Genomic DNA, 144,179 nt, shown 5'->3' on the forward strand with positions numbered 1-144,179 from the left:
ACAGCTCAACAAGGCTCTCTTACTAACATACAGTTCCAGACTTTTACCTCCCACAGTAGATGCTAGTTCCCATCAGTCCAAATCCTGAGAAGAGAGCAGCATTGCGACACTGATGGCTGGCCTGTGTCCTCTGTGACACATGAAGATAGTTTATGACAGGCTTGTGGTGGTGGTGGTAGTGTGCATTTACACCAATGCCTCATTACACAGCAGTCAGTCAAGCATCCGGCCAGGCAGCCAGACGGGTCCAGACGGGTTGAAACAGCAGCCTGCTAAGCAAAAAGAACCACAGTGGCAGAGCAAACAGACCACAGTCAGACCACATCACAACCACACAGCAGCCTGCCATCTACAGCACGGCATATGGACGTCTGCAGGGAGGGAGAGCAGAAAAGAGAGAGAGAGAGAGAGAGAGGGAAAGGAATGATGAGAGATATTACAGGACTGCAGGGAGGGAGGACAGGTGGGAAGGTAGGAAGTGGGATTAAAGGAGCACACGCGAAAAGGAAAGGATGCAAGGCTGTAGGAAGAAAGGAAAGAAAAGAGGATGAAGTGCTGCTGTCTGAATTCTGTCAAAATAAAGTAAGAAAGACAAGCAGAAACGTAAAGACGAAGGACGTAGACATTTACACAGGCTGAGAGCTCAATTTAAGCATTTTCATAAAATGTAGCCTTCCGTCTACGTCCTGCGTGAAGGCTGCTATATTTACGACTGACAACGAAGTAATTCAGCTGACAGTGAATTCACCGTGGAGAAACGATTTATTGTAATTGCCACCTACATGCAGTCCTGACTGTTGCATTTCACAGGTGAGCTATCAAGCTACATGAGTAGAACACTGCATTCATTTTTGATTTGATGGTTTTGGGTTCATGAAAATCTACAGAATTTAAAAGTAAAATATGTGGTTCAGATTTGGCACAATATAAATTCAGAAATTTGCTGCTATTTTGGCATCTCTCGCTGTCTTTTCGAACGACCCCTTTCTTTGCAAGTATAAAATCAGATTCTAATTTCTAATAACTCAAATGAATACAAACCCAGACATTCAACTATAACCTTAATAAAGTCTGTATTGTTTAGGTCATGAACTTGAATAAGGATTTAAAGTTTCCAAAAAAATAATTCAATAGTGCTGTTTAATATAGTTACTAAATCTTGTCAGGGACTTAAAACTCAGAGACATTGACCTGAGAGGGTGTGTCCCTTTATTATCCAGAGAATAACCAACAACCATTCTGTACAAACGTGTTAAGGACAATAAAAGATATTTTTAATTCAAACATCTACCCAAAATTTAACCAGCTATCCCAGCATTCCTCTTCTCCATACAGAAAACTATTAAACAGATTTCCATAAAAACCATATCCTACTGGGGCACTGGTGGCGCAGTGGTTAGTGTGCGCATCCCATGTATGGAGGCTGTGGCCCAGGTTCGAATCCCCACCTGCGGGTCGTTTCCTGCATTTTCATTCCAGGGAGAGAGACTCCCTGATTTCTGACTCTATCCACTGTCCTATCTCTCCATTAAAGGAACAAAAGCCCAGAAATAAATCTTTAAAAACAACAAAAAAAAAAAAACATATCCTACTGAATGTTTATCAAAGGGTTTTTAAAGATATTAAATCTGACACAGGAACAAGAAGCTCAAATCTGATCTGACTAGCAAACATGCAATAATACCAAATCTGTGGAGATTATCTTTACATACTGGTTACATACTTATTATAAAAGACTGGGGAATTAGCCTGAGTGGAAGTCAGCTCTCTCTTTTTTGTCCTTCTGTTATCTTTTCTGAGAGTGAATATGAGCTGCATCAAAGGTCCCACTGTTGTGTGACATCAACTCAACCCCTCAATCATCTTCATGATCGCACAGGTCAGGGTGTCACCAAAGCTTTACAATTCATCCTGATGATGACATAAATGTACCAAATGTGTTCTTCCATGAACAGCCAATACTATTAAGACTTTTCACACAAAAGCATAACTGTGAACATCGTGCAGGTGCTAGAGGAAAAGTCCCAGGATCAACAAATTCATAACAGTTCATCCCTTTTACACGGTGGTTTATCTGCACACAATTTCATGTCATTCAGCAATCCTTTTGATATTTGTTGAGTCATTTACTTCTCGATACATTTGGGGATCAACTGATCAACAAAAAGAAACACATTTAAATCCCTGGATTCAGGCTGCTGCTGTGGATTAAAAAAAAAAAAAGCAGTGTGGACAGACTCAAATAGACGATTAAATGTTGGGATGTGGGCTGGCAAGCTTACACCCAGATGACAGCTGAAAACACTTGTATCACAGAGGAATCAGCATTCTAACAACTGAACAATCCCTACATTTTACAGCATTAAAGACAGCCAGAATTTATGAAGACACTTAAAAGATTCTATGTGCTTCACACAGGGATGGCAACAATAAGACTCTCAAAACATTGAAAGAAAATATTTCCTGTTGTGATATATACTAAAATCTAAAACATGGGCTGCAGTTCGGACTGTTTGTTGTCTTATTCCTTGTGCCACCCAGCTGTACAAAAAAATAAAAAAGCCACATACATTTTTAATATGAAAAAAATAAGAAATAGAAGGCCACAGAATGAGATATTTAAAGTACATGTTGTGCAGAAATAGACTTGTGAAGCACACAGGCAGGACGAGAGGACTGAGCATTAGCATTACTGTGTTTAGGAGAGGAACTACAAACAGCCCATTATCTTGTCATTGGCACTCACTGTAATGTGTGCTTTTAGAGGAAACTTGAATTAATGGAGCCAGAAAAGAAAAGCAGGAAGTAGGAGCAGCAACAGAGCATCATAGACAAAGATGAGGGGAAAAACAGAGAAACAGAGACTGCTGAAGAGATATTGAAGAAAAAAAGTCTAGTGAGGTGGGGAGATGGATTTTCCTTCAGGTATATCAAAGAAGCAAAGTGGGTTTCATGGCGCGAGAAAAGGAAGCCGGGCCACTATTGTTGTGAGATAGCCTAAGGTGTTTTCATACCCGAGCTGGCATTGATGGATGGAGGTCGTAAACGGATGAATTAGTGATGAGGATCGGGATGAAAGGGCTTTCCAGAAACAACAGGGTCGAGAAGACAGAGCTGGGGCACATGGGATATGTAGGTACGCCCGGGGTGTGAGGCTGGGGTGATAGACGAGATGAGGTCGGCCATGAACCCATGAACTGTCAACACACATCCCATATGGCAACAACTCTTCAGTAGTCTATGTTGAGCTGTCAGTGCGAAGGGTTGCTCATTTTAATCCCATCTGTGTTTTCACTTTTCAAAATTTGATCTTGACTAAACCATCAAATCCTTAACTTAAGTTTCATACAAAGTTTTCAGCTTGAAATTGTCAGTTTTGTGGATAAAAAAGCACATTGACAGAGGAAAATAACAAAGCTGAAATGGTAAGAGAATAAAGGAAAGGGAGAATGGATAAAGAGATGCTAATGTAAAAATCAGATCCTAAACTGAGCATTCTGACCCAGGTCAATCTCTTTGAAAAGGTTGGCCCAAAGTCTGAAATACCCTGATGGTGGCCTCCCAAGGAAGTAAACTAAATTGTTCTTGGACACATTTACATCAGAAGGGCCTGTTATGTCAATAATACGTTGTGCTCTGCTGTTTTTATTCCACTGACATTTAAAAAAAATGGTATAAAGCTCTTGATAAGTTCAGTATGATATTAAATATTGGGATTCGTTTTGGTTCCCTTTTCACTGATTATACTACACACTGTTGGCCTTTCCACACATGCAAAAGACTGTGGGGAAATTTTCAGGATGAGCTGCAAACAGACACAAATACATATCATATCAAATACGCAAAAAAAGAAAAATCAAGGAGAAAGTGATGTTTGAAAGGTGAAAGAATTATCTGATAAAATTACAAGAAATATTGAAAATAGGAGAAAAGAACCTTTGTTCTCCTCCGGTGGCCAAGAGATAAAGAGGAGGAGGAGGAGCAGGAGGAAGAGGATGAAGAGGATGAGGAGGACAATGATGAGGAGGAGCAGAGTGGCAGGCAGCAGGAGGGAAGAGGAGAGTGAGAGAGAGAGTACTCACTAAATGAATTTGGCTTTCAGCGACAGGGACTCCACTACTACTCCGTCTACTCCACTGCTGTGCCGGTAGTGTGTGTCTGTGTGTGTGCTACATGTATGACTGCCATGAGTGTTAAAGTGTTGCATCCAAGTGTGTTGTATGTGTTTCCCTGCATGTGTGCATCTGTAGCTATATTTGTGTCTCTATATGTCTGTGTGTGTGTGTGTGTGTGTGTGTGTGTGTGTGTGTGTGTGTGTGTGTGTGTGTGTGAGACCAGGATTGGTAGTGACAGGCAGGAAGTATCAGAGGCAGCTGTGTAACAGCCCACTAACCACACAGGGGAGTGCTCTACACTGAACAACATTAGCAGTGGCGGAAGAGAGACTGCGAATAGAGGAAGAGAGACCGGGGGGAGTTAGATATCAAGAAGGAAATTAAATACAAATATATTAATATAAGCCTCTTACATTTCCTGTCTAAAGCCTGGCGTACACACTTTACGATGTAAGAAAGGTTGTTTTGGAATGTCAGCTCACAATGTACAACTGAATCATTTACCACATGACCAAAGCTCACTGTTTAAGCTGAGCATAAACTGTATGATTTCAGGCCAATTTTGACCGATTTTCTCAATCGTATGATTCATTTAGCAAATTCAGACCCAAGGTTGGACTTTTGTGCCTTTGTTACACCTGGTCTGCAAATGTATTATTATTGTTACTATTTTTTTTGTATCAAAACACACTTAGTCATATGTTATTCATAGCCGTGTGTTGGGAAAGTGTTACTGTAACGGCACTACAATTTGCTGTAACTAGTAGTTACAATTACAGAAACATAGAAAACATTTGTTACTTTCGGCTACGTGAAATATCCTACACAAGGTTAAGGCATGTGAGGTTATGCTAACGTCAGCACAGTAGCATGCTGGTAGAAAGAATGTTGTGCTTAGTAAACAGACACACACACACACACACACACACACACACACACACACACACACACACACACACACACACACACACACACACACACACACACACACACACACACACACACACACACACACACACACACACACACACACACACACACACACACACACACACACACACACTGATGATCATTCAGGCCTAAGATTTCTGTCTTGATTATAGCAACATTATTTTTCCCTGCTTAAGTAAAACAAAAGAATATAGTGGTGAGTTTTAGTCTGTGTGCAGGAAGGAAAACTTTGTCCTTCACCACCAAGAATAGTGATGTCACCGTTGTATCATAGTTCGCTACAAACACATGTCCGTGTATAAGCTGGCGTGGACTGTGACAAAATACTCGGCTGTGCTTCCACTTTGTTTTTGGAGAAATGTAGCTTAGGACACATATACACTATTTGATGAATAAAACAGTAAAGCTACTGAAAGGCTAGGCTTTTTGTGCTGAGCTAACTCGATTTATATTTACCTTTGAGATATGAGTGAAAAAAAAGAAAGAAAGAGATGAAAAGGAAAGCAATTAGGAAATAGGTTGAAAAAAATGAAATCCATTAGGCAAAAAAACAGGAAAGAATCCGAGACAAACACAAACAACACAGACCGCATGTAAGTAATAAAAGATAAGGCAAGAGCCTGTATCAGTATCAGTAAAACATGAAGAGTTGATTGGAGATGAAAAGACAAAACTAAAAAGAGACAGACAGAGAAATGGGGTGAGGTGATGAAGAGAACAAAAAAAGCGAGGAGGTGAAAGAACAGAGAAACAGAAGGTTACAGAAAAAAATACAAAAGATGAGAATAGGAGGGAAAATAGACAAAAAGGTCAGGAAAAAAAGAGGAGAGGATATATACAGGGAGTGAAGACGAGAGGGAGAGAGAGGCTGTTTGTGTCTCACATGATTCCATCATTAAATTTTGAATTGTTCTTATCTTTCTCTATGTTTCCTGCTACTAGAGAAAACCAGATGATGCACACACAGACACACACACAAACACAAACACACCATTCTAAGTTTGTGTTCATGCTAAAGCTGGTGCATGTGTTATTACATGCTCACTTTGTGCACAAATGTTCGAGACATGGGGGGATATCTTCTTGTTCAACTGGCCTTACAGAGCAGACATACACACTACACACACTGCATGTGTTTGTGTGAAGAGAGTGAAAAGATGAAATTAGAGAAGAGGTCCAGGAGACAGTTTCCCATGATGCCTATCTGGAAGCATCTGTATTAGGACGGCTTGTGTCAACACTGACTGCTCCTCCAGCTGAGACTCAGGAAGAGACATAAAGGCAGAGAGAGAGAGAGAGAGAGAGAGAGAGAGAGAGAGAGAGAGAGAGAGAGAGAGAGAGAGAGAGAGAGAATGAGAAAGAGAGGGAGAGAGGAGTCAAATTTGTGGGAACGACAGGTCAATCTGAATGCAGAAAAAAAAGAGGATGAAGTAAAGAGAGGAAGCCTTTGAAGAGAAAAAAAGTGAGAGATGTATAAGTGAAAGAGTGTCAATGTGAAAGGAATGAGTGAGACAGAGAGAGAAAAAGAGGAAAACGGGTGACAGTGATGGATGAGACAGATAGCCGGATGGATGGATGGATGAAGAGGAGGGTGGAGGGTTAGAAGATGGAGAAGCGACAGACAGAGATTGACAGCCTACATTCCCTGGGAACGGATGAATAAACTAAAGCTGCAGAGAGAGAAAAAAAAAAGATTGAGAGAAAAGGGAATGATGGGTGGAGGAGGTGGGGGAGGTAATGAGAGAGAGAGTACGTCTCTGTAATCAAGCCATAAAGGAAAGCGGGAGCGAGGGAGCGAGGGGTAAAGACGAGTGGGCTCTGAATGAGTCAATCATGATTAATCAAGATGCTTCTCGCTCTCCGTCACTCTCTCCCTCCGTTTCGCCGTCTCTCTCCATCTCTTTTTGCTCAGACACACCATCATCATCATCATCATCATTACACAGACACAAAAAACCTTGTTTTCTAAGTGCATTCCTATCAGGGCTTTGTACCCATACACATTTCACATGAATTCACAGTCAGAGCAAGAGTCTTTAAAGGGGTGGTTTCCAAACTTTTTAGCTTGTGACTGTTTACAATGAAGTACAAAAGGTCAACTCCATAGACTCTATACTTAAAGAAATCATGAAATCATGCACTGGTTAATCAACTGACTATTTAAAGCCTCAAGTTTAGCATTTTGGTCACCATCATGCCAGCTTTCCAAAGACAGAAGTGAACATACACGGAAAAGAAAGTTGAACTGGGCCGAAACCCCCACTGTTACAAAATAAGGCCAAAGAGGGGCTAAGTGTCACTTTAGTTGATTCCCATAACTGACTTTAAATTGTTCTTTGGAATAATGCTAGCTGGATGACAAAATAAATGAGCTAGACGAACATGTTTCGGCAACTGAGATATTCATTTGGCTCGCCTCAACTCCACTTCTTTGCCTCCTTCTCGATTAGCTTAAAGCGACAATGTGCAGGAATTCAGTGTAGGCGACGATTTCACAGAAGGTATCGGAGTGCAACTGCGTTGTCTTGAGGCACACATAGAGCTGTTACGCCACCCCCACTCAGACAACGTGTATTTGTTTACAAGCAGATGGTGCGATGGTGAAAGAAGTTGTGAGAAGCTTAACAACCACGTCGACTGACAAGCTACGGTAATATTAGTGGAGTTTTCGCAAAATGTCTCTGCTAGCGTCCTCAGTCGCTTGTCATCGCGTGGACCATGTGGATGTGTATTAAACTGTTTCCATGATATGTGTGGCCTGTGGCTTAATGGCTACATACGCCGCAATCTGTTCTTCATAAAATCTGCAGAATTGTACACTCTGCTTCTTGCTCTTTCACTCTCTCTTTTTATCTTCTTAGCATCATCCGTCACCTTCTGAAGCTGAACACACTTCTTGCTAGATGACCTCGACCCGGCTGCCAAACCGACATTCTGCAGTAAACAGGCGATCGGGCGGGGCTGGGAACATCGGGGAAACCAATGGGTGCTACCACGTCTGTGGTTTGCACAAGTTTAGTTATCAAAGCTTAATAGTGTGACTAACTCATTAGCCGGACAATTAGCTAGTTTTAAGAAGGACATTTTATTTTTGGTGTTGATCAGAGTTGTTTATTAGTCTGACTAGAGCAAGAGAGCAGATGGAATGTAAGGGACTTACACGTTCGTAGTTTAGAAAAACTATAGAGCCAACTACTACTGACTCTAGTGCACTGGCCAGCAAAGTAAATCAATGTCTGACAAAAACTTAAAAAGCTAACAAGCCAGGTATGGTGAGCTCAAAAAAAAGGAAAGTCCCTGCACAGTTGTGATGAATAAAGCATTGAGCGATGCAGATCCGAACCCATTGTCTTTAATAGGCTGTAAGAATGTTTATTTCTGCTGTAAAGTTGGGCATGCTGTTTTTGGCACTTCACTTTAGCTCACGTTTAAAGGGTTATAATATAATACTTAACAATAATACACTATTTCTATTTGGTCTTTAGACTCTGAACTGATCACTCCAAACAGAAGAGCAACACACCCAGAACAGCAGGAAGTGAGAGTCATACTCAGAGCCCATACAGGTGGATGCTAGCTTTTTAGTTGTTATATGAACATTAGCGTTGTTAAGTGACAGCGCAGCTCTCAGGTGAGTGGTGTCAAGTGCATGGCGTGAAAGGAGTGAGTACAACACTACGTGCTTCAGTACTTCAATACAACACCATTGAAGAAAAATAAACTATTTAAGGATAGGGGCTGAATTAAGTCCACTGCTTTAATGAGCTTTAAGGTTTCCCTTCATTAATGACCTTTCAGAATGGTTTGTTGTGCTTCAGACAAGAGTTGTAGGCAAAGTTAAATTGATCACACCTCTTGGATAGTTTCATTTGTAAGAGTCAAAGAAGCCTCCAAGAGGTGAACGTATGGAATATGTCATTATACGAACATAACGGAATTATTTGAGTGGAAGCAGCTCAATGTTTGGCAGCACTGTGAGTCCAAGACTAATTTCCCCAAGGGGACAATAAAGTGTATCGAATTTGGTTAAACAAACTACAGTGCCCAGCATGCGGTTCTCAGTGAAGTGTTTCAATATTTTATTAATGACAGTGGATGTCAGATGGTACAAGATATATCAAGTAATAGATACCAATAGGATTGCATTGTTTCATTGACTTTGTCAATACTAAAACACAGAAGTGTTATCCCTTTTTTTTTTATAAGCACTGGACGAGAAAAATCCTCCCCTCTGCTGCCTCTGCTTGCGAGGAGTGTGTGAATCCTCAGACAGAAAGAGTGGGGGAAAAAGAGGGCACTTTAATATTTATTCAAGTGTCAGATCCAGAGCCGTCTGTGGGGAGAGAGGAAGAGAGAGGAAGAGAGAAAGAGAGGAAGGAGGGCTGAAACCACAGGAACTCTGAGGTTTCAAAAGGCCTTTCCCTTTTTTATCTCTAAACACAAACACAGAAATACACACAGTCAGGTATACTCAGTGCTCTGTCTGCATGAACACAGGGGAGAGGAAGGAAGGGGGAAGAAGAATGTGCAAAGGAGACAGAGGAGGAAGTTTTGAAGAAAAATGAGGATGTGCTGTCATTCACGTAGAAACACAGAGCAGACAAACATCCGTTGCATGTGCATTTATCTGAATGCTATGAGCGTGTACGTGTGTGACAGCAACAAACTGTGAATCTAATAGACAGAGCATCTAAATGAGGATTATGTGCAGGTGCCATAAAGGCCATGATCCTGTCTCAGATGTCACATAAATCCCACATGCAGAGCTGAATAGATAAACATTCATCAACGCCGTCTTACGACACAGGACGCTCCATGTCAAATGTGACACACGCACGCACACACACACGCACACGCACACACGCACACGAGACAACAGGCGAGAATGCCTCAGTGTAAATTACCTGCTGGCTTCACCACCACTGGTAAACGTAAATCAACACTTCCTCCTGCTGGATCTGCTGTGAACTACAGGAACCCCGTCAGATGGCCGAAAGGTGGAGTGGTGTGAACTCTGAATCCAAGATGGTCATAATATATATGTATATATGTAATTAAAATGAGACATCTTTGCTCCCAGGGTTAATTTCAGCCTGGCAAAAACCTCAAAACATTATGCTTATGGATTTTAATGCTGTGAAATTTAAGGAAAATCATTGAGAGTCAATCAATCCAGACCTGACACTGAACTCTTCAGTCGGCTTACCATGTTGAAAAGTAGGTTTTTTATTGTACAGATTGTTTATTCCTGTTAAATTAACATAATGATTAACTATTTTTCTAACACAATTTTAAATTAGCTTAATTATTTAAAGTCAACATAAATCAATGAATTTAACCATATAGCGCCAAATCACAACCATATTAATCAAGTGACTCTTTGCATAAAGAGCAGGTATAGACTGCATAGACTGTTCTCTTTCTTTTCAAGAACCCAACTTTAAAGGCAGGGTTGGTCATTTCCTCCAGATACACTTTTTAAGATTTTGATTGAAATTGTCTTTAGGTCCTGACAGACATTAATAACTCATAAGGAATGAAGAAAATCTGTCATCTGTAGCAGTTTTAAGCCTGGAAAAACTTTGAACAATGTCTGCCACGAGGTACCAATCTGATGAACCAATCATGCCTCCCTGTTTCCCTGCTCATTCTCTACCCCTTGCATGCACTAACCCACACTCAAAGTGATGATGGAGTTTATACTGTGACTTTGTCGTTGGTTTGTGCATGTAAGTGAGGGGAGTGGCTTTTGAGGGAGCACAGAGGGGAGGGGGTGGGTGGGTGTGGACGGAGCACTGAGGGAATCATGCTTGTTTTCCAACCAAATGACCAAACCTGCCTTTGAAGTGCCTATGAAAAAGCACTTGGCAAAATTGATATACAAGACTTATTTTTTTACAGGCAGAGACCTCAAGCACAACCAGACTCACAGGTAGACAAAAGTCTGAGTGAGTAAAGTGATAAGTTGACTTTAAAGCCTTCAAGATATGAACTGGAAACAATACCTGCCTAAAAAGTAATCTAACAAAATAATATTTGTCCTGCTTTGGAAGAAAATGTCAGTGTGGTTAATTCTTTCCTGCAGCGACAGCAGTGTTAATCTGGCGATTCTGCCTAAACAATCAGTAGTAAACACTTCAACATACCGGCTGTGACCTAAAAGTGGACAGGTGTCTCTTACTTACAGGGAAACACCACTTAAAGAAACACGTGATTAGGTACACTGACACAGTTAATCCATCAAAACCAGTGGACAATCTGTATTAACTAACAAGCAGTAAGGTTTTCACACAGAAACTTTGAAAGAGTCATAGAAGAGCTGCAACGTTTCTTATGATTTGATTGACTTTATTTGTAAGGCACCAGAAGTCCTTCCTTACTGCAGAACATTTCATATTATTTATAGTAAATGTTTTTTTTTTTTCAATACTTTCTTTTTTTTTGTTTCAATGAAGCTATGGTTTCAGACACAAAACATTTTTTTTTCCAAAGTACACACTTTGAGGTTTTACATTATGCACAAAATAAGTATTTAAAAAAAGACCTTTACAAAGCTCAAAACGCTTACAATGCTTCACGCTATTGGGGCAAAGAGTTGGACAGGCAGGATGTAGGATGGGAGGAACTGGGATTGGCGAATGGGAGTCAGAGGAGAGGTAAAAGTTTAAAGGATCAAAGTACTGCAGTTTCTCCCCTGGTGTCACAATTTTGTAACACAAATCACAAGAATCATCCAGAACAGACAAGAGAAGATGCAGCTATATACACATAAAGCTTTCTATGTATAACTGTATGTGGAGGCGAGCGCCTCCAACTACTAACAAATACATAGAATTTAATTTGTATGTTTATAACGACAGCTTTGTAATTCTCATTCTAGCTCATATCGATTAATACTTGAAAACAAAGTAGAGGAAGAAAAAAAAAACATTAGACAAGTGCATTGATCACAGAAAGTTTAGACTTAACATATTTTTCAAAATGTCTCCACCAAAATAGAAATCAGCCTGCGTTCCCCTGCAGACATGCACTGGTGTGTGTGTGTGTGTGTGTGTGTGTGTGTGTGTCTCTATACTGTCTTCTTATCACTAAAACAAGAACAGTATGTAGCTGGTTACATACAGTCTGTGGCTAGACGGGAAGATCCATGTGCTGCTACCTTAAGTGATAAGCAGAATAGTGTGTTTTAGTTACTGAAAGTACACAAATGAAATTATTGTTCAGATGCTTACACGCACACCGTGGTAGTGCTCTTTAAACTAACACTCAGACTGACCGAAACATCAAATGTTATGTGTAGATGGAGAGTGGCAGCCATTTAAGACATTTAAATCACCACTACTGACATTTGTAGGTATGTATTGTTGAGAAAACAACCTAAAAATGTTGACTGAATGTGTAGAAAAGGATATTTAAACGGGCCATTAAAGCTGCTACTACACTTGCTAGAGCTCCTGAGTCCACACACGTGTTTTCACTAATGTTGGACTGATCTAACCTCTTCTTAGGACTCTGGGGGCGACTCTAATCCTTGCTTTCCTAACATCTTCCTCACACTTCAAGCAGTAATTAGTACTGGGAAATCAGAGCTTTCCCATACAGGGAAACTGGGAAAGCTTTGATATATGGGATTGCCTGAAAGCCAAATGAACATGGATGCCTCACGCCAGCCACAGTTATTCATTAAGTAATTAAAACCCCAAGTAATTAAAAGGGGCATTAGCCGGCAACCATAATCCGCTGCTGGATTCAGTGTGCGGATGCTGCTATTATACAGTACATATTTGAACTAATGAGGGAACAAAATTCTTGAGTTTGTTGACGCTAGATTATTTCCATTATAGTTTCACCTGACAAGAGGCCCAATCAGACAAACTGAAAACACCCGAGTAAGTGTGCAGGGCATGTGAGCCTGAGGGGAGCTTTTACTCATGGGAGTAGCTCCGGTTTGTGCTTCATTTGTGAGATGGACGCTTTGATTTCGAGATTTCCTACTCTGTGATGTCTGTAGGTGGGAAACCATCTATAATAAGTAGTGGGATATGTGACGGGCCTTCATATGTAAAGTATTTAAATCTGAACGTACAGAGGGATTGAAAGCATGGGTCCAGTTGTGTTTCTCTTCAATGCTTCCTTAAATAGACCAAAAGACGATATTCCTCAAGAACTGGATCATGACACAGTCTGACTGCATGCAGAGGATAATGTCTGGCTGGACTAGTCTTTGTATATGACGTTTGTACACACACACAGTGAATGAATGCGCCTTTTCCTTTGTGACACAGCCTGTACTCTGTGCGTGTCCCTGCACTGCTCAGGCCTGAATCGAACGAGGACACACACTGCCCTCTGCTGTCAACACACAACATGCACACTCTCTCCCCTCTGTGCCTGCTCTCATATCAGTGCACATACAAAGACAAAAAAAAAAAAGTGGTGGGAGGAAGCAGGAGTCAAGTGTCAGCTCTGCTCATTTAGCTGCTGATGAAAATGTTGTCTGTCAGCAAAGGTTCTGGGCTGGATTTAATCACACATACTTCAGAGGATCAGGTGAGGATCAGGATTACTGACTAAGGTGGGTCTAATATCTAGTCTGACACGGCATGAAGCTTGCTCTAAGAAGGTGCTTTTTCTTTCCACATATGAATGTAGGATTATACACAACGTCTCTAGTTTGTCAACTGGAGAGGTCTTCTTATAACAATGTTTCTGCTCTAAACGCAGCAGTTTTTGGTTAGGATGTGTGTGTGTGTGTGTGAAGCTTCAAGGATGTTTTTTTATCTTTACGCAGGACATGAGGGAATCAATTTCACTTTTTTTTTATCCATATCAAACCACTGTTTTAACTCAAAGCCAAATTATGTCTTCAAATGAATGCATGTAATCTGGATTGCAAAAATATCAGCAACACTGGGCCCTGCAGGATAATGAAGTTTTTGTAGGACTCTTGTTTTGTGCCTGAAAACTTCTACACCTCACCAAAATATTCTCTAGTTTAGCATTTAGCCTGTTACAACACCTATGGTGTGGTGTGTAACATGAGTCCTGGATGAGAGGGGGTGAAGAGGTGGGGGACATAAGGTAGAATAGAAGCTTATTGAACAAGAAACTTAAGGGGGGGGGGGAGGAAGGACAGAAATAGAAAGTACTCCTGATTTAAAAAAACAAAACAAAACAAAAGAACATGCAAAAAACTGAAGCCTAATCATATAAAAAAAGAGACAGTGCATGAAGAAAAGAACCAGGAAGCATAAGAGGCAGTCACCCTGCTGGGTAAAAGACACAAAGCAGGTAAAGTAGATATGAAGAGATCAGGACTAGTCTGATATGAGGAGATGGTGTCAAAGCTCTCCCAATAACAGGAGTTGGTTTGGGGTCTGTAGCTGGAGTATTGGTGACAAGAATGAAGCTCAAGTTAGCTTCAGTCAGAAGAAGAAGACCAGGGGAGAGGCTCTAGGCCAAAAGGAGAATCAGATCTTGGGATTCAGGTCTCTGGATAAAAGCAGAGCTGAAGGGGTACACCATCTAATCGGACTTGTCTCCGTCCTCCTCCCGGTGGCTGTCTACTCCGTCGCGTGATGCCTTTTCCTCCTTGGCCAGCTGGGCTTGGGAGGCCAGCAGGGAGGAGAGGGAGAAGAGACCGGAGGAGGTGGTGACGGCAGGAAGGGCCGGCTGGCTCAGACCCAGCGGCAGAGGGGTCATGGGCAGGGCCAGGCCCTGGAGCTGGGACAGCTGGTGAGCCTGAAGCTGCTGCTGCATGGAAGACAACCACACACAACTTAGACACAGCAGGGTGGAAACAGCACACAAATTACTGCAAAACACAGAGGGAAATACGGAATCTGCAATGCACAAAGCAATTATAGATCACAAATGATGTTTAATATGAGACCCTGAGGTACAGCACTAATAGCTCTAGCACAAAAGGGATTGATGAAATGTATGCATCATAGATAAAATACATGCTCTGTAAGAAGTGAAAACGCTGCAGCACACAACTTATTTATTCCAGATTCAATTTTCAATGTATACAATCTCAGGAAAGCAAGTAAGAGAGGAGAATACAGAAGAGACGAGAAAGTGTCTCACTGAGGACAGGCTTGGGGCTCAATCAAACATAAAAATACAAAACCAAAGACCTTCATGTCATTAAAATGTAAGGAAGACATATTGTGCCTGCCAATGCTTTTCATTTTCGTTGTGTTCATCTATACAAAAACAAAAAATGAAGGAATGTCAGAGGGTTCTCTGTACTAAATAGAAGAGGTCCAATTCTATAAGCAGACCATGAGCAGCCCAGTATCCTCAGTATCGAAAGCAGCAGACACATAGACAAAGGCAAAGCACCTCTTTGAATCATGCATCACAGTGATGGAGTGGCTAAGCTAGCTAACACAAGACCCATAGGAAAATGATGGAGGGGCTCGTCAGGCTAATACTAAACCTCTGTTGAAATGATGGAGGAGCTAAGCTATGTTAGTGCAAAGCTTATGATAAAGTGTATCCTTCTAACATTTAAGCCACAAAGCTAAAGGATTGTGGCTTGTTGGCGAGAATTACTTCTGATCCAATATTTATGTTACATTTTTAATATCCAGGAGAAGCTATTTAAGCGAGCTAATCATTCATTTCTTATTATCAAAACTGTGGCTAAGTGGAGCATAGACTATCATATTTATCCTTAAGATGGGAGTCAAAAATAAATTAAGAAATAATTATTCAAATATTCATTTTATTATCTGGTATTTATTTCAGCACTGTTGTAATGGATTGCATTCTCATCTTCATTCTGTTCATATTTAAAAGTATATGATTAATAAGAAGGATTGACTAAATGGACATTATTCTTTCAAAAATGACTGAAGCTTTTTACTTCCTTAATTGTCCAATTAGTTTCCAAGCACAGTCTTAAAAAGATTCAATAAAAAGCCCCCTCCCCCTCCCCCCCTAAAAAAAACAAAGAACAAATTCATCATGATTATTAATAATTGCACTTTTTGGCCATCACAAGACCATCATACCCTTATGATGGAGTTCATCTCTGGGGGTGTGACCTGCTTGGCCCTCTCTATGGCTGCCAGGACCTGCTGCTGGTGCTTGAGACGGGGGATGGGGGGGAGGTCAGGAGTGGGAGGGAGTGAAGACGAGGGGGGGGGGAGTGAGATGGACAATAAAAGCAAGACAGAAACAAGGGGAGGAGAGTTTGGGGGGAGAGAGGTGGAGAGGTTAGATCAATATCGATAGTCCCAACAGAGACCCGACAACCTTCACTGGTGATGCAGCCCTCCCTCCAGCCATTCATTTATTCTTCCAGTCATATATATAGACACACCACACACACCCCCCCCACACACACCCCGCACACACATTCAGAAAAGCTTTGTGTGACACCGGTGAATGGATGGTTGGCTGGTGTGCTGTAATAGGTGGAGGTCGACGTCCTGGTGGGCAGATAAGATCATGGCTTATCTGAATCACACAACCATTTATTACGCTGACGCACACACGCACACACAAACATGTACAAAGGAAGAGAGGAGAAGGATGGAGGAGGTTGAGGAGGGAGTGATAAAGGGAAGGAGGGGATTTGAGGAGGAGTTCAAAAGGGTCTGAAGGAGGGAAACCTGGAGGGACAGATTGAATGGGGGAGGAGAGTGAGGGGGAAGTACAGCGAAAGTGAGGTGGTAAGGAACACGGGAAGCGAGTGATGATGAACGTTGGGAGGACAGAGGTGGAGAAGGAGTGAAGTGGAGGAGGGATGCTGAGCGAGGGGTCATGGAGGTGGAGAGGTAATGAGCCGGGAATGGAAGGGTGATCTCATTCCAGGATGTAAGAAATAGGTCTGAGGGTCAAAGGGTTAGTGACGTCTGTGTGTGTGTGTGTGTGTGTGTGTGTGTGTGTGTGTGTGTCTTTGTGTGATCTTACCTCCTGAGACAGGTAGGGGAGGACTTGTGCACAGATCCCGTTCAGTCTCTTCACTATCTCAGCCTGTGGAAGGACCACTTTAATTAATACATTTAAAGATTGAATACTGGTGTAAATATAAACTTCTGTTACAAATGCCTGGAAAGAGCAAACCCAATGTTAGTCAGTACGTTTACATCAACAGTTAAGTTGAGCTACAGTTATAGCTCCATTAGGCCGTTTAATTGGACTACTGTCCTTGTCCCAGTATACGAGCACCAGGGGATAATGGATTTATTGTGGTAGTATGTACGAATCCGCTACGTAAAGTGTTGATATGGCACCTTTAGGTAGTCACTATTGGACCTTCTTCCGGTTGACCTTGCTTACATGTTAGCAAGGGGCAAACTGGTTGAATGTCGAGCCGTGAAAACATTTTGCGGCACGGTACATTTTTTTTTTTTTACATAGTCTACACTTTACTTTTGGTACACGCTATCCCTCTAGCTTATGGTGATATCCTAAGGCAGACGACAACACAACTTCCCTTATGCTACATGTTCTTGCCGTTTAACTTCCAGGTAAAAGTCCTACACGGGAACTGTGGAGCATGTGCAGAAAATCTGATTGGGTTGTATGCGAGAGTAAAGGCTCAATTCTGCTCTGCATCCAACACTCATTGGTGGAACTATTGTCAGACGTGGATGAATTCACAATCTGGGTTCAAGTGACTATTTCAGCAGCAGGGCCTTTATTTGATTGGACAATGGATAGAGTAGGAAACAGTGGATAGAGAGTGGGGAACGACACGCAGGAAAGGAGCCACAGGCTGGACTTGAATCCAGGCCGTCCGCTAGGAGAACTATAGCCTCTTAAATGGGGCGCCAGCTAACCGCTAGGCACTATTATTTTAGCAGTTATCACAAACTGTTGTGCCAGCATGGCGCTAACCTCCTAACAGCAAGACAAATCAAGTCGCAAAATATGTTTATACCTCTGAACTGTCTATGATGCTGAATTTACACTAGAAGTCACAAAGAGATATTGATACACAACATGACTGACATTTGTGCTGTTTTGTGAGTCAAATGGAAATTGAGTTGGAACCACCCCATTTCATGCAGACTGCGTCAGTCAGGTTGAGAGCACAACATCACAGCTTTCTTACATAAAAATCTATATGTGGAAAAACATTTTTTTTTTGCTGTTCTGGAAATCGTTGACTGGGAGAAAATGTAGTATATCACAAGACATATTCCTATAATTATAATGAAAGTGTAAATTCAAGAACACATTCATTTGTATGAGAAACATCTAATGTGTCCTTCATAAAGAGTCACACATAGACTTGTCTCAACCACTCACATCTCACACATATCAGACTCCCTTTTTTACCCCTTTGCTTCAACTTAGGGCGTCAAAACAGCTCGACATGCACAATGTTACACACACATATATATATATATATATATATACATATATATATATACATGGGCAACTATCACCTACGCAAGCAAGAACACACTCACGGGCACCTTTTCCTCTTCCTCATCATGCACATTCCCTATCTTTCTCACATTCAGGTCTATTATCACATTTGGTTGGTAATCATCCAATCCGTCTGAGATATGCAAAGCAGCAGTAATTGTGTTAGAGCGTAATTCGTGGCACGTTGAGGAGCGAGGGGCCCTCTAACAGTCATTAGGCATGCAGAGCACAGCTCCCCATCAAGCGCTTCCCTCCTATCTGCTCATCATTACACACACACACACACACACACACGCACACACACTCCCTGACATCTCTAAAATGTCTCTCTAAAATGTCCCCTGTGGGACTTGCTCCATGCTAACTACGGCTCTTCCTCTTTTCAGTGCCCTTTATGCTGTCTTCTTTTTCTAACCTAGCATCTGTCATCTGCTCTCCATTATCCTTCTCTATGTGTCTCCCTTTTTGTCCTGCCTTTACATTTTACTCTGTCTTTCTAGCTTCTCACGTGCTACTGGAAAAATAATTTAATAATAAAGAACACTGCAAGTGTGCAAATAAAACTTACATAATACAATACAACATCAGATATACATTAATGACCTGCAAAGGACTGAATTAGTTGCTGTTGGAGATGTCTTTTCTGCTTTTTGCCAAATAAAATAAGCTTGATCTAAATAATCAAACGGGGAAGCGAGCTCAGAGACAAATGTGTTCAAGTTGATTTAAAACTTGTTTTAAAGAAGCATGGAAGGCAGCCTTAACCAATGTAACATTTCACAGACTTCCTCAGAGTGTCCTGCTTTTGTCCCTTAGTGACAGTCTTATGTTACTGCTTCCTGTCAGAAACACAACAGGACATGATACTTGTGCAGTGTTTTGTTATTTAAACTAAAGAAGGACTGAAAACAAAACATAATACCCTTCCCTAAACTTTCATAAAAGGCTTTCACGCTTCCTGAAAAACAGATATTTACACGAGGAGTTGCATGTGTGAATGTAAATAGCCACATTTTTCACTTGGGACTTTATCCAGGGAGTTTCTCCTGCCAGCCCCCTAGTATTTTTCTGCATAAAGTAAGAGTGAGCTGATATGAGAACACAGCAGGATATAATCCGGAGAATTAACCTCAAGTGAGTGGGAGAGGGTGGTGAGGTTTATATTCTGTGACCAGAGCACGGTGCATTGACTGTATGTATGCACACGACACCCATGATCTCTGTGCATAATTTAACAGCTTAATTATTTTTTCTACTCTCCAGTTTGTTTTTCTGCGCTCTGTTGTTGATATTTTGATTCCGTTGAAGTACGCAGAGCATTGATATAAAGGCAGATATTCCAATTACAGCATCAAAAAGCCGACTCTGTTGCTCTCAACTGCGAGGTGCAAATGTGAACAGCCAGGTCAGGGGAATTTAAGGAGCAGTCCTCCTGAAATGATCTAGATATTTTCAGGAGTGAATATGTGAAAACGGCTAAAGAAAGTGAATTTGAATCATGTCACAGTCGCTCTTTGTTACAATCTAAAATTTTGTATCAAAATGTTGTATCAAATAGTAAAAATTGTTTTCTCAGGTTCAAACACAACTGTCAATGAGTACTTAATAAATAATCAACGCTCAAAAACTAAATGTGATACTTGATTGTGTTTTATCTAGGTGTCATACACACAAAGGGCCAAACCCTCATGGCTTAACTAGACACCAGAAATACAGTTACAGTGGTTCAAAAACTCATTTACGTGAAAACTGTCATGGAAACATGTGGGGGAAATGCATATTGAGATTTAACATAAAAACATTTGATGAGCTTCACTTGGAGAGAAGTCTAAAAATCTGCTGCTTGGCTCTGGTTTGTTTTCTAACCCACAGATGACACTTTACTATCACATTAGACAAAGAAAAGCAGCAAACAGAAATGCATTATTGTAAACTGGCTTTTACATTGATTGTGAATGATGAAAAATAATAGACAGGACAATGAAAACAATTCAGACACAAAAGAGGAGCTCCTAAGAGAAAAAGCCAGATACATAAAAGACTGTATATAGTCAGGCAGAACATTCATTCAACAGTAAATATAGACGAGACAATAGACAACAATAGAAAGAAAAGGAGGACCCGGCTATAATAAAGCTTCTTTCAACATATTCTCAGCACAACCCAGAGCTCAACCTTGCTTCTCCTCACAAAAAGACAAAACAGATAAAACACAGGAAGAAAGAGGAGAGACAAGAGATGGAACAGACAGAGAACAGAGACGCATTTGTGAATTGAGTAGAACAGAGTGATCAAGAGGGAGCAATTGAATGTGGGAGAGTGTGAGAAAGAGAAAGAGAGAAAGAGAGGGAAATAGAGACAGAGGTGGAGAGGGAGGAAGAGGAGGAGGCGCGATTGGCAGTGCACAATGGGCCTAGACATGAATGCTCCTCGACACTGGTTTCCACACATCCCCTTCAATTTCAACTCTCTAATAGAACTAGCGACTCTCTGCACCCACTCTTGATGTGCACAAAGAGAGAGCGCACACACAGGACACACACAAATGCTTATGAACATGTGCTAAGACACACAAAAACACAAGCACACACACACCACCATATCTGCTGCTACACGGCTACATTTACAGAAAATGTTCAGGCAGGTAATCTAAATCCACATACATATAAAAACAGACAAATTGCAGACTGCCAGTAGAAAGTAAATGAGCATCTATAACACAAACACAGACAGACTTCTGGACACACAAAACACACACACCCACTCAAGCACACGACTGCAATCGTGACTGTGAATTTCATCCCTGTCAGATAAAGGAAATGGGGGGGAGATGAGCAGCACACATACGGCTCAGCATCTGTGTGTGTCATTGCTTCCCTGGGACATTGTGAGTGTGTGTGTGTGTGTGTGCGTGTGTGTTTCTCTAACGTGCGTACTACCTCACAGTTTGTGTGGGCGCATAAATGAGAAGGTCTTTAAATCATAGAAGCTGCTACATCTATGTGTGTGTGTGTCTGTGTGTCCATTTGTCAAAGCATACTCGCATCTCCCAATATGACTGTCAGTGTGCGCCGTCAATCATAATGGTATGCGTGTGTGTTGGTGTGTGTGTGTGGACTGGCTGTGCCAGACGAGGTCACAGATAAGGGCTGGTCCTTTCGAGACCCATCGCTCTCTCCCTCAAAAAGGCTGAGCATAAATTATCCCCCAGCTTCAGCCACACAAACTGATGTATGGGTATTGCTCTCTCCCCCCCTCCCTTCCTGAACAATGGCTTCCTTTTCTTTTCTTTTTCAAAATGGCCTTCTGATTCTGACTGCACAGTCTGCACTGGTTTGAAATGTGGGATGTTGCAGGTATGATTTCCTGGCTTTTTGCAGAACTTTCAGAACACGCATTTGCTGCCACATAAATGCTCTAAATCACACTACTACGTAATATCTAAATATTGAAATACAAGAATATAGAAAAAGCTTCACAGGACAAATGCAGTCTGTTATTCTTGTACAGTTGTATAGTTTTCAATTGAACTTTAATCATTAAAGCTCTCTAGAAGTTTGTCCTCGTCTAACAAAAAAAACCCTCTTTCTTTTAATTCACTTGTTTTAAATAACAGGTGATAAAAATAATGAACTCTACACGAGGTATTCAGTGTTGCAGTTTTGTGATTTACCTGTGACTTTAAATGTCAAACTATCCTAATGCTTGTTTAAATGTTTGCTTGATCGACTTAAAAACTCAAGAATAATTATAGATTTTTCTGTTTACCACGAATATATCAAATATATATCTGGTTTGTAGAAGTTGTATTTGTGTTGTATGGAACCAGCCCAAGACGTTTTAAAACATAAGCTCACTGCCTTGTTTTACCTGTCAAGTCACATTTCAAACTTCCAGAAGGTGTAGCTGCTAGAAGGATCCATTCCACCACATACAGTCTGCGTATATACACTCAGTTTGAAACCTTATAGATCCAAGGCATTTTTTGTCTAATAATTTATATATAACCTCAAGCCTTTCAAGCACAATCTTACCATCTTTTTTAAGGCAATGATGTCAGATAAATGTATGAATAATTATATGACCATAAAGACAGAATAAAAAACGGAAACTGAATTACACAGTTTACTCATATCACACACAAATCAACAATAACCGCGCCTTTCCTCTTCTAATTCATTTAAGTCTTCTCTATCAGAAGTAAATACAACATGCAAACAAACTCCACATGCGCCCTAGGCCCCTGTCATGTAATGCTCTCTGCGTGTAAAGCTCTTGCTCATATGTAGTTGAAGGCTCTGTGTAACCGTTTGTCTTTATTTCAGCCGTGGCAATTACTTATTTCTTTTTGAGGGTGGCAGATAACTATCTTGTCTCTTGTTGTTGGCTGCTCCTCGACAGATGCTCACCGCCGAGAAACAAGAGAAGAAGAGAGCATCAGATTCGACTGACCGGAAGTTCCTGTCATTTCCTCCTGAGAGTGTAAATTGAGGTACGCTAACAACGATACGTTTTCATCATGAAAACAAGTAATCACATGATCACAGATTTATCATTGTCAATGTATTTTGTAAAGGACCAGAATAAACTCTGCACTTCAGGGCTGGATTAAAAACCTTCTGGAACGGCTTTGATTACATGGAAACCCTCCTCAGATCGGTAAAAAGGTAGCCTTCCAAAGCAATTGTCCCGGCAAAAATCTGTTGTTTGGTTCCAGAGATATTCTGAGCAATGTAAGCAGCGTCAGCCCCTCCGATTAGGGAAAATACATGCACTAATATGAATCATGTAACTATGTGACATCATCGAGGATCAAGGCTAGATGAAGTAGTAAAATAAAACCTGACAGTTAAATTGCCATACTTTGACGTTACATGCTTGGAAATGGGACTCTTTCATGTGCCCAAATTTTGCAACATCAATGTTGAAAAATATTGTTCAGGATTAGTGTACAATACACAGAAAGAGCTCAAACTGCAATTACAACAGCTGGAGAAAAAAAACCCAAAGCTCTCTGGGTTTAAATAAACACAGCCTCAGGTCGCATCTTTCAAATGTCTCTCAACACTCCCAAAGTGATTGGAGATTATCTCTGCAATTCACACCTGCCAATCAGTGAGCTGCAGGTGTACAGTGGTGGAATGGGCTTGGGCATGCACAGCTGTGTCTACATCTACAGAGGAAGACAGTGTGAGGAGTGACTTTTACTGCTCAAGGTTCAGCAAGAAAGTCTATTCTTTGTGCATAGATGATTATAGTTGACTGACAGCTGGGGCACAAACAAAATCAAATGTGATGAGTGATTAAATATATGTAGACTCTAAGCCTTCTTCCAACCATCAAAATAAATACAACTGATTTCAGTTTTCTACTATTACTTGAATTTAACAAACTTTGTGTAGTGCTCTGGTGGTGATTGCAACATAATGTATTAGAAATAGCTGAAGCCCAAGTTCTTGAATCTTGCTGTTGTCTTTATTGGATGTCAAATAAAATGCTGATAAACCAACACCATAAGGTCAGGTTTGTGGGAGAATTAAGCAATGACGAAACTTTGTGCAGAATTTCCAAACTATTTTGTGAAAAACTATTAATTATCTTTGGCCTCTCCCTACCAACAGCAAAATCTGTGCTGAGTAATGAACATGCTTCATACAATAGACATGTAGACGTTAGTCTTGGGAATACTGTGAAAGAGAATTATACACTTTATAGTCTAAAACAACGATTACAAACCAACCGTGTTAAACACAACGACAACAGGAGCCAGCAAAGGTCATTATTCTCACCTAGCTCCACAGACCTAGGACCTCCAGACCTATACCTCTCTAAAGCCTTTTTCACATATGCACTCCGGATAATATCTAGATATTTACAGGAGGACTTCTCCGGAGATTCTCCCGACCTAGCCGTTCACATATGCTCCTCACAGCGACCCCCCTCCCTGTCAGAGGGGAGGGGGGTCGGGGGATTTGCAGAGGAAAGACGTGACGTAAATAAACAACGCGGAAGTAGCAGCCATAGCAACAGAGTCCGCTACATGACGCTATAATGAGAATATTTGCCTTTATATCAATGCTATGTGTAATCCAATGGAATGACAACATCCACAAAAGAGAGGAGAACAACATACTGACGAACAGAAAACATAATGCAGCCGTTTAATTACGTGCATGGAGATCGTAGAGGTCATGTACAGACACTTTAGGTAGTCACTGTATATAAACGTCATTCTCTTCCCATTGGCTCGAGTTGAAATCTCCGGAGTATATGCGGCCGCGTTCAGACATCAGCTCACTCGGACTTTCTGCGGCTAAAATACTAGGGGTCTGGCTGGAGAAACTCTGGGTAAAGTCCACGTGAAAAATGCGGCTGTTTGCGTTCACACACAGCCTAAAGTCCCTCTGGGTAGCCAAATCTCCAGAGTTTTTCAGGAGATTTCTTTATGTGTGAAAAGGGCTTAAGAGTCAACTGTTGTGAGGGTTGACTGAACAATATTATTGTTCTTTCAGATAACAAGAGTCTTTTTGGTCTGAAATAAAGGTGGACTCACCTGTTTGTGCATTTCAATATTGAGCCCGTAGGACATCTCATAGTACTGAAAAGAAAGAGAGAAGAAAAACAGTCATCAGCTTTGTGCGTACACTTCATTTTACACCCCTGACTGAGTATGTGCTACACATTTGGATAAGTCAGATTTAATTATTGCTCAGTGATGTTAATTAATACAATCAAATTGAGTGTATTCATTAGCCGTTTTAATAAACATATGAGATCTCAGATGAAAAACAATCGTTCTCTCCACTGGATCTAAAGAAGTGATAAGTGCTTATGGCACACTAGAAATACAACAATGTGAACGATTGAAGCTAACATTCTAGGTAATAAAAGGTTGAAAATGAAATACATCATCTTCCAACACCCAGCAGACCTTCAAACCTGCATGACTCATTTTCAATATCATAGAGACGGCTGAGATTCCAGATTTTAATCTACCAATGAATGTAATCCCAGCACAAGACACACAGACAAACGTACCTGCATGCACACATACAAAAAAAAGTAAAGGCAAACATTTACAAGGAGGAAAAGGAACTGAGAGAGAAAAGGAGAGATGGTAGAGAAAGAGTCTCTGTTTTGTGTGAGAGTGTGTGTGTGTGTGTGTGTGTGTGTGTGTGTGTGTGTGTGTGTGTGTGTGTGTTTGAGTGTTTGAGTGTGTGTTCAGTGTTAATGAGAGGGCCACCCTCCAGGCGTCAACCCTGTTAATCACCCACTCTGTCTGCAGGGGGACTGGCTCTGTCACTGGAAAACAAACAACACACAGATCCCTCACACAGAATTTTGCACACTCCTACACACAAACACACTTCTGTCTCTTGCTTTGTTGCACTCACACACAAACATTGTTGTTTTCCATTGAATCACGTGCTAACACTGCCATGTTAGTGAATGCATGTGCACATGCAAACACACGCACGCCTCTTCTGTAACTGTGCAAGCTCCCTAAAGTAATTACAGCGCTGGGGAAATGGAGGTGCTGCCGCTGGCCAGGGGAGTGGGGCAACCTGATATGCTATTAGAGGAGTGTGAGTTTGTGTGCGTTTGTGTGTATGGGTGGAGGGTTGGCGGTGGGGGTGGGGGTGTACAAGGCTGGGTCTGCCACTGATTGAGTGGAAGTGCAATTGAAAGCCCGTGCGCGTAGATGCTTGGTGTGCATTTGCATCTGGTTGTGTTTGTGTAAGAGTGAGCAAGTATAGAAGGAGCCACAAGCAATATTGCAATGATAGTTCAGTTTTATCTCAACATTTGCACTCAATTTGAAGGATTAAATTGTGAAAAATTAATTTCAAGTCCAGAGGAAAATATAGAGATTTGATGCTATAAGAGGAGTCACAGTTTAATCAAAAATGAAGTAAATATACTCTGTTTGAAATCACAATTAGAACAGAGACAATTAACTTTGAATAAAATCCTGAGTACATTGCATTATTCTCAATTATGTTTCAGATTTATTCATGTGCCCTTCACTTGTGTTGCCTCCAATGCCTCAGTGATCTTCTCAACCTTACAGGTGACCACAGAGATGTTGAAATGGCAACCATGCTGCAGGTAGTTGTTTCTTTAGAGAGCAAACAACATGCAACTTATCTTTAATTTAGGAATTTACAATCAGTTCTTTTTTTTTTACTAAGCAGTGTTCTGGTGTATGTTTTGAAATGTTGTCCAAAATTTGGATCTACTTTTTACAATTCAGTTCACAGCCAGCATGTTTTCAAACTGGCAAACTGGCATCAGGTTTGAATACCAGAGCAGCTGCCGTTATTTTGTCTTGATAACAAAGAGTAAACCTACACAGCATTAACAGAGAACAAAAAGTAGGCAGGGAAATTTACACTTATGACGTGCATCATGTACAAAATATCACCATAGTCTAAAAATGTTTTACCTGTTTTGTTCTATGGTGATCTTTTGTACATGCACACCTCTGCTCAGAGTCTCCATATGGTTGATACAGCCTACCATGCGCCCTTAAGGTTCATAACAAAGCTCTGACTCACCATTGTGAGTTGCACTGGTACAGGTTGGATGGCCTGTTCTGGTACACCTTTATATATATATATATATATATATATATATATATAAAGGCAATTCTTGCTCTGCTTCCACACTATTTGTTTTATAATGCAGAATAGTAACGGAAAAATAACTGCCGTCTAGGTTACTGTGTTGGAGAAGAAGAAACATGTCCTTTTTGGAGGGTAAACTAATTATGGTAACGGGGTTGGTGCAGACTGGTGTAGTGATATATATCATGTGGTATTATTACGAAACCAGCCGATAAGCTCACACACACTTACTTCCTGGCGTTCAAAATCTCTTATAAACTTTAGTAACTGGGAAAGTTTGTAAATGCCTTATAAAACTTCGACCTTAATCTGGATATTTTGATGTAGATGTCACAGAAGTAAATACAACATACAAAAGCAATAAGTAAAACATTTCAGAAGCTAGATATTGTAAAAACACCGTAATAGGCCTTTCTACATTTTAAACATTAGGCTCTTTTTTTTTTTCATGATACATTTGCAGGTTCTGCTTCTTTGTCAAAATGTGTGTTTATGTGTGTGTACACTACAGCTGCTTTCAGCCAATGTCTGAGTGATTTTGTGTGTGTGTATGTGTGTGTGTGTGTGTGTGTGTGTGTGTGTGTAATTGTCAGCACTCTTGCTGTCCTGAAATAAATAGAGAGGAAGTGTGTGTGTGTGTGTGTGAGTGCCTGCTGACTGATGGTGGAGAGAGCAGTGCGGCGGCACAGATTAAATGAGATTAAAGCCAGTCAGAGGATCAATTAGAGGCAAAACATCAGACGGCTACACAGCCACGGCCAGCAACAATGAGATTAGCCCTGAGGTGGAGCAGAGAGCGGGCATGCACAAAGTATGGGCAATGGGCATGTGCATGTGTGCATATGAATGTGAACATGTAAGGAGGTAGAGGAAATAAAGGGTTTATGCAGAGAGGAGTGACATATATCGCTCCTACAGAAACACAAAAGAAGTGAACAAACAAGGTCTATTTTCAATTATTTCATTTTGACGATCTAGGTATAAGAGGGAGGGTATAGATGCATATTAAATTGGTTGAATTCTCACATTTTTAATATCCATTATTTCACATTTCTAATCATTTGTGACAGACAAACAGATAAAGGGGGTCTTAATGTGTGAATATTCGTCCCTAAAATACTTCAGATAGAAATAAGTTTCATAATAATCTTCTCTATTTTTAGTTTTCTAAGTCATCCAGACACTGACGAGGCGGGTTATTATTTATGTTTGAATTTGCAAATAATCAATCTAAAAACATGAATGAAAGGTTTGTTACAAAGCTGACTGATGCATAAGCCTAAAAACAATGCTTCATTCTCTATTGTGTCATCCATAGCCAGTTTTGATCCAGATTTTCAACCTAATTTTTTAAACCTTTGGTGTTGTTTTATAACAAGTATAACTACTGAACAGATAGAGGGTTCAGTGTATATTTTTTCTTGTTGTGTAAAATGTTCGGAAAACGAACAGATTTCAAACCTCTGAACAACATAATTAAGAGAACATTTTAAAATGAGTATGAGACTTTAGGGACTATCTGCACTTCCATGAGACCGAGGTGGTTGAGTGGGCACAGAGAGGGTAAAGAACAACAGCAGTTCATACTTTTCATATATGATTTTGAACATTTGCATTCTTTCGTTTCTCAAAAACAAAAAGATCATTTACAAAAAGAAACAAATATTACATCAGATAATTTCACTCACCATGATATAATGGCGCTGCATCTCCGACTTCTCACTGGCCAACTTGTCACACTCAAGCTTCAAACTGAGGAGAGAGAGAAAGAAGAGGAGCACTGAGTCAGACCTTGTTAGTCAGCTTGACAGTCCTCCTTCTAAAGTGCTGACACCATGTGACTTCTACCCCCTTCATCATCATTACCTCCACTTTCACCAAAGGCACTGTCATCACTTTCACCCCCACTTCAGCCCTTACCACTGCCTCCACCTTCATCATCAACAGCATCATCTCCATTGTCATCACTTCTGCTACCATTATCTTCTTTATCGTCGTCATCACAACCTCCATCATCATCATCATCATCATCATCACTGCTACTGCCATCAAGCTCACCTTTTATTAGTGGCAGTTTTTTGACGAGGTGTCAATTGACTGAAGGAGGTCAAAGTCATCCTAAACTCCAGATATATGCCAAATTGTCTGCTTTCTAAATCAGAAGAGGCAGTGCAGAAAAAGTCTAAATATAGTGATGGAGCTTTTCTTCTGACCCAGTCCGTGCGACAGCTATTAGTTGCAATCATGTCAGTGTTGATGTCACGCGAGGCGACAGGACAAAGGAGGACATGTCAACCAGATCATCAAATGGAAAAGACAGTGGGTGGGTTGAGGGGTAAGAGATTCCCCTTCGGTGCGTTTGACTGAAGCAGTCAGTTCCATCGTGTCGTCTCAGGAGGCATCATCCGATGCGAGGACTGGATAAGACTCAGATCAAATAAAGATATGCACAGGCACACTGTGGATAGTTTCAGATTAAGGATAAGTCTGAAACCTGTTTGACGGTGTGTGTATATTTATGCTGGGATGTTCTTTTCTGCTGTCTGCTAGAGTGACAGCTCGATTACAGCGTGTGCTGGCTGAATCTTCGTTGGTGTTAGTCTTAACTGGCAGACTGAACTCTGTGTAATACAGGGCCAATAATGTGAGCTTACTCATACACAGTATTGGGCTTCTTCTTTATTATTATCACAGCAGCAGTGTTAGACGGGGTTTCTGTACTGTTGGTTTGTTATTGATAGACATAACAAGAAACAACCTTTTTCATGTTATTTGATATTTGAGGGGTCTCAGCATCTTTTAAAGACAGGATGTGCCTGATTTTTGCAACGTTACCAAGATAAGAATAAGGTGTGTTTATATTTTTAAGGAATGGACAAATCCTGTTTAAAGAAAACTCCCATATCATGAGATAATCTTACTTGCAATACACGAACACAATGTCCTAAGAGCACGCGAGCGTAAGCTATCACGTAACAGTCAAAGCAAAACATTTCAATCACAGATGTGGATGTTAATAATGCATCACTATCTTCACTTTGTAAAACATACTAACAAGCTCTGTTGAATGAAAAATTTGTTCCCGTTAGACACAGCCTGTGCCTTGTAGAGCCCCCTCCTTCCTCGCCCATGTCTACACAAGCGACAGGAATGAAAATAGAAACGGAGCGTCGGGGTAAAAACAATTCAAATAGAAAACAGTTGAATCAAGCTCATTTTGTCGCCGGCGAGCGCTTGCATTGCATGCTGTTAGGACACGGTACAAAGTTAAAATATGTAACAATCTCAAAGCATGCTATATCTAATCTGGAGGTAGTTATAGATAAAATATGTTTTTAAAAGTGGTGACATCATTGTTTTTAATGTGTAATGCTTTTTCTGACTTGATTGCCAGACATGACTTGTCAATGGAGGAATGAAACAAGTGTTGTTAAACATACGGAATACTTAATCGTAGACTCTGAAGGCTATCCTTACGATTATTCTGTTTTGTTTTTTTTGCAGCTGACAACAAGGAGATCACTTTGTAGTAATGTGCATGTTTTCTCCCAATGCTTCATCCCTATAGAACAATAAAAAAAAAGTAAACAAGCAGAGGGATTTTGAGCTTTACATGAGAACACTTGAGAAGAATACTTGTTTTGGAATATTTTGGCGTTATGGCTAACTACTTTTTAAATGACGGAATATTTTGGCGTTATGGCTAACCATTTTTTAAATGACGACTACCAACATGTGTGTGTGTGTATATATACACACACACACAGACGTATACATATACAGTATATTTATCATCTTGCAATAATGCGGAGAAGGAATGGTGAACAGAAGTAGCCACTAGTTTTGATGAAAAAAGGCAGGCAAGAGGTGATTGGATGAGGCCTTAAGGTTAGAAAGAATGTGTAAATGTAGATATGTGGTAAATGTCGAATCTGTAAAGACACAGACAGTCCAAGGTGCAGAGTGATCATGGAAGCTTATGCCTTGGCATGCAACAGATATCAAACCTGCCCAGCAGTCACAGGGAATGGGGGATGCTTCTTTGTTGGGGGTAATGTGATGTTTTATTCTGTCTCCAATCCTATTTGTGTATGAGCAGCCTCCACTTATCCAAAATGTTCCCCTTCCCTCCTACACAAAAACCCTTCCTGCTATCCCCATGTACATGCGTAGGTAGTGTTGTGGGTTGTCATGACGACCGTCCTCCCTGCTGCCAGCCTACCTGGGATTGGCTTTGTGCCTCCTCTGATTGGTGCTCAGCAGCCCCTGGGCCTGCACTGCTGCTCTCAAACGACACTTTGATGGAGTTTTATTGCCGATTCTTCCGTCTCTAAATCGCTCCTGCTGTCATCTTTATTTTGATTTATGTATTCCTTGATCTATTTATGCATGTAAGCGAGGGGAGGGGAGAATAGCTTGGGAGAAGTGGAGGAGGAGGGCGGAAAGAGGAACACAGCAACAGCTACAATGCTTGATACTATACCCGGGGGAACGCCTGCGGTACATTTGCCTTTTAAAGTCTTCAGCAACAGACAAGTAGAGCGCAGCAGCTGAGCTATAAAGCCTCGTCTGTGGCTCCCAATCCCACCTCCCCATTCCAGCCCCCCTCCTGAGTCAATAGACACTGTATGCATGTTCCATATGCTCAGACAAAAAGGTTTTCTTTCAACTGTGCCCTGGCTCTCTGATGAGGGTTAAACGTGGCTGCTTCCCATTGTGGGAATTACAAAAAACCAAAGGCAAGGAATAAGACGTGCAGTCTGCCTCAGATTCCCCCCTCAAACAAGAGCGATCAGACCAGAGCAGAGATTTTGCACACAATTTGCCAAGCTTTCATCTGCCTTTGCCTGTCTCTGTAACCAGCAGAGGCAAGCCTCTGGAAGGTTCTACGAGAACAGGTACTGAGGAACAAACCAACTTCCTCATGAAGGAGGGCAGGCTTCAAAGACTCCACTCTCTGAGATGCAGACCCTGTGGCGTCCCCTCTCTTTATAACTGCTATCAAACAGATCAGTGGAGGTCGAACCAGGAACTTTGGAAGTGCCTCCAGCACCGTTGCTGTTTGTAAGCAGTAAAGGGAGAGCTGCAGGAACAAGCCTGATTTTGGTATGAGTCAAGAATAAATGCTTCCTCCGTGTGCATTGTTGTGATAGAGTTGAGGAACAAAGGAACAAATGTAGACATCTTTATTTTATCACAGCTGACCTTATCACACGACAGGGTTTTTCCTGCATAGAGAATTCTTTGGCGCCCCCCAAAGAGGTTTTACCCAGCGCCAAAGGAAAATCTCGAGTGCCAAAAGAAAAAGAAAAAACGATTCAAATTGCAAATCAAATCCTCTCTCAATGTATGTTTAATATCAATACATCAAACAACTGTTGAACAAGCAGAACAGAAACTTAAATACGACGTCTCTGACTTATAGTAGTCACCTCCCTTCTCATCCATTTACGCATGTGGCTTGCGCTGGATAGCCAGCTGATTGACTGTTTGTTTCTTTTGACTGGACTGAATATAAGTCGCACCGGTATACAAGACTCACCCTGTTTTTAAGGTCTCTTAAACTGCGTTACTGCGTGACGATTTATATTGTGTCTACAACATGTATTTTCTGTACAGCTGTGTCGTTCTTTTAATTCTGTTCGCTTTCACTTTCGGGAGTTTGCACACCTACTAGCTACAGTACGGTAGTTGAGCTCTCAGCCTGCAGGGAAAGTTGTGAGGCACAGACTCCTAGCTTGCGAGCTGCGCTGCACGACTCCGCTAGTCACTCTTTAACTTTAATATAGGACTCTTTCAATCAAAAGAGCACTCCACAATGTTTATTATTGAACAATATACCACTGTTTTCTGTAAATGCATGATTGTGACCTCGTGAGGGAGAAAAGATGTGAAAAAAGTTGCGCAGCCAGCCTGGTCTGTGTCGCCGCCTTTCCCAGCACAGCGTGCACTCAGCTTTCAATACACAATGAATGGGGATGGGTTTTTAAATCACGTCAGGTCGCAGTGATCAGGGCTGCTGCACCCGCTGTAATGAAGGTGCATGTTTCAGTATTTCATACTGGTACATTGGTCGCACCCGTGTATAAGACGCAGCCAACTTTTAAGACGAAAAATGTGGTATTAAAAGTGCGTCTGATACACCGGATTTTAAGGTAAGTGGTATATAAAATAGCCTCAAGATATACTTCCTTCTACAAAGACATACATTAATCCACCAGTGGATTTTAAATGCTTCTCTTTTGTATTTGTGTGTCTCTGAGTGTGTAATGTGTTTTAGTTTTGTACCTATGGTATTGTGCTTGGAGGAACTGGAATTCATCCTTGATCCTGTCGCAGGAGTCAGAGGTTGTGAATTTCAGCTGCTGCGATGAAGCCTGCAAAAGAATAAAACACAAGAGGAAAAAAGTGAGAAATAAGTTAAACTCAGATAAAACATACTAACAGTGATCAACTAAGAGAGAGAGCAGATTGAGAGAAATAACAAGTAGTAACAAGAGGTTTCAAAACAATGCAGTCCAGCCGCTCAAAAGTAAAAAGAAATGGTGGAGGTTCCACACACTATGGGCAAGATTTGTCCCCTTATATGAACTCGATTATGAACGAAAGGGTATATTTTGAGCTATAACGGCACAATGAAAACTTAACTTTGACAAACAATTCATATTATGACCTGAAATTGTGTTACTCCAATAGCCAATTTAGTTGAGAATACATTGGCCTACTCATGCTAGAGTAAATCAAAGTATGGTGTAACAGATATTTTTTGACAGACATCTCGGTTGTGTTGGTGTTCAAATCTTAGAGTTGTTAAAAAGCTTTAACTTGGACAAAGTTTCTAAAATCCCCTCTTTGATGAAATCCAAACTTGGCCAAATAGCAACATCACTAATAATGTTGACATTATTAATTGAGTAACATTTGTTTGAGTGACCAAGCTTTTTGGATTTAACTGACTGATTATATATAGTAAGAAAGTACTCAACTGTACACAGAGGTATAACTTCTCCAGCCAGGGCTTCAGCATTATTCAACATACACACAAGAGCACCGTGAGCCAGATTAAGGCAACAACAACTGCTTTATATATGGTAACCCTCTAGGGACACATTACATGTCTCTGTGTCTCTTCTGGCCCGGCCCGGAGTCAAGTCAGGCTCGGGCAGAGAATCTAACCTCTAAACTATGAGTACTTTTTAACTAGAAAACGTAACAAGTTCTGCTTTTATTTGGTTTGCTCTCTGTTAGATCTGTGAATGTGTTCTTAGAACTAATTACATGAGGTTTTTAGGAATTTGCTGAAGTTACATCATCAGTCTAGGCTGAATGCTGCTATTAGCTCTTATTGTAATTCTGCCCACACTACATTCCCCAGGCAGCGGTGGACAGCCTGGTTGTGTGTTAGAGCACAGCATGCATCAAACCCAAATAGGGACAAAATCTCATTATTTCTCAGCAGGCTGCATAATGGGTCAGGTGGGAAGAGGGATCGACATTTTCCAACTATGATTGAGCAGGCAAAGGAAACCATCAGAAATCAGATTGCAGCACTTATGGGAAGGTAGCCGGGTGCAGTTAGGAGTGACCTGTCGCTTTGTAGCCTGCTCCCCACAGTAAACCGCTCAGTTTTACTTTTAACTACAAACAGGCTGCTACACATTCACAGAACCTTGGCCAGAGAATAGCTAAAGAACAAGATTGCTTCAGTTTTTTGGGAACAGACCTGCATGCTTCAAAGTCTGAATTACTTTTTGTTGTGCAGCTCAGTAGGCATCGCTTGGCTATAACACAATTTTGTGTTTGGGATGACTTCTTTTTAAAACCTCCCACGGTGAAAACATGATTACCCTAGGTGTCATCAGTTTGGATTAGATACATTTTACATTCTATGCATGCATTAAATAAGTGTTGATGAATTAATGAAGCATTGAGATTGAAAGAAAATGACAAAAAAGGACGGTGCTAAACAGGGATAGTGAGTGACCCACAGCCATTACCATTTCAAATGTCATGAGAAGTGATAAAAAATACACACAGAAAGCTGAATCCACACAAACCAAGCTGCTGCTAAGAGACAGAGGCTCCAACTGTAAAGCACAATAACCCTTTCCATTATCTCTCCAGCCAGTATGGCCTGGACCAAAGTCAGCAAACAACTGCTTGGCTATATGGGTCTGTGCCACACACGGCATGTGTCAACACAGCGCACTTAGCTACAGGCAACTATCACTGCCATAACCGTTCTGTGCACTGGCAATGTTTCTGAAAACTGTGTGTGTAAATGAAACACAGAATCAAATCAAGTCAAAACTAACTGCCTATTGAATAATATAGAACTTGTTACACCAACTGTAAAACACTCCTGTGGAGGACACTCAGTGATCAATGATCTTGATGCCAGAACTGGTAGAGAACCAGACTTCCTTAACTCAGAAGGAAACAAACACATATTTGGACATTCCCCTTTATATCAAAACCACAGAAACGAACAAAGACACAGAAATAATAATAGTGCAATAAAAAAGCTGGCAAGCAGACACTTTAGCTGTGTAAGTACTTGAATCTGGACATTGTTGACGGCAGAACCAGGGGTGATTCTCTAGGCAGACTCGCATACTGATCTGCCCATGGACTCCACCCCCAGCCTAGAACAAAACCTTGGCGCCGGTCTGCCATTTTCATTCTTGTTACAGAGTAGTGATGTCTACCAGGAAAACTCAGGGGGGCTCTTTGCATTTAAAGAGACACACACACCAAAACGGAGAGCTCTGAGAGAGCTGGTTTATACAGGGTCAAAAACCTCCTCTGGTGATTGATTCATGTTACATTTTGACAAAAGCACAACACATATTTTTCATTTAGACCACAGGGGACTGTTTGAAAAGGTAGAAAAGGGGTAAAATATGTCCTCTTTAAGACTGGTAACCTTCTCGGGTCAAAACAAAAATAAACCATTCCTCACCGAATTAAAACTTAGGAGGAAATACTGGCTGCTGCATTGTTGAGAGAGAAGACAGACCTTCAACACAGCATGTTTCCTTAATGTTTTATGATATAATAAGGTCATTTTATGATTTAATGCAGTAGATATCTTACATATTGGTCTTTTAATCAAGGAGGGGGCGAACATCAGGATGCAACTACAAGCTTAGAAGCTTTTATCCAAAGCAACTTACATCAGAGAGTAAGTACAACACAAGCAAGGATCTAGAAAAGATGAATCAATACGTGCAAACAAACAGCTTTAACCCCTACATACATAAGGATGGGTTGAATAATGTTCCTGAATAGTTGAAGTTTTTTGCGAGGTTGATGTCAAGCAGTGTTTCCCCTACCATTATATTAGGGGGGTGACCCGCCCCCCCTTGAAGGTCAAGTTAATATATATATATATATATATATATATATATATATATATATTCATTCTTTGGGGGGAGCTTTTTGTGTCTTTATTGTAGAGCTATAATAGTGGATAGAGTCGGAAATCAGGGAAAGAAGTCATTTAAGGAAACCTTTCCGATAGAACAGGACAGCTGTCATTAAAAGTAACACATGAACACCAAAATTCCTTAAAGTGTTTGTGTCGGCATCCGTCTGCCCACACCCCCCCCAAAGCTGTAAACCTAGGGGAAACACTGTTAAGTGCCCAGTTTTAGCTGAATGTTTCCGGCAGTTAGAGATTCAGCTTAAGACGTTCTCTGTTGGAGAAGAAGAAGCCGATCATCTGAATACATTAGAATTGTTTCTACCTTAAATGTGTAATCCAGGTCTTGAGGACTGTTGTGGCTAGTTCACAAATACATATTTTAAAGAGAGAAGGGAAGTGTGGGGCCCTGAAAAGAATAAATGGCAGACATCTTGGGACACGACCCCAATCGAAAATTTGAATCCGCTTTTCTGTGAGGAAATCCACAAGGTCCCCAGAAACTGCCCAAACCTGGCATGCAGATCCGAGCTGGGGGAATTCCCTCAGTCTCTCCAGATGACCAAAAGAGTGATCAAATTCCAGGTTCATTTAGCACAAGATGATCCCTAATCATACCATCATATGGCCTTTCTGAGCCAAGAGATGCAAAGAGAAATAAAATCCACTGCAGCATTAGAATGCTATTGTTTACTGAAAAAAAAAGATAATTCTTTAGCTAGGTACTGTATCTCGTGAGTGTTAACCATCGTTGTACATTGTTAATATGCGTCTCTGTTTCGTTTTTTTGTCTCTATTCATGCCCATTAAGCATATTGAACTTGAACTTATGTTTGTGTGTGTGTGTGTGAGTGTGCGTTTGTGTGATGTGTGTGTGTCCATCTGTCTGCAGAGTAGACCCTGTGCTTGAGGGTATAGTTTTTGCCCTAGATCTGATTTCCTTACTGTGTAGCTCAGTATGCAAACATTAAACACATTAAAATTCAGATTTTCTGTCAGTCAACAGCCCCAGGCAGGGCATCCTGATCCAGGGGGAATACAGAGAGAGAAACACAAGACACGGCTGAAGACGACAACGACAAGAAGCAACAACAAGAAATGAGACCATACATTTTGTAATGCATGAACATAAGGACAGACAAATGCTAACAGAGGATATAAATGTCTGATAAATCAATTTTACATTGATACCATACACGTTTAAATCATGCAATTTAAATGTATGCAAAATGAAATCAACATTAGCAAGAGCACATTCTTAAATGCTATGAACAAATTCAAACGTTTGAATATGCATGCACCATACATCCACACTCATAAGATCAGTTGTGACAGATGAAACCTTGGATACATGGCAGGGGTTGACATTAAGCTAAATTTGCCAGTGGACCTCCGGGCCACTAGTTTTCAAAGATCACTGGCCCAACCATTGTAATCACTGGCCCAGGAACGTCACTTTTGATTCGAAAAATAACATTCACCAATTTACTCTTGAACCATTCTGATGCAAAAGTCAATTACAACTTTTATTTAATTAATTGAGCTCTAATTATATCAAATATTTTGTATTTTTCTTGTATAAAAATCTTATATCTACATGCTCATGTTTATTCACCATGCTGGTAACTGTAAGAGTATATCCGACTGATCTTAATATGAGGCTGTGATAGAGCTGGTATTGTTATGATCACCTTTCTCTCCTTCTTTCTTCTCCGTGAGAAACTCTTCATCCTTAGATCTTTACTTTAGGAGCTCTCTTAAGGGCTCAGATGCTTTGTGAATAACTTTTATATTTACCATGATCTAGTCTTTAACTTTAAGGGGAAATTTAGCTGCAGCGTGTTCCAGCTCCTCCAGCTGTCTGTCACTGTGGCTGAAACTTTTCTCCCTTCTGTTTTTGTCGACTCTTCCAGTGATTTTTCCCTTTGAAGGCTAATTTACGCTCGGCTTTTGTCGGGATCTGATGGTTTTAAAACCGTTTTACCAAACGTGTTTTTTATTTGAGAAAACCTGTGCTAAGATCTGTGTGCGAGTGTACAATTCGAGAGTAGCGAGCGCGCTCGCGGGAGGGACAGCAGTGAACACACTAGCGTGCGCACGAGCACTCGATACGTTGATGCTGTAGCAGTTAATAGCTCAACGTTTTTAAAATAATTACTGACAAAACACCGGTATGACAGGATAGCGCTGTGAAATTGAGAACGTGTTACAGTCTATTTCTTTTCAGGCAGTATTTTAACTGGCCCGAGTAGAGCAGTCCGAGCAGATACTGGTCTTGCTGCTGGATTGATGCCCTTCCAAGGCCCGGTCCAGCTCTCCTGGTATCTCCTCCATGCTCCTGACACTTTGCTGGCAGACACAGCAAACCTTCTTCCGACCACACGTATGAATGTGCCATCCTGGAGCAACTGAACTACCAGTGCAACATGACTGGGCTGCATGCAGTGCTTCATGCTGCCAGTAGTGACAAGGACACTAGCAGAACACAAAACTAAACAAGAATCAGTCAGGAAGGACAATGAGAGAACCTTATCCATGCAGCCACCAAATGCAAAAACATTCCCTTATTATGAGTTGGTTTGCTTTTGCCTCTCCATACACTCTGTTGTCACTTTCATTTGCACCAAAGTATGTGAAATTGACTCAAAATCACTTAAAATAAATAAAGCCTACACCAAGGAAAAGACAACTTGAATGAATCATTATTTAATTGCTAATTTTGCTAAATTTCAGATGGGTACTATTCTTCCAGTGAATTCTCACAATAAAAAGGTGTCCAGTAAATGCAGGAGTGTGAAGGACAAATATCACATTGTTGCTCTGATTTTTCTTTTGCCACAACACAACTAAGGCAACTCCTAGCCCCATGTACTAAAAACTAATCACAATGTTTATCTTTCTCTCTGTCATTGACCAAAACAAGGTGCTCTATGGGGGCCTGAGAGTCCCCAACAGATGGATGCCCATAATGTTAATGAAATACTGCTATAATATTGTGACACATGCCATCTGCTGTGACAAAAAAGCTACCTACATGCTGTGAGTGAAATTGTGTTTGTTCAAGAGAGAGGCTTGGCTAATATTTGGATGTATGTTTTGTTGTGTCCATGCTAAGCATGTATTAAGAAGCATAGAAAGTGTAAATGTGACACCGACAAGTGTGTTTTAAACCAAAACAGAGAACCGTAATGCTAAATATGTGTTAGGGACTGATTTTGTTTTGTGCTTCTGTTTGTGTGTGCTCGCATCTGTGTGTGGGGTGTGATAATTCTCTATGTATGATGCTTGGCTGCCATAGAGGCAAAAATTCACTGCCATGAATCATACACAAGGATACCAGCCCACACACGCACACACACTACATCTAATGCTAAATTTGCATAGTGCACACACACACGCACACACACACACGCACTAGCACACGCAGCACCTAAATGTAGGACAATCTCTAATTTGATTCTGCCCTGCTCCTTTGAGACGTAATTAAAGTATTAAAAAGCTTTGTGCGCTGCTGAGGCAATTGAGACAGTCTTCAGCGAATAAATGGGATTCATCGTTTCAGGAAATTACTGCCCCTCCCCCATATCCCCCTCGCCTACCAACAAACCCAAAGCCTACTCATTGTCACCCTCCCCTGCAAACACACAGACACACACACACACACCCTTCCTGGCCTCATCATCTGGTCCAATCCATGGGAAATCTACTGTGAACCATAATGTCTGTTTTAAATAAGAATCTGGCTGCGGCTGTTTCTCTCCATAGATCAGTCAACAAAGGGAGTAGAGGAAGGGATGGAGATTATAGGGGGGCTTCAAACATAGACCACAGCACACAGTGATTAGGCATACCAACAATACATGACTACAGTACATGAATGCTGCAGAGCACACACACACACACACACACACACACACACACACACACACACACACACACATACATACATACACAATAACAGCAGGATATGTTAGAAAACATCCTCCTCAGTCTAAATCCTGCCTGAGGGGAAAAGCAGTGTGGGGATTGTATTTCCTGGAGCACCGCCTGCCTGTTTACATCTCAGTTGGAGTGTGTTTGTGTGTGGTATATATGAATGTGTGTGTTGGGGGCAGGGATGGTGCCTTGGCATTGTAATCGCTCACTAATGACTGGATGTTATCTTACTCCCACTTTTAAATGAATGCAGTAGATCTACGCCGATGAGCAGTTGGCCTATTTCTCAACATTAGACCGACTATTTTCGCCATAGCAACCAGTCCCAAGGATGCCATTTAAGCAATCCCCCTGCTCTGTCCATCATAAAGTCACTATTTTCCTGTTAGTTTGATAGTGGAGGATTGACAAATTACATTAATATTTAAAGATACCACAATAACAAGTATTCCTGCTGAGAGCAATTGTTTGCCTTTTTCACTTTAGTGGCAAGATAAGAAATTGTATGGCTAAATTTAAGCTTAGATTCAAGTGGAGTGTGAAGTTTACAAAAATGCCAAAAGAGGTATAACACCGGTACACAAGGTTATGCTTAATTATTACAATACATTTGGAATAGTTCTATTAATGATTCAGTATACGGAAGGGGATAAATATGCCGCCGATGTATTTAGAACACACCACATGCAGAATGTGTTGACAATGGAGGCAAACTTCTCAGCAAAAATCCATCACGACTTGATTTTTTTTTAGCCAGTCGCTGAGGGCTTAAGCCTTTTGCTAACACAACAGCAGCAAACAAGATCACATCCTCCATCTAAGAATAGCTCAAACCAAACAATTCGATCTAAATATCCCAGATTAGTGTTTGGACTAAAGCGTATGTGCACAGTGATCTGAACAAGCGACCGGGCTAACATGCACGTGTCCAAGCTCACCCAGGCCAACGCTGTTTGGGCCAAGCATGCCTTGCTGTTAACTGCTCAGTGTGCAGAGTGTGTGTGTGTGTGTGTGTGTGTGTGTGTGTGTGTGTGTAAGAGGCTGAGGAATAGGATTGTGTCTTCAGCCACTCTGGACAGGGGCTTTAGAGCGTAGGGAGAGCCTAATCCTGTTTGGGTCAGGAATTTGATTTTGATTATTATCTCTCACGAACCAAGCCATGGCTTACCCCCATTTCTGCAGCGTTATCCCCACAACACACACACACCTCCCCTTAGCAGCCCACCAGATTTGACCTCGTTAAGACGCTTTAAAGAGGATTATTCTACTTTTATCACTTCGAGTGAAGTGCCCTTGCTTACATAGGCTTGGCATGGCTAGGCCTCCCTCCCCAGAACTATCTTGACCCCCCCCCCCCCTGTGCAAGGCCAGCCAAGCGCGCAAAACAAACACACACAAACATGACACTTAAGGCACTGTGCCCCACACATGCACAAAAGTGTAGTAGTCTTTAACCACACATACACGATATGTAGGCGTGTACTCAACCATAGCAGACACAAGGTGGGGGATGGCATACTATAACTCAACACACACATGTTCACACATACACAGGAAAATAGTGCAGAGATTGCAAAGCCAAGGGAAATGGGCAATTTGTCAAGAGTGGGGAAAGTGGTGAGGCCGACAGGGCTGTGGGTTTGGAGACCATGGCTGAGATTAAAGCCAGCCTCGCAGAAGGGGGGCTTTAAGATTACACCCAGTACGGTTGTGTGGATGATTGATGCCTGCTTGTAAAACCAAGGTTATTACCTACACCAGCCAGAGTGGGGAGGGGGGGGGGGGGGGGGGGGGGGGGGGCAGGAAGAAAGATTAGTCCCAAAGTTCGCAAAAATAAGTGGACAATCAAAGCAGAAAGCCTGAGTGCAGGCATGAGTCTCACAACAGGGAGTTTCTGTTTTATTTGCTTGCCTAATGAATGACTGTGGAGCTGCCACTTAAGTTGTGATGTGTACACGAGTCAAAAGTTTTAAAAAGGAGCACCTTTTTCCCCCAACATGACAATCCAAGTCAATTAATTTCAAATACTTGTTCACTAGTCCCAATCTTACCTTTATGTTATTTTACGCTGCAATAAAATTTCAGAAAGGCTACAGTTAGAGTAAGAAAAACATACTTCCTCACTTATTTTCAAGCACGGTCTTTGACAATGTGCTTGGTGCTCACTGTTAAAGGCCCTGACACATCAAGCAGACGGCAAAGAACTAGTTTCGACGAAGGCTGACTGTGGCGTCGCCTCACATTGTCTTTGTATTGGCCAAAATTATTTGAGGCCATACTTTGTTCCACCTGTAGATATACTATTAATGCCTTCAAAAAAGTAACTAAACCTGGCTTATCTTTTGCCATTTTAACCAGCAACACAGTGCATTTGCCCCATTGCCCCAAGTACATGTTTCAGGACACTGGTGACTGTGCAGCCTTCGATTACACACACACACAACACACATATATATTTATTTTTTTAAACACTTTTTTTAGTCTGAATACACGCCAACATTAAATACATTTCAGTAGCCAGTAAAAAAAACAATTAACATAGTGTGCTGCTGATTCAATCCTCTATAACAGTGCTTCCCAAAGTGTGGGCCGCGAAAAGACCTCCACCTGGTATAAAAATAAAAAACATATCACAATATTCAGTGTTTTCCCTACCATTATATTAGGGGCACGTCACGACGGCATGTCATTTCTGTCTCTCCTCTGCTCTCTGTCGCGCACAGAGGATGCGAACACACAAATCCAGAACGATAAAGCCGTGGACATAATATCATATGATATTTTACTATCTGTTTTAATCAACTTTTGTGTCCATCTTCGCATAAGATCGTGTTGTCATGTCCAATATTTTACCCTTACTGAAAGTGGGAGCTGTAGTCATAACTGTATTTTATAACGGGCCCCAGAGTAATTTTGTATTTCAAAGTGGGCCGTGACAGTCTTAAGTTTGGGAAAGGCTGCTCTGTAATAAGGATTGAACCGGCTGTAGTCAGGACTAGTTGGACTCCGACCTCACAGCAGGGTGGTGACAATACCTACCAACATGTACTCTGAATACAACACAAGAGAAAGCAGTCCTGTCTTGTGGGGCACTTTTGTCCTCTCCTACTCCTCCCTCCTGCATGTACAGACTAAGCAAGGGAGGTTGTCATTGCCGTGCTGTGAATCCTCATGCTGCCTGAATGAGATTTTAGTGGACAAGAGGAGGCATACTGTTTAAGTTCAGGCTTTTCTGCTCTTAGGCACACAAATAGAGCAGCTAATTCTCTTGTCTGGGCTGGTGCAGTGCATTGCATATTGGCAGGTCTGTGGGGGTCTGGGTCGGTCCGGGCCAATCAAGCAGCCCCCCGTCGTGCCGCTTTGTTCCAACCCATTGCACCGTTCTGCTCTGGGGAAGGGCTGCCCTGCCCACCGCCATCACCCTCCTTCTTTCCCAACTCCCACACACTCCTCCTAGGGAGCCGCTGTTGAATACTGATGCAGCCGCTATACTCCATGTACCCCAAACTACACTTTCACAAAAAAAACATCCATAAACACACCACCCACTTCACAACTCACAACTTCATGTGATGTTGGACATAAGCTAATTTTACATATGTACTCCTGAGAATTTCAGGAATGCCCCTGAAATCCTCCTGATCTAGTTGTTCATTTTCTATTTTGGAGATTTATGCCATTATTGGATAGGACATTGGACACAGGCTGGACTCAAACCTGGGTCGCCCGCTTGGAGGACTATAGCCTCTGTACGTTGGGGGGCTACCTAACCACTAGGCCATCTGTGGCCCAAATTCAGTTCTTACAAAATAACACTGACGCAGACTTTTTTTTTTTTTTTAAAGAAAAGAAAAAAGATATCTTGGTTATTTCACAGTAATGGAAATAGCATAAATAATAAAGTAGTATTAAACATTATAAAGGGCAGCCTTGTTTTCTCTTGGTATTTCATGTACATTGTAAAGTCAGTGTTGGATAATTGTCTTAAAACAATTGTTTACCCGCAGAAAATATACTGACTGTTTTCTGAGTACTTTCTTACCTTTGGACTGGCCAGTAATTCTGCATTGAAATTTCTGTTTAACTGACAAGGAAATCAGTTGCCGAGGAACATCCCTAATTATGATTTGTGCAAAATTTGTATTGGCTTGGTTGGATTTGAAGGGTTAAGATGCAGACCAAAATCCACAAAATTAACAACATTCATGGTTAAAGTCAAGCTGGGTTCATCTACTGGATTTCTTTTGATGCGTTTTTGTTAGATCTCCTGTCACCATCTAGGAAAAAATCATGTAAAATGCCCCAAGATTTAAAAGCGTGCACAAATATAAGTTATTATTTTTGAATGTGTTTTGCCTTTCTCTGATTGACCCGAGGTCGAAGTGTCTGTTGAAGAAAAGAAGAGATGCACCAGTCTACTCCCCTCCCTTTCAACTGACCCCATCGCATTTCAACGATCATCCAGTGTAGCCCTTCACAAAAATCAACATCACCTGTGACCCATGGCCTGGACTCATCCACTCAAAAGCGGGCCTCCTGCAGGGTGGGGCTGTTTGGGGGGGCTCAGGGGCTGTTTGTCATGCTAATCAGCTGGCCTAACCTTAACGACCCAGACATCTGCTGCCCTGCATGTGTCAAGCCCCACATTCAATTTGTCCCCCAGATACAAAAAGCAGGTAAGACCCTTGAGGCTGGTAAGAATGTCTTTCTGTGTGTGTGGGTGTGTGTGTGTCCTTGTTCATGCTACATGGGTGAAAGGGAAAACTCTTCATTTTTTATGCATGAACTAGAGCAGCTAAAGTGAGAGCTAAAGTGTATGTTTGTGTTGTATTGCGTACACTTTAATGTATAGAACCCCCCCCCCCCCACACACACACACACACACACACACACACACACACACACACACACACAGCCAAACGAACACGTGTGTACGCGAGTGTGTGTGCAACAGAGCAACAAAGCAGGGGTGGGGGTTGTTTAATGGGCGAGACAGGGGACCATGGGGATTAAGCTCCCCCCAGCTGGAGGCTTTAGAGGAAAGGCTGGGGGCTGTCCTGTTAATTCAAGTGGGCTTAATAATGCCTGTGCACCCTCTGCCCCTGACCCTCCCACCACTACATCAGATCAGAGAGGAAACTCATGATAAAGGAAGACAAGCAGGGGGAGGAAGAGGGAGTGTGTCTGTGTGTGTGTGTGTGTGTGTGAGGGGGGGGGGGGAGTACAACCTGTAGCCATCTCTACAGTCGAGCATGGGGTCAGGGGACTTGAGAGATTTCGCCTCCATATTGCTTGCCTTCTCTCCAGCTTTGGCGCTGTGCCTTTCTGTTGCTCCACTTTTAATCCACAGTCAGCTTTGTTGAAGCTGCATTAGGATTAATCAACACCCAAACAATATGGCAAATGCCATCAACTGGGTCAGGCACTATGTCACTATCAAATGAGGCTTTTCCCTCTTAAAACCAATGAACTGTGTCTGTGACAGTGGATGTGCTAGTGACTTAAAAAAAGAGACACATCCTCTGTTAAACCTTGATTTTCTTGTACCTAACTTTAGTACTAAAACATAATTATTATGAGGTTTACAGATATGATAACAACGTTGCAATTAAGTGAATCGATTAAAAACATAAACCCGGAAGCAAAACTTAATTTTCACTTTATGAACTGAAAATAATTCTCCTTAAAAAATCCAATTCATAAGTGAAGCTAGTGCTCCACAAATTCACAAAAATATTGATTTTTTTTTTTTAGGTAAGTTGCATGTGTGAATGAAAACAGCCAAGTTTTTCAGACGGCACTTCTCCAGCCAGCACCCTACTAAAATTCTAAATTAAGTGGGGTGAGCAATTATGTGAACATAGGCAAGGCAATGTTTAGGAAAATGAATCGCAAGCACGCGGGCAGTGGTGATGAATTGTATTACAATGCGACAGGTTAGCAATATATATAGCAACTGGTGTGATCATTGTTTTTGTAGGGAAGCTGTCTCATACTCTTTTCTTGAAAGTATGATCTGCACCACTCATTCATTCATACTTGAAATATAAAATACAACAACGTGTTGATATACGGTTACATCTTCTTAACTTCATGTCCTGACTCCTGACACCCCTCCCGTCCAACAGGGAGAGTCTTCTTCTGAGAATAGGCAACTCGGGAAGATTTAAGGGGCAGATTTTCAAGGATGCACGTGTGGAAAAACTTTATGACAGATAGCCATGAACCTGTATTTATCTTGAAAAAAAAATGTAGAAATCAGGAAATTGCCTGGCCCAGTGTGTGTCTGTCTTAAAATCTTCTGTGATATGTCTTTATATAACAGTTAATCAATAAAATGGATTATTTCCCTTTCATTTAACAATAAAGTGTTTATCCCAAAAAAAATCATTCATAATTCACAAAGATTAAAGCATTATTAAAATACAATGTATTAAACATATCCAACATCACCACCAAAACAGCAGCTTCTCCAAACCCTGTGCAGCTTTAATTAGATATGGAAGGACATCTGATTATGCCCTTCTAAAATTGAGATTACGCACATTTGTTCATGTCATATCCCAGTATAGATTCTTTACACTAATACTACCACAGAGCGCAAGACAGGAAATAAAAGAGGGCAGATTCTGTGGTAACTGAGCCAGTCTGAGAGATTCATCATCTGTCATTACGAGGCAGTGCTGCTGTTACTCTCTCATCCTCCACCTCCTTATCTTTGACACTCATATCTATACGGGTGTCACACATTCTCTCATCCCTGGGCCCCTGTGACAGCAGCAATGGAGGAGAAAGAGGATTTAGGAAGGGAAGATGTGTGTCTGTGCACAGTGGGGGTGGGGAGGGGGTCAGTACACAGGTGTATTATTTGTTGGGGGCTTGTTGTAGCAGGTTAAGGCTAAAGCAGCTGTAGGCATGCAAAATTTACAAAACCTAATTTTTTTAATCCTATGTGTCTGGTCTTAATACTCAAGTCAAGATGTGTAAGGGTACTCAAGGATTAGGAAAATAACCTCCTAACAGGCAGGCATGCAGGCAGGCAGCCAGGCGGCATAGTGGCCCAGATGCTCTCACCCTGGAAAAGGTGAGTTGGTTCTTATACCATCGGGAGATGACTGCTTCTTCTCTTTCCCCAGAGAGTAGTATGAAAGCAGGGCTCGACACTGACATCTTGTCGAAGTGATTCGGAAAATGAGTGTCGGTGAATACACCAGCGCCCCGGTGAATATTATCTTAACATTATCTAGAATGGGTGTCTTTATTTTCAAGGATCCGGCGCTATAAAAGACGAATATTGCCTTTCTCGATGCGATGTGTAGCGGTGTGCAGAAAGAAAAATAATGTCAACCTTTTTCCCAATATCGCTTTGCTACTGTACAGATGTCACTTTCTACTGCTAATATTCTAAAAAGCTAGCCAGTGGGTTGACTTTTGAAAGCATCGTTTAGCGACACACTCTTTCCAGTGCTATAATGTTAATCAACTAGCTCAACGTTCTAAGCCTTAAAATGGATCCTTCAAAAGTAATATCAACAGAAATGCACCCTAAGACCTTTACCTTTCACTGTTAACAAATTTCCCTTTATTTTTACCTGCTATTACACTCTTAATGTGCTTGAATTCTCCAACTTTACAGTCAAAACATTGTTACTATAGTGACATGTAGCTGCTTTAGACAACATCTACCCTCATTGTCCATGTCTCCAGAACTTAAGTGTCTCATATATAATACATGAAAAATCAAATGGATATAGCTTAGATATTGTACAGACGTATGAAGAAGAGCACAAAATAGTACTCTTTAAGTCAATGTGTTTACCCATTTCATTCAAGGTACATTAAGTTGGTCTTAGTTATTGACAGACATTTAATCAAGGCTAAGTCAACAGAAAGGAAAACAAAAGCTGTAGCTGTAAGATATACAGCTTTTCAGACTGACCATCTTAGTACACAGAGGCTGAACTCAGTGGAACACACTGCCTTGCAAGACTTCACTCATTTGACAAGCCAGGCAGCAACCAGAGGTTCACATATCTCCCATCCTGCTCCCTTGTCTGCAAACATACATCAGCTGGCTCAGATCCGCAGCAGCAGCACACCACAGCCACAATTGGGCTTCCACACAGGCTGACTGCCAAAGGGCAAAGCATTCATGTCCCGTAAGACATTCAGGTTCTAGCTTTAGTAGACACTTCTTTGCCTTTCAGCGGCTAAAGAAAAAGTAAGATAGTACCAGAGAGAAACACAGGTCACAGTCCCTGGCAACTAGGGCTGCACAACATATGACACTATTTAATTGTTATCGCAATGTAAGTGCCAGTCATACTTTGACCAGTCATACTGAATTAAATACTTTGGATGGTGTAGAACAATACATCCACTTTTAATAACAGTGATTTGGATTCAATTGCAGGTGAAAGAAAATCTCCTCTTTGTGGTGATGTGGATGGATTTTTATTGGTTTATAGTTATAGCGGAGGAAGAGAGCTCCTCAGCGGGCAATCTGCATTGGCTTATAACGAGAGAGTCTCTTGACGGGTTTCCTCAACAGAAACAGTCTGTTTGTGCTTTTAACATAATTTAGAGACAATAAGACCAGAAAGGTACTTTCAGCACCATCTTCTGATTTTTCTATGTTTGTTTCTAGGTATTTTCGGTCTCAATAGGAAATGCTTTACAGCTATGAAACCAGACAGTGACTTTCTCAGTCAGTCCTTGCGGATGAGATCGTTGTAGAATAGATTGAAATGCTTAAGAAGTTGACTGTCTTTGACCTGGGTGAAAGTTGAGTCCCTGTCCTTCACTTGTTGCCCCCTCTTGTCTTGCTGCTGGGCCAAAGTAACATTGCAAGCTTGCAAGAGCGTCAGATCAACAAGTGGGGCGAATCCAGACTTTTGTGACTGGGGTTGTCCAGCTATGGCCCTGACTAATGCAGGAGTGGCATAAAGTTTGAGTGCATACACACAAAGGACATCATTATTAACCCTGTCCCCACTAATCATATTTACCTTTTACATTATAAAGTTAAAATTATACCATGACATATTTAAGATCAATAAATGTTAATGTACTGTTAAAAAACAGTAAACATGTCTTTGCTTTTTTCTTAACAAAAGACAAGACATTTGTTATTAAGTAAACATTTGAAGGGCATCCCTTCAACATAATAAATAAATGTACATAAGCCAGTTTAATGAACTCAAAGTATGATGTTTGTTTAGGCCTTGTAATAAGACAAGATGAGCTCATTCTTTAGAAGTCCCACAAGAGAGGAATTTGCATTGTTACAGGATTAAAGGCAAAAACACAGCAACAAATAAGCAAAGGGATTCTATGAAAAATGTAATTGATTAATCACCAGAATAATCAAGAGAATACTCGATTACAACTTGATTACTGCGGCCATAAATCACATATTATATATTCTCCTCATTAAGTGTTCTTACTGTTGTGCTGCATTAACACAAGAACTTAAAAGCAAGAATAACGATGGGATACGAAATGGGGTTTAGTGCATGTTCTCACTGAACCAAAATGAACTAATTACGATGGGATCTATTTATGATTAGAGTGGGTTCTTAATCAGTAACACATTTCATGTGTGTTACTTACATTTCTTGTGTGAGCCCTTAACTGGAAGCACAGACATGATCCCTTAAGTGACTAAAAAAAACACAGTTCATCCAGTCACTTAACATAAATGTTTGACCAATGGGCTGAGAGACTTCATCACTGATGAAGGACTGGACTGAGTTTCTGTTACCATGGAAACTTGAGATTTAGGGGAGCAGGGGAGATGTGTGCTAAAAAAAAAACTAAAAAAAAACACCTGCACATAATAGTGTGCAGTGAACTTTGATTGGTTCAGTATCCATGCCATGACCAGAATGACAACATCTCCGTTTAGTTACAACAGGCCAGCAGCTAACATGAGAAACAAAAAAAATGCTTCTCTGAATTTTAGATTATGCAGCCTAATGAGACCAAAGTGACACAAAGATGGAAAAAAAAAATCACAAGGGTGAAACACGACGCATCCACAGGAGGTGTTTGATTTATTGGATAACCAATGAGTCTTACATTAAAATAGTTTTTTTTTCTTCCAAAAACCTTCTTCTGCAGAACTTAAAGACACTGCAGTCATATACTGTCGTACAATAAATCTCATGTTATCTCTATGTAAATGAATACAGGGGTTGAATATAAAAACAGGCAGCATACATTACAGCCTACGAAGATAACCTGCGTGGATAAATCACTCGGTGCGTTCAGTGGAGAAAACACATGATTTTCATAACAAAAGTCAAATTAAGATGCACTTACTGAGTGTCTTGATTGTGGAAACATCATGTCAATTCCTTGTTTGTTGCTGTCCTCCCAAAACACAATCAACCGAGTGCCCTGTGTTTATATTTTCCCTTGCGTTTTGGTCCTTTGTCCAAAGCTAGCCTTTAACAGGAGCTGTCCAGCGCTAGCAGGATCCTAAGCTAACGGTGGCTAGCACTGCCTGCAAACCAAAAAAAATAATGAAGCTGAATATAAGTGATGCACTAAAGCAGCCGTACGCGAGGTTTCTAAACGAGTCGGTGGCTTGTCGAGGTGATAGAAGACCATTCGCCTAACGCCTGTCTGAAACCCTGTATTTACCGTGGACAGAAAACTACCATCAGTTCTGGTTTCCTCACTGGCTAAGCTAGCTAATTCTTCAAAAGCTTGTCAGTCAAAATGATCCATCGCTGTTGCTTTTCAACGCACACAAGCGTGTAAATTAATTAATGTACACAGCGCTGTGTGGATGTAGCTAGGAAGGCGGCAGGGTAAATGCTTTCTTCCGTCGTCTTGTGCTCCTTCAAAAGCCCTTTTTTTGACTTGTCTGTCTTCAGCACAGCTGCGCCTGCACGGGAGTGAAGAAAAAAAAAAAAGTACGATGCAAAGAAAAAAAAAAAAAAAAAAAAAACGGTCTAAATCTCAGAAATAACAAAATGTCTGCGGGTTCGTTTAAGTTGAATCCCGTTTCGTCCAGCCACTACAAATAAATCTCGCGAGTGGGGGGAAAAAAGAAAAAGAGTTAATCTGTGTCGTCGCTTTAGTCAAGACGTCCCTAATCAACTTCAAAATTAAAGCAATCCTTGGTTTGAGTTAAAGTCTGAACGCTCTTTGGAGAAACAGGATTTGTCAGTGTTGCCGTGTTGAAGCAATAAAAGTCAGTCCATTCCTTGAGCTGGAAGGTAAGGCGCGACGCTGCTGCTGCTGCTGCTGTTGTCCGCCCCACACAGAAACACAGCGGATAGATGAGCGCTACAGCGTAGACCTACACCCCGCAGATCTACCTCATGAGCAAGGCTGATGTGTGAGCATCTAGCGCCTCTAGTGGACAGGTCCCCACCCTGCAAACAGACACAAGTGTGTGACTGCGTGTGCGTGAGCAATGATATAAGTTGACCACTTAGCAGTATGAACAAGCGCCCATGTGTGATTCATCTTTTTAAATAACACAAAATCTGAAAATGTCACGTTTCATACATTCATGTCATCGTTCCTATGTATGCTGCATGCCTTTTTCCTATTAGAATTCAGACTTTCAATCCTGTTTTTATTTTTAGCCACTGAGCCCCTTTTCAACACATTTTTTCATCACGTGACCATGAATTCATTTAAAGATTGCTCTTTTGACATTATATGATGCATCAGCAAATTGCACATCACAGAACCAGCCTGTACAGAGCGTGTTTATTTGGCCTTAAGTTTCTCTGAAAACTTGCAGAGTGCCATGTTTATGTAAAAAAAAAAGAGAAAAAAAAGATGCATCTTTTTGAAAAGCTTGTCTGTAATTTGAGTTGCTACTGAGTTACATTTTCTTTCCAAGCATGTTTACCATATTCTGTCTATTTCTGTTACTTGGGGTTTAAGTCTGTTAAAATCACAATTGATATCTGCATTAATTTGCAAAAAGAGTAGATTTCAATGATTTGTTCAATGACTTTAATCCTTTTATGAACTGACATGTCACTGAACCAGTAAACCTTTAATAATAAGGCTTTTATCAATAGGTTGATGGGCACCTTTTTGTCCATTTAATACAAATAGTAAATATATTTCAAACAGCAATTGGTTGCAGTTATGTCAAAGTGGTATGAAGAAATAACTTCTTGAAGTTCTCAGCACAATGTTTATCACATCTCTCAGGGTGTTTTTTCTGCAAAAGTTTAATTATTGTCCCTTTAATTATTTTATAATGTACTGGATTTAACCACCACCTACTGCAGACCTTCTAGATCCTTGCTTGTGTTGTACTTACTCTCTGATGTACGTCGCTTTGGATAAAAGCATCTGCTAAATGACAACTGTAGAATTGTAGACCAGTAAAAATATTTTAATACGTACGGGAATGGTGAGGAATTGAAGCAAAAATGTAAAACAGATAAACAGTTTCACGTATCAGATTCTTTTAAAAAGGGTATATTTTTTTTAAAATCCAGAAATGAAAGAAAACAGTCAGAAGGATGCCATAAGAGAGTATAGGAACATATTTTATTCCAATTTAAAACATTTAAAGGAGAAGGCTATGAAAATCATTTCATGTTTGAATGAGGTTCAGGCAACAGTGGTTGAAATGAAACATAGAAAATAGAAATATGGCTAAAATACTGTAAATCAATAGCCGACCATAGGACCCTTTTGTGAGGGTGTTGCATGAATACAGTATGTAACCCACCCACTCCCTCCCCAACCTGACAAACACATGCGATTAAAATGACATTTACCTTGAAAAACAGCAGTTCATCGTTAATCTTAAATATAGAATGAAATTGTCCTTTTTTTAATTAATCACATACTTGAGTGTTTGTTTTAAAAAGTGGACCATGAAATTCACAGGCCCTCTTATTTTTCACAACATTGGCACTTGTTAAGAATCTGGCTTTACAAAGAAAGGGGGTTGGCACACTCATTGTACATCATTTACATTTGGTATACTTAAAAAAAAAAAAGAGAAAAAAATCAAAACAAAAATACATTACTTTCAATTTGTACACCACTACACAAAGTTTATTTGAACTCTTTTAAAAAAGTTTTAAGTGGTCCTAAATACAGGTGTTAAGGTGTTTCAACTTTACAAAAGAAGAAAGATGCAAAGATAGCTTTTTAATATCACTGTATGTCCATCCCTCTAATCAGAATGGATCTCAAGCAAAAGCAATAGCCATCAAAAGTGTATACATACATACACACACACACTCACACACACACACTTCAGAGTACCAACAAGCGCACTTGAACGGACATCTAACTTTGCATGAATGCAGGCTCATTGCAGTGGTACGGTTTGAGTGCCTTTAACCCATTGAAGGAATGCACAGTCCAAAGAAGTGAGGAGGGGAAAAAAAAAAAAAGAGAGTGGAGAATGGCAGACATGTAAATGCAGCATGAAGCAGATTCATTCACTCACTTTGCTATAAAACACAACATGTCATATTGGCTGGTTCAGTACCTTCACTTGGCAAATCATTTAATACATTTACTAATACCGAGGCTGAACACAAACTTCATCAGGAAAAAGAGTGAACAGGAAGATCTGGGTTAGGTTACAACTAATTGAGTTTTTATTTCTTTTCTGTCTGATTGGTTTTGTTTGGCACAGTGTTTCGTGAGGGATTGTCTAAAAAAAAAAAAAAAAAAAAAAAAAGTCTCTTAAATGCGTCCTATGCAAAACCAATAACAAACCCAGTTCTGTTTTTTGTTTTCAACATTGGTAGTGTAGTCATGTGACTTTTTCTGTGCTGGTTTGGCAGCTGTCGGGTGCAAATCATTCTGGACAAAAGTGAGCAAACAGGTTTGTTAAGATGTATGGCAGTATGCCCATAGTGGTCACCTTTACTGTGTGTATTATCCACATAAAGAAGGAGACCACATGCCTGCCCTTAAGGTGGCAAGACGCGGTTCAAAGGAATGCAGGGTGCTTCCTGAAAGCCAAACCGAAACTTTAAAACACAAGTAGACACCACAGTGTTCCTTCACCACAGCAGAACCAAACACTTCTATTACTCGGCTAGTCATTCACATATCAAAATAGGAAACCTCTTAGCTGTAAAGTGATACGTTTGCACAAAAAACAATTATGAAAGCTAGTGTAAGAGCGTCACCACCCTACACATGGGACAAACTGGTCGAGAAAAGGCCTTTAAACATCGGCTGAAGCACCAAAGAGCAACGTTTTAACAATACAAGCCAAGAAAAGGAATGACACTTTGCAAGAACTCAAATTTTGATTCAACCCATAAAAAGTGTGGCACCTCTTTTAGATAATATATCCCTCCTTCTTAACATATTAGACGATGGGTTTCAAACACCTTAAACACACGAGTATGTGTTCCTTTAGATTTTTCTCATCGTAGTCATGAGACTCAAGAACAACACACAGGGCAAGAAAAACCAACAAATCTTTGAGCTGTCACACAAAAAAACGTTTCAGTTAAAAATCCAAGGGGGTAGTTAGTTAGTTTAAATTTGAGCGAGTGAGCAGGCATATCTTCTTCTCTCAAACATTTTAGTTTAACCATATTCTGTTATTTCTTTTAGGTTTTATTTGATCCTTCCAGCTCATTGTGCTGGAATGATTGATTTGCACAAAACTATAGAATTTCCCAAGCACTGCCCTTTTCTGACTCCAAAACAGTCAAACATGAAAATAACTAGCAATGAGAAAAGAAGCCGAATACACACAACCCATAGAGGGAAATATTGTAAAGTCAAGAAAGTCGGCACGGATTCATAGCGGGATGGTTAAGTGAACATAACGTCTTTTGATGTGAGCCATTCTCCTCCTCTGAAGGCAAAAAGAAAAAGAGAACAAAGAGCCACCAGACTTCCCCCAGTCAGGAAATGTCATGTAGGCTGCATCTGTGGACTGCTGCATTCCTCCCTCACTGAACCTGCAACCATTCCCCTCAACTGGATGTCAACACATTCTGATTCATAGCACACCCACCCTTGTTAATTAATTGCACCTTTTGCTCCATGTTGTCCACAGAGACCTTTCATTTTTACCAAAGCTGCTAGTAGTAGCCCTTGTGATGTAAAAGTTATGACAAAAACTTACCTGAATTACATTGTGAAGACAAAAATAGCCATCTATTAACTCTCAGCTTAATGGAATATTTAAACAACTATCAGGCAAGACACACGATATGGGATTGGTACCAATAGCCAACACATATCCTCAAGAATTACAAAAAAATGCAAGCATCCGTGAACAGTAAATATTCAACCACTAAGTTTTTTGTCTCGTTTTCATTTTCCTGTTTGCATAAAGCACAAAACCTGACATGGGAACTGCACCTTCCATCGTCAAGCATTTCAAAACAGAACTGCACAACTAAATATATGAAGTATCATTAGAAAGATAGAACACACTGTCCATAAAATAGTTGTGATATTTTACAGCAGTATAAAATCTCCTCCTGTTTCCTCAGTTGGAAAAACTTGAAGCTAAAACTAGAGAGGAAGTCTCATTAATGTCTCAACAATACGTAGATCTGATTGATAAATAAGACATACAAAAAAAAAAAAGAAATATTTACTCTCTCGCTATTCATTACAGTTTATCGAATGTTGGCCACATAACATGGCAAAATGACGTTGATACAGAGAGAAGCCATATCAATGATCAAGACCAACTTCATGACTTCAGGCTAACAGACAGCGTAAAAGCTTCGTTTCATCTACAGCTGACTATTGCACCATACTCATCTGGTGTCATCATTCACACGTTGTGCACAGGAAGATTACTCTCACCATCAAAAAGCAAAGAAAACAGATCACAGTACAAACACGCGTGGGATTCAGATGTCAGTCGAGATGAATAAATGCCACACAGGTCGAGCAGTCACGCCATCGACATCTGAATGATCCAACGCGAGAAAGATCTTGCGCTTGATTTTGGCAAGCCAGTTTTTAGAAATACTTTGTAATGATCTGAGCCACATAAGGGATGAACTGGATACTGGCAAACATTGTTATAATAACAGACACAAAGGAGATGTTTTTTAATTTGGCAATGTTGTCCAAAATGACTGGGGAGTTGACATATAGTAGGTCAAAACTGGTAGTGTTGATTTTTTAGGACGCACTTTTAACAAAAGGGGCAATGTGAATGGATCATCATACTGCGACTCTCTCTGGAGTTGGCATTCCATTAGTAATCATCTTCAATCGTAACTGGAGGAAAAGAAGGATCCGTTTAGAAGCAAGAAGAGAAGAAAATCTTGAAAGTCTACAGAGAACATGTAGTGGTCTCTGTGTAGCCCTCACTCTGTGTGAGAAGCATGAAAACTTTATTTACATTCAACAGAGCTTCTGTGCTCTGATTTTGGGGGGGCGAGATTAACAAACAAACTAAATCAAATAAACAATTCAAGACCCAGGGGAACCAAGTACCACTCTGTATTCCAACACTGCCTGATAATATATATATACCTATCATCATAATTAGTTACCCTTTGCACATGAGCAGAGTCCAGGGTCTGCAGCCCGGCCTCGTGGTCTCATGCTGTAGTGTTTAGAATGCACAGGTTAAATAAGAAGGAGGGTAGAGAGCACGTTGTCCATGAAAGTTTAGTCTTCCCAGAGAAGGCCCTCGACCCACCTCAAACACACAAAGCACTGCTGATAATGTGGTGTACTGGAAAGGGAACATATGATCCATGCCTCAGGTCACATGGGAACCAAGAGGAGCAGACCCAAAACCCCAAAGAGAGGGGGGACAAATGCAAGGAGTGTTTTCGTAGTCAAGTGTGTTTTGCGTGTGTGTTTTTATACAAGAGGAGCAAAAATTAAAAATCACAAAGAGGTCACCATTTTTTTTTTTTTTTTTTTTTTTTTTAGAAAATGAGAAAACCGATAAAGAAGGAGCGAAGTGGAAAGCAGGGACAAAGCGTGGATAGTGTTTTCTTGTAAAGTATGAAGCAACACTTAATGAGCAGCACTAAGTTTCATGCACATGTGTGGGGGTTTTCTAGAAGTGGACTGCATTGTGTGTTTGGGACTGCAGGTCTCTTTCTTGCTCTCTCTCTCCTCCTCTCTTTGTATTTCTCTCTTCACACCAGGTTGTACTCTTTGAGGTTGAGCTGCAGGATGGTGTCTTTGACGGCGGCGAAGACGAAGCGGATGTTCTCCGTGTCGGTGGCGCACGTGAAATGGGAGTAGATGATCTTGTCACTGTCAGGGTTCAAGTCCACGAACATCTTCAAAATGAACTCCCGACCCGCTTGGGCGTCCCGTTGGGGACCTGAGGGAGGAACACGTTCATTCATTTTAGCTACTATCAAACATCATTTTAGCATCAGTTCACATTTTTTACCACTTTGTCATTTCAGCCAGCATGGGTTGAAGACAACTTAACAAAAAGTTGATTCTGGACGACATGGTTCCATTGTGATTCATCATTAGAGTGGAATATAGTTATTATGTGATCTATTCTACTCTTTATAGGGTCAGAATCTAAACAGATTGACTCAAGTATCAGCACACATTGTAGTACCGCACTTTAACCATGAGGTGTCACTGTAAATTCAAAAAGGTAGATTAAATCCTTTAAAGTGTTGGTAAAGGTTCCTGCCTTGATAAAGTCAGACATTGGGAGTGAAAGAAAATAATAAACGTCAACACATTCAGGATATCTGTAGATACTTTCACTGTTTAGTTAAAAAGCAGCTCGTATGATGTTCAGAATATTTAGGGCCCTAAATTATTACCAGTGACTGAAGATCGATCACCAGAGCATTACTGCCAAAGTGTGGCTCAGTTTGTAACACGTATGGATGGTTTAATAAATAAATTCCACATCTCTATTTTGTTGTTGTAATTAAGATATCTCATAACGTGGAGAGGAAAAAAAAAAAGAAGTAATCTGACCGTCAAACTCTGGGAAATAATCCACCAGGTGAGAATACATGATCTTCTCCTCAAGCAGGTCCTTCTTGTTGAGGAAGAGGATTACAGAGGAGTTTTGGAACCAGGGATATGTGATGATGGTCCTGAACAGAGCTTTACTCTCCTCCATACGATTCTAAAAAGAACAAAAACACGAGGTTAGGATAATTCAGAGAGGTTTAAACTCTGCTTCATTCACTTTCCACTGTATAACCTTATTATTAAACAAGTTGTATGATGTCTGACCGAGGCTTAGAGGGTTCAGTTTATAGGAATTGTATAAGGTAAAATACTAAAACGTTTAATATCAGCCCCTCCAACGCTGAACAGACCATGATGATGTGTGTTTGAAATAGAGCCAAAGTGTTGCTATAAGTCCATACCAGTCACATTAGAGACTGTGAGTCAGTGAATGTGTAGCCTTTACTTGCTACATTTAGCTGGAATGTTTTTCATAATAGTTTAAACCTGTCTGTACAGTATGGACTGTATGTATTTCACCTATTGGATGATGGTTAGAAAACATAGCTCGTTGCTAAATGACTATACCGAGAAACTCCTCAGTTTTGGGTGGCAAGACAAGAGTTACTTTAACTTTGCTCTGTGAGTCCTTCGGTAGAATAAACTTGTTGAAAATAAACTGTAAAGATGATCCAGACAGTAGAATTAAAACATATTCTATATACACTAAAAGAGCAGGAGGTATGTTTTGCAGATCCATTAATATGTTACTTTCTCTTATAATATCCTTTACAACATCTCTAGCGTTGCTTAGCTGAGATCAATGGCCTGTTAGTAAAGTAAGTGCACTCATTTGGTGAAAAGTCTCTGTGTGGTAGTATTACCATACTTTGTATTGTACTTAAGAGGTATAGGATCTGTGAATTAGTTATTATAGAGGGAATAATTACCCCAAAAAAATAAAAGGCTGATATAGGGATTTATCTTTAGCTCGGATGATAACACACCTTCTGAATGAGGTTTTTCCCCAACTCCAGCCCTGTCAGTCAACACATACAAACATCTTGAGGAATAAAACCCAATGATGTGGCTGTGATATTGGAATAAAAGTAAAATTCTGAAAGGGAAACTTTTACTGTATCTATACCCAACTTTAAGTAGTCACATGTTTTTAACTAAGGTTTGAAAGCAGAACTTCTGCTTGTAATGGAGTTTATTCAGTGTGATAAGATATTATAACCATCCCCAGCATACATTTAGGCACAGAGGAGCAACAGATTTAACCTCAAACCGCAATTTCACAGGCCTATATCTTTAAGGGAACCCTCAGCCTTCTAATGTAACGATATGATAGCATACAGAACTAATTCCCTCAATGCTATGCAAGACCATCATTAGCTCCAATGCAGGTGAAGGTTCCCTGACACACACATGATCATCCTGCTGTCTGCCTGCCACCACACACTTCTCCACCTGTGGCTTTATGACAGTTGGCAGTGAGAAGGCCTACTGCACGAGCAGACCATGCTGCAGGAACAGCAGATTTAAACATTTTCCAGTATCTGTGGAGACAGCCCTGTAGGAGGCGTGATTGGGCCAGCTAACTGTCATTATAAAGAAAAACAACCAATGGGCTGCTGCCCCTGCTATGAGGGCCAGTGATAAACATTTACAGAAAAAAATAATACCATATCAGCCGTAGAAAGATGCCCGGTATGCCAAATTAGCAGTCCAGCCCTGTTCACTGATTTGAGTGTTGTTTTTTTCCCCCCATCAACCAAGGCTGTTCTGCCTCCAACATGTATCTACTTATAATTGTGAGGGGATGTCAGTGGATGGTGTTCAATATTAAATGCAGCATTGCACTGCACTGTGTAGATGGGATGTAGTCAGGGATCACTCAAGACAACCACACTAAGAAAATGAGTTTTCTCCAGGCTTGTTCAGATATAAGCCTCCAAAGAAAACTGTCCAGCACACATTAAAGTGTGGCCTACTAATGTAAACTGCTCAAAACTGGAAGCGGCTCTGTCTTCTTCTTTCTGATCTCAACTTCTTGCCAAAATCACTTGCACAGTTTATTCTTGGAAAGTCAAAATAGAAGATCTTAATGGATGGCACTGATGAAATCAAAAGAGGTTTTGAAAACAATGTGGTCAGGCTCTGACTGGTCTACAGGGTCAAAGTGTCAGTCCTCAACCTGTCAGCAATAAGGGATTATATCTGCAGACTGTGACGGCTGACAAATCTTGTCTCAGCCGTCCACCACTTAGAAACAGAGCCCAATAACAGCATCAGAAGTGTCCCTGTCGCCTACCACCTGTGACCATGTACTCATGAGAGTCAGGGAAAACAAAATAAAAAGCAATAAGCAAAAATGAAAACATCTTCCTGTCTTTGTGTGTCCAATAAGGTCCCACATTAGGCAGGCCAGTTAAAGACAATGAGCAGTGTGCTGTATATGTGCGTAGTTAGGGCACGCCTATTAGAAAACCACTGACCCTGGTAAAGTATATATCTGCTGTACATCCCCACAGCTCCACAGACAACAGTGAGACGAGCTGGCAGCTGGTCTGGTTTATGAAACCCGGTAGTCATATGATCAGGTCAAAGAAAGGGTTTGATGTCAGGAGGGGAACAGAGGGCAATGCAGCGGCTGATCACATTAGTTTTATTGGCCATAATTCTTGCTGAGCAGAGTCAGAGTCGACCACATACATGAGAGAAAAGGTCTCTGTAGCTCGAAACTTCCCTTGTTAATAAATCCTTCAAACGAGAGCTCCTTGGTGTGCAGATCTTTTATTTTTGCTTCTTTAAAACTACTCTTTTTTTTGGATCCAGCACCCACTTAGGGATGTACGCGTCTTTTTGATTTTTCAATGTGGAATTGTAAGTCAACAGTTGCTCATTTAGAGATCTAGCTAACACACAAAAATGTGAACTTTCATTTGCAAGCGAACCCTAACCCTGACCAATGGCAATCCAATATTTGTTTAGCTTTTAGCTCGGTTTTGGTCAACACCAACTTCTCAGGGATCTCTAAGCAGCTATATTTTCCACTTGGTTCATCAGTTTGGCACTACCTTTGTCTGTCTGCCCTTCAGCGCTCTAGCTCATTGATCAATCTAAGTTCAGAGTGGTGAAAATGGAGGGAAATATTAAAGCTGCACGCTGGAAAACTAAATCAAAGTCCTTGGGCACTTTATAAAGCTGATGGAAAATGAAGAGTTGGGAAATCATTCTCTGAAGTCGTTTACTAGGAATAACAGATAACAGCGTGCTCTTTTCATGAAGGCAACTCCTCATTATTTAACCACATTTTCAGGGCCAGCTGCATGGATGAACAAAATCAGCCACATTTTCCACCCAGCCTGTCTCCAGACTTTTCCCTGACAGCCCCAGAGTAAAATCTCCATGTGAAGGACATGTTCAAGCTGATTTTGGAACGTCGCAGGAAATGTTTTGAAAAACCAACCTCAGGGAGCGATCATTGTGCAGGTAATGAAGCTGTTTCATTTCTTTTTCTGATCGCCAGTATCTACCCACTCGTCTGTTGATACTGTGAATACGTCCAGTTACATGTAACATTGATATAATGGAAAAAAAAAACTGTCATTAAAGTGTCAGACTGTCTCTTTGTCCACCATCTAAGATGTCTGTAGTGTCTTTTTTAGGTCATTTCAAACTAGAGCTGTCATTTTTTATTCAAAAACCTCGGGGAGAAAGTTCACATTCGAACTGTGATAAGCCGTTCAAATTGAAAATATACAGTCCATCAGCGCATCAGGCTGTTTAAAGTTTGATCCAGCAGAGGGCGCTCTCAGCGTAACTGGACCATTTTAATGCACTCTTGACCTCAGTAAATGAATTCAGTATTGTTGTGGCAAAAAAAACGGTGTAATTTTAGGTGATGCAAACTTAAACGAGTCTTGTCCCTCTGCAGACAGCAGCCCACTGCTTTGGTGGAGAGACACAGGGTCGCTACAAAGCCCAAAATATTTGTGTGTAGCAGGAACGTCTATACTCTCCAAACGGATGTTCTTATCAGCAGCTAATGTGAATAAATAGAGCGCTGCACTTGATCCTGATAAAGCTGATAGACTTGTGATTCTGGTGAATTATATTTTTAAAAATAAGTAGTTTTGAATGTCTACAGGGTGTTGCTTTTAAGCTCATTATTTCTAAAGAAAAATGAAGTAATGGAAATGTTTTGTGTCTGTGCGGTGTCAGCTGGGGTTAGAATGTCTTCAAACATTACCGTGTCATATTCTTAATTCGTTCAAAGTTGATTTTCTTTGTCAGTGTCAGCACTATATCATACCAGTCCATATGAATATGAATAATATATGAAGAATAATTACCAGTATGCTTATAAAGCTATTTTCAAAGCCAAATTACAGAAGCAAATTAATCAGCTTACAAACTAGAGAAAATGTGATAACATCTTAGTGTATGCACTCGACAGTTCTGAAAATCACCCCTGCGTCTTTGCCTCACCTCGTTGTCTGACTCCACCAGGACTTGGTCGTACTCGCTGAGCGCCACCAGAAACATGATGGAGGTGACATTCTCAAAGCAGTGAATCCACTTCCTCCTCTCTGACCTCTGACCCCCCACATCCACCATCCTAATAGGCAGATCAGATAGAAGACGATCAAACAGAGGGCGGAAGATATCACATAAAAGAGAAGGTGTAGAATTAGGTCCAAATCTCTTCCTTTGTGTTTCTCGATTGATTGTTCGCTTGTTTAAACTTCAAACTAGCTGGTAAGCACACATTCAGATTATTATTTCAATGTATTAAATATTCTTATTTACCATGGGTGTCCCACTCTGGAACCACAGATAATTAGAATACACATCAAACAAATTAATTTACTTAAAGCAGTAAAGTATATTTAAATCAACATTTTTAAAAGAGAGGAGACCCTGACAGACCAGTCACTTTAGGACATGAGTATGATTTCAATTACAATATGAATCTGTGCAAAGACACATTCATCTTGCAAAAATGGCTTAGCTATTACTAATTCAAAACAATGTCTAATTACTTTATCACAGAGACAACAGAAGAAGAAACATGAACGGAGAATGTGCACAGAGAATCACAGAGAGGACAGAGCAGAACTTCCTGACAGTAAACTAAACAGAAAGTGTATGCATGTGAACACACGATGCCATCCTTCTATCTGAAGAGTTCATGCAGGAAGAGTCGTTTTAAAGTAGATATAAAAAGGTGCTAATGTGAGGCATGTGAAGAGAGCAACGAAGACGAGGAAGGTAACCAGATGAGAGAGAAATGGAAGAGTAAATAAATGGGAAGTCAAAGAGAGAAAATGGATATTACAGAAATGTTCGATTCTTTGATTAACCATTTTTCATTTTCCATATTTTGGTTTGACTTGACTTTCTTTCTCATTGGGGTTCAAACTAAGAAGGGGCAAGTAAGATTATGTCTGACTGGAAACCTACTGCTTCTAGCTAACATGAGAATAATGGCTAAAATTCAGTTATTATCTCTTATAGAAGAAGATACATCTTCAGACTCTGAACTGAAGTGTTGCTGTATTCAAAATGTAAGTCATTGTACATCTCACTATTAAGACAATAACATTCAAAAGCTAGGCGGTGAACCCTTGATCACATGATTACAAAGATGAGTTCACTCGGTGAGTGAGTCTGCCAGGAGGGATGACGACTATAATCGATGGAAAATCCATAAAATAAGTCTCCTTCACATCAGATAAATTCCCTTTTCTTTCAATATAACTTGACCCCTCGTATTTTAACCACTTCATGTATGTATTTTTGCTCTCCAAACACAAAGCTGATGTCATTGAGAGCATGCAGTGATTCACCTCCAGCAGCAGAGCCAAACAGCAGAGAGCCTATCAGGTAGCTGCAGCAAGGCTGCTGGGAACCTCTTCAGCACAACCTCACTGCAAGCAGTTATTTCTAGCCCTGCCAAGCGTAGGAGGGGGCTGACATGATGGCTTCCTATCGATTTGCACTCTTCTGTAATCGTTCTTGTTCCCTGGATCTATCTCTAACTCCAAATCTTCTCTGTTTTTTTTTTCAAGAGGAGGAGGAGGAGGGGAAGCTGCTCTGTGTATTGGTGGCGGGTTCCAAGACTGTCTCTTTGCCAAGAACAGAGCCGAGGAATAATAAACTAGGAGGGACTATTACATAAAAGCACTGCCTGTGAGAAATGTTGAATGTTTTATAAATTAAATGCTCATGCACACGGCCATTCTGTGCCAATTAACTGACTGGATTTAAGTGATAACACAGATTCATGTAGAGTACCTGAAATTGTTTTCATTATCACCTATTCTACAGATTAACTGTAAGGCTTTTTCTGCACATTATGGGATGCTTACAATCTCAAACCTGAAGCTCAATTATTATAAGAGACAGAATAAGCCATGAACTATGACAGTGAAGATGTATGTAGGTAATGGCAGGGTATTTTTTCTTACTAACATTGCAAGAAATTGAATCCCAAAACCCTGAACCTATCCATGATACTATTTGTCGCCTGATTTTTTCTTCTGTAGAAGCCATTAAAAACCTTCAAATTCAGTAATTGATCCTCAATTTTGTATTTGAATATTTTTTTGATCTGGTTTTTAATCTGGAGTATTTCCCGACTGCCTTGGTTCACTCTTTTATGATTGTTTTTATTGTTTTTATATTGTGTACTTTTTTGGTTTGTTCAACTTTTTACTCATTTCTATTAATTTTAGTTAATTATTGTCATAATCTTTTTACTGTTGTATTCCATTATTATCACCAGGTCTTTTTAAAATGATTTTCTCGCTCTAGTCTTTTATCATTTCAATTTATGTTTTTTTTTTTTTTAATCTATACATTATTCTCTGTCCCCTAGTAGAGCACGTTGGGCTGCATGCTTATGTATATAAAAAGGTGCTTTAGAATAAAGTGAAAGTTGAGTTTCCCATGTAAGTGAAAGACTCCATCACTGGATTCAGACTGTTTGCTATTTTCAACCCGCCTACAGGAAATGATGCTTGTATGTAACTCTGCAGTATTTGGCAGGTTACTGTTCATTTCCTTTTTCACTTGTGACTATATTGAGTCATTATTAAACAGCATGATCATCTTCCTGCCTGTTTTTCAGAGGATGATTATCAATTTCTGCAAAGTGACTAATGCAACAAAAATGAGCAGCCACAGAGAGCAGTTATATAAGATCTACAGAGGACCAGGTGACAAGTCTCCACATGTCCAACTCATCAGCGGGCCAGCTTCTGTCATTTTGTGATGTTATTGTTAGAAAACTCCTCTCTTATCACATCACTGTTCCTCAAAAAATAAAAAAACTCTATTATTGACTGGCTTCCGTTTGTAAACATGATGTGTTTGGTCGCAGTGAGACCATACTCTCTCTGGTTTTCTGTTTTATTTCTGTGTTTCCTGTGAAAAATGTAACTGCACACACACCGTTACCATGGAAACCATCTGTGTCCCTAAATCAACCAGGGCCTAAATCTTAAGGATCACAACAAACTTTCTGAATCATTTTCTATTAATGAAGTGCCTCTCAGCTGTGGTAGCATGTTCATGAATGTTTCACATTAAATATAGTGACAATAACAGAAAGGACTGAGACATGGTTGGACAAATGGGGACATAAAACATGTTGTAGTGTGAAGTACAAGCATGTTATCTCAGACTTACGATTACTGGTTAGATTTTTGAAATATGAACTAAACACTGAAGGGGTGATTCAAGTGGAGTTAGTAAAAGCTGTGTGGTTCTTCTTCTACCTGAAAATGATGCTTTGCAAGTCGAAGGGGTATTCTATGATCCCAGTGGTTGGGATTCGAACCCTAAGCACGTCCTGTTGGGTTGGCAGATAGGACGATTCAGCGATACGATCCAGATCGCTTAGATAGCTAGAAAACAGGAAGAACAACAAAAGACAGAGAGAGGGAGGAAAGAGAAAGTGAAGCATAACAGCAGATACAGCACACCCCTGCCAAAAGCAAGTGGAACAGTCCAGATGAGACCACAGAAAGCCGTTCCCAAGAGTTATGAGGGGTTTAGGTGATGGTTTGTGCCTTTAGCCCCAAAGTTTCTCTTAGAAAGTTAGCTTCATCCTTGATGGCAGCTCCCAAAGACACACCATTCCTCGATTTTAAAGCTCTCAGTGTGCACTTTAACTGATGCAGGGACTTTTTGCTTGACTACAGAAAGACGATTTAGCACTAAAAAAAAGCCATCTTTAACTGCCTTTTTTCCCCCCCACAGTAATGAATAGGAGGGCTGTGTCCTGCTCTCGAGTCCAGGCTTTGAGAGTGTACCATCATGGATGTTTTAAAGTGCTGGGCCCTGCTGTGCAGAGCAGGGGGAGATGCAGATATAGCAGCATCGACGGTTTCAACTGATTGACCAACTGTCACGCAGCGAGCCAACCAGCAACATCAGCAGCTGCACTTGACACCAGTACCTGAAGATTATATTCTCCAGGTCAAATGGGTACTCAATGATGCCGGTGGTGGGCACTCGGACTCGCAGCACATCTTGCTGAGTGGGTACGTACCCGCTCGTTGATATTCGTTCTAAATCGTTAAGGTAACTGTGGAGGGGGGAAGGAACATATGACAAGTAGGCAAACCAGCAGTCCCAACGTGCACATGTACATTGTAATGACCCAAACTATTAACAACCATTTAAGAGCCATCATCTAAATAAATCTTCATATACTCAGTAGCAGCTCAAAAAAAGTCATTTCTACATGATTTTTTTTCTGTCCTCAACCTTTACATTTACCCTTACCCCTAAACCCTTTACCCGACTCCACTATCTGCCCGAACCCATCTTTCAACATGTGGCAACCTTTTAATGCGTCTTAGATTTCAATACTCTTGGCTCTACTATTAAAATCAGATAATATAAGTAAATTCTAGGGATGGGAATTTAAGGAATTTCACATAGTTCAGTCATTAAAAAGGACCATGTGAGTTTTCATCGCACATTAGTTTCATTTACATTGTAAGGTAAGATCCATTCATGTCTGATTAAATGGTTTAACCATGTCAGCTGTTGCTCAAATGGATCTGCTGAAATCTTCACAAACAGCAATTATGTCACTTCATGTTTATATTCTATGTACATGAAATGTGAGTACTTTACACAATACGCCTTCTAAGTTCATCACATTATATGAGATATCTTGTGGGTCACAGTGAGACAGTATTATTGCTTCTCCACTTTCATACATCAAGTAAATCATCACTCATGCTACTGGAGTAGACATACTATTTGGTTGAGTCAGAGAGTTGGTACTCTCTCCTGCGATCATAGGCCTCCTGTATGCCAGGGTCAGTCCAGAGCATCTTTATCGCACTAATGTACGGCTGATCGAATGATGATATCTTCTCCACATCCACCTCACGCACCACCTGGGCGTTATTCTAGGAGAGCAAAAGCACAGGGCACAAAAGCAGACTTTAACCACCACATGTCAAGATAATACCTGAGGAGGAAAAATGAAAATCATGAGTGGAAATTATGAGAGATTGCCTCTAAATCTTAAAAAAATGAGTGGTGATGGCTGAATTCTTCGTGACTCATTTGGGAACATCATGCCTCTCAGTGTTGGCAACTTCTTTAAAAGTTGAATTTTTTTGCATTGAGTCTTGTCATTGTTGTCTTGAATTGAGAACACTCGACAGTACGCACCTTGTTCTGTTCGTACTTGTACGGGATATTGAGGTTCTCAGTTGCGCGAATCATGGCCTGCATTGAGGTGAAGATGTTCTGGTAGACCAGCTTGGTGAAGCCCTTCTTATCCTCATCTGTGTAGCCCGATCCATGGATTATTCTCATCTGTTTGATGAAGGTGCTCTTGCCACTTTCTCCAGTACCTGAAAGACAAGAAGACACAGGAAGTTATGCAACCACTAAATAGGGGTTACAAATGTATACAAATAAATTCAAACAGCATGAATATGTACATCAGCCTGGCAAACTGAGAGCCATCCAAAACCACCTGACCTTCTCTGGTTAACACAGAAAACAAACCATTCTGCATCTCGAATTGAAACTCAGGAGGAGGACATACTGACTGCTGTGTTATAGTTATAGACAGCACTTTAACACGCCATGTTTCCCTAATGGCTGATGATATAGTAAGGGCATTTTATTTTTAAGAGTCAAAAGCACAACTGTAACTCAAGTTTAGCCTTTTATGTAACTTCAATTTCTGTGGTCATAAACAGGCAAGGCATTGCAACAGGCTGACCTCGTCTGCCCACCTACACCCTGGCACTGCTACACATGCGGTTGAAGGAATGAGCGTTATCATGCCCACAGGAAGTGGTCGAGACCTCAATGCCAACTTAGTCTCTGTGTTTTACCAATGTAGGCTGCTTCATTCTACTATTTATACTTTCACGTTTCACATAATGTTCAGTTACATTTTTATTCTACTACAAACAAAGAACTCTCTATTACAAAATGTTGGTGCTTTTATTTTCTCCCTGTTTATTCATATGTAGAAGACTTTGGGCTGCGTGATTGTATGAAAGGTGCTATACAGTTTAGATGGATTAATTAGTGTCCAAGAAACAGTAACTGCTAGCATAAATGAACACGTTTACAGCCTGGTACAAGAAACGATATAGGTCTGAGATTAGTTATTGTGATCACTGGCACACACTGCACGAGGGGGGATTTGTTTTTTTAAACGGCTCACTTGAATTTTATGAACGACACATGTTATCCATAGTTAGACACGTAGCTAACATGATTGACAGGTGGGTGTGACGTAACAGTCCGTCAAGAGGCTTAAAACCCACCTCAGCTCTGGCTCTAAGGCTGTCGTTGGGTTGACTGAAAGTTAGGGTGAGACCCCTGCTGTAACAGATGGCTGACATCACTCAGGCTTTGTCCTTTAATATTTTCAGTCTATGGTTAAAACTGAAAAAAATAAATAAATATATATATATATAGACACACACATCTATGTATGCAAACAAATATACACATTTATTCAGAGTATTCTGTCAAAAGTAGGGCCTGAACGATGTGGGATTTTTGGGGCCGTTCCCGATATTGAGGAGGAAAAAAATGAGATACCGATATATCGGCCGATATCTTTCTTAGATGTATGTTTAATCTAGATCGATACATAGATAGAGTTGATCCCTCAAATGCAGTAATCAAATACTTGTGGAAAAGATAATGAAGATGGTCACTCAAATAGAAAGTAACTGCGCTTGTATGAGCATCAGCGCTTGACACTCTGGAGAGTGATCATGCTTGATGCAAGCCATATTACACACTCGGCTGAGTAAAGAGAACTGCTAGTGCAACACAATGAATGAATGAATAAATCGAGTACTATCGGCATATATCTGCGATAAAATTAGCTGATACCGATAGTCACTGGATATGCCAATATCGGCTGGCTGATTAATCAGTCAGGCTCTAGTCAAAAGATACCACTTTATTTAAAATGTAAATCTACTTTTTTGGTTTTCTTGTGTTACATGTCTGGGAAGTGAATTTCCTTCATGCATTGCTTGAAACATAACTGTTCACTTGATGGAGTTGGTTCTTGCTTTTGGTGAAATAAAGTTCCCTCCTGTTGCATGTCTGGTTGAGTAGTTATGCAATGACAAATGTTTCTGGGATTGTGGTCTTGATAAAGTCTCTTGTCATCTTGGTTCTAGTTTGCCGAGATGTAAAATGTAACACTGGAATTTACCCGGTAATCATTGTTTTTGGGCCATAATTTTTCACCCTGACAGTCTGGGCAAGTGGAGCAGCCCAGAAAAGCCACATGAGGGCTGCACAGCTCACCTCAGCTCAACAGAGAGCCGGGTAAGCCAAGTTCAGACCTCCAATTGTGTATCACAGTGACCATGCAAATGCACACGTGCATAAACACACAGAAACATAGTTATAGGGAAGAAAACTTGCTTACACATGCAGAGAACAAAACACACAAAACTCCACCTTCTCTTAGATCTTTGTTTTGTATCTGGATATATTTCATGAGAAATCTACCACCGTATTCTTAAGAGACACAAGAGTCAGGATATAAGCCAAAGGGTTTGTATGTTGTGTTTATCAACCAAAGAAGAATATTTAAAGGATGAGGATAGCGGTCTAACCCAAACTCAACCTCTAGTTTAACTATTTATCTCTCTCTACATAGTTCTCCTCCTCTCTTCCGCCCCCAGTCCAACTCCTATTTTCTCCCTCTACAACCCTGCTTCAGCTCTGCACCACTCATCTCTTCATCTCTAAACTTTAATCCTGAGTCACTGTACTATCAGCTACATGTCCTCTGCTCTACCTTTCACTCCTCTGTTACAACATGTTGGTATAGCATGTTAGCACCAGGGATAGGAATCGCAGGGTCGCCCACAACATTAATTAGCTTTATTCTGTAAATTACATTTCCACAAACTTTTACATTTCTCCTCAAACGTTTTTGTTAAGAGTGTTTCAAAACATGCTTCGCCTTTCCTTAAAGTGCAAATGGAGTGGGTCGTGGTATGATATTAAGTGATTTGGTACTTCTAGCATTATTTGACTAGGAATATATTTATCACCTCTGCTTTCCTTTTGTGCTATGGAAGCATTCTTCAACAAAACAGCACAATTCTCGTGCATCATCCTAGTTTGTATCACGTAGGAAAGCACTTCCCACTCTACTACCTCACTAATGGGAGGTGATCTTCCTAAGGTATGTGCACGACTGCGGACTACTGTTGAAGTCAGCATGTGGATTTCTAGTCAATTTAACAAACTATTAATATTTTTTATCATTCCAAGTCTGCAATGCGGATCAGATGCTATGTCTCAACTGTAAACTACTGCCTGCCACTAGCTGGGACTGTAGCTCCACTTACCGTAATGGATGCTGTCATAATGCTCTACTACCTGGATGCAAACGAACACAGTGAACGGATACTATCTCATAGGAGCAGCACAGTGTGGTAGTATTTTGATCTTGTGAATGGAGATTAAGTTCAGTTGTGTTGGTTGTGTCAGGTTAAACTGGCATAAAACCACTCGTCCGGAGCAATGTGTAACAAGCACAGGCATGTGGATGTTAACTTGCAACAAGGAATGAAGGATGCTGGTGCTAGCACTGCTAACATTAGCCACACTCTACAGACCAATTTGAAAGTCTTTACGTGCAGACTATTTTAAATAAATGGTGCTAAACATTAGGGATGGGTACGCTTGCTAATGGGTACTTGTTCATAAGGCTATGACTTGAATAATGTTTCATTACTCGCGCACACGTTGGTATTTACTACAATAGTTCAACTAAGTTAGCGTTAAAAGTGTAACCTAGCTTTCTGGGGTTGCCTTCATGAATATATTTAGTAAGAAAATAATAATCACTACACAGGGGAGTAACTTCTCCAGCTTCCACTTTATTCAACATAGAGGTAGCGGGTGCAGTGAGTTGAAAGGTTAGTTCAATGTTTAGCCACATTAAACACAGGAGCTTAAAGCATAAGGAGAATCCAGGGGAGACAGACAACAGGCAGACTCACTTCACATCATTTGCTAACCCTGTTATAATTTTGGCTATTCATGAATGACTGAATTAATTCATTTCGAACCAAAATTTAAAAAAAATAAAAAATAAAGAAAATAAAAGACAAAAGTAACTGTGTCCATCATTATGTCTGAAAGTCACAGATAATGGCAATGCTACAGGAAAAGTAGAAGATCATTAAACTATACAGATTATATTAATGCAGGCTCAAAAACGTATGAAAATCAATCTCATACTTTTGAGTTCTTCCAGGGGCAGAGTGGCTCAGGACTATACTTGGAGTCGACCCAACAGCATTGCCAAAAAGTGAAGGGACATTATATGTTTCACAAGGGACAAAAATATGGAGTCAAAGCCACATTGTCGGAGCAGTAATGAAGCTGCTGATTAGATGAAGGAATGTGCTTGTTTTATAAAGTACAGTTGGTATTCCCAAGGCAGAGTACAAATGTCTTTCCAAGGATGACAAGAGTCAGGTTTGACTGCTGCTGAGCTCAGAGCACTGTACAGTAAAGGAGCAGCCCTGAGCGCTGCCTTCCCTTCAACCAGACAGGATCGCTCACTGTGCAAAGCAGGTCAGGCAACATCAGAATTTCCCCTTCAGACAGAGTACATCTTTGAGAGAGCATTATAAATAGCAATTTTCAAGCCCAAACACTGGAGAGTTCATTTTCTCATTGACTAAACAGAGTGTTACAGGGGAGAGAAGGAGTGAGACGTTCAGAGTCATTTCCCCGGGTTTCCTTTTTTAAAGTCTGTGTTGCCAAGTACAGAAACGCAAAACTGACAAGAAGAGAAATAAAACAGTTCAAAGCTATTAATTTTTTTGTGCATGAATTTTTCTTAAAGCACACAACCAGAGGAGAGGGGGCCTGTCTTGCAGGCATGATCATCTTAATTCAACAGATCCCATTGTTCTCTGATGTGCTGAACTGGAAAACCAAGCAGGAGAATTTCTCACGGACGAGCCGATCTACATCCACTGGAGCTACTCCTGAGGGGTAGCGCAAGTTCCCATGGCAACGCCTGTACTGGACTAGCAAATACATGGCAGAACACACCAGCTGATGGGCTTCAGTAGTCCTCCACAGAGTCTGAGCTGAACATGCAACTTTAGCAAGCATTTTTTTAATCCCACAATGTCCTCAGCCAGTCCTCTACACTCAGCCTGTGGGAATTTTAAAGTTATGAAAGCAAATAAAGGACGTTCTCTTTGGAGTCTCATCAGCATGTTTTTCCCCTCTTATTACTGGGCACTGGAACTTTGTAGCAAAATGTGTTAACCCTTTGAAATACACATACGAAAAATTACAGGTTTTCAAATTGAATAATTGGAAAACATCTCAGTGCTTGTCCATAAGTCGTTTTTAGCTTTTATAGTAATTATTAGATACTATTAACATTTTATAGTCAGCTATTCCTTTGGAGGGGGGGGGGCTTTTTGTGCCTTTAATGGATTGATAGGATAGTGGATACAGTTGGAAATCAGGGAGAGAGAGTGGGGAATGACATGCGGGAAAGAGGCCACGGGTGGAAAGTAAAACCCGGGCTGCCCGCTTGAGACGTCAGCCGCCATACATGGGGCGTGCTCACTAACCACTGCGCCACTAGCGCCCCAAGAAAGCGTCTTTTTTTTAAAAGGTGAATTTGGGGGCTCTTTGCCTTCATTCGATAGGACAGTGAGTAGGAAACTGGGAAGGGAGAAGTAAAGTACTCTAGTTCTCGTTGTTGACGATATTACTCCGGTAAAGTTTCATTACTCGTGCACACACGTTGTAATAGGCTACAATAGTTCAACTTAGTGAGCGTTAGTGTGTCACCTAACTTTCCGGGGTTGCCTAAAGCAGCATTAACCTCATGAGCTCAGAGCAGGAGGAGAAAACAAACGGAGACGGACAACAGGCAGTCTCACTTCACATCATCAGCACATGTCGTTGTGATGATACCAGAGCAAAGAAAGATGTCTAGAGAAGCTAATCACGAAATAACAGTGACTGGAGAAATGCTCCTATTAAGTTTTGTGAAAGGAGAAAGCTTCCACCTGCTGATGGCGTATGTTGATTCGGAGCCACCATCACGGCTAACAACAGCTATGAGAAAAAGATGCAGCAAAATTGTGAGATGAAAAGTGTCTGTTACAACAGACTTGTGGACCGAGTCATGTGTTCCCATCACTCCCAATTTAATTCGGAACTGGGATAATAAGCCCGCTAGAGACACAGTGCTTTTGAGCGACCCATCACAGAAAATATAGCGGACCACCAGAACGTATGTGTCCAATTTTTTTTTTTTACGGTAAAAAATGTTAAACCAGCAAACACTCGTTCATAAGGTTATGAGAGTAGTTGAGCATTTAGATCACTGTAAATTCCCACCCCTAATATTAAGTATGACTGATTTAACAAAAACAAGACTCAACAAGGTTCAGATTTAGTTTATACATCAATTAGGACAGTCACACTATGCATGAGTGGAAATAAAAAATATATCTATACTTAAATGATTAACGTCAAGCGATACTTCAAGGAAATCCTTCAGAGATCTTAGTCTGTAAAGAGTAAAAAAAAAAGAGGCTCAACCTTAACTTGCTGCAAAACTTCCTGATGTTCATGCAAGAAGATTAAGGAACTCAAACAGAGAAAGCGATGCCAAATCAAACAAAAAGTGTCTTAGTAAGGTGTTGAGCCAATACAAGCTGAACCACAAACCGGTTCAATGCCCCATTGAGGTGATTCTCAAAGTGTAAATTAAAATCGCAATTAAACTTAATTTTACTAAAATAGGCGCCTACATTTGTTTTATAGTTGAACAGCCTTGTATAAATCCCCTTCAATTGTCAGGAGCTTCTAGACATCAGAGCTCAAAACCTGGACTACCTTATCACCATCCTCCTGCTCTTAAAAAGGGATACTTCACCCATTTGCATTAAGCATTGTATCAGTAGTAAACTGGTAGTATTTTTAAATGGTCGTGCATCCAGCACGGCCGCTACGACACAAAACCGGCTTGTTGGCAGCAACCGTCTCGCGGCTATATTGCTGGCGGTGAGGACGAGGAGCCGGGGCCGGCTCGAGCTGGGGCGGACTGGTAGTGTTGGTACTCTCACTGTTTGCCTATGGACACAGACATAGAGTCTGTTTTCTGCCAGGAATTTCCAAGATCAATTCTGGAAGAAATCTCTAAATCAGTTGAGGAAATGACCTCATGTGTTGAAGTAAATATGTCCTCTTTAAAGCCGCTTGTTGTTTTCCATTTGTTGTCACACACTGAACTTCTAGTATGTACTTTCTGCAGCCAGTGTTTAAGATCAATTCGACAAATAAAGGTGTTTATTAGCAAAGATAGTGACAGACAGTGTGTTTAGTATATGTTGATGTTTATACTAAGGGTTGGGGGGCTTGGAAATACTCCCATCTGCCAAAGGGGGGCCCAGCATAAAAATGTTGGGAACCGTTGGTTAACCTGAAGATAGCACAACAATTCAAATCCAAACTAAAAACTGTTTTAAATGCAAAATAATGGAATTTTAAACAAGCAATTAATGGTGATGAATGATTGAAGTTAATTTAATTGCTTTATTTAAAAGTTATTGTTTGACAGCCCTAATGAGAAGAGATTGCACCCTTTAATCTTATGGAATTCAACTAGGGCTGCATTTAGCCCTCAATCACAATTCAGATGAATGTTAAACTTCAAACTTGAACTTTTTACATGAGTGAAATAAGTAGTCTGGGGTTCTGTTGTATTATATTATTTTGTCAAATGATCTTTAATGTATACAGTATACTCATTAAATTGAATAGGACTGTCAAACAAAGTGTGTTGATGAATGCCTTCACAAACAGGCATTAATACCACGGCTCCGTTTAGCTTGCATGTTTGTCATTTTTGGCTTTGTGTTGTTCAAGTTTAGGTATGAGTTACATTTTTACAAGAAATTAGAACATGTGAGTCAGAGCAGTAAAACTTCATGCCTGAGCAAAGACTCATGTGGGTCTTACTAATTATGAAGCTTTGTACGTATGTTTAGCTGATATCATCAGTTTTAGAGAAAAAAAAAACATCTTAAAAAAAGAAGCTGAAAGACTGCAGAGGGCAAAACCATTCTTTAAATTGTAACATCTATATCATGACATGTTGAGCTACATCCACATCCACTCACTGCAAAGACGGTCTGAAAAAGTCAAGAGTTTCTGGGTTTGCTTTAAAGTGTTGAAGATATTTGTCGACTGTGAGAGCACATCTAGATCTCTGCTGAGAGAACGAGAAGAAGGACAGTTCTGTACAAAGTCAATAAAGGAAAAGTAGGCCAAGAAATTCTTTAAACTTGAATATTTTGACTTTGATGTCAAATCAATTGTTTTATTTTTTTCTCCTGCATATAATCAAAAATACTGAAACATTGCTATTTTTCACAGGACAAAGGTCCTTTTGGTTTGCAGTCCCTTGACTAGTTGTGATCCGTTCTCACATTCACTTCCTTCGTCCTAGTCCAAGACTTAGCTGTTAACTCGCCTTGTGTTGCTGTGTAAACATACAAAGAGCTCTCTGTATTCCTAAGTATCCAGACCTGTTTGATTTTCATATGCATACAAATACAAACAAACAAGCCGATCAGTGCTACAAAGTATAGATATTTCATTGTTCTTCCATTAGGATCATTACAGCATCTTAAGAGTCACTTTATAAAATACAATACCCATCAAATGCTGTTTGATTATTAAAGTTAGTCTTATTTTTTTAAAATTATTTTTATATATATATATATATATATATATATATTTTATGTCTTTATTTCCAAAAGATGCAGATTCAGTCATCTGTCAGTAACGTGGAACACAGCCATATAATTAAAATGAAACAGAAAGTCGACATGAAGTATACACCTGCAAATGCATCTGTTAACCTCTTACAGAAATTCAGTGTTAATCTTGAGTTCACGAGGTATCTCTTATCTGTTAAACAAAATAGACGTAGGTCTTTGTTTCACCTATACCCTTCCATAGATGTCAGACATTTATCTGAACATGAAGTGATATGAGGTGTTGTAATGGGACCATGTTTCAGTGATACTGAGCGAGACAGGCGATGACATGAGAAGCACTGTAGAGTTTCACAAGCCTGCCTGTCATATGACTGCTTAAACTCTGGGTGTGTCTACATCTATTTGCCCAACCAACAGAGCCACAGAACTACAAACACCTACTGTACCTGTCCTGCCTTCAAACTACACTGTGAAACTCCATTTCTCATATCCAAACAGAAAACCTTAAAGCTGCATATGTAGACCTCTGGGGGGAATGTAGGGACCCCTGGCACAGCACAGATGAACTTAACGCAAGCCCAGGTAACGTGAAATATTGCCACTGAGTATTAAAACATGATACATTCTGCAAAAACATAAAAGAAACCCTGCAATGTCCACCTACTATACATGTAGGTCTGGGGGCTTTTTCAGTTGTTCTTCTACTGTAAGTCTCACAGCATAATATACTCATTGCTGAATATAACCCAATGACCACTAAACCATAGTCATGTGATGCCTGACAAGGAATCAAGCATCACCATTTCACCAGAAAGTCCTGGAGCTTCCTTTACAGGATAATACCTGAGTCAACTCGCAGCATTTTGTAAATTGAAACCCTGAAAAAAAATATTGCTGTCCATAATCCATTTGGAGGAGGTGATCCGCAGCTGCTGCTCATTTATCTTATTTGCCACAGACTGACCATTGGCCACGGAAATGCTGGGTAGAGATAGCTGATGAGGAGTTAGCTTTAGCCCGTCTCTCCGCTATATGTATATTTTTCCACCATTATCAGCTTTCTCCATAGAGCCTGTTAGCATAGCTTCCAAGCAATATGGCGGACGTTAAGTTTCGATTCTGGGAGTGAGTTCCCACACACTGATCTGTGATTGGTCTGTAGCTTCAGTGGTCGAAAATATGAGGAACTAGCGTTGTAGTTTCCGCTAACCCCAACAGCTTCCAGTGACGCAATATGACGATATTTGCGTCACTGGAAGCTCCTTTTCAGACTCAGAAATACAGAACTTTCCAGTCTCAGGAGTAAATGAGGGCTGGATGCACGACCATTTAAAAATACTACCAGTTTACTACTGATACAACGCTTAATGCAAATGGGTGAAGTATCCCTTTAAGAACACCCTTTGAAATTACAAAAAAAATATATACCTAATTTTCTACCAAACTTCCCATGGATTGCAATTAAAAACAGATATACATAATAGCCGAAATAGCCAACTCATCATTTTAGCGATACAGCTACAGCACCCTAATACCTAGCACACTAAATATAATGTTGAACAATCAATGCTTCCTGTTGACAGGAAGAGGTTTCCTGGATGAAATGTATTGATGAGTGTAATAAAAGTGTTTTCAGTACTCCACTGAGACTGTGGGTGACATGTTTAACATGCACAAAACGTATGCAAAATAAACATGTATTTGGGTAAAACACCTGCACAGCACTGTAAGTTGGCAGAAGCACACAGGACTTCTAGGTCAGGATGCATGAGTCTGGCAATTTAAAGGTTTCTGGGAAATAAGCTCAGGTGGGTGGTGATTAGCATGAACCTCAGCTAAGAGTCAGTCAGCACCGTTAGACGTACGGTACAGATGTGGTAGAGGGGATGCCTTCATGAGTGCCGTTGTGCCTGTGAGGATAGCTTAGATACTATAGGGCAGCATAGTGAGGGCCCATGATGCAACTGTGCAAGCACACTCTTGCAAGGGTTCTTTGGGTCATTTTATCCTGTGTGTGTGTGTGTGTGTGTGTATGTGTGTGTGTGTGTGTGGGGGGGGGGTGTTTGTCTGTACTGTCTGCTTTTTGTTTTATTTCTGCAAAACCCTGCCGTAACAGTTACCTTGGCAGCAGCTAACAGGGATACAAATAAATATGGTGAACACAGGGCTTATCTGCTTGACTTACTGTAAGACTTGCTGAGAGAAACTATAATAGGCGTAGGTAGGCTCTGTGCATGAGACATCCTTGGGTGTTGCCAAAAAACAAACATTCATTAACCCAGAAAATACGGACCTGTTTGACAGTGTGCACACTGACAGATGAAGTGTGTGCTCACTGTGTGTATGCGAGTGTGTTTATATATGCAGTATCCTGACTATCAGCTCCAAGTTTAGGTAAATATCCCTCGCTGCCTGAGTATTAGCTGGTTCAAGTGCATAGAAAGTGCTCTTGCAGTTGTGATGACTCTGGCTTCTAACGACTGCAAGTGCACACCTCTCTGCTGTTCATAATTGGGAGCTGTCACAAGACAAAAGCTGTGTTCCATACTGTTCAGAAGAAGAGCATAATTCAGCTAGCAGGATCTTTTTAAATGACAAAAATAGATCAAAGTTCATATATAATATGAATATGGTAATATATTTGGTATATATTTCTGAAGGGTTTTTTCATGTGCATGTTAGTACTGCACTCTACCATGTACCATGTGTACATATTTTATTACTTTCATTAGCGACAGAGCAGGCAACAGAGTCCTCCTCTGAGTCTTGCCTTTCCCTCAGTCTGCATCTTAGGGCGCACTCAACCTAGGCAATCCGTACCGTGCCTAAGCACGCTTCACCCCTAAAGTCCAGATCGTTTGACTAGTGCGAGTGCTCCGATCTGTGCTCAAGCACGGTACGCTTCCTTAGCCCTGGCACGCTTGGACGAGGTGTGCTTCTGCACGGTACTGTTCATGCACGAGCACGGGAACACAACGTGGACAGCCTTCCTTATCCAGTGTTATGGCTGTATCTGACTAAAATGACTGAAAATCAGCCACAGTCAGTAAAGTTGATGTCATGTTCTCAGTGTCTCTCCGATGTGCGGACGTGGACCCCACTGCGCGTCTATGTCATTCCATGGTTTCTGATAAACCAGCGACCCTAGTAATGGTGACAAAAATGTAAAATCAAACCATTTTAAAAGGTATGTGATAATTAGGTTTTTTGGGGATTATTGGCTTTATTTTAGAGACAGGACAGTGGACAGACCCCGAAACCAGGTAGAAAGAGAGCGGAATGATATGCAGGAAAGGAGCCATAGGTCGGACTCCAAACCCGGGCCGCCTGCCTGGAGTACCGCAGCCTCCAAACAATGGAGCATGCGCACTACCCACAAGGCTACCGGCACCCCCCTTTTGAACATTTTTTTTTAAATCACAGGCCATCTCTATATAAAGGAGATTCAAGACACCCCACAAACCATGCCCAAATAAAATAAAATAAAAAGAAACATGTGTGGAGGTCAAAGGTGATCCAAAGACACCGATCATGAAGCAGGAAAACCAAATTCCACTTACACTGAAGCTATCTGTTTCACAAAATGTAAACGTAGTCTGACCCAAAGCTGAAACAATAAAAAGCCCAATATTAGCATCTTAATATTTTCATAAAACAACTGGGAACAATTGAGAAGAAAGAGAAGGAATGTCTTATTAAAAGTCACCATCTGTGTGCAGGAAAGCAAAACAGAGACAAGATCACTCTCCAACAACACTTCAATATTCTTACCAATGCAACAAAAAACAAGAGAAACTCAAGCTGAATGTGATAACTGATACCTATAGCAGGACCTGAAATTATTATTTTAACTGGTTATGAAACAGACTGTGTTTAATGCTGAATGAAGCCTCTATGTGCACTACAAAAGAAAATCTGCTCATCTTGCTTCCCTTACACGCACACGCGCCCGCCCCGCCCCCTTGTCTCTGAGCTTGTGTGATCTTTTGATGATATTCATTAGTAGAACTTTATGTATGACGGCGTTTCACAAGAAGCAGTGTTTCTCCACGTGCGACAGTCTCTCTCTGCTCTGCTTTCACTCCCTGCAGGCTTTGTGGGCGTGCCAAACAGTTGTCATGTTGACAAGCACAACGAGAGCCGTGGCTGGCTGGCTAGTCTTGCCGACCGTCCATGGCTTGTTGACATACAAGACGTACCGAGTGAAATATGGCATTATTTTGCTTACGTCGCAGTAAGCAGTCAGAGTAACCCCACAGAACCCACGAGTAAACGATGTTTCAACAACGTTTTAAACTCACGTAGACCAGGGGAGCCAACATCCAAAGCATCTTGTCAATAAACATGCCAAGTTGTTTAAGGAATTCAAAGAGCAACAGGTTACATACAGAGCTGAGACCTCTGTTAATAAGGAGCTGTATTTTGTTAATTCTACTTTAGTGTGGTGCTAAAAGGAGGAGACTAATAATCCTGGGTTTTAGTTTTTTTAATCATAAATTGACAGACTTACAGTTACTGTCATTTCTGCATATTGTTTTTATAGGCTATCAAACTCAATTATTAAACTATTGTCATGATTTTGGTATCGTGACAACACTACTCGGCAGCAGTGCCTTTTACAAAGTTGCCGAAATGACACACAGCTCCTGAAATGTTACTCCTGGGTCAGTTCAGTGGTTATCCACTTGGTGGCACTAATGACGTTTAATGTGTCCAAACAACCCAAAAACTGTGCAGGATGTCTCAGACCAAACAGCCACATTTTTCACTCGGATTTTACCCGGAGTTTCTCCTGCCAGCAAGTCCGAGTGAGCTGATGTGAGAACGCAGAAGGATAGTATCTGGAGAATTCCCCTCGAGCCAGTGGGAGGGGGAGTACAGTGCATTGTCTGTATCTATGAGACAGCTACGATCTCCGAGCATGTCATTAACCGGCTGCATCATGTTTTCTGTTCGTCAGTATGTTGTTCTCCACTCCTTTGTTGACTTTGTCATTCCATTGAACAACACGCAGCATTGACATAAAGGCAAATATTCTCATTATAACAGCGTATAGCATCCCTGTTGTTTGCCCGCTGCTTCCGCGTCGGTTTTTTTTTTTTACGTCACGCCTTGCCTCAGCAGAACCCCGCCCCCCCTCATCTGACAGGGATAGTCTCCCGCTGTGAGTTGCATCTGTAAACAGCATATTTTTGTGTGTGCTGCATATGTGAAACGGCTTATAGCTCTTCTGTGCTAAAATGTATTTCAGGGGTAGTATTAAAAGTATTCCCTTTACACTGTGAATGTAACATAATAATAAATAATAATATTAAACATTATTTATATAGCACTTGCCTGCAGCCCATGTTAAGCTACAGCAATAGCACTATACTCAATAGTATCTTTCTAGTAGAGTAGGACTGCGTGGTATAAAGAAACCGACATCGGTTATTTGTTTTTCACGTGATCATGTCATTTTGGTATTTCAACCTTTCAGTCCAAATGATGCGTTCCATTAGATCTGGGAAGTCGGACGTTCCTAGTTCCCGGTCTGATACATCATCAAAACGCTTCCCTGACGTCTGAATTAAAACTCAGAGAACCTTCAGTACAGGGAGTAAAAATCCAACATTGCTGCTACTGAAGTCAACAGAAACGTTTAAGCTGTACCTGTTGTGTTCAGTAACAACTTAGTGTAAATAAATCAATCACACCGATAGTATCGTGCAAGTTCTATCTGTGGATATGAGGTCATGTTCATTTTTGCGCAAACTCTCAGTGTTGTTATCGCCAGGTATTAGCTAACAAAACAAAAAGGTACTACTGGAGGCATCCATGTTGCTTTGTCCGACTTGTTGCCAACTTACAACTGGAACGAGGTAAACTCAGGAGTGATGTCATTCCCATCTCCGCGTTCTGAGGTAAATGGAACGCACCATCCAAAGTATCACTTCAGCATTTATGTGCTACAAATTAAACAACTGAGAGGAAACATCCCATATGGAAAGTTTGCATATGTAGCCACTGCATATGACAGTTATAGAAGTAGCTCCACTGATGTGGGGAGTATAAACACATTAAAGCTACCTTGAAAACCTGTTGGTTAGTTATGTGATATTATATGTGAAAAGTAGTTGAGAGTACTCGTTTAGGGGCAGGTGATTTATCGTCTCTGCATGTACAGCAGCCAGTTCACTCAAATGTGAACCTTTCAAGTGTTTTTTTTATATATATATATTCGAGCAGCACAAAGTAGCAGAATGGCTACAACACACATCACAATCTTCAGTCAGAAACAATATAGTATGCACTCAGAGAGGAAACAGTGTGTTGCATTGCAGCAAACTTAAACATATATATACTTACTATAGGTTCTTTCATTAACCTGTCATGGTCTGTCATGGGAAGGGACTCACCTGAGGCCCCAGGATACGATATTATCCCAATACTTGAGTCAAGATACGATATTATTGGGATTTTAAACACTTTGTGATGTGCTGAGAATTGTGGTACAATATATTGCAATTAAGCTTTTTTTAACTGAATATTATGTCCACAAAATTCAACAAAATCAAGAACTGTTTTGTCAAATAAGAAACCATTCTCAGGCTATTCACTTCACGATTGATTTCTACACAATGTGAGTCAAGCTCCCAGACGGACCAACACTGTGATCAAATTAAAACCCTGTAAAAGGTTCACCTCTCGATCTGAAATGTTAGTATTTCAGTCTAACTAAACTTGAACATGAATTTTTTAACAATGCAGCTTGTTCAAAATGAATTGTGTAACCCCTTTAGTAATTAAAAAAAACCCACATTTGATACTAATATATCATTTTGTTCATCTTCAAAAGCTCTCACTTGTCAACCTGTCAACTCAGATCATGCAGTTCCAATAAAGAATCAGCTAAACCCCTCAACAGCTACAAGTGTGTTTTGTTTTTGCACGTTTTGATTCTCTACATCAGTGTCCTCCTCACACTTTAAAAAGAGAGGGAGACTGACAGCTCATTGTGCTGTATTTTTGCTTTATTTCAATTTACATGTAGCATTTACTTCATCTTCATTTTCTTAGACTTTAAACTTAATCTCAGTGATTAATCAGAGACAAGCAAACATGTTGTTTTTTTGTTTTTTTAATATAAGCTCTTTCCTCTTCCAGTGCTAAGTTGTTGCAGCTCTGAGTAAGTGCATCTTAGAAGCATAAAGTGTGAATTCAGAAAACAACAAACCACAGAGAGGTTCAAGCACCACTACGGCTAAACATTAAATACCTGCTAGTTCCAATGTTGCACGCTAACCCCCTTAACTTGCACTTGTGATTTAAAATACTGATTCTTCATGTACAGCATCAAACTGTCAAATGGCGCTTCTGCTCTTAACAAATGAAAATGAGTCTGTGCATGGCAAAGTCTATTCTCTAGAGAAACGCTCTCTCTCAAAGAGGCCTTTTCTAGAGCAGCCATCAGGAGAACATTGTCTCCCGTTCTCACAGACTTAATTAAAGCCAACTCTTTTTCATTATCTAAGCCATGTTTTACAGGCAGATAAAATTACAGTAAAGTGGAAAGTGACTACAGGGTTGGGATAAATAAGAGGTCTGTTAACAGCTGCTTGTTAAAGCTTTACTAAGCCAAACTCAAAGTTATACATCTATAATTAAGAACATGCCTTAATGTTTCTGACAGTACTTTGAATGTATTCATTTAATAGGGACAACGCAATTTAAGTTTCAATGCAAAGCATGAAAGTGATGTGCTGCATAAAAGGTAAATATTACTAATGTCCAACTTTACCTTTGGGTAAACAGAGTAAAAATATTCAACTTTCATCACATAAATTTTGTGTTATTTGTTATTAAAAAAAAAAAACAGTTTTCAACTTGTGTGTTGTGAGATGTAAAAGGCATAGCTGGTAAAGAAAGAACATCAAACAATCTTCTAATCAATGTCATATTACTTTTACATTAAAAACCGGTGACACGCGCTGGGAAAATAATCCCTAGAAATAGAAAACCAAACGTAAATCACACCTGAATTACGATTTGCATATCACATTGCATACAAATCCTGTGGTGACCAGGTTACTGTGGCTTGTGCGGTCATGGTTGTGTTTTGCATATAGCAAACCTTCCAAAGCAGAGATTTAGCACTACGCTGGTTTGAGTGTGTGACACAGGTAGAAAGAAGGTGACACTGTCTGTAATGAAACCCGGAGAATTAATGCAGACCTACCAAGCAGCAGAAGCTTCAGTTCTCGTCTTGCATCTCTCTTGTCTCTCCGGAGTTGTTTCTCGATCTCAGAGTTGATGCGTTTGGACTCCTTCGCCTCCTCGCTCAGGCAACAAGCCATCATGGAGTCTAAAGTCATCACCGCATGAGCTGAAAAGCCCGTCTGACAAGTGGGAGTTAGTCTACACCTCTCTCAAAGTATCAAATAAATAAAAGAGTCCGTTTTCAAAGTGCAGTATCAAGATAATCGACCTTGATGGACTTGCTTGCTTGGTGCAGGATCTGGCCTTCTTTGCAGATGGTGAAGACTGACTGCCAAAGTAGCCTATAGAATATTTGACAGCTTGTTCAAAGTCCTGTGCAAGTCCTACAGCGAATGGCAGCTGAACATGGATAATTTGCAATGCATTATATCCGCAAACAGCTGGTGTGTCAGTCCGACATGGAGGTTACCATTTTAATTCATGCATCTCTCGTTTAAAAAAAAAAAGAAAAAAAAAAAAGAAGCTCAAACTAGCTGGGAAACGATGCCTTCGCAGGAATAGCTTTAGAAGCTAAAACGAGGCTAACGCGACAAGTTGATGGATGTCCACTGTGACAACACTTTCAAAACCCACGGCCAAGTAGCCCCGGAAACCTGTCGCTCTTGAGGGATTTTTTTTTTTTTTAACTACCAACTTCGGTCCCAGAGACAGTGGGACACAACTAGCTGCCACTGCCACATAATGTGTGTGTGTGTGTGTGTGTGTGTGATCGCTCTCTGCTGGTTCGCCCGGCCGAGTCTGAGCTTAGCCGCCCCGAAACCAGCAGCACTGTACGCCCGCGCAGTGACGACGAGCGCCCGTCAAACTGTCCATGTACTGAGCACAAACAAGCTGACCCAATGCCTCTGAACCTACAACCAACAAGGATCCTTTTTTTTTTTTTTTTTTTTTTAAACGATCTGAAAGAAACTATCGATTTGAATTGCGCAACAAACAAACAAAAAAGCAGTATTTATGTCTTGCAGAAGGAAGGAAGGCGACGAGTGACCAGTGTGGCTAAATGGGAAGGCTAATTGTGAGCTAGCTCCGTTAGCTCAACTAGCATCCCTGGAATTGCAGCCAACTGGTTAAAAATGAGAAAGCTGAGCCTGACAGAGGACCTTCATTATGTTCAGCTAGTGCTCTCCGATTCACTTCACCGGCACCCAAACCCAGAGGAAAAAAAAACCCAAAAAGCTCCGAATGACAGTCAAATGAAGCCTTATAGTCCGTGCATTTTCTGATCCTGATATTTTTTTTTTCCTGGTGGTGGTGATAGCTCTTCGTCACCCACTCCTCCTCAGCCCCGGTGTGCTGCTGCTGCCGCTGCCGCTGCTGCTGACGTCGCTTGGGATATAGTTGATTGACTGAGGGTTAATCGAATGAAAACAGGGCTTGTGGGCGTTTAGGGTGGGTCTTTCATGAATGGTTAACTTCTCCAAGTTTGGTTGACATGAAGCTTTCCTTTTCGGAGGCGTGTCAGGCAAAGAATCTGACATTCGGCTGGAGGGGCAACGCCCATCTCCTGTCAGAGACCGACACTTCCACACGTCGGTGAAGTTAGGAGGATATTCACTGATTCGGCTTTCCCGGATCAGTAACTCATCAGCGGCACATTATTATTATTATTATTTTTATTTTTTTTACAAAACCGACACCTCTTTGCAATCACAGCAAGGTAGGCTGCGAGCTACAACCGGGGTTTTCCTCCTCCGCGCTGGGGACCTTACGTCGGCCTCTCCGCGGAGCAGCCTTGAGGGACCGTCTGCAAATTACAACACCGAAAAAATATAATCAATAACTTCAGGAGAGGTGTCATCAAAATCATTTTTACACATAGTGATATCACGTTGTTCATACTACATTTCTCAGTTTGGAAAACAATATTTTTATATAAATTTGAGGATTTTTTTCAAATACTTTTCAATAAAATCCCTTTTATAAGCTGTAGGTTAAAAAGAAAGCACACCGTCTTCCTGCTGTATAAACTACAGCACATAGCTTTGGAAAATGTGCTTTCATGTCATTTTAGGGATTTCTTATCAGTAAGATAAGTAATAACTGTACTATAACATGTTGTAGTGTTATCAAACTCACAGCACACATAAATGAACTCCTTGTGGTTTTACTACAGCACTTAGTTTGATTTGGAATTGGTTGAATTGAATTCGAATATGCTTTTAAAATACATTGCACAAATAGTTTCCAACCCTTTACTGCTTGTGATCCTCAAGTTGTGGCCTTTTGTAACATTTGTCTTTCAGTAATTATTTACCACTCCATTCAACGCTCACACCCTGTGAGATTTATTAATGCACAGCTATTTTTACAGACACATGTAGGCAATTGTAGACAATCTTATTTTGTATAAGGTGAGAGTATTTCTTCTGCCACTGTCTAAAAAACAGACCTTGATGCATTTTGGAATACCCAAAAGACACCGGTTCAGCCAGAAGCCCTTCAGAAAGGGTCCAAAAGTTTGCTCTTAGAGTCTAATACAATATTAGCTCTATAGCTTTCTCTCAAAAGAACCGGTTGACAACAAACAAAACAGGTAGCATCATAGTTACTGTCAATATTTGCAGTGCCTTTCCCTTTTGTTATTGGAATATGGATTAGTGTTGTGTCTCGTGGTTTCCTGTCATGCTGGAATTACAAAACAGAAAGTTTCATATTTTCTTCAGGTCATTTCCTAAAACTGCAGTTAAAACTACTGCAATCCAGTTGATTCTTTTTTTAATTTCAAAGTAATATTATCAGCAGATGGCTTATGTGTCAAAAGTTAAAATACTATTGTGTACAGTTACTTATTTGATATGTTTACATGTGATTATTTTCAGCAATTTATTTAGTTGGAAAAAGACGTTTAACCTATTTGTTGAGAATGGTGGTCAAAAAATCAGTTGATACATTTGTACACTAACCTGTCAAACAAATGTAATTTAGGAGCATTCAGTGTTCAATGAAAAACAAATCATCAAGGATAAATAATCCATGGCCTCCGCAGATATCAGAATTTCTGTTCCCCTTGCAGGACAGAATTTCTTTTTACATTTCTTTTGTATGGTATATTCAAAAAGGGACAAAATGAATATTCCGGGGTGGGAAAGGGCATTTAAAGTGGGAACACACCGAATCGATTGTTACCCTGATTAAAACACTCAGCCATTGTTGACCATGGTGATAGTGGGAAATATTTTCAGGCTATTTTTGTCTTTGCTCATTCAATCTTTGCCTTGTGAAAAAATTGTGATAAATTAAAAGTGATACATTTTGCAGAGGAGAGCTGTTCCCTTTGAAATAAAAGTTAAATGCACAAGTTAAAATGCTGGTTAGCAGCACCTCATCTGATGGTGATGATTCTGATCATAACAGAAACAAAGACTTTCACCATCGTCGAGGCATTACATTTATGTCTGTTTCTCTCTATTCAAATGGTTCAGTGTGAAACAGCTGGCTGACAATATTGTTGAGAAAAGTGACATCTGGTGGACATGTGATGTAGCTACAAGAGGTTTTTTTTTTAAATCACAAAAAGATGAGGTATTAAATCTTAAATGTCTGTCATGAAAGGACTCTCTGTAATTGACCTGTGTAAGAATCTCTTCTATTTTAAATTCAAAGCAAGAAATCACCTAACAACAGCTATTATGACTCATGAGATTACAGTTTGATTGTCACATTATCAACACTGCTACTTATTCCACAAGCTCAAAGATATGACTGCACACTTTGTTCATTCCTTTTGAACTGTCTGACACAACAAACAAACATTTTATTTTTAGATGATGATAGATGCTCATTAGTTTGAATTATACAAAACACATTTCACCCATTTCCCTTTTACCTTCTTTTCTTATCTTTTTTTTTCCTCTAGGCATTTTTCCTTCTATGTGCTTATCTGTCTGTAGCCTTTCCTCATTTTAACTTAAGCACAATCTTCATGATACATCCTTATGGCTGCAGCAGAGAGGGGCTTCTGGCTGTTTAAGCCACCCATAGAATTACCAGAGCACCCCCATAGCACCCACAATCATTTTACATTTTGCTTTGATTTGTTTTTTTCTTTAACTATCTTTCCCTTTTCAAAGTCACCATCATTGAATGATTAAAATTATTTTTTAATTGTCCATAATTTTGATGATTGTGCCCATTTATAAGAATGATATCTTTGATATTTGTGATAATGTGTGGCTTAGATTTAAATGATGTATTAGTTGTCAGATATGCCTCTCTGTTCTCTTCATTTACAAAGTTATTGATTTTTTTCTTTGCCAACATTTTGCCAACATCTCTGCTTTGCTTTTTTTCGTATTGGTCAGTGAAAATTGTTTTCAGTCTGACAACTTGACTAACTTGTAGACTTTTTTTGGATGAAAACTTGTTGCATGAATAAGTGTATTTCATTCTGTAGGTTTGGTGTAAAGAGAAGAAGAGAGGGATTTTTTGGGGGGTTACATTTATGTCAAGATAATTTCTTTCCCTTGTAAAAACTCTAATAGAGTGGGTATAGGTCCTTTCCAAAGTAAAAACACATCATCAATATTTTGCTTCCAAGAAATACTAAAAGGGAGAAAAGTTGTTTGTGTCTCTTACTTCAGATGATCTACAAAAAGACATACAAAGCTAGGTGTCATTTTTGTGTCAGTAGCAGAAATCTGGAGATAGTGTACGTCAATAAAAACAGAAGGTGGTACAAGGAGTTCTCACTGATCTGGTGTTAAGAAGACATTCCAGTGTGTCTCAGCCTTGCTTTAATATCAAGGACATGACAACTTCTGGATCAGTGTGTTTTGAGAATAATGAAATCAGAGGTGTATTCTAAAGGATCTTAAAGTGGGAACATGGTCTTTGATGTGGGAGTCCACAAAAAAGTGTTTAAGGACACTGGACTACAATAGTCAAAACAAGATGGCGGTGTTCTTTGGGGACGGGCACAAAGATAGTTTTCTTAAAGCATGCAGTGAACAAACAGAGTGACAGTGACAGGTTAAACATGTCTGTAAAATCATGACTGACTAGAGCAGCGCTCAAAAAGTGACAAAACCGCACACAGAGTAACTTTATTAGTTATCGGATAGCCAACGATGTAAATGAGATTCCGGTTAGCTTCCAGGATACCTGTAAACCACAACATGAAACCACCAGGTCTACTCTGGAGCTGAGACGGTGACCCCTGCGCATGTCAGTATCATTATTTGAGACCAATGCAGTACCTTGAGTTAAGATATGACTTTCTGCACTCATTATTTAACTATTTAAACTGAAGGAAACACAATTCATTAAAGATGAAATGAGCTTTAATGTCATTAATTGGCAGTATTCTCTCCTGCTTTACAATTTGCCACAATTTCCCGGTGTTATGGCTTTTTCTTTTTTTTTTTTTTTAAAGAGTCTTCCCACTAGTACTGAACAATGGATTCTTATTAAAAGATATAACGATAGCACAAATACATTTTTTTCTTTTGTATTGACTTATCTATTGCTCATGAAGTATCAATCATCTGATTTTTCTTTTCTTTTTTTTTGGTACAATACCAGAAAGAAGAAACTGATTCTTGCTTTGGACTCTCCTCAACAATGTTCTTCTTCGGTCATATCCAACTTCCAGCCTCACAATGTTGATAATCAGCCAAAATCAAGAAGTATTTCATATCAAAGGAAGAATAATGTGGACATATTTTAGATATTCCCAATCCCCCTTTATTTTTATTCCTTGTTCATTTCAATGGAATCAAAGATATGATAAAGATGTCAGGATTTGTACTTTCTGTTATGAGTGTACAACATCAAAGCTGCAGAAACTCAGTGTCCCAGACTTACAGACTGAGTGATTTGAAAAAAAGAAAGAAGTCAATTCTATAAGCAGGGATTGATAACAATGACAGTAACATTCACCAGTTTACCCATGTGAGAGTGCTAACACAGAACCAAATAGTCAACGACTCACATTATGAAGAAAAAGAAACGAGAAAGCAAAATAGACATAAAAAAATCAAAACGAATTTCTTAAATTATTTTTTTTCAAGCACTAAAATTAAAGGTCACAAAGTTTTAAGCATTAACACAACATGAATGGCATCCATTACAGTCAAAATATATTTTGAGCCACTTCCTTTGCTGTGCCATGTCCCAGCCAATAGGAAGCTGACCTGTTATCTGCAACGCCATTGACATTTGTAACTCTTTTTCAACTTACATGCTGCACTTAAAATGGCAAATGGAGTACAGAAAGTTGGGTACCATTTAAACATTTTTAAAATAAAGAAAATGTAACTATGTATCTAACCAGAATAGATTCATATTTTTCTGCTTCAAATTTGCTCTCGACTTTTATCTGTCCATTCCATCTGAGGTAATGCACCGAGAAAAGATCCTGCCTATTGGGCCTGTATGTGGCATGCACATTACTCTGTAGGTTTTATTTAAATGCTAAATATTCTGACTACTCAAAGCACTTCTTACACCATGGGTCACATTCACCCATTTTCACCACATTCACACATTGATTATGCACTAATCCCATACATACACATTCAGATGCTTCTGATGCAGTGGCAGTAGCAATAGGGCTTCATGATTGACATGAAATAAAACAAAATAAAAACAAGAGATAAAATACATGTAAAAACAATGATAAAGGAAAAAATAAAAGCAGTAAAATAACTCCTAATTAAAAGCCAGATTAAAAAGGCAGGTCTTCAGTTTGCGGTTAAAAACACGCAGAGAGCTTTCTGTTCGGATGTCCAGAGGCAGTGAGTTCCACAGTTTGGGGGCATAAAAACAGAAAACTCTCTCCCCGGTGCTCGTGTGGGTCACATGACGGAAAACAGAGAAGCATTCGAGGACCTGAGTGAGCAGGCTGGAACATAAAAGGAAATAAGATCTGTGATGTATAGAGGAGCAAGGCCTTTAAAGGTGTAAACCTTTAAAAACAATTAAAAGAACTTTAAAATCAACTCTAAAAGAAATATACAAACATATGAATGAAAACTGACAGCACCTCGGAAAGAACAACATCTGGAAATAAAACAAATATCACATACACTTTAGACTTGTCACTTCTCAACATTTTTGTGTGAAAAAAAAAAAAATTCTCTTGTGAGAACACAGCGCTGCATACATTTCTGTTGTTATCCTTCTTATTGTCTGGCAGTAATCAAGACCTCCCACAGCGTCAGACTCACCACAGCCCACAGGAAGGTTTGAGCTCCATGCAGCTGTAAGCCTGCAGAGGGTGGACAGGGCTGTAATTTTTCTGAGGGAAGGTGAAAAGAGATTAGGTTAAATCATGTTGGCTGGACCATTCAAATCTGCTTTGTAGACTTTCATATCTCTTCATTAAAAACTTCAACCTCCAGGGATCTTAAGGGCAAAAAAAAGCTGCTGGGCACCCACTGCTGATGACAATGTGAACGCTCCGGAAACTTTTAACAAATAGAAAGTTATACTTACTTTTGTCTATGGAAATTCGCTTCTCTTCCACCCTTCCTCTTCGTGTCAGATTGCAGATGTAGTTTATTGTTTCATTGAGGTCCGGTGGGATAATAAAACTGCACATCTTGCTTGACCATTTGTTAGCCAGCAGGGAGCCGTTTGATGTCATAAAGTCACAGGATACGTTTTCAGGGGAGCCTTTGCATTCTGGATAATAACAATCCAATCTGAAAAAAAAAATCATACATTTATGGTTACTATTTTTTTTGCATATCATTTTAAGTCAAAAGCAGCAAATTCAAGGCAATGTAATGAATGTGATAACATTTAGTAGACTGGACGCTTGAACCTGATTGTCTGGCTCTCGCAGCAAGCGGTAAAAATACCAAAATTTCCTTGCTTTTTGGCAGCAGATGAACCTACAATCAGATGGGAAATGGAAAAATCTCAATCTGTGGTCAGATTTTACACTTAAATTAGCAATTTTAACCACTCTTAACACTACAGTGGGAGTCAATTCTAAGGTTCGTGTAATGGCAGCCTTGGTATGCCCCCATATACTTCCAAATGTGACACTAGGAACCACCTGGCTATATAAACATGTCCTGTAGTTCAAGGTTATAATGTTAAAGCCACTTCACGCTGTGATCCGCGAATGGCCGCGCCGGCCAGCGTGGGAATGGCGCTGCGGGGGGGCAATCGTGCTTGGGTACAGCACGGTACAGATGGCCAGTGTGACCGCGCCCTGACAACTATGGGACTAAGACTTTAATTTAAAACCAATGATCAATGTTGCCTGTCTTGGGAAGCTACAGGTTACAAAGCATATGTTAGCTACTTAATGGACTTTGTTAGCTATGTACCGTGTATATTTAAGTTACATTATATTACATGACTAAGCATAACAATGCAAGTTAATGTTTTATAGCCAAAACATGAACTTTTTCCTAAACCTAGCCAAATTGTTCCAGTGCCAAACCGATCCATCAATTTATTCAACCATTTTCTTCTGCTTAACCGGAGCTTGGTCACAGTGGCAGCAGACTAAGCAAGTCAACCCAGACGTCCCTCTCCCCATCAATACCTAACCCAACAAAATTCCTAAAAAAAACCCATTTATGTTGAAGTGTAAACTTAAAGTGCCTATTTTTACAGCAGAAATAAACATGTTTACAGGCTGGTACAAAAAATGGTTTTGGTCTAAATAACTAATTTCCTAATGGTACTCACTGTGCAATGTTTTCTAACTCTAAGTATTTTTTTAACTACACAGAATAGAATCGTAATAATTTATTCTTATAGAGCAGGTCGAGTATGGACAGCTAGTGGACTGTGAGGAGATAGGAACTGACACAAAGTGTAAGAAAGTCAAACATCACCTTAAATCAGACCTTTACTGGTTTAAAATAACAACCCCTTATCAGTGAAGTTAGCTCACCTGTGTAGAGGAAGAGAAGAGTTAAAGAGACAAGCATTTTCCTTATCCAGCTGTGACAACTGACAACAAAACCAAAAAAAACATGTTGCGGCCAATCAAGGCGTAAATTGAGGTGTGACATCATATGTTAAACTTTCAAATGACATTTTATGACCTTCCATTACAACGCTGCAATTATTCTTAAATTGTGTGTCAACATGTCCAATGCCATCATATTAAAAACATTAAAAAACAAAAAGTATACTGGTATCTTACCTTTGTTCTGCTTTTTGTGTGTGTTTGTCTTCTGTGTCCTGCAGCAGCTGATGGCACGATCTTTGAATCAGTGTAATGGATTTGACAAAACACGATGAGGAAGTCTGGAGGGAAGCTGGGTGGGAATGTTGGGTGTAAGATTGCTTTAACCCTTTGAATGCTTTTGTAAAAAAGAAGCTTGCCTATTCATACATTTGTTTTTACATCTTATTTGCTTATATCTTCAAATGCTTCATATCAATAGAATCTGTAAACATAGATTTCAAGATATGTAAGACAATTAACCATAATAATGGAAACATGTGACTATTTTTGTCAGATATTGATAGATGTACAAAAAACACTGATCACGTTTTTTTTTTACTTAAGCAACCATTTTCTTTTTTTTCAGCTCTATACATCCCTCCAGGTTTACTCATTTAAATAAGAAGAGTGCAAAGCGATTTGTATGTGCATTAAAAAACATTGTTTTTGTTCATTGTTTTTCTTTGTTGTCCTTGTTCTGTAAATGATGGTAGTCCTTGCTATGCTTAATTTCCTTAAAATCTATACGACCTAAAGCTTATGTAAGTTATTCAAGTTATATAATTTTCTTATATCTATTTAAGTTATATATATATTTTTTATACTGCATGTCATATAACAATTACATCACAAAGGCATGTAATAATAACAATAATGCATTTTATTTATAAGCGCCTTTCAAGAGACACAAGGACACTGTACAACAATCAACATTTAAAAAACAACGATGGATAAAATCAGCATACAATAAAAGAAATGAAATGTAGGACAGTGTAATTACAGTTCAAATGTTAGAGTGAGTAGGAGATCTTGAACAGATGGGTTTTGAGTCTGGATTTGAAGATGGGAGTCAATGTTGCGTATGTCAGGTGACAGAGAGTTGCAGAGCTGGGGAGCAGAGCCCCTGAAAGCTCTGCCCCCCCGTGGTGCTGAGGCGGGCAGAGGGCACAGTGAGATGGATGGAGGAGGAGGATCTGAGGGAGCGGGCTGGAGTGGTGATGTGAAGGAGGTCAGGGGCGAGGTTGTGGATGGCCTTGAAGGTGTACAGGAGGAGTTTGAAAATGATTCTTTGCTTCACCGGGAGCCAGGGGAGCTGCTGTAGGATGGGGATGATGTGATGGTATGAGGGGGTTTTGGTGACAATACGGACAGCAGAGTTTTGAACCAGTTGGAGCTTATGGAGGGACTTATGAGGGAGGCCGAAGAGAAGAGAATTACAATAATCAATACGGGAGGTGACGAGGCTGTGGACAAGGATGGAGGCAGTATGGGGGGTGAGGGAGGGGCGGAGACGGTTGATGTTTTGTAAGTGGAAGTATGCAGACCGGGTAATGTTATTGATATGGGATTTGAATGATAGTGTGCTGTCGAGGATGACACCCAGACTCTTAACCTGAGGGGAAGGGGAAACTGAGGAGCTGTCAATAGTGAGGGAGAAACTGCCAACTTTGGATAATATGGATTTAGCGCCGACGAGAAGGATCTCGGTTTTATCACTGTTTAATTTAAGGAAGTTTGAGGAGAACCAGGATTTTATTTCAGATAAACAAGAAGTGAGGGAGGAGGGTGGAAGTGTGGAGTTTGGTTTACTGGAGAGGTAGAGCTGGGTGTCATCCGCGAAGCAGTGGAAAAGTATATTGAATTTACGGAAAATATTGCCAAGGGGGAGATGTACAACTTAATGACCCCAAAGATAGATTAGACAGAGTCTTTAATGTTTTTCATGTAAAAAAGTGCAAGTGTTGCCTGACTGTATATTTCATATTACAGCTATCTTACTACATTTCATGCTGGGTTTTGATCCCTGCGGTTTGAAATGAGGGATGTTTGTGTGAATATAGGATTAATATCAGTATTTGAGGAAATTGATGCTTTGTAATGTTTGTTTCAGTATTGTTCATATAACCTTGTTTATCCTGCAGCTAACCATTTCTTTTGTTAAGTAACAGTAGGCCTACTTTTGCTGATGAAGCTACATCAACAGAAAGCAGACGGCGAGGCGTGGCACTGGCAAAAAAGGCCAGAAGAAATTTGATGTTTTAAGCCTGTGGCTTTAAAGTAACATCCACCGTGATCTCCTGCACAACACCAAAAAATACTAGAACAAATTACAGACGTTTCTGAGGCCGCAGGAAACAGTCCACCTCTTTCTCCTCCAATCTCTGGTGAACTGCGGGGTGATGGATGGGGTTGTGGTTAATCCAGAGAGTGTCATATAATATTTGCAAAGGCTAAACAAATGAGACAATTTGGTCTTCAATTGGAAATGCATCTAAAAATCCAGATCACCAACATATTCATTACAATTACATTCTTAGGACTTATCTCACTCCAAGGAAGGCTTATCTCATGAAATGTTTAATATCTCCAAACTTCACTTTGTGCACAGATGGACTTTTGGGTTCCTTCATGAATATGTGTTGGGAATTTAGGGGTGGGAATGTTTTTTTTTTGTTTTTGGGGGGGGGCTGTTGGGTGGCGGGGGGGTGTCTGACATTTGGGCTTTTATGCCTGATGTTCTGGTATTTCAGTGCCATGCTGTCCCACACTGGTAATATTGAATGATACAGCTTCATTAAAATTGTATGGATTGACGTTTTTATACGAACAGGCATCACTGCTGCCATAAAGACGCTATCTTTATGTCGCAAGGCTCCACAGACAGTCTTACTAAATCGATGGTTAAAAACACATTTAGTGATATCATTAATATTGAACTAACTGTGGCAATTATGCATGGGGCTGGAGTGGAGGTTATTACAGCTTTGCACGTGATGTTAGGTTTAACTTTTTTTTTGTTGTTGTTGTGTATGCCTACACGTGAGCAAAGACTATTTCAATAAAAAAAAAAAAAGATCACAAAAAGACTGAACAAGCAGATTGTCACTTGGAGTTTGAGAATAATTAACACAATGCATGCACAAGTGTCGATGTGTTTACCTTTGTGTACAGGAATATGTTGAAGAGACAACGGCATAGCAGCTTTCATTGTGTGACAAACCTGTCACCATCGCAAACAAATCTGCAGATTGACTTACTGACATTACTGGCAGATTGACTTACTGACTTATAGAATCATTTGAATGATGAATCCAAATGGAAAAAGGATTGGGATTTCTGAAGACTGAGGAGGTGAAGTATCTCATTATCTTTTGGCTGGATGGAAAAATGTATATGTAACATACAATAAAACTGATCTATACTAAGCTCACATATGACTGCATTGATTCTTAGCTATACTTGAAATGTATAGGGATTAAAATGGTAACCAGTCCTGTGATTGATTGGAGAACAGTCCAGGGTGTACCCCGTCTCTCGCCCAATGACGGCTGGGTTCGGATCCGATTTCAGACTTCTATAAGCTTTACCATTTACTCCGTGTTTTTGAGGTCTATCGACCAGTTTGCCATTTGTAACACTCAATTTCTTCTCATCTTAATGGAAGCCTCTTAACACTGTTTGAGATTTACATTATTCATCAATCTCCTTGTCTAATGCTCAAGTATGTTACCACAACCTTTTAACTGGAAATGAAGTGTAATCCTGTCATTAGTGCATTAGGACTAATGGATATGGATTAGATTATTATTTCATTTCCAGGATCTCGCTCCCTAAAGAGAAGTTGAAAACATCCTTCCCCTCAAAAAGAAGGAAGGGTGCTGGACTGTTAAGAAAAACTAATCTGAAAATGCACAAAACATAATTTGATGAAGTAGAGATGTTCAGTCCCTCTTATCTCTCCACTCAATCACATATTATGTAAGAGAAACCAGATAGAAGAAAGAATATTCGGATGAGCAAGAACCTAACAAAACAAACCAGTTTGCCTAAATCAGGTTAGCTTCTCCACAGGTACAGGAAGCAAAAATCTGACTCTCATGCCACAAATAAATCAACGAATGATTAACACTGAACAAGCTTACAAACCAGATATACTGAGTGCAGCTAGACACAGCGACCTGCTTATCAACTCTAACATAGAAATGAAGTTATTGTGCTTTATGCTATAAATAAAAATAAAATAAATAAATTATACTTTCTATCACTCTACCTGTTAACATCTATAATTATGTAACGATTAAAATACTATAATATTATTATTAATAATAATAATATACAAGAGCATGATTGAAAAATTCTCCTCTGTACATCTGTTATGATTAAAGAAATGATCCATTGTCCTATCATTTTGTGGACAATAAATCATAAAAATAAAATCTCATTACTTACCCATCAATGCATACACGGCAATGACCCTCCATACCTTGAAGAACTGCTCACCCCACAAACTCGCACAGGACACCTCCGATCTGCCGCCACCAACTGCCTCCACACCCCCCAGGACTAAGCTCTGCTCTATGGGGGACAGAGCCTTCTCTTCCTGCTAATCTGAAGACTCCACAGACAGTGGACTCCTTCAAAAAGGACCTGAAAACTCTCCTCTTTAGAAGAACCTTTTCCTAAAAACCATTTCCAAATCTAAAGTGCTTTATAAATAAAATGTATTATCATTATTATTGTTGTTTTCACTATGTATGTGTGTGTGTGTGTGTGTGTGTGTGTGTGTGTGTGTGTGTTGTAAATTTAAACATTTTAAAATGAGGTTCTATGGGGATTGACTCACATTTGTACAACTGCAGTTTGTGACTCTTGGGGCATCGTAAATATTTCAGCTTTGGCTGTTGCAGCTTTGTCATAATGAGTTATGGAGGTGCTAGTATGTGGATTTTATTTATTTTTGACAGAGCCTGGCAAACTGATCCGCTTGTTTACAGTCTCCACGAGCCTGTATAAGACAGACAAAACAACACAACCCTGGAAGTGTAGCCAAAAAATGTAGAGGGTTGCATTGGGAGCGAGATCCCGTATGGCTCAATGCAAATCTTGCTGGAGCGGGCGGTTTTATTGTTTCTGCAGACGGGAGGCAAAAAAATATATATCACTGCAGGCCCCGGATGGTCCACTATGTGCATACAATGATGGAATCAACAAATGAGGGGGAAAAGGAGATCAAAGTTGTTTTTTAGAGCACAAAGACAAAGCAAGGCATGTCCGACAAATTCCTAATTTAAAAATGAGAAAGTAACAACGATGCAACAAAGAGAATAACTTCTGCAACGGGTGCAAATCTTGCATGCCTGGTTGAATTTAATTAATTAAAACTTTAGCTCTGACAGAAGATGGCAATTGATAAAACAAAGAAATAATCCCTCTTCCTCTGCATTGCAGTGACATTTATGGGAAACAGTCTATTATCAGACCGATCAAATAATGCAACGGAAACGAAGCATCAGTTTAAAAGAGTCAAATGCCATCAGGCTAACAGATCAAAATCTTCTGCAAGGGTTTATTACTCCACTTAGATGTGAGCATTGACCCATCAGGGTTCTTTTATTTGTCTCCCTACACATTTCTAAACAGACTTGTTTTGTCTGATCTCCAACTTCCTTTTTTTCATGAGAAACTTTTAATGGAGAAGTTATTAATAAACTCTCATGGTTCATAGTTTACAAAAACACCATGTTCTTTAGTGAATTACTCATCATCTTCTTCATCAAACTGCGTCAAGTGGTATCAAAACTCGGGAAATGTTTTTTTTCTGCACCTGATCGAAACACACAGAAGCACATGTTACAAGCATCACCTTCTGTATTATCAAGTTAATACTAATAACCATTACAGTTCACGTCATTCAGTCCAAACCATATACTCTCTGTTTACACGTTACACATCAAAACATCGTCCTCATAATAACCCAGACAAACTAGCAAATATCATTCATCAGCAGTCAGAGAGGAACATTAGTATTACATTTCATACAAAGTAGGCTAAAGCTGTGCTCCAGCAGAACCGGCTCATTCTGGGACTGGTAACTCTCAATGACAGGTGCAATACAGCTGAGTGGAGCCAAGTCTGTTATAGAAAAAAAGGTGAGGTGGGTTCATGGATTTCAGTTTGTTCGAGACATCGTGGCACGGCTGTTGCTGGGTTTGTGTTTTTGATGTTTCTAAAGAAAAAGTGGCATGTGCTGCTCCCATTTCCCTTTACTCTGTGAGGAAATGTTTCCTATCTGGGGCCCGTCATGCAGCAGGTGAAATATTAAGTCGTAGAGAAGTTGTCGTCCTTTGCAACTGTTGTGATGACGCACCAACACAACAGTCACAATGTGCTTGTTGAGGTCCTGGTTTCAAAAATGTCTTGAACACAGAAGTCCGAGACAAATGTGTCCTCTGTTTTCCTCCACATAACCCTTCGTCTCCTCTGCGAGCACTGTTCATTACGTTACATGAGAAATGAACATTTTACGTGTACTGTACATTAACCAAGGCACTAGCTAACTTTTCAGGGAGCAGGTTTTGCTCATTATGAGGAAAAAGTCATGAAAAATGCAGCTGGAAACCTGCACTATTTAACAGGAGGAGAAAGAAACATAAAGGCTGGTCGGTCATTATGAGGCTACAAAAAGCATGACTCTGTCTCACCTGGATTACTTTACGTTAACCATGATATATTAAAATTTAAGAAAAAGTGCTGGGCAAAATTTTGTCCAGTTATTTTGACAGTCAGAGAGGACAACATGACTTCAGACGCATCGTTTGTGTTTTCCCTGGTCAGGCATCATCGTCCATATAAGGTATGTCTGGGTCAGAAAAACGTCTCTGGCCCTGTGGGGCCTGTGTGCCGTGATGCTGGTGTTGAGGAGCAGGTGTTACATTAGCGATGGAGGACGAGGAGGAGGAAGTGGATGGAGGGCAGGAGGAAAAATGCAACAACAGGTCACTCTTCATGCTGTCGATGTACAGGGACTGGGTGCTGTCTTTGCGGCGACCCGGCTGCTCTCTCCTTCTGACCGAGTACTGTGACGTTCGACTTCCAGGAGAGTGAGCCGGACTCGAGGATGTGGGCTGGGAGAGGATACCGGGGGGGAGTTTAACTGTGTCTGGGATGATGGGGTTGCGGCGTTGCAGTGGGTGCCTGATAGAGGCGTTGGAGGATTCTGAGGTTAAAGAAGTGCAGCTGATCAAAGAAGAGGTGGAGCTACTAGGGGTGAGGTTCGGCAGAGACACACGTCCACCGAGGACTTTGTGGCGCTGGGACAGGTCTGGTGGTTTGGGTGGACAAGCCGGCCTTAATCTTCTCCTCTGGGAGCCAGCTCTTCCTGGAAGAGATGGAAGAAAGAGGAATATTTTTCTCAGACATGTTTCCCTCAAAGCTTGTCATTCATTGCACACAATCCAAGAGAGGGTGAAGACCAATGGAAGATCATGCAACCATGTTATCTACAAAACTTCTGCTCAGTGAGGCACAACTAGTTTAACGTTTGATCAAAAGGTTTCATGCCAATTCTTCAGTGATGTAATTTGGATAAAATGTCAGCATGCTTTTGTTATACACATGCATAGGTGTGCAGATATATCCACACAAACAGACAAACACAAAAAAACAAACAAACACGGTTGCTGTTCCTCCGACCTGCTTTGTTACAGAGCAGACGTCACCGCCCCCATCACCATCACTGGTCCAGACCTGCACCACAAAACACAGGAAGGGCCAAACCCAGCGGCCCCGTGGTCTGGTCAGAAACCCACAGGTGAGTGAGAGAAAAAGGTAGAAGGAAAGAGAAGAGGAACTGTACCTCAATACTGACCTTCAGACTCCGAGCAGTGCACAGAAGCACGCTGCTGCTCATCCAGAAGACTCTCGGAGCTCAGTGAGGCCTCGGAGTCCAAGTTCTCCTGATCTGAGCCGGGCTGCTCCATCTCTGGTAGTCTGCAGGCCAGATCCTCTCTGCAGGGAGACGCATGAAAAGGACGTTTAGAGACTCGAGAGAGATGGAAAGGATGCTACATTGAGGCGAATAGACAGAAAATACTGAAAGAACGCTTACTTCTCCTGTTTGATGGACTTGATTCGCTCAACCAAGTTCTTCTCAGCCTCTGTGTCGGAGTCCAGAGGCTCGTTCTCAGGGACCACACTGAGATCTGAAGTGACCTTCTCATGCACCTGCGGAAAAGAAACCCATCACACACTGACTGAACAAAATTTCCCCCGTAAAAACGTCCACTATTTAAACCAAATCTGAAACTGGATCCAGATTTTGTTAGTAAGGAAAGAAGAGGAGGCCTGATGGAGCCTGTGGCATTCATGCATCTGCACATCATTCCTGCAGCCCCGTCTGAAAGATGCAACACTGCTCTCCAAAATAAAAATATACAGCAATACAAAAAGTGTCTACTAAAAAAATGAATTAACAGTTTCAAAAGAGTACTGGTGCTAAGGGGTGTGCAAATGCAAACAGTTCCTTTTGTGCCGTGATAAAAGTTAAAAAGACACATCACCACAATCCAGACACATCAGAGACAAAAAAAAAAAAAAGCACGATATCCGATCGACTTCCACTAAAACAACTACAGGATTATGACAACACTGACCCAGAACCATCTTGTCCTCTCATCAAGAGAACATGAATAACAGCACTACAACATGCAAACTACTACCAGTTAGTGAGGACGAGTAAAAGGGATTATGCGAAGAAGGATAAAAAAAACAAAAAAACAGGCAGAGCCCCACCCACATCTAACATGCCATGCACAGCAGTTCTACATGGCACTCTATTACACAATACAACTAGAACTACCGTACTAGGAGGACTCGATGATACATACCACCACTCCTTTGTAAGGAGCTGAGCACCTGAGAGGTAAGTGCCAGAAGTGCTAAAGAAAAGAAGGAAGATCGTCCATGTTACCCATGTAACCTGAGAACAGGTACTGACACTGTCGCAACTGAATCATTCAATTAATGAAGGAGCGTTACTAACTCCTAAATCCTTCTTGAAGTACAATACTAAAAAGCTTTATTAACAAATGGACTTGTAGAGGATCAAACGTCATCCAGGTGTTAAGGCTGAGCAAAAAAGATCTCCAGACTGAAGTCTGCTGTCTCACCGTGTTCTGTCTCTTGAGTTTGAGCTGGTTTACTGCCAGAGCCTCGGCGTACTCCAGCTGCTCGATCTCTTCCATCTTCTCATTGTAGCGTCTGATCTGCTCATTGATGATCATCTCTACACACCTGAGAGGAGAGCAGCACTTGTAACATACAACTTAGAAAGCACTACTAATAAAAGATACATTGATATAATATTTTGTTAATTTTGCCTGCTCTGGCATTCTTACGTTGTTGTTTTGGCAACATCCTTCATGCTGAGCAGCGGGTCAGCGTTATCGGGGCAGCGCAGGATACACGGGGCAAACACTATGGCCAGCGAGTTCGGCGACATACGATTATGAGCCTCCTCTTTACACACCCTGCAAGACATTCATTAGTTACCATGAATTCTAGCTGCACTTACATGTAACAGAAGTTACTACTTTACTACTGAGATAACCGGAATATGTTTGTGACAAAAGACAAACAAATAATCTAGTGAGTGAAATATGTGGGCAACATGGCCCAGAAAGATTCATGTCATGATCACATCCAAATACAGATATCTCACCTGACAAGGTGGAAGACAAGTCTCTCCAATGTGTTAAAGTTTGCTGGAGGAAGCTCTTCCAGCCCTTTGTATACAGCATGAAGCTGCTCTTGCTTTTCTGGCAGTTCTATGTTAAGAACAAAGAAAACAATACATGAAGCCCTGTAGCCAACAATGATCCCTAATAATTCATTCATGCAACATATTTTATAAAAATAATTATTCATATTTTCCATTTTACATGTCAAATTATGATTTTCATTAACGTTAAGTGTTGAATTAAAAAATACTGTCAACAGTCCAGTAGAAACTTCATTGTAAAAAAGAATAGAAAAAGGTCAGCACACTGGTATTATATTGTAAAATGCTGCCCCCTTGTGGGGAATGTCCTCCTCACCCACTGAATGAAGGAAGTCACTGTAATGTGTGAAGGTCATGAGTGGATCTGGCAGCTCCCTCAGCCACTGTTTCACCAGGCCAGTGACTGTGTGGATGGGATAGTCCTCGAGGCAGACCAGGTGGGGGTCTAAACAAATCAAGTGAGCAATAAAACCAATGCCATGACAGAGGTTTGGCATAATACATTGAATGTGTAAATATCAAAAAGAAGCTTTCTAACCAGTCTCCAGTCGCTGGTGCAGCTCTTTGATGCGGTTGGCAGAGCCAGACTTGCGGTAGATGCCCTCAGTGTAGAGGCCCTGCATTTCAACATGCTCCAGCATCATCTCAAGCACCATCGGTACGGGGTTCTTATCACTCACCAGGTTACTCACACGCACCCCAAAGTGCTGACCACCAGAGTCATCGTCGCTCTGTGGATTCAGGCAGATAGTAGCTGTCAGTTAGAAGTCTACTATGATATGTCTGCCACATGTGGCAACGCAATAAACATAAAGAATCAATGCCCTTTATAACAAACACAAGACTAAAGGTAATTACTATTAGTAAAAACAAACTAATTCCCACGCTTCTTTACAGCTACTTAAACAGTTTGGCTTTTGTTTTACAAGCCTGCTCTCTCAGTCAATCTTTGAATACAAACAGACTTCAAACTGCATGCTTCACACTTCAAAAACAAGGCTGAGTGTAAAAGAACAGGGAATAGCTTAAAGTAGGACAAATCCTCTCTGTTTCAGGCCCAGCCCATCTCTGAACTCCTATAAATCATGAGCATGTCATGGATCAAGGCCTGTTACTTCTAAATATAAACACCTACCTTTTTGGCACAGAAGGTTGTGCAGTCAGTGACTATTTTGCAGAGGCACTTCTTGTGGCACACCATCTTACAATCTGAACGGTTGGAAACAGAATAATGAATTAGTTCAAAATGTATTTCTTTATGATTTATTCTGATTAATGCATGTTTTATATTTAGCACACAAATAAAAAATATCCAAGAGGAGAAGACTAAGTGTGCTGGGGTGTAAACTCACAGCTGCACATGTAGGCCTTCTCCATGCCCCAGATGTAAGAGCTGCACTGGTCACATGACTGCATAATGTTGACCTGATAGTTGACAAAAATATGATCCAGAGGGCTCTCCATCTAAGAAGACAGACAGTCAGGCAATTATTCAAATATCATTCATTTCAATTAATTATTTAACAAAAAAAAAGAAACAAATAACATTGATGAAAATGACAGCTTTGCACACTTACACTTTTATCTTTTTTCCTTCTTTTCTTTCTAGCTTTGGCAGGCTGAAAAACACAAAGAGGGCATAAGTCTGTGTATAATACTTTAAAAACACATATGTACAAACTAGAGTGCATGATAAGGATTCTCACCTTTGCAGGCTCAGCCTCCTCCTTCTTCATCTCTCCCCTGATGAAGCCATCCAGCACCGACTGGAACAGGTTGACCACAAGTTGGACTTCTCCTTTCTGCTTTTCACCTGCCAGGTGGATCACTTTGGTCTGGTAGCTCGTCATCAGACCTTTGTAGCCAGTGGTGGGTTTCTGGTCAAGATCAGAGGAAAGGAGAGAAATTGAGGAGGAGGAAAGGATGCTGAGGAAGAACTTTGAGTCTCAAGTGATGTGTGTGTGTGTGTGTGTGTGTGTGTGTGTGTGTGTGTGTGTGTGTGTGTGTGTGTGTGTGTGTGTGTGTGTGTGTGTGTGTGTGTGTGTGTGTGTGTGTGTGTGTGTGAAGCAGGCGGACTCACTGGGAGAGAATACATGGCTTTGATATTCTCTCTGAACTGCATAGTGGCAGTTACAAAGATGGCCTCCGTCGCCGACAGCGACTTCCCCCTGGAGCGGAAATCATTCACCTAAGACAGGACGTGAACATAAATAATTTGTGAGCACAGAATAATGGATAAAATGACTTTGAGCAGTTAAACCATCCAGTCGCCTTTCATTCACCTGGTTGCCAAGAAACTCGTCGAGGAGCCGCAGCTCGTTTGCGTTGGTGATTTCACGATCCAGTGATGCGTTCCACTGCTCAGAGACCCGTGTGGCACGACTTATCTTAATGGTGGGGTTGCGGCCCAAACCTTTACCAGTTCGCTCGCCATATGGCTGGCCTGACGCTGGGGCTGAAATGGAGAGAGAATGCGCTCAAGCTTACCATCATGAAGTGGAAGAAAAGGAGAATGAGTGATACTTCTATCATTTTGCGAACTATATGTAAACCTCTAACATGGAATGTAGAGTGTTAATAAGTCCCACTGAGGAAACAAAACTAAGATTAAAGTTACTCTCATAGCACTCAGTGTGATCCTGCACAGGTTACTATTTTCTCAGAAAGCACACAGCAGGATCAGCCTGAGAATATCAAAGATAGGACACCTGGGTTTTCTTTGCCTTTCTCTCTACAGAGAAAGTGGACTCAGTAACCTCAATATCTGAGGTCAACATCTGAGGTTTCTGTTAGACCAAAAAAATAACCACTCTCTCTCTATACACTTTACAGTTGTAGATAGATCCATTCACAACCAAATTACAGAAATGAAGTTAATGTAGCTGATCCAGTCAATCCTAAACGTTTTCTTAAACTTGAAAAAGACCGACTGAAAAGCCCCGTGTTTGCTCTATTTACCTTCCCCTCCAGTTGATCTCTCACTGAGACTTGAGGCAAGCGTCGTTTCTCCGTTGTCTGGAGTCTGGGCTTCCCTGTGTGGTCGTTTCTTTAAAATTTTGCTGAAGAAACCACCTGACCTGCAGGGCACAGAAACACACAATGTTCTGAGGAATATTCACAAAACAGCTGAGGGACTCCCTGTACAGCTCATGTCTTCATACAGTACTTTTTTTTTTTATATATATATCTAAGCTACATCTAACTACTTATTCATTGCTAACAGAGTTTTTTTTTTTTTAGTTCCTAATAACATGCCTCTTGGTAATTCACTAGATTGTCTCTTGGCAATAGACAAAACACATAACCTACTCAGTAGTCCAAACCATAGCACCAAAAGTGAATTATCAAGAATGAGGTTTTTAATAGTCGAATATTCAAGCTTTTGGCCAAGAACAAGGCTTCTGTCAGATTAAACTCTTGCCCAGAGACTGAGCCTAAGAGTTCATCTGCAACATATAAATCCAGCTGGTAAGAGGAATTTCTGAATGTGTAAAACCACACAAGAAGCTGAGCACAGTTTGATTACACAAGAGTTTTCCTATAAACAGTCTGATTCAAAGAGACATGGTAATGGGTAAAGATTGAACTGAGGATGATTTATTGTGATACAGTTTTCCTTTGAATCTTAGCATACACCAGAATGTATTTTCTACTGATGCAGCCTACTGGTGGCTGTGGTTTACATCCTGTCATATCCTTTTCTAACATGTATGTAAGGGTAAAAACTGTTGATGTTATTCTGCAATCCATCACACGACTGCTCATCTGAAGGCCAGAGCCGTACCTGTCTGGTGTGGATGGGATGGAGTGTGCAGAGTCTGGGTGAGAAGAGCCTTCGTGGTGTTTCCTTCTGAAGGAGCCTCCCTTGGAGCCGTCACTGTGGCTGTCTGACGGGGAAATCAACTGCAAGATGGAAACACATTTCACATAGATCAAGCACACATGACATGGGCATAACAGCTAAACCACATACAATTTAGGACAGAGTTTTGCAATGTAAAAATGTCAATCATTGAGACTCTAAAATAAGCAGGTTTCTATTAGAACAATTAGAACAGTAACAAATGTAAAGTACCTCTCTGGCCGAAATAGCACCAGCTCCTTCAGAACCCGGAGACATACTGTCAAATGATAAGGAGGCTGTTTCGCTCCTGCAGAAGAATGGACAAGAAAAGACAGTGTTTTAGCACTGAAGCTTTTCCTAACCTCATTGACATTTTGACATGTTTTATAGCTCATATTATTAAACAAATCTAAGATATGCCAGAGAATAAGACATACAGGGGTTGTTTTTTCCTCATATCCTCCCTGTTTTGAGGAGCGGTAAGACTGATGCTGTCAGATATTTCTCCATCACTCCTCCTTCCCTTCCACTTCTCGGGCTTCTCCTTAATCGCCCCAGGACGACGATGCAGGTTGACAGCTCCAGCACCTTCACCTAAACCGTTTCTTTCAGGCACGGGGTCGGAGAGCTGCAGGGATAATGTAGACGGACGAACAGGAGCAGGAGAGGCTTTTGTCTCCTTCTTCCCTCCTTTGTCCTCCTTCATCTTCCAGGCCACAAATGTGTACTGGTCCAGCTCCTTGCTATCTGCCCGCTCTTTGAGCTTGGAGGCCTCCTGGCTTTTGCTTTTGGTCTGGGAGGTTTGATCCTTGGTGCTTGCTGAAGAGGAGGAGGCCCGTTCGGTTTCTCTCTGATTGTGCTCGAGCCCTCTTTGTCTCCTCTGCTCTCTCTTCTCCTGACTCCTGGATGAATTGCCCCTGTGGACAGCCGGAGGCTGTGTCCCCTTTTGTTCAGCATTGGGAGGTGTGGAGGTATCGCTCCGAGGCCTGTCGTCAGGCGACGTGAGTTTAAGTGCGTCAGAGGTGTCGCTATCAGAGGCAAGAGCTTGTTGTGAAGCTGACTGTTCTAGTGTTTCGTTCCTCAAATCCTCATCTTCCTCTTTTTCATCCAGCTGAGGTCCAGCCTCAGCCAGGGTACCGTTTGTCTCTGCATGTAATTCCTTATCCAGCTCTTCCTTCTTACCCTGTTCCTCCTCTGTGTCTGAGCTAGTATTAACCTCTCTGTCGTCCTCTATCTCATGGACAGAGACGTTTTCATCCAGCATCTCCTCTGTGACCAGCTCGATATCGGGATCCTCTCGGGTTTGAGGCTCACTCCCAGGTTTTTCCTCCGCTTCCTCTCTCTTTTCCAAAGCCTCCTGCGCTTTCCTGGTGGCCTCCTCTTCCTCTGCTTGTCTCCTGGCTTCCTCCTCTTCGGCCTTTCTTCTAGCTTCCTCCTCCATCCTCCTCCTTTCCTCCTCCTCCTCCTCCTCTACTTTTCTTCTGGCCTCCTCCTCTTCTTCCCTTCTCCTTCTTTCCTCTTCTTCTGCCCTTATTTGAGCTTCTATTTTCTCCTCACGCATGGACTGGCACCTGTAATACATAAACATAAATATGAGAGCTGATCAATATTTTGAAAATGTATTTACAGCATTGCATGTCATCTTCAGACTTGGTCGAGACAGGACGTTTTACCTTCTGCGTGCTGAGTGTCCTCTGACCAGGGCTTGTATTTTGGTGACACCCTGTCTTTGGAGCTTGTACTCTGTTCTCTGTCTGTGTCCTCTCCACAAAGCCTGGATCAGAGTGGCTGCCCATCGCCTTTTCTCTTCTTTGCAGTACCTGCGCCAAGAATGCTGAGCAGGAGGACAGGGAACAGGACAGGACATGACAGTATTAAACTACTAAATATAAAACACAACCAACACAAAGAAATCACTTTCATCACAGTACCAAAACAATTCTTGCGTTTACCTGAATCAAGATGGCTGCTTGTCTCATATCCAGAAAATCCTTTCTCTGCAGGTGAGCTCTGAACCAGCGCTGAAGGTAAATGATCTTGCGCATCACATCCTTGTGCAGCGTGTCCTGCAGCTGCTGCCGCTCCAGCTCCTTCAAGAACACCTGAATGAAGAAAACACACCACAATTTAAAGTGAAAGAACATATCAGGTGGTCAAGATCAAAGATGTATACTCCAGAGTTCAGAGCTGACCTTTGTTTTGCCAATCTGGAACGTGGTGGGGTCCAGGCCCATCTTTGTATCGAGCAGTGCTGAGATGTCCTCTTTAGAGGCAGCTGCATTTTTTGGCAGCAAAACCCTGAACTGCTCAATGAACTCCTGAAGGGACAATGATGACAACAATGATTCAAAATGAGCAGACCTCTGAAGAAATCACTTATGTGGTAGAGAGAAGTTGACAAAAACCGTTCTCACTTTTGTTTGGAGAAATGTTTCATGCCAGGCATTGGGCCTCTTTTAACATCAAAATATTAAACTTTAAGTGCCCGGTGTGACATATTGGTGTGGAATTAGCATGCGTAGTAACTTAATAGTACCTGGAATGTGTACTTGGCTCCATAGCCTGACCTCCTGATGCGAACAGTTTCCAGCATTCCTGTGTATCTCAGCTGCTGAACAACCAGAGCCTCATCCAGGTACATCTCCTTCTGCTCATACCCAAGGACACAATCATTCAAAATGCAATCTCAGCATTATTATGTCCTAAATTATTACGTAGCATTTTCATTTTGTCTCAATGTTCACACATAAATTCACTAACAGGATCTCAAAAATAAAAACCATGCAATGTGGTCCCCTGGGAGTATTTTTTCATCCCTGATTGTATGAATGTGAGGTTGTTTCACCCCTGCAGGCGTGGTATGGGTTATGTGTAAAGCAAATGAGGTTTTAAAGGATTGCCTTTTTGATCAGGTTGACCTGACAACAACTGCCTGGAAATATTTGATCAGTTCTCTTTTTTATTTTTTTATTTGTGTGTTGGGATAGTGCTCTATCGATCTTCTTTGCTCTACATGTACATGCATAAGGTAAAAGTTTTGTTGATCCTCATTAAATCTAGCAAGTGCACTCATTGTAAATATATATTTTTAAAACAATGAAAATAAGTTTAATAAAAATCACACAAGCTTTAAAGTAAGTTCAGAAATGGTTGCATTCTATCCTGTTTAACAAAAGCCAGTTCTTATCATGGAACAGAGCAAAGAGGAAAGTTTAAGAGGCACATCTGAAACAATATGTTATTATGTTAGATACATCTACATAGACCAAATATTTATTTCTCTTCTTTGAAGTTCAATTCAAGATTTATGAAAAAGACCAAATCCAAATATCCAAATAATCTTATGACATGACTAAAAATACAGGCGCTGTACCTTCTGAGCGTTAGAGCGAATACAACGAATGAAATAAGGCTCGGCTCTGTTCAGAGTCTCCAGGAGTTTTGTGAGGGATGTCTGTAGAAACAAAAAGGGAAGGGGTTCGTTGAATTTTCAGGGTTACTTGCTATATGGTGTGTTCTGGTTTCTATAGTATCAGGGCAGCGATGTTACCTGGAACTGGGCACTTATGCTTGGAGGCTTCTTCTTTTTGTGCAGGTGGAGCAGAGACTTGGTTGTGCGATCATGCAGAGTCAGGCTCACAATGAACTTCAGAGAACGGGAATCCAGCAAACTCTGCACAGCAGTGACACAGTAAATGAATGTTCTGCTTGCACTCATTACGACTGTAAAGAAAAGACTTTAGTCCAGTTAACCTGTGTGGTTACTCAGGTTTACCTTGGGGATGACCTGCCTCTGTTTTGTGTTCTTGTTTTTCCTGTGAAAAGGTGAGAAAGAAGAAGCAGGTTAAGTTTAAGGGACTGCAGCTTTAATGACCTGAGGCGCAAGGATGGAGCAAGTAGTTGATGGAGAGTGTGAGGCCGGGGTTAGTACAGACGGCTGACTCCTTCATGCGCTGTCAAACAGTGACAAAATAAAGGGTTGAACCTGGAAGACAGGATGAATGACAGGTGAGGATTAGGCATAATTGAGTGAGATGTTTAGGATTGCAGAGAGGAAGAGGAGGAGGATGGTGTTTTCCATAAAAGATGGGATGTAACTATAATATCCCAGCAGAGACTCACAATACTTAGACAAACATGCTCTTTTGTTTATCTCCACTACATGTGGAGCCCTATTCATGTCACATCTCTCTCTGACTACAGAAGTCTAACATGCTGCATGGCCACTGTGACAATTTAAAAAAAAAATGCTCCTAGAGATTTCTCATGCCAGCAAAGTCACCTAATGAGGTTCATGCAGCAGGTAATTCAACTTTTCTGCCTTAAAGAATAAAAAGATCATGTCAATAAATTGAGCAAAATGATAAAGTTCTGTTGATGAAACAGAGTTGTGTTTGACAAGAAAAAGTGGCCTTAAATATAATTTTATGAGCTGAATATGGTTTATTGATGTAGACTATATTAGGAGTATGTTGTGCCTGAGCCAACTATTCTAGACTGATCTGGAGAGGAGCTGATGCCGGTCTGTCTGCAGACTCACTGAAGGACGTGTCGAGGGAAGCTGAGGCGACCCCAGGACTGCAGCAGCTTGCGAGGGTCCTCACCATCCAGCTGCAAGTTCTTAATGGAGCTGATGATTTCTGCATGCATGTCTCTGATCACACCGCAGACACACACCCAGTGCGGTGAGTGAAAGAGAAGGGAAGTAAGAGGAGCCATTGGAGGGAGGGGGGTTGGTTGGTTGGAAAGAAACAACAAAAGGAGGAAGAGGAAGAAAAAAAAAAAAAAAACGTAAAGTTTCTTTAATGGAACACCAATGTTAGGACACCTTAGAAGAAAATAAACCACCACAGTTATTCAGGACAAAAATCACACACAAACATACACGCACCACAACATGGCTGGGGGCTGATATCAAGAGGAACTTCATGCTCTCCGCATCCTTGGAGAATAACATAAAAAATGTATTCTTCCACCATTCATGATTATGTATACCAAAACCACATGACACATTACACCACCCAACCATGCTGCCATGGCCTATTTCAAAACAGAAAATCACACACACACAAAAAGAGATTTTGGGGTCGTATTCACACCAAACTTCTTGCCGCTGTGACAGAAACATGCAGAGCTGAGCTGACAATCAGTGCAGTTGGCTGTCTGTTTCCATGCTGGGGTTTTGTGGCTGTAAAGTGTTACTGGTGAGGCTGTTGGATTTATAGTCCTTTTGTCTGGACTGGTGATACACTGCACACAAAGTCTGGTGAGGTTAATATGATAATGTTGGTATGTCCCGGGGCTAGTCCATGCATTTTCCTTTTCTATACTTACCATGAAAACTGAGGTCAGGCAGGGAAGGAATGGGCAACACATACAACAAATGACTCACTGTGAATCTGACAACTACACCTCTGTGTTTGTAGATCTGATACTGGCTGGAGGATTTAATTCTTATAAAATGCTTGGAGGTTGAATTCAGTTCAGACCCCTGCTTGTAAAAAAAATAACCCTGATATTATAGACCCAAAAGTAGGAGGTATAAGGTCAAAGTTCAGAGGGCCCAACAATTCAAATATATTTATCGTGGCTTGTGTCCATGTAGAGAAAGCTCTTTCAATTCTTTTGGTCTATTTGACTTGGGGCCTCTGTTGCTGTAAGAATACATGTGTGTTTCCAAAGCTCAACAGCTGATGTAAGTACCTCGGCTGGCTAATCACAGTAGGCCAGAACAAACACCTTCCTGTGCTCTATAGAAAGAATAATACATGTGAGAATGGTGAGAGATTACCACAGCTACATAAAAAGATGTGGATTACAGTGAGGTAAAGCAAGGTAAAGGGCAACTCTTTTTCACTGTGTTTTATTCTTGTACTGAACTTCCTCTGCTGCTTTTATTTTCAAGAAGCAGACTTTGAAACACTTGACAAGATGGAGCTTTTTGATTAAACTACTGGTATATTTAGATTCTATTTTAATCAAGCAAACTCAAAAAACGGAGCAAACCCATATCTATTACCTGAAAAAAAAAAACACATTTCCTTCCTGCTTGGCCTCATGTCTTCATTCCTTTCTCCTGTTCACTTACTTCTTACTCTCATAGCTAGCAAAGATGTCTTCAAAGGCCTCTAGAGGGCGCTCTTCTGAGTGATCAAAGTAGAAATCGAGCATAGACGCTCGTCTGTGGAGGGGAGAGGGAGAGGAGAGAACCGCACACAAAGGCGTCACCAAGAGGTGGAGAGGATATGGGTGGATGAGATGAGGTGGAAGAGGATTCATTTCTGTCAAAAAGCTCAGATTTTTTGTCATTATTTGAGGATTCAGATCAGATGAGTATCTCAGCTGAACAGAGTTTAGGTGACTGACACTCTCCTTCCTCATCTCATCCAGTACCACAAGATAAAAGTGGAGGTCCACAGTTCACCAACCATTTCAAACATTCCTTCACTTCAACAAGGAGCCTAAACAAGACATATGTTGCTCTGCAGTTTACGAGTGGAGGACATGTTGCAGCTTATGAAGGCTGATTAATATAACGGTCCTTCTTAAACAGTTCAGTCCGTGTTTCATGAAAGAATAGAAACATAGTTAAAAACAGAGTAAAAGGAAAGAGTCTGCCTTCACGTCCACTGGTCCTATGGCAGTGAGATTCTGGAAGTAAGACAGTTAAAAAACCAAAGACAATCCAATGAGACAGGTTTGATAGTGTTAAATGAAAGGATGTGCAATGACTTACTTATACATTCTGTCCACTGGAGCATTGGATCGCTGAAGCTCTCCTAAAGGAGTTCTTGAAATCGGACGGACAACACCTAAAACATAAACAGCATGAGTCAATAATATTAACTTTATTGATTCTTGTTAATCCACATTAACTGAAGCCTATGTCGATGGGCTGAGAGCTCAAAAATGGTCTGGAGGAGGATTGAGATCTGAACAGAAAATTACAAAATCTCCCAAAGCCTCACAAATTCCTCTGTGTGCTGACGAGAAAGGCTTCTTACAGAGCAGAGAAACTGCAAAGCATAATTCCGATAGTGTCAGCCCACCATCAAATACAAACAAGGATGCTAAGTAAGACTATCAAACGTGATTTTACCTCGGACATGATTACATAATTTCACTGATAATTTACCTGACGTCTTTGCAGCCCAGGTACGGCCGGAATCATTAAAAGCAGCAATTCCTCTGACGGTGGCGCGCAGGATGCCCCATCGAAACATGGCCACTGGGTCCATACCAATGAGCTGGCGCACAAATGCACGGTCGCTGCTCCGCAGCAACGCCACGATGTCTGGACGCATGTGGTCTGTGTTCTTCTCCCGAAAATCCTGTCAAGGTCAAATATATAGACAACTTTACACATTGCATCAGCAGGTCATATTAAAGAGTAAATAAATAAATGAATACAATCCCTTTTCTTTATTTGTCTGTCCTTACCTTGATTTGATATTTTACTTTCCCAGCAAAGTGTCGAATGACAAAGGCGGGCTCCATGACCGGTGTGGGGACAAAGTACATGTTGCCCTGGTGCTGCTGCTTGAATTTGGCTAATAATGTTTCATCTGTCGCATGGGGAAAGCTGAAGCACAGACAAAGAGGGAGAAAGCAAGAGGAGAGGAGGATTAATACAAAGAGGAGAGGAAAATATTATATGTGACAGAATAATAGACAGCTTCCAACAGTCAACCTCATTCTGACACCGACACAACATGAATGAAACAAAGTGTGGATTCTGTTTAGCTGTTCTTACTTGCTCTCCTCATCCAACAGGTAGAGCAGACCAGTTGGTTTCTTGCTGATGAGGTGGATGCAGCCCACGTTGTCAGTGTAGTCGATGTTGTGCCAGGTGATTCCCTCTGCTTGGTACTCCTCCTAAACATCCAGATGTTATCAGTTTTCCAATTTCACTTAATCCTACAGAATATATATCATTTTCTTTACATGGGGCGCCTGATCTGCCAACTGAGAACCATTCAACAAAGAATCCAATGAACCTCGTTTTTTTTACTGCTGTCTTCACTCTCAGAAGTATAACATAAACTAACAAAGTCTCATGCAGCGTGTTTTCCATTTAAAATGAGGGAATGCTGGGATGACTCATGGTTTAAGAAGTCACTACTATAAACACGGAGCAGAGCAGAGAGTTGGAAGTTTGAATCAAAGAAGATAACATCTTTTAACCATGTCTTGTGCACTGTGTCCTGTCAGAAGGTTTTTGGGGTCAGGTTCACGTGAAACAAGAACACTGACCTGCTCCAGATTGAAGATGTGATGGTTGAAATAATATTGCAGCTGCTCATTTGCATAGTTGATGCAGAACTGCTCGAAGCTGTTGGTCTCAAAGTCCTCAAAGCCAAAAATGTCCAAAACACCAATGGACAAGCACTGGAAAACAAGAGTACAGACAACAAAAGAATGTGTGTTTAGGAGCAGGAAGGATACTTCTTTTTCTATTTGGAAAGCATTTCATGATGTGTTATATATGTGAGTGCATTCATCTCACTGGAACATGTTCCTCCATATCTTTCTTGTTAAGCAGAGCGTGATTGATGCGCAACACGATCCAGTCAAACAAGGCGCTGTACAGAGATTTGGCCATGGAGTCTCTGGCAGTGATAGCCTATAGGGTAGAAAGAGGGGAATGTGCATACTGTTAAAAAAAAAAAAAACATCAACACACAAAGTCCAACTGATGAGTTGCAAAACAATTGAAAACTCTGAGAGGAAGAGGTGAATTATTGTAGGTTTGATGTCGACAAAGAATCAGGAAAGAAAAGAAAAAAGCACTGGACTGTACTTTTGTAATGACAGGTTGAGAGGTAATGTCTTACCTCTGAGTGGCTGTAGGGGAGAATCAGCTTGTCATTGACTGTCACTGTTTTCCTCTTTGTCAGAGCCTCAACCAGCAGTTCCTCTTTAACCTAAAAAAACAACCCACATAGGTTACTAGACAGGCTATATACAGAAAATCTGAAGTCGAAATGAATACATTTTTAGACCTTTATTCAAAACCCTCTTCATATATCTTAAGACTACACTGCATCTTCGACTTCTAACCGCTAAAATTAGTGACACAGTTCTGTGTTACTGATTGTAAGATAACAGTACAACTGAACAGTCTTAGTTTGTGATCACTTCTTATCATTGCGCCATAAATACGATTTCTGGGTGGGAACAAAGCAACAGAAAATTAGGTGAGTAACAAACCCAATGCAAAGTTTATTTTAAAAAAAAACTACTTAATTATAAAGAGTTTAAACTCTGAAAAACTAAGACTGCTCAATTTGGGATTTTGAACATCAGTATTCTTAGCACCAAATTACTTTTTTAAATTTAAGAGATAAACAGGGGTAACGTTGCCATGAGCAGAGGATGACAGTCTGTATGTGTTGATATAAACAGTGGCGCCTTCAGGATTTAATTTCATAGTATGCACAATAAGCATTCAAGTGCATGTTGACACTGGCCTTAAAAAATACCATCAGCTAACTATTGGGAACAATGTACTGTAGTGTAATGATATACCATTAAAGCTATTTCAGAGAAACATGAAGTAAAAGTCATTTTGAGCTTGAATCTATCCTGCCACATGTTTAGTTTGACAGAGTCATTTCCCCTTTTGAACTCATCAGAATTTAATAAAATGTCAGCTGGAGAAGGTAGTGCAGGCCTCACCCATGGCTCCAACTCATTCTCGTCCAACCACTTCTCAGAAAACGTGCATCTACCCATCATTAACACACACACACACACACACAGCACTCAATCGCATACAGTTAACTTGCTAGCTACAGCTATTTGAATTTCCCTCGGGGTCAATAAAGTATCTATCTATCTACCTACCTACCTACCTACCTACCTACAGGCACAGCGGAGCTTTGTGAGGAGGCATTGACAGGTCAGAGGGCCAGAACAAAAATCTGATCTGACGAGGTTCCATCAGAATCAGAATAATTAAAACTGAACAAAAAAACTTGACTCAGAAATAAATAAGCCTAAAATCTCTTAAATTATAATATAAATTGAAAACAAGCTATCAGCTTTAATTCCTTATAATTGTGCATTAAAGACTTTTTTAATACTTTTTAAAGGTTTGAATACTTTTGAAGACCCCATGGTCAACTCCTGACTTGCTCATCTCATAAGGAGTCCCTCAAAAACACAGGACATGTGCGTCACCTTTAGCAGGTCAGAGAGTGTGGCCAGGACCTCTGGTGGTCCCACATCCAACCCCTCATCTCTGCCTGTTGACTTTCTCCTGTAGGTCACGTTGCCCAGATACAAGATGGCAGAAAGCACAGAGAAGATCCTGTAACACAGTCGCAAAAATAGAATTCATTAAATGCAGCAATAAAAACAAGCTTCATGCAGTGGTAGGCTTAAAGCAAATACAAGAAAAGTGCTACATAAACTGTTGTATAAACATATCATTTGTTTATGTTAACAACTACAACCCTGAATAGCAGCATTGGTTTCACTGTATCTGCGTGCTGTCTCTAATAAACTGCCGTATTAGCCCATTTGAAAAATTTGCCCATTGTGATGTTTGTGCTTTTAAAAGTCTCTTTATTGTTATTTATATGTTGGTAACGTGACCCAGTGCTCAGAGCAAAATACTCCAGTGAAGACTCCACACACTATGCTAAACACGTACACAGATGCACTTACTGTTTCTTGGTGGCGGGGAGGAAGCCAACCATCTCCATTGCCTGCTGCAGCCTTTCAAAATCATGGCGCAGGTCTTCCTCATCTTCAATCTTAAAGTTTTGCTACAAGAAGAGAAAAGCAGTTTGTGGTGATTCAAGATGACGAGAAAAAGGACGCAAATTGGACATGCATGTAGGTGAGGAACAGAGGTTGAAAAAAAAAAAAATGGGAGAAAAGAGGGGGGGGGGGGGAAGAGCAAGAAAGAGAACAAAGCCGGCTTCATTAATATGCAGGACACACGTGAGCAGTAAGCTGGGAGTGTATACAGCAGCTTATTCAGAGGCCTGACAGTCTGGATGAATGCAGAGTCCACCCATAAAGAGTAACAGTGTTACCTTAAAGGTCACACACAAGAAGCTGTCTTTGTCAAATGGAAAACACTTCAAACTGCTGGATTTGACGGGGACATCAAAGAGGTAATGTACCTGCTTGAGGTAGAAGTATTCTTCAGGTGGCAACAACTTGAACTCCTTCCTCTCTTCCTCTGAAGCTCCCAACAACAGGTAGTAAAACACGTGGTAGTTCCTGTTACAAAGTCAAAAAAGATTGTTCATTGAGCCCACACTAAAAGCACACTGTACCTACAGCAGGTTATTACTTTGACACAACTTTATCAAAAATGCTCTGCAGTGGGGTGATTTATTCCCATGTGTACATATCATGTGTTTGTTTAAGTATCTGGTGAGCTGTCATCAGCGCATAGGAGCTCCATATTTATGATCACAAATAGACAGAGTTTTAATAATAAACCAAAAGTCAACAAATTGTAAAAAAAAAAAAATATCATAGAAAGGAGGCAATTACGGGAGCTCAATGATGTTATTATCAGTTTTCCACTCCTGCTATCAGTGGTCAGGTAGGCAGAATGAGGTGAGCTTTGTTTTGAAAGTAAGTGAGAGTAATGAGTTTCCACACTTGACACTAAGGAACAATGACATCATACAGCAGACTCACTCCCTGACTAGACAGACATGATGCACTGTCAACAGCAACTGTGGGCCGAGTGATTAACGGTACGCCGTGCAGGCAGTTATTAACCTGAAGGTTACAAAGGCGTGCATGTCAATGGATACAGGAAAACCTCTGAAGGGGGGAAATGTGAGTGAGTAACGCTCTTCCCACTCACTATCAGCAACAGTAAGGCAATCAAAGGTTTCAGCTGAGGAGCTCAGTCAAAAGCTGTGGTTTACTAACCAACCCCCCAAGAGAGTGTACGTGCAATTTGTATCTGTTGGTATCTCAAATGGTGAAAGTGTTTTTTTTTTTTTTAAAAAGCCTTGTCATGGCTAACGCTTTGTTGTCACTAGTCAATAGGCAAACTACTCATCATAAAGTCAGTTTTTGTGAGAATTTCACTGATGTAATAGTTTAAACTCGGGTCAAAAAACATGACTTATCCTTAAGTGATATATGTCAAACTGAAACAAAATGACAGTAGAAGATTTGCTCAGTCTCCTTTACATCTGACTGTTATCTCAAAGCCCAGAATTACTGTTTGTATATTAGTCACTCGGGTAGCTACAGACTGGTAGTCTAGCTGGGGGTGAATGTTACAGTGAGTAACAAATGCTTGTTTGATGGGAAGGAGGTGACAAAGTGTACCGGGCTGTCACTCTTGGAACTGACACATGGGAACAGTTTTTTCTTCTTCTGATGTTAGTATAGTGACAGTTATCTTACACAAACAAGAGTCACTGAGAGTCACAATGAAATGAGGAAACTCAACTGTGTTAGTCTGGTCTATCAGTGTCTATCTATCATGTAGGACACACAGCTAATTCTAGTATTAACATATGTGCATAATGAACCATTGAGTTGGATGATACCTGAGTGTGAATATGAGAATAGGTGTGTGTGTGTGTGTGTGTGTGTGCTTGTGGATGAGTGAGTGTTTAGGCAGAGGGACATCTAAAGTCAAAGACTGAAGCCCTCAGTTGAACTTCATATCCAACCATCAGAGGATCCTCATGTTTGTACAGAGGGCCCCATGAAGGTCGGTGGGGTCAAAGGGTCACGACCCCTCCTTTCCCTGCTCACCTCTCGTTCTTCTCTCTGGAGACCAGACGAGACTTCTCCAGGAGATACTTCTCCACCACAGCCCTTTAAGTCAGAGAGGGGGGTTAGAAGTGGACAAGAAAGAAAGGGGAAGAAGAAAAACAAAGAGGATGAATCACTTAACACTAAAGGTCACTCAGCCCTCAACTCTGTTTGTGTGTGTGTGTGTGTGTGTGTGTGTGTGGGGTAATATGTTAAAGTGAGCTGGTACTACAAAATGAGGGGAGGAGCAGGAGGGGAGGTGAGGGCAGATGGTAGGAACAATCACAGAATGAAAAAAGCATTAAAATCTGGACAGAAGGATCATAGCACATTTCACACGCCCACATAGCAACACACGTGAAACACATGAAAACATGGGAGCATAGCATACATGTAGCCTGGCAGAGGAGAGTAGAAGGCTGTATCAGGAGTAGAGGGATGCTTTCAAACCACTGCAGTCATGAGTTATGCACTTTTAAAAGCAGTGGTATCTACCCAATGCAACGGGCCAAGGCTATAAAGCAGTCCGAATCAGATTTTATAAGTCAGAGTTGTTTTTTTCTAAAGCCAGGCAGAAACAACACTTCACGCCAGTCTTCATGACACACTAAGAATAGAGCTCTGCTGTGAAAAGCACAGCTGTGTCAGTCTGCTCAAAGTAGAGTCACATCTAAGGACAGATACTGTTCAAAGTTCAAATGTTCAATGTATAGATCTGCTGGTTCCCTTTTCAACTTTTTGACCACATTACACACACAAATACTATTTGACTTTAACTTAAACAAGGATATGGAGGATATTATTTAATATATAGATATTATTTTAGGCAATGTTTAGAGCATTTTCTTTTTAAACAGGTTATTAAACAAATTGGATATAATAATTGTTTATGCCTGTTACTACTGCTTTGGGGTAAGTGCCAGAAGAAGTTAGTTACAGCACGCAGTAAAAACTGTGAATGATACCGTTGCTTGTTAAAAAACAGCAGGATCAGAGTGTCCTCAAAAAATAACACTTAAACATGTACAGGACAAGATCAGCAAAGAGATTAGATGTACTGCTTTATCCACAGGGGTTGACAAATTACGTGCAAAAAGAAAGTTCCTCGCAGGAACTTCCTTAAATCTGCAATTGAAAAACTTCAGAACTCCTTGTTATGTGTCACATAAAGATGTATCAGATGATTATTTAGTATGTATTGTTAAAAAGCAAATAATGCATACATCGAAAGGACTATCACTTGATACAATATGTGAATGTCATGGCTGAAATGAAAGTGCGACTGGGTTTCATATGGGCAGATCTAATGCAGAACGGTATAGCCTACATGTCTAAAGCAATGTCTGTTCCAAAAAGGTTCAAAGGAGTCGTATATCTTTCAACGTTCACCAGAGGGAAGAAAGAGAACACTCACAACAAATGAAAATTTCAAACAGGTTCGTGTTCAGACATATTTCATTAACACACCACCTCCTTTTAACAGCTTTTCTGAAGTGTGTGTTCCTTTTCATTATTCTGCTCTCTCACTCAGATCCAAGTGAGGAAAGGTAAGCAGGACAGAGACCCACAGAGGGAGAGAGAGAGAGGGGGGGGAGAGAGAGAGAGAGAGAGAGAGAGAGAGAGAGAGCGAGAGAGAGAGCGAGAGCGAGAGCGAGAGCGAGGGAGAGAGAGAGAGAGATAGAGAGAGAGAGAGAGAGAGAGAGAGAGAAAGAGTCCTGACAGTTAGTCAGTCTGCTCAGTAGAGAGCGGAACAGCAGCCTTCCCTTTGTTAATCTCTTCTATTGACTTGCTGCCACTGGAGATGCAGAGATAGACAGGCTGCCTTTGTTGGGACGACAGGGCAAAGCAGTGATGGTACTCAGAGTCCCGTTTTTTTAACGTTGTGAAGCTACACTGGACATAGGGTGATAAAAACTATGCTACCTGGTTGACATTATTCATCGTAAAAAAGCATTTCCTCCTCTAAGTGGGTTTACTTCATGTTGCAGAAAAGCAGCAGCCCACTGAAGGTAACTCTCCTGATTGGATTACAAACCCTTCTCAGAGTAAGCAATTCAATAAAGCATGATGAGACCTGGTGCCATTAGGGGATAATTAGGTTGGGGGGTGCTCATTTACTGTGGAGCTGTACAGCTGTCGCCACAGGCATTTACATGTTTTTTTACTCTTACCATTTTGCAGCCACTCCGCGATAAGATTTCTCATCCTGTTTTCCTTCAGTATAAATGTTGAACTCTTTGGAGCCCTTCACCTTTAAATCTACCATAACTATAACATAACAGCAGCTGTTCCTCTCCTGATGAGGAAATGAGGAAGTGACATGGCTCGCCAGACTTTGATGCAGCTCCTCACCAAAGTCTGACTGCTGAGAAAAGGGAAGGACATGCTGGTGGTTGAAAAGTTTCAGTGTTCACACACAAACCAACTATGCACACAAGAGGATCCACATGACCAGCCATGAAAGAGTAAAGGGGAAGATATTAGCTTTTTAAGAGGTAGAGAAGCACGATGAACAACGACATAACAAGGATACAGAACACAAAAACAATCCTTGAGATGTCTCCCTTTGGTGTCACAATGCGGATAATAACAACTTAGCCCTCGACATGACATCGTGTGAGACCATTTGAGACGTACACTGTAAATTACTCACCCTCTTACCACTCCACTCTCCAGGTAATTCACCTGGATGAATTTACCGAAGCGGCTAGAGTTGTTGTTGTGGGCTGTCTTGGCATTTCCAAAGGCCTGACAGAAACAGAAGAAGAAGACAGATATATAGAGTAAATTTCAGTGTATAAAATGAAATAAAAACAGGAGAAAAGAGTTGACACCAAATCAAAGAAAAATCTTCCCAAGACTGATGCATTTTCAGTGTTTTATTCCCCTCATCAAATGAAGACACTAGGTATCTGGACGAAAATTTCAAAGACCATTTAGACAACTATGAATCATTTAAATAGCACCAACCAGTAGCTTCCAAATGTTAAAATATATTACTCTGACTAGTTGTTGATGTCCTAAAACTCAACTCAGGCCCCTGTTAGATCTCAGACCCACACGTCTGTGGTATTGTATGAAACATTATCTGTAAGCAGCCTCACAAAGCAAACAATAACAAAACACCATGACAACAAAGACACTCATGTTTTTAAACAGCAGCTGAGAGTACAGCAGGGGGTAGGAAGGGGATGTGTGAGTGCCTACATGCTTGTGTGTTTTAATATGTCTACGGTCTAATGAGGGTGAGCATCTGCAGCTCGTCGTCCCCTCTTTACCCTCCTCTCACTCTATTCCCATCCATCTCTCTTTTTTTCCTTTCCTGCATTAAGACCCTTTTCTACCTCTTGTTCACTCTGTTTATGTCTGTGTGCAACTAAGAGAGGGGGAGAGGGAGAGAGAGAGAAAGCCAGAGAGAGCGAGAGAGAGAGGGAGAGTGCATAGGTCAGTGATGATAAATGAGCTTCAGACAGCCAATCTGTATGGCAGTGTCAACCCAGAAACAGAAAGGACCTGAGCTTCTCTTAAGTCTTGAGGCTAATGCTAACCAAGCCTCCAGTGCTCTCTCACAGGCTCTCTGTTCATTGCATTGATATGGCCACAGAATGGTGTTCTTTTTTTCTTCATGATGCACATGCTCACATGGTAACACACACACACACTCCTCAAAAGGCCACCGCAGGGGAAGTTGACTCAGTGCATGTTAAATAGGAGCCACATTGTATCTCCCAAAGCAGTTCACGCTGAATTTGATACAGTGATGTTAGGGCTGATCAGTTAGAGAGAGAGAGAGAGAGAGAGAGAGAGAGAGAGAGAGAGAGAGAGAGAGAGAGAGAGAGAGAGAGAGAGAGAGAGAGAGAGAGAGAGAGAGAGAGAGAGAGATGACGAGACGGTGAGAAGAGAGGAAGGAAGAGAAGAGAGACCGAGAACGAGACACACACACACACACACACACACACACAACAGACACACACACACACACACACACACACACACACACACACACACACACACACACACACACACACACACACACACACACACACACACACACACACACACACACACACACACACACACACACACACACACACACACACAGGGTCTGATTAGGATTTATAAGGATTAACTGTTGACCAATTTTTAAATTTCTATTGCAAAAGTAGACCTCACAGTCCTTATCCTTTCATGCTAATCTTTACTCTCTTTTTTAATTCCATTTTGAACAGTCATGCATCCTTTTCATCGTGCAAAAAACATTTCTACCCAAGTTGGGTTTTAAAATAGAATTGAGACCAGAGGGAAGTATGAGTTGTTGATGATGACAAAAGAGAATTCTCATTTGTCTGTTACTCATGACTGCAGTCATCCATTACCAACCAAACTTGGAGTTACCCGGACAAGACTCCTTCACTCATTGGGCTTTCTTTCTTTCTTTTGATGTGCGTATTTGTTCCAAAAAAAACACACACATCACACCACACTGCTATTTTTCTATTCAGGTGATCAGTTGTGTGTGCAGATTTAGTAAAAATCTTAAATGTATTTATTTAGGTGCAGCCTGTTTGAATCGCCATATCTTCTGCTCAACGTTTTAAGGGATCATTAAGTGTGTTTTGGCACAGATACTCCAAATTGTCCTACTGTGCCATGCTGCCTACTGAGCACAGTACTGTTCTGATCAACCCCCCCTCCCTCTACAAACCTAGCAGCCAAGCACTAAACCTTGGGATATCTCTGCAAAGCTCTGGCCACTGCGCCACGGAGGGAATGCTAAACATGTCACAGCATCTTTCGTACTCGAACTTGCCCATGAGCAGACAATCTGATTGGCTGGAAGGCCCAGCAGGTATGGGGAAGTAGGCAGACAGTGTGCCAAACCACGTTTTTCTAATCAGCATTCATACCAAATAGGGGTTTCTCTCTTGGAGTTCTTGGAAGAAAAACAAAGAAGGGAGAGTGAAAAGAAGAGGCACATAAAGCAAGGGGGCTCAGCTACCTGCAGTGTGTGTATATCTGCATTTTGTGGGACGGCTTCCCTGGCAGCCTGGCTGCTCCCCATGTACATTTCCATTTAAACAGAGCCAGACCCACACATCTAAATCTCACATCCCTCTTCATACCCCTCACATACACACATACACCCTTGTCCTTACAAACCAAAGTGGGGGAGTGTCCCAAAATGTGTGCATTTTATGAGTTGTTTGTCTCAACAAGAAGCTGGAGCAAAGCTGAGAAAGCATAAATCATACATGATAAGAGACATTCAGTGTTAGGTTGAGTATATACTTTCACATACACAAACAAAGCAATCTCTGTGAGGAAGTGGTCTGATGTCGTATGCATGATAAGATGTTTGTAGAAAACAAACAAATACGCTTGTGACTCATAAACAACTTTATTTGGCCAAATACAAACTTCCCCCAAGCTTTGCATAAAGCTCATGTGAAGTCAGTTTTTTTTCCCAGCATTTTTGGCATAACTTTAACTTTCCTGCTGGTAGCAGAAGCCCCAATAGAAAATTAACTTCAGTAAAAACCTACAACTGGTGCTTGGGTACTTGTTATTGCTTGGACAGTTAAACGTTTCCACAGATGCTGCCAAGGCTCTGACACTGACACCTCACTACAGTCTGGATACACTCACAAAAGGACCAACTGCCACAAAGACAGTTCCCACATTCTTGCAGGGCAACACAGGCAATAACAACAGTTATATTATTCATGTTCATAGATTCCAATAGGCCTTCACGACATGAGAAAAAATATGTAATGTGCAATAACATTGTCCAATGTAGCAATATGAATCCGTTAATGAATCAAAATCAGAGAGTCAGTATTAGGGTTAAACTACGTTTCTGCCTATCTGCTGATCTCCATGTTTTAAAGAACACCTGTGTTTGGAATGTCTTTCTTCTAAATCCCAAATAAATTACATGTTTGTTTATCCACTACTTTGGCACTAATTAATCCGAGAGTAGCTGATAATTAGCTTTGCCTTTATCTGACTGCATCAAAATGCTTTGAAAGCATGGCCATCATACACATGCATCTGCACAACTGGTCAGATGATCTCATGCTGAGTGAGAAAGTGTTGTGCATTGTTGTTGTTTTTTATTTATTACAATAAATTAAGATTTCTGCGATGTGTTTATTGTGAATGCTCATACAAAGATGACGAAAAAAAAATGTGATTAATTTCCCCAACCCTAAATTCTAACTATAAAATAATTGGTATCTGGCCAAAAAAAAAACCCTATGATGCTCTGTGCCGTAATAATAACTGTTTAATGTGGTCCTGAATGTGAAAGATGGTTAATTAAGGACATTATATTTATTGGAAGTGATTGCATGCGTCCATATCTCTACACAGTTCCTCCTCTATTCTTGGCCTGGCTGCTATATCCCCACCACCAACACTTAAATCCCTCCAGCTAGTCCAGCTGAATTGTTAACAAAGAATTGATTATTTGAGGCACAATAAAGGCGTCAATAGCGCTCTAAGGCCCTGCTGCTTTGATTCAATGACTGTGAATGTCCCAATGAATGTAGTTATACTGAACCACGTCATGAGTTTACCGCTTAAAGGTCATAAACAAACAACATGGCAGTACTCTCTGTTTTATAGGAAATGACTTGCCATTCACTTAGTGTAGATGTGGTGGATGACACTTTACCACCGTAGACGATTTAAGGTTTTTAGGGATTTAAGGTTTAAGGGGAGGGATAAATTAGTAGTTTATCAGTAGTAAGTCAGCAAAAGCAGTAATTGCTTTAACAAATACTAAATCCCAAATTAGCTTATTCTAGTGTCACAAAAGTTGGATTTTCTGATTGTTTTTATTTTATATAGAATAACAGACAGAATATCTTTAGGCTTTGGACGGTTGGTTGGACTATGAAGCCATTATATTGGACATGGGAAACTTAAACAGACATTTCCCACTCTTTATAACCAGTCAGTGATAGTGCTAATTAAGAGCCCTGGCTGTAGCATTGACAAACTTATATAAAGATCACAGTCAATTATGACAAATCATGGGACACAATTCATCTTATTATATCCTATTATTACATGGCAGCCACACAGCAGTACATCAGCAACAGTGGAAAACTAACTAACTCATGTCGGATGGCAGCATTGCGGAACCAAAGTGGTGGTGGGAGAAAACTCAAATTGTTTCAGTATGCAAAGGGTGATAAAAATAGCTGATTGATATTATTAGGCTAGAAAGCAAATCAGACACCACCATGAACATAGTTTGAGCTAAATGCCATGTTGTTTCCACGTGAGGGGTAAACAGCTTGTTTTGAAAACTCATGGAAAACTCTAAAACTATATATAAATTCATCACAATTAAACAAGACATCAAAGACAAATGAAACAAATGGAAACTATCTGTATCTAAATTTCAATTTCATTAAATCACAAAGGTTAATATATTAAAGGGCAATATCTAAAAGTACTTGCAGTCACACAGAAAGCAATAACTAAGTCTACAAACAATAAGGGCTTCCAAGAACACAACAAAACCCATGCGTTTATGAGGAGGTCATACTATACTGGACTGATCATGATCCGTGTTGAGCACAGAGCTTTTTCTCAAGATTTATTAATTTTGTGCAGGAAATCAATGCTCATCACGAAGGCTTGCTAAGTCTGAACATCACAGACCTAAAAGACATTTTAACATCAAGAGCGCAGTCAGCGCACCCTTGGTGGACTCCAGCAAAACATATTTATTGCAATATGCTATGGCAACAGGAACTATGCAACGGTCCTTCAATGCAGTCAGCCAAACTATAGCCTAGTATAGCTAACTGTTGATTCAGTGAATACATTTTTTAAATGTGCAGAAGTGCCCTGTTGGACAAACTGATCTGTTTTCAGGGTCAAATATGTAAGGTAATATAAGTAAAATGTATTTGTGGACAAAGTTTGATCAACTTTTTCAAGCAAGAGCTTTGCTCCTGTTGTGGACTGCTGTTTGACCACATTGGAGCAATTTGAAGCAGCTCCACCCATGTCTGGATGAGTACCACATCAAACTTTGCTTGTGGTGAGGTCAGAAGACCATGAATAGGCCCTACATGGCCGCCAGCACACTGCTACATGTCAGCTGTGTTAGGCCTGTAGGGAACAGCATGTGCTACTCTTCAATATGACTTTGAATGGTATGATTACAGTAAGACTTTTGTATATATATGTATGTGTGTGTGTGTGTGTGAGCTAGGAATCAAAGACGCGTGTGTATGACGCAGAAACTTAAACACAGTAATGCCAGCTTTTCCCAGACTCAAAACAATGCCACCCAGCTTGACCAAATATAGCCGAGGAATAAAGAGGTGCAACCCATAACTAAGAGATAAACAATGGATCAGCGGAGAGAATGGCCAGCTACTCCTCTGCATTTCCTGAACAACAATACAGTACTTTGCTACATCCACGCCCCTAAAGGCCTACAGTTAACTGTGTCGTAGCTGCTTCCTGTTAAAAGTTTCCGGATGATAGGAACTTCCCGTCTGAAGTTTTGAGACGGAGTTGGGCATGGAGGAGACTGGGGACTTTGAGAGGACTTCGTTAAGGACTACGAGGTTTGGCTTTTGTTCAATTAGGCTCAGTGACTGGTCTGTATGTTGTTTTCCTCACAAAAAAAACTCTAATAGTTTTTTTGTTGACAGGTATCAATATTTCAATCTACAAAAAATATGGCAACCGTTTTTCCCTGCCAAGTGAATTGGCCAAAAACAAAGACGAAAGCGAGATAAAAGAATAAGAAAGGAGAGTAAAGTCAGAGAGTTTTGAAAACAAGTTCAAAGTAGAAACAAGACGTGAAATTGACATTGCAGCAACGTATAAATGCTGCACTTCACCTTTTAGGGGCATTTTTCATTATTCAGTGAATCAGATACCGTGATGTATCAGTAAGTGATTGTATTTCATTTCAATGAAATCATCAAAGAATCACTGTATCTTCATACCATCGTGCTTGTGGGCCACCTATGGTATCGTTATCGTATCGAATTATGAGATCACCTTGTGATTCCCATCCATAGTATCAGACTGCTTCTGATCAAAAACAGCCTCTTGAACAGTGGGAAAAACATGTCCATTTTTATCTCTGGAAGACCCAGAAAGTTTGAATCAATGCTTTATCTCAATATTCAACATTCAATAATAAAAGATAATACATCATATTTATACTTCTGTGTGAACCAGAGTGACATGTATAAAATATTTTTAGACATTTATCCTATTATCAAATCCTAATGAAAGTTTTCTTAAGTTCAGCTTTTACATGGTTGTAACAAATTTCATGTTAACTGCATTCAGAGTTCCATGTGGATGGAAGTCTCAAGTGTTTTAAACCCTATTACAAAAAGCACATTTCCAACAACCTCTACTTGAAATTTATTACACAAAATTCAGATTGATTGCCAAATTCCTACTTTGTTTCAGTTGTCTCTTTACAACAATGGATTGCCCTTTTGAAATGTAGACGAAAAAAGCTTTAAAGCCTGGCAGAAAAAAAAAACAGTACAGAGGAGCAACCAGTCTGACCAGTTTAGAACTGAAATCCTCATTCAGTGGGTGAGCTGTTTTGTCAGTAGAAGCCTACTTGGTTCAACTGCTATAAGTATTATCTCTTCTGTACCTGCATTAATACAAGACAAAGAAGGTGAGTTAAAGGAAAAGGATCAAATAGAGAGACGAGGTAGAATGAACTAAAGCAGGACAGCAGCTTTCTTTCATTGCTTCAGGATTGGGCCTTCCATTCTGCATGCAAAACAGCACACATTCAGAATCCAGCACCACAAATAATGATCTCATCTCCTCGAAATGCGTGACCCGGGCCTGAAGACCTCCCCTATAGCTTCAGGACACACACACATTTTCCACTAGTGTAACCCGACCAGCTCTGAGGGGGGAAAAAAAACAACCAATAAAATGCCTTTATCAAAAAAAGAAAATCTTTCATTATACTCAGCGTATCTAAAAAAAGAATTGTTCACTCTTTATAAGCTCTTTACTGCAGGAAAGAGACCTCGAGACACAGATTATTTGAATGAAAAGAAACTGCCGGGACATCATTTTTCGATAAGTTATTGCTTCCTCTTTAAAGTAATTTCTGTCTCATGTCAGCCATCTTACGAGCATTCTGCAGAAGCTGGTCGGTTGTCAAAAGAGAATCTCTTTCACATAAACTAACTCAAAGGGTTGCTTAGAATGAAAAAATAACTTTAAAGCAGCTGCCTCTGCCTTTGTTTGAAGTTTCGTTGGTAAAATACAAATTTAGATGCTACAATGCTGCCAAAGGGAAGTGTACAGCTGCTTAATAGCCAGGTTGATTGACAGAATGGTCACAGATGGACTACAACTTCCTCAGACCAGGCCAGAAAAGGCTGAACCCGTCTCCCTGTCTGCCCCCTGCAAACCACAGCTCTGAGCTGGGTTAACACACACTCACACACAAACTGCATTCTGGGAGTCGACAGCAGAGTGGCAGCATGTCTGCCAAAGGGACCAGAACTCTGCTGATGTAGGAGGAAAACATCTCTCCACCCTACTGCACCAGAGTTCCTTAATCAACCGTCCAGAACCAAAGACTCTGACAGACTGACACACATCAAGGGACCAACGCTGCATTCATTCAGATGCATTAGAGGCAGTAGTTCTGTGAGTGAAGGATATAGAGTCCTGAGTCAGAGGGTCTGGAGATGACAGAGGCATGAATAATGATGGATGGATACACCGAGGCTTTGTTTAGCCTTGTTATATTCCACGTTGTTTGTGTTCCAGTGACCTTAGTTTAACCGATTAGGGGATTTTCATCTTTCAGCCACGTTTTGTGCTTTGATCAACCACATTCCACATACATTTTTTTCCTGGTGAAATGTTATTTTTAGCCCTGCTACTGGGTAATAAAACATCAGAAGCACGATTACCTCTTGCACATAACGTCGTAATACAGCACATGTATGCTTTACGTTATCATGACGCTTGCTCAATTGACAAACAGGCGGAGAGAGCGATAGAGAGAGAGATAGAGAGAGAGAGAGAGAGAGAGAGAGAGAGAGAGAGAGAGAGACACGCAGTCGAGCGGTCACACTGGCCAAACAAACTGGACTTTTGGGTTGAAGCGTGCTTGGGCACGGTACAGATGGCCAGACTGCGCCCTTAGACTGAGACCAAGTACTGAGATTTCTGCTTTTTGCCTACATGGTATTCTGTGCAGAGATAAGGGAGTTCTCCGTATATTTACTCTGCAGTCCCAGGTAGAACGTAATTTAACATTTTATAATGTCCTCTTGTTCTTCAAAACATCACAAAAACACGTCAAACTTTTATCGCTGACAGCAACAACTTTAAAACATAATTCAATTTTGGGTTTCACACTAAAGCCCCCCTGTACACACAAAACACATGATCACAGCATTATACTGTATATTACCACAGTGTTTAGAATAAGGCATGCATGAGACTGGGAAGAATGTGGAAACTAAAAAACATTTCATATTAATAAGGTCTGACCAGAGGTAAATTGTTCCATATGTGAAAGTAGAGTAGATTCGGTTTCTCACAACAGAAATGAAAAGTACACAAAATGAAGTCAACTATATTTGTTTGACGTGTAGTTTAGGGATAACACTTGAACAAAAACAAGGCGGTGTAATCATTTCCCTTTCATGAAACAACCTTTCTTACTCTGTAGAACAATGTAAAAGCAAACAGATGTATACTTGTCTGCATGCATTTGTATGTGGCTCTTTTGTCAACAAAACACAGAGACTGTAGTTTGCATTCAAACGGCTGTCTGTCGCTTTAACTGTCAGCAGCATAAAAATACCGAGTGGCCCAACACACAGACACCTGCAAACACTGGTGACACCACTGCCTCAAAATGTCCGTGAGAATACAGTCATTCATCCTGCTTTTTGACCACCGACTGAAAAAAACCCCGATCAAGTATAAACTGCTCAGAGAATGGGTAACCAACTAAGTCTTTGTTTGATTTACTGTCAATCAGAAAATGCTTGTTTTGAAGGGAAATCTATGAGTGGCCGCCCCCTCAATGTAATGGTAGGGGAAAAACTGCTGTGCTTTGTCAGCTCTGCCTGCTCTTATGACTCAGGGGACTGTCTGTCGAAAGTCAGAGACCTGAGCCCTGTGCACCCTCTGTCATCTGTGATCAACCAGTTCAACTTATACAGAAACAAATGAATAATGGAAAAATACTGTGGCTATGTTTTCACAATTTATTGAAAGATATTCTACCTCTAGCTGTCAACATCTATAACCTACATAAAGCTTTCTGTGTCACTGCGGCTGTAGTTTCAGTTCATTTTGTGTTTTCAGCGGCTGAACAAAACAAGTCAGAACAAGAATCTATTTTCTCAGAAAGTAGAAAGCAGGAAGAAGAGCACAGTCACCTGACTGAAACAACAACAAAAAAAGCAGTGAATTAAAGTCACATTATTCTTACCCATATACACATTACATAATGAGTAGTGCACATTCATTGGGAACAAACAAAAAGCATCAGAGTTTGCTCAGATGAAGGCTGTGATACAACACTGACAAACAGCCCAAGCTTTTGTGTTATCCAAAAGGCTGAGGGCCTCATGAAGGGTTAATGGAGCAACTTCCCATTCTTTTTTTCATTTCTTCTTTCTGGGTAAAACATTGTCCTAATGTTAAAGTCTTTAACATTGCACACAGACAACCATATGGCCTATTAGCTCAGCTCCCCCACAAAGAAACAGCCTGGAAATACATATGCTCCGTGCTGCATGTGATCTGATACTTTCACTGGAAGATTTATCATTTATAACAACTAATCTAGAGAAATGTATTGTCCCATAACAGAATCTCAAAATATTACTCAGTCTACTCTATATCCTTGGGGTTTGTGCGTAGGTACCATTGCAAGCCATGACAACATGATGAGACCTTATCAAATGAAAATAAACGTGTGAATTACAATATCTGATTGAAGTTTAGAGCTAATAACCAATATAGAGGATCACTAACACCATCTACAGTATCTTTAATTCGTCTTTTTTTTTTTTTTTTTGCCATAAAACAAGGCTGCCACTAAACTGAAGGCTTTATCTCTCATCTCTTCATGAGCATCAAGCTGATTCCTCAGCCAGAGTGGGTTAAGTATAGTTAAGAGCATTGCTTTATCACAAGGGTTAAAGTACATACAAACAAACTAAAAATCCAGTCCAGATGTCACAAACATTAATTACTTACTTCTAAGACCGGTCCAGCTCCCAGTATTGTCCTCTCCACTCCGCTGGCGTAGCCCTTCTGGCTGAGTGCAGTCAGACAGTGGATCAGGAAGTTGGTGCTCTGGGTCTTGCCTGAGCCACTTTCGCCAGAGATGACGATACACTGGTTGACCCTCTTTCTGAGCATAGCATAGTATGCCACATCTGCGATAGCAAAAATGTGAGGCTCCAGTTTGCCCAGCTGGTGGTTCTCATACATCTTCACATACTTGGGGTTGTAGATGGGCAGGAACTTGAAGGGGTTGATGGCGATGAGGATGCTGCCTGCATAGGTGTAGATCTTTTTCTTGTAAAAGCGTGTGCGCAGGTTGTTTAATATGCTGTCCTCATTGAGGATGGGAAGGTTGCAGAGGTCTGCAAAGTCGTCCTGCGGAGGGGGGAGGAAGCCCCTGGCGGCTAGCCGCTGCACCTCCTGCTCCTTAGACACAGATGGGAGATGAACGTAATGGATAGAGCCATCATGGTTCCTCTCCTGGATGGGTAAAGAAAGAGAAAATAAGATTAGTGACTAACTTATCTCAACAGCTTACTGATGAAACTGGGGGGGGGGATCTAATTTTGTTGCTTGGATGACATTTAAACAAACACCATATTAGTAAAGGCAAGCCTATAATGCTTTCATTTCACATGTGTAAAAAATATTTGATTTTCAATGCCTTTTTGAATACATTTTTCAATCATTAGTTAGCTATTTGTTATCAAGATTAACTAGATGTTTTTGTTTCTTCCTTGAAATGGCCACAAAGAGGAAGCACAATGTAGCAGAGGCTGTTCACAACTGTCCACATCAAGGAAGTCTGACATTCAAAGTGAACTTTTGACTCTACCTGTAGTAGGAAGTAAAAGCCGAGGCTCTGAGGGTGTTGCTCCTGGGCTTTCCGGGGCCACAGCAGAAACCTCTGTGCTGGAAGGTCTCCGGCCTCTAGCACCCACTCTTCCCCGCCACATTCCTTTACCTCTGCCAGCACATACATGCGGCCAGGGTCCAGCCCCAGTGCCATGGCAGCATCTGAGATCACAGAGGCTGCTGTTGCATCCTTATGCACCCTGATGAGTAGAATAAATAGAACCATTTATTTTGATAATTGCTGGGTAAAAATACAATAAACTACTGACCACTTCAAAACACCATATCAGCACATAAATGGCTGATTCTTCAATTTTCTAACCGTGTGCCTGGGGTAAACTCACCTTAGGCTGCAGCAGGCGGAGGATTGTGCTGCAAGCCGTGTGTAGATCTGAAGCATGTACGAGCGGCCATCATGGTCGTTAGGGCTAGCTGGCCCACCTCCCCCCCCTCCTCCACCTGCATTCGTTGCCATGGTGGCAGCGCCATCTCTGACACTCATCCTGAGCCAGGGGGAGTGGCCTCAGCATGCCGCACTCACTGCTTCCCTCTCACCACGCAGCACCTGAAAACAAAAGCGACTGATAATCAGTGACAGTTACTTTATCTTTTACGCACCACACTTATAAAGTAGTCATTTACACTGGACCACGATAAAAAGGAGTGTCAAAGGTCAGAGCAAAAACATGTGTCTGTATAATTTAAGAGTAATAAAGAGGACTGACTCTACATTGAACTATAAACTACCATAAGCCAATAAACTGTAAGCTTAAGCAGAGTACTTGCAAAAAGACAATAGGGGATCCCGGATATCAAAATGTTTCTAAAAAAGCACTGCAGCTTTCTTAAACAAATGAGTCTTAGCAAATCTGAGCGAGCATTTTAAAATGGAAACAAAATATTTGATTTATCAAACACAGTCTCAAACCACATCAGAGAGAGATCCTCCATGTTTGACTTACCAAGTGTTTACAATAAGTACACAACAAGTGTTTCAGAAGTATGAGAAGCCTAATCAGATGTGAAGTCTGACACTGTAAGATAACACATTTAAAATGACAATATCACAACAGCTCTGAGCAACAATCAAGTTTACATCTCTAATCAGTCAATTTTTTTATGTAGAAGGCTGGAGATGGTCCAAATGTGTTGCGGTATTTCTGAAAAACCTCAAACATTCAGGTCTACATCGAAATAAATGTATTTCTGTTTACACAAGTGTTGTGTTGATTAGGGCTGGGCGATATATCAAATTTTTAAGATATATCGATATATTTTCAAATAAGATATAGGGTAAGACAATATCCTAAATATCGATAGTTTATGTTGCATTAAAATAACGTTATACGTATCTCCTGTAGAGCTGCCAGTTCACCTATTTCTCATGTCACTGTGTCACTCTTCACCTTCTCTCTCCCTCTCTGAGCCAAACTAAAAAAATAAAAAAATAAAAATAACAACACATAGCTGTGTTTATTTGGTTATACAGAAAATTACATGTATTATTGTATTTAAGGATAATTTTCATTTTATAATAATCAACTTTAATTTCACAAACAGGTAGTTTATTGTCCATGTACATGTTGAGCTTGTGCAACTGACTGTTAATAAAAGACATATCGATATCAAGTATCGCCATTCAGCGAAACAATATCGAGATATGAGTTATGGTCTATATGTGTTGATTTAACATCATAAAAGAGCTCAAAGAAAAAAAACAATGTTTTAGTTGAGATTAACATGGAAGACAGTACAGGCCCTTATTAATGTTATCAAACATGTTCTAATTAAATTGAAGTGCACAAAAAAAGAAAGAAGGAAGTTCCCTATTGCTCTAAACAGCACACAAGCCTGGGTACAGGACAGGGCTCGCACATATGCATCATTTTTGATGAAAACTTAAATTTAAGTGCATTAACACATCGCATACCAGTAAATAGTTTGGCCTCTGAATCTTTACTGTAAGTTGCAGCTGCAGATGCTGCACAGAAATACAACCCTTCTGCTTAATGATAGCAACCAGGACATACAGAGTGCTTAAACAACAGATGATGTAACGACCACAGAATGACTACTCACTCTCACAGACAACCCACCTTCAGTTATGTATGATGTAGACATAGAAAGTAGAGGTTATTTTTCACAACCACAACTGATTCCTCCGTGCCTGGATGAGTCAATTTTCTCTTTCCGGCAGAGTCCCAACACAAAAGGTGTTACAACATCACAGAGCTCGAAGCAGACAATTAACTGAACACTGATAGAGGTCTAATTGGTCCTTGCTGCGGACTTAACTGATTTGCTGAGAGAGTTAGGCTGCCCTGTTGAAGATCTACTAAGACCTATCTGGGTTTTGGTGTGAACTAAAACATACACAAAGGGGCAACACAAACTTGTAACTGATGAACTACGACTTTCATCTATGCCATAAAAGTCACTGGATTCAATGAGACCTGTTTTATCTGGTATCTAGAAGTGAGTGCTGCACTGGGTCAAAAAAATGTAGAGAAATCAGGTGCTCTTCAGGAACAGGGGACAAAAGTCAAATAGCAAATACAAAAAAATAAATTCATAGGGGAAATTTCCTTAATAAAGGCTGAATTAAGTTTTTATCTTGTTTTATCTTTATATGTCTTTAGTAGATGTTGCCATTTTGAGAAGCCCAATGGACTGGACTTTAGGTGTATGCTACATTTGAAGATATGCATTCACTTGGCCCTTAAAATAAGCCTTTAATTGGGGACATTTTCTGAGCTGTATACATTTTGTATTTCTATTCTTTAACACACAATTTTTACATGATGCTACTCAAAAGTTGAGTTTCCACATGCTGAACATCAAGTGACATCACACATACATGCTAAATGGTCTAATGTTCTTGTTTTAAAAAAAAATTATAATATTCAAGTACCAATCTGTTACTAGTCTATGACCACATCTGCAGCCTGTGCAGAGATGACAGAGACTAGTTGGGCTCATCCATGCATGAGTTAGCAGTTTTCCACACCACATGAACCTACTGTACAGTAGTTAGTGGCAACATAAAATCATGTAGGGATAACGCTCCTCTGTAATTAGCACTCAAATCATTGCGCAATCATGTGTACACGGTGCAAGCTCACTTCAATCCACACCCAAATTACTGACAGTATCAGTTGTTGTGGTGTCTTTGCCAGACTGACTTGACGACAGCTTTACATCATCAGACCACTGTACTCATTCATTTAAAGGAAACCCTTTCAAATGGCTATTGAGGTATTTCAGGTCAGATTCAGTCCAACATCGAGCTGGACCACCAAAAGAAATATGATCCAGGTAAACGCTGTCTCGAACTAAAATTAATGGCGACTAGTGACAAGTGTGAAACACATGGATAGCAGCTGGGTAAAATTGTAATAATGGAACACATAGCATTGCTTTGCCTCAGTAATGCATTCTGTGTAAACTGTAGGTCTCCCTTGGGGAAACAGAAACCTGGTTTGAATCACTGTATGGCAGGCAAACAGCACTGCTTTGGTAACCTGATCCAAGGTCGAGTCATACAGGCACTGAATGCTGTAGTTTATCACTTTTATCATTTAAGCAGAGACAGCTTATTTTCTCAAGCTAAAAAATTAAGTAATTTAATAGTATGTCCCAAAGAGGGGGCAGCGGGAAAGAGGCTCTCACAGACTTTTGAATGCATTATGATATCAAGTTCTCCATTCCTCCAGTATTTGTTTTAACTGAAACTTTCCGATAACCAATTGTGGCTATGTGTTCTTCTCTGGAGTTGTTCTTAATAATACACACACAATATATTAAGTAGCCATTTGACAATTGATCCAGTCAGCTCATATTAGAGGATAGCTTGTTTAAAAAATGTTAAATATTTCTTTGTGTAAAAAATACAGGTTTCATCTACTCTGCTGTGTAACCATGCAAACATTGGTCAAGTAAAGAATTATCACACTATGCTGATTGCTTAGGTGAGACATGATACTCAAAGAATTTATTAACAAGAGGCATGTATTTTAAATGAGCTCAAATATGCTACGAACAAATGTTTAAACTGCTGAGTGAAAGGCAGAAAAGATCAGAATGAGCAGTGATGATGACTTCCAAGGGAATCCATCATATTTTTGTAACCTATTCTGTAATCCATCCATCCATTATCATATCATGTTATAATTTCATATCATATCATTATCTTATCCATTATCCCGTTCGGGGGCCCCGGCTGTTGCCAATCCCAGCTTTCATTGGGCGAGAGGTGGGGAACACCTTGGACTGGTCGCCAGTCAATCACAGGGCTGACATATAGAGACAGACAACCAGCCACACTCACATTCACACCTGCGGGCAATTTAGAGTCACCAATTAACCTAACAAGCTTGGCCCTTTCCGAATTGTCACAGTTCAGTAGGCAGTACGTACTATTCAGTATGGAGTTTCAGTATACTGAATTTCCGTGGTCATTCAGTAAGCATTTCGTGGGTCCACCTCAGTATACTGAACATTACAGTATGGATACTAACTTCCGGGTTTTATGCAGTATGGATCGGATGCGTGCTTTCAGGAAATTAATTGTGTTTTACCACCCACAATGCTGTGCGAAATTAAACGTAAATCGTCACTTCACGTCCGCCTCCAAATCAAAACAAACAAGCGTGGAGTAATTTAATCAATTTTTAATCTAGAGTTAAAGTCCCGACTGAAATCACTACTTTAAATTAACAACAGAAAATATAACAAATGTCTGCATTATTCTAAAACCTTTCCCCCTCTATTTAAATAATGATTTCACTATTTAAATGCGTCTTTATTAGTTTATTTTATATTCTGTATATTACTGTCTTTCATTTGTACTGTTCTTTATGTACTGTATGTTATTTAGTTATTCAATCTGCATTTTACTTGATTTACATTGTGATATTGTTTTTTGTTTACCTGACTGTATATGCGCATTACTCTTCTTGAATAAAGCTAAACAAAAAAACGGGTGGATGCGACCGGTTCGGGTAACGTAAATGACGTCACTTCCATACTGAATGAATCAGAAGAAGTAGGCACAAATATCTGCCTACTGTGTGAGCATACTGAATAGTAGGTACTAACAGTATGCAGCACGGATAGTACGTACTGCATACTGCCTACTGCATACTGAAAGACTGAGTATGTACTTGGCAATTCGGATACGGCCCTTGTCTTTGGACTGTGGGAGGAAGCCGGAGTACCCGGAGAGAACCAACACATACACAGGGAGGGCATTCAAACTCCACACACAAAAGGCCTTGCCTGACGGGGACTTGAACCAGGAACCTTCTTGCTGTGAGGCCTCAGCGCTAACCACTGCAGCCACCTAATCTGCACCACATGGCATAAGTGGTTCAACAAAATATATCTGGAGTTGTCTTAATAGATCCTTTGCAGTGTTTCACACAGTGATGTTTTGCATAAGCTTTAATCATCTGTTTAGGTGTCTGTTTCTGCATAAAAACACAACTGTACATTTCTTGAAAAACACATGCAAGAAGGATAAAGATCACTACAAACAATAATTCACCAAATACAATGAAAAACATATCTTAACAACACAAACTCTGGAAGCATTTAGGTCACAGTAGAGAATTAGAGGAAAAATAAAGCATTTGAGAGTCATGAGCTTGTATCTTTGCCAGACTAGCTGACCACAGTCCCCAAAACATGCAAGCCTTTTAAAATGGCAAGACATGAAAACTTGCATGCAGAGACCACAAAAGACAGCGTCATCATTATCCACCATCATGAGCCCTGTCTGTTTTAAATCTGTCACTTTAAGTCCTAAACTGCTCCAGAAAACTAGTTTCATAAGAGAAAACAGAACACTATGGTATCTGTGTGTAAGCATTTCATCTCAGAAAGAGAGAGAAAAAAGCTGACAAAATGAATGACAGACAAAGTAAAAGAGAGGAGAGCATTAGAGGAGACAGAAAGAGTTCTAAGTAAACATCTCAAAATGAGACAGTAAAGAGAAAAGTCTCAGGGGACAATCAAAGGAGAGGAAGGCTTTGTGATAATGCAGCTTCCTCCCTGCGGAGGAGATCCTCTGCAAGGATGCCCAGCATTCCATAGATAAGACCTAGGGTTGTCTGCTTTAGGTAGACTTAGCCTGGCACTTTATCTGCTTACTGGTAGTGCATGAAAGACTCTAGAGCAAGATACCACTGCTGATGGTAGAGAGGAGCTCTTTAGCTGCTTACGGAGGGGAAGGAAGATGGTTTAACAACTAACAAGCTGCTTAAACCTGCCAATTTTTTTGAAAAGGCAGTGCCTCTCACCCCAATTGGACCAGCTAACCTCATCCCCACCTAACCCTTCATTATCCATGCAATAGGCTTGCAACAAAAATTGATTCCAAAAAAGAGCTGAGAATTAAAGCCAGAAAGATAAGTCATTGAAAAACGTTCATTGCCATTTTGCTGTCACTTATCTTCCAGATGAGGTTTCACTTAAATTTAAATTTTATATGACTACGGCACTTTCTGTAACACAAGTTCTATTGGAGACAACAGAGGCACAGAAGGAGAATAGTGAGGTGAATTTGTGCTGCCCCTTACGCGTCATCAGAAGTATCAACGGAGGTGAGCCAATGTTTAACGTCAGGAGCCGGCAGAGTGCATGCGCATGCTTGAGTGTGTTTGCACGCTGTGTGTGTCCTGTGATGCTGTAACTAATTATGAAGTCACACACTGGGACACCAATATTACATCGTTGCAGACACAATGTGTAAGTACAAAGCTGTAATGACAGGGAAACCTGTTTATGGTGCTGTTGCAGAGTGGCAATGTGTAAAGGGCTAATAGTTCATTAAGTCATGCTGTTATATGCTACAAGTCTGACAAGAACCATTTTAAGTAAATACTAAATAGTTAGCAAAAAAAACCCCTTAATTTAAGTCACTTGTAAACACACAGCCTGGATGACTGACAGTGAACACCCCTCTGCCAAACAGAGATGGGGAAAATAGCTATAACAAACACTGATTTTAATGCATTCTAACTAAAGCTGGAGTGCCACAAATTACACAAGGAGGCCAGGTCTTACTCACATTCTCCTTCTTCCCAACTCCTTTTCTGGCTCTTTCACCAACCTTCAAAGGACCACTGAAAAACTCCACCCAGATTAGAAGGAAGAGGTGTGGTGGCAAGTACCAAGTTTTTCAAGGAGACTAGACCCTTCGTATGGCTTTTAAATAACTCTCACTTAGAGATTTGAAATTGCAAGTGCAAGACTTCATCTGAGGAGGAACTGTGAATTTTCCTACTTATGGGTCTTCAAAGACTGACACATACACAATATAGACTGTGACTGTGTCTGAACAGAGCAGCCAGTCAGTGCTGAGACACCAACGCCTGACTCGATGATCTGGCAGGAAGTGAATGACCCAGTGACACATAGAAGGTCAATGAACTGGATTACGCTGTACTCCTCTGTGTTAACTCACTCCTCCAGTCTCCTCCACGCTGTGTTTACCTCACTTTCTAATGCACACATGTACACAAAGAGGACGACTAAAGGAAGCAAGTTATGATGTCATCAGTGTGAGTAGACCAGAGATATGGTGACTCCCTTGCATTCCACATAGGCATCACTGATTTGTGTCACGAGTGAGGACTACAAGCAACTCTTATCATAGATGTTAAAACTCATCCAGCTTTTTCCTGAGTGGTTATGTCTTCTTTCAAACAACACAGTACATCTTAAAAAGATAACAAATATAAAACATGTATGTTTTATGTGTCCTAAATGACCTCTAATATCCTGTAGTAAGTAGGCTGATATAAGTACCATGATAGAAAACACAATCCTAATGAAAATGTCCTCCAGTTAGCTGCCACCTTATCTAGAAAGAGTGTCTATGTCATACAGGTGTCAGCTAGTGGTTACGGGTGACAACAATTACAGATGTATCATCAGTAACGTAACAGCATGCTGTAGTTAGTGGCTGTGAACTTGAGCCGTTTTTGCACTCCTGAAACTCTCCTGACCTGGCTGTTCACACATGCACCTCACAGCAGGAAACTATCCCTGTTGCACAAGAGGGGGGGGGGGGGGGGGTCTCCTGAGACAAGACATGACCTAAAAAGAACGACTCAGAAGTATCAGACGAAGTTACAGAGTCCGCTATACAACGCTATAGATGGAATATCAGCCTTCATTTGAATGCTGTGTGGTTCAACGGAATCACAACGTCAACAAAAGATTGGAGAAAAACATACTGGAGAAAAGAAGACATAATATAGTCGTTTAATTACATGCACAGAGATTGTAGCAGTCTGGGGTTGTACAGTCTATCAATCGTGCACCGGTCACAGGATATAAACATTCCTTAGCTCGAGGTGAATTCTCTGGATAATATCCTGCTGCGTTTTCACATCAGCTCACTTGGACTTTACGCAGAAAAAATACTACGGGCTGGAAAGATAAACTCTGGATTAAGCCAGAGAGAAAAAAAGCCTTGTAGGGATAGGGCAATCCAGTAAATGATAAGCTACACTCCCCCTCATCTGAGGGAGTGCCCAAAAGGAGACGTTTGTAGAAGTGACTCACAAAGGACAAACAAGTGAGGTGACATTGTAAAGATGATTGATTACATAGTAGGAGGGGATGCTTTAGGGAAACTACACAAAAACCACACATTTCACTCTGAAGGAACAAGCAAGCTCAGAGTTTATGGTATAAATGCTCTTCCTTCAAGAAATTACCATATTTGATGCATTTTGTTCTCTTGGTTTTGCCAGAATCAAAAGCATACTGTGTCCTTTTTCCTCGTTCCAAGGCTTTGTTGTTGTTTTTTTTATTCATTGTTCAAATCCATTTACCAGTGTTTATTTAAATCTGAAAAAAATCTGGCAACCCTAGTCTAGAATTTTTGATTAAGCTCAGTTGTGCTTTTTCCAACATCCTGCTTGTAATGGTGGACCCGCCGATAACCGTAAGCACATCTGTACTCATGTTGACTGTAATCATTTAGTTTTGAACTGAATTTCAAACATTTCCAATTTCAAGGTCCACCTTCACTGGGTCCAGGGTTCAACTGTGTGCCTGCAACACTGTGGCCGAGCTCTCTCCTCCTCTCCCCTGGGAAAGTGGAGCCGAGGCCACTCAAGTATCCATCACTACTACAACTCTCTAAGCATGACCTAATAGAGATGAGAGGTGCTGGCTCTCTGCCAAAACAGGCTGCATTGTCCTTCGGGCACAATGAAAGACACAAGCAAGATTCACTCCGTTTGTGTGTGTGTGTGTGTGTGTGTGTGTTTGTGAGTGTTCCTAGTTGAATCTGCTGGTCTGTCCTCTCCCAGTGGTTCATAAATACACTCAGGGCTCACATGTAAGAGAGAAAGAATAATCCTGTTGCTGCTGACTGGTAGTAAATCAGCCTCACAGTCGAGACTCTAAAGGAAGTGCAGATGCACCCAAAATGGCTGTGAATGGACCAAGCCCTCCCACTAGAGCCATGTGGTACTATTCAAAGATTGCAGCCTTTTGTTTAAAAAAAGAGACCAAAACCTCAATTAGGGAATTAACTCATCCAGCAGACACCAACTGGGCTCAATACGACAAACACAGACAGAGAGTGAGAGAAGGAACTATGATGAAAGGGAAGAAAAAAGGGTACTAAAAGCTCAACTCCTCCCCCCCGTCTTTAAGTCAGCTCCCGAGCTGGCCGGCCACAAACAATAAAACCAGAGCTGAGGAGCATCTGCTGCCTCCGTCTAAAGAAGAGGATAAAGGAGAGCGGAGCCGCGGGGATCCAGGCTTTGACTTGTTGATATTATTCAGTCAGTATGGAGACCAAGCTCATGGCCAACATCCTTTT

The 144,179-nt window shown here is 40.6% G+C and overlaps 3 protein-coding genes across 15 annotated transcripts in view; all 3 read right to left on the reverse strand.

The window, feature by feature from the left end:
• Positions 1–11,393: 11,393 nt before the first annotated feature.
• On the reverse strand, positions 11,394–51,726 carry tle5 (TLE family member 5, transcriptional modulator). 4 transcript variants are annotated; one of them, XM_020654500.3, is made up of 7 exons: positions 50,769–51,725; positions 33,374–33,462; positions 28,774–28,837; positions 25,012–25,056; positions 16,992–17,054; positions 16,088–16,162; positions 11,394–14,816 (listed from the first exon to the last, which is right to left on the reverse strand). In XM_020654500.3, exons 1-7 carry the CDS (start codon positions 50,793–50,795, stop codon positions 14,592–14,594), a joined length of 588 nt encoding a protein of 195 aa, XP_020510156.1. In that variant the 5' UTR covers positions 50,796–51,725; the 3' UTR covers positions 11,394–14,591. The 4 variants fall into 4 exon arrangements, with proteins under 4 accessions (XP_020510156.1, XP_020510155.1, XP_065812056.1 ...); XM_020654499.3 differs by having other exon boundaries at positions 11,394–14,819; positions 50,769–51,724; XM_065955984.1 differs by lacking the exon at positions 16,088–16,162 and having other exon boundaries at positions 50,769–51,726.
• Positions 51,727–52,957: 1,231 nt separating this feature from the next.
• Positions 52,958–86,226, reverse strand: LOC109999449 (guanine nucleotide-binding protein G(q) subunit alpha). Of its 2 annotated transcripts, none has more exons than XM_020654498.3 (7): positions 84,870–86,226; positions 68,043–68,227; positions 67,620–67,774; positions 66,808–66,936; positions 62,832–62,961; positions 58,356–58,509; positions 52,958–57,729 (listed from the first exon to the last, which is right to left on the reverse strand). In XM_020654498.3, the coding sequence occupies exons 1-7, from the start codon at positions 85,003–85,005 to the stop codon at positions 57,539–57,541; spliced, it is 1,080 nt and encodes a 359-aa protein (XP_020510154.1). In that variant the 5' UTR covers positions 85,006–86,226; the 3' UTR covers positions 52,958–57,538. The 2 variants fall into 2 exon arrangements, with proteins under 2 accessions (XP_020510154.1, XP_020510153.1); XM_020654497.3 differs by lacking the exon at positions 66,808–66,936 and adding an exon at positions 66,125–66,253 and having other exon boundaries at positions 84,870–86,222.
• Positions 86,227–99,674: 13,448 nt separating this feature from the next.
• Positions 99,675–144,179, reverse strand: part of si:zfos-588f8.1 — a 58,530-nt gene continuing 14,025 nt past the window's right edge. Inside the window, exons 2-45 of one of the 9 annotated variants that reach the window (XM_065955991.1) lie at positions 134,680–134,900; positions 134,316–134,535; positions 133,451–133,960; positions 122,847–122,941; positions 120,194–120,256; positions 118,582–118,681; positions 118,118–118,218; positions 117,629–117,758; positions 116,281–116,370; positions 115,953–116,069; positions 115,700–115,834; positions 115,200–115,321; positions 114,887–115,028; positions 114,582–114,777; positions 114,183–114,258; positions 113,535–113,627; positions 111,987–112,100; positions 111,222–111,261; positions 110,997–111,119; positions 110,820–110,900; positions 109,983–110,093; positions 109,639–109,764; positions 109,399–109,548; positions 109,120–109,280; positions 107,884–109,017; positions 107,678–107,753; positions 107,387–107,505; positions 106,561–106,679; positions 105,885–106,057; positions 105,683–105,790; positions 105,309–105,479; positions 105,180–105,221; positions 104,955–105,066; positions 104,738–104,811; positions 104,141–104,333; positions 103,919–104,047; positions 103,543–103,648; positions 103,220–103,351; positions 102,992–103,115; positions 102,710–102,760; positions 101,932–102,047; positions 101,692–101,831; positions 101,517–101,570; positions 101,064–101,202 (exon numbers count right to left, since the gene is read on the reverse strand). In XM_065955991.1, the coding sequence (XP_065812063.1) occupies positions 101,557–101,570; positions 101,692–101,831; positions 101,932–102,047; positions 102,710–102,760; positions 102,992–103,115; positions 103,220–103,351; positions 103,543–103,648; positions 103,919–104,047; positions 104,141–104,333; positions 104,738–104,811; positions 104,955–105,066; positions 105,180–105,221; positions 105,309–105,479; positions 105,683–105,790; positions 105,885–106,057; positions 106,561–106,679; positions 107,387–107,505; positions 107,678–107,753; positions 107,884–109,017; positions 109,120–109,280; positions 109,399–109,548; positions 109,639–109,764; positions 109,983–110,093; positions 110,820–110,900; positions 110,997–111,119; positions 111,222–111,261; positions 111,987–112,100; positions 113,535–113,627; positions 114,183–114,258; positions 114,582–114,777; positions 114,887–115,028; positions 115,200–115,321; positions 115,700–115,834; positions 115,953–116,069; positions 116,281–116,370; positions 117,629–117,758; positions 118,118–118,218; positions 118,582–118,681; positions 120,194–120,256; positions 122,847–122,941; positions 133,451–133,960; positions 134,316–134,535; positions 134,680–134,837 (6,387 nt within the window). In that variant the 5' untranslated portion in view covers positions 134,838–134,900 and the 3' untranslated portion in view covers positions 101,064–101,202; positions 101,517–101,556. Of the gene's footprint in view, positions 101,203–101,516; positions 101,617–101,679; positions 101,832–101,931; positions 102,048–102,709; positions 102,761–102,991; positions 103,116–103,219; positions 103,352–103,542; positions 103,649–103,918; positions 104,048–104,140; positions 104,334–104,737; positions 104,812–104,954; positions 105,067–105,179; positions 105,222–105,308; positions 105,480–105,682; positions 105,791–105,884; positions 106,058–106,560; positions 106,680–107,386; positions 107,506–107,677; positions 107,754–107,883; positions 109,018–109,119; positions 109,281–109,398; positions 109,549–109,638; positions 109,765–109,982; positions 110,094–110,819; positions 110,901–110,996; positions 111,120–111,221; positions 111,262–111,986; positions 112,101–113,534; positions 113,628–114,182; positions 114,259–114,581; positions 114,778–114,886; positions 115,029–115,199; positions 115,322–115,699; positions 115,835–115,952; positions 116,070–116,280; positions 116,371–117,628; positions 117,759–118,117; positions 118,219–118,581; positions 118,682–120,193; positions 120,257–122,846; positions 122,942–133,450; positions 133,961–134,315; positions 134,536–134,679; positions 134,901–144,179 lie in introns of all 9 variants that reach the window. The other 8 variants (XM_065955990.1, XR_010666547.1, XM_065955985.1 and 5 more) reach the window with 8 other exon arrangements.

This window comes from Labrus bergylta, chromosome 6, assembly GCF_963930695.1.
Source record: "Labrus bergylta chromosome 6, fLabBer1.1, whole genome shotgun sequence".
In the NCBI taxonomy this organism is placed as follows: domain Eukaryota; kingdom Metazoa; phylum Chordata; class Actinopteri; order Labriformes; family Labridae; genus Labrus; species Labrus bergylta.

What these genes read in the sequence shown, in the direction of transcription:
- tle5 (XM_020654499.3), bottom strand. Translation starts at nt 50,795, where the DNA reads ATGATGTTTCCACAATCAAGACACTCA. An exon ending in TTCCACAATCAAGACACTCA is followed by an intron (nt 33,463 to 50,768) that starts GTAAGTGCATCT and finishes ATTCTTTTGCAG; the next exon opens with GCTTCATCGCAGCAGCTGAA. An exon ending in ATATTGAAATGCACAAACAG is followed by an intron (nt 17,055 to 25,011) that starts GTGAGTCCACCT and finishes GTCCTTCCACAG; the next exon opens with GCTGAGATAGTGAAGAGACT.
- LOC109999449 (XM_020654498.3), bottom strand. Translation starts at nt 85,005, where the DNA reads ATGACTTTAGACTCCATGATGGCTTGTTGCCTGAGCGAGGAGGCGAAG. An exon ending in CTCTCTGACTCAACCAAATA is followed by an intron (nt 66,937 to 67,619) that starts GTATGTCTACTC and finishes CCCCCTCCACAG; the next exon opens with TTACCTTAACGATTTAGAAC. An exon ending in TTATTTCCCAGAGTTTGACG is followed by an intron (nt 57,730 to 58,355) that starts GTCAGATTACTT and finishes TTCCTCCCTCAG; the next exon opens with GTCCCCAACGGGACGCCCAA.